Source organism: Echeneis naucrates, chromosome 12 (assembly GCF_900963305.1).
Source record: "Echeneis naucrates chromosome 12, fEcheNa1.1, whole genome shotgun sequence".
Classification (NCBI taxonomy): Eukaryota; Metazoa; Chordata; class Actinopteri; order Carangiformes; family Echeneidae; genus Echeneis; species Echeneis naucrates.
In genome coordinates this window covers 13,626,985-13,771,163 of record NC_042522.1, presented here as the reverse complement: position 1 = coordinate 13,771,163, position 144,179 = coordinate 13,626,985, and the positions used below count along the sequence as shown (strand labels likewise).

Genomic DNA, 144,179 nt, shown 5'->3' with positions numbered 1-144,179 from the left:
AATGTTCCAAGTTTCTTGTCTGCAGGATATAAAAACTCAACCCACAGGAGTTCATGGATTTTTGAGCTTCAGTGCTTAACTGATGGGTAGAGGATTGTCAAAAGTTCTGACTTAATCTGAATAATGTATAATAATATGCAGCTGCTCCTGTTGGCAAAAAATGTAGAAATACAAAGGCATGATTTTTGGGAGGTATTGTCTTTCATTTTCTGTATCTTTCTCAAAACTCTCTGCTTTTAAAAGGCAATCAGTCTAGTTTGCCCGGGAGGCATGTTAGTGCACTGGTTAATGATGCAGCCTCACTTTCAAAAGGGCTGTGGTTCTTCCTTTAGTATAGACAACATTTGTGTTGGTTGAAAAAGATGCCCGTGAAATCATTCCTCGCCAAAGCGCTGTCCTCGTAATTGAAGTTGCCTGACTGGACGCAGCATTCTGCTTTCAGAAGACTATCCTCAGAAAACCTAAAGCTTGTGCAAAACAGCTTCACTGACAGCTGCCGTAGCTCAGTTGTTAGATCAGCTGCCACCCAACCAACAGACCCTGGGCTCAAACCGATCTTTCTCCAGCATTTATGTTAGTGTCTGCCTGCCCACTGGAGCTGCTGAATACTTTTTTTTTTTTTTTTAATGCGCTCTGGTGTGTGTTAAAGAACTGACTTTCAGCAAGAGTTGAAAGAAGCTAAGGTTATTTTTTCTAAAAGTTTTCATCTTGTATACTATTACATTTATTTATTTCGTTTGTATAGTTATTCTATATTTCAAATCATTTTGAAATGGTTTACATTCATTAGAAAGATTAGCAAAGTGGTTCAATATTTCAAAGGAAGTACATTGGACTTCCCTGTTGCTTAAAGGAAGAGATGAAAGAGAGTTCTCAGGTGTGGTTAAGGCTAAAACAATTTGGGTGAGGTAAAAGAAAGCTCAAGGTCACGGTTTTAGAATAATAATGACAAAAAAAAACAAAACAATTTTAGCATAAGAAGGGATCCAAACTTTTGTGGCCAGTCTACAACACAATGGAGCATCCACAAATTAAACCCTCATACTGTTTCTCTTTGCTCTGCGCTGTATCAACACCCTGCCTCCTGAATTAGGTCAAACATTTCTGACCTAATTAGCATCGGCTTGGAGAGCCGAATTGTGTTGTGAATGAAATAAATCAACGTAAGACTCTTCATTTAAAGCTGTAAGATACAACATTTGCTTTAAGTCAACAACTTTCACAAAATGAGCCCCTAATCTATTTTAGTGTTATTGTTTTACATTGTCAGCTATGCCCATGATTTTGTCTAACCACCCCCCACCCACCCACCCATTGCATTAAGAAAATGATCTTCTGACTTTAGACCTATCTGTCTGGCTGTATGCCCGCTGCCTCTAGTAAACATGAGGCAGGAAAGGATTTGCTTAAGAGCTGCAGTTGAATGTGCTAACTGCTGTGAAAATAAAAGCAAACAATCCCCCAGTCGTAATGCATCTCAGTGTCTGCTCCCTAAAAGACCTCCTAAATGATGGCGCCTTTTAGTGAAATCAGATTTAGTCCTAATTGGATGACAAGACGCGGTGTGGACTCCCACAGGACGATGATGCACATACATGGGGCGGATAAAATAACAAGAGCATATTATAGTAGAATGTAATGAGGCGCAGTAACAATACAACAAATACGAGATGGTTGTGAAAGTTGAAATGTTCAATGTGATGAAGACTTTTGAAAGAAATGTTGATTCATAGTTGGGCTCTGAAAATCGGTGGGAGCAGTTTACACCCTGGACATGTCGCAAGGCAATCGCCCACCAACAGAGACAAACATCAATTCATGTCCACTCACTGTCTTTAAGTCATCAGTTAACCTCATATGCATCTTTGTACTACAGAAGAAAGCTGAAGTACATGGAGGGAACCAATGAAGGTGCTGGGAGAACATGCTGCTCAAATGTAATGAAGCTGACTGATTTGTAAAACATTAAAGGTAAGAACATCAGAGGAACTTCTCAAAGCAGCCATTTTGACTCTGATAGCACAAAAAGCACAGGTGCCTTCAGTGTGCCTGCCAAAAAGTAAATACATTTCTGTGAAAAAGCAGCTCTTGACATTGGGGAGAGACTAGGAGGGCCTTTATTTTTTATTTTTTTGCTGCATTTCTTTGGGATCAAAAAAACATTTAAGTGAATTATAGGGCAATGCACCAATCAGTCAAAGGCAATAGCAGGGCCAGTCCTTAAATGAATGTTCATTTAGTGAGTGACTGGATGATGACTCAAGTGACAAAAATGATTAACTTACAGAAAAATGTGAATGAATTTATGTAGAAAATAGTCATCCTGTGAACAGAAGGCCAAGCCACACTGAGCTCTCTGACCTCATCGCAGGTGAGGTGACATCACCTTTTTCTCTCAGCAATCACTTAACAAGAAAATAATGCTGATATAACAGTCCTTGTCTTTGCACGTGTTTAGTGATTTATTTATTTTTTTTTTTTTCTCCCCTCAGACAGCATTATTAAAGTCAGTTTCTGCAACACAAAGCAGCAGTTTGGAAGTGACTGGTGTTACACGTGGAGCTTAAATGAGCTGTGCTTCAGCAGCTATATATGCTTGTTCTGATGTGTGACAAAGGAGACAGAGGAATGTGTAAATGAGAACAGCTGTATTTAGAATTTGTATCCATTAAAATGCTGTATTTGTGAGCCGAGTGCAGAAGAGAAGAAAACAGGAAGGGCTGACACCAGCTGACTGCCTGTTATGTGGTCCAGCCATATACTCAGTTTTGACCTCGCGTTGTTTCAGTCAGAAATGGGAAAGCCTCTTAATTAGCCTCAGCCAAGATGGACTCTGAGTGGAATGGAAACACTAATGTGAACCTCTGCTCTCTCTCTGAGCTCCAACCATTTCAAGAGTCTGTATCTGAGGAATGTCCTGCTGGTTTCCCAGAGGGGAGATTTGGGCTATATAACCTGTCAGGAGCTTCAAACAGGAGCAAAGACGGAAGCGGTTTAGGTCTAGTGACATCCCATGATATCTCTTGTGAGCACACAGCACAAGAAAGGAAAAAAGATACTCTCAGGGTAATGTGAGGCTCTTCAGTGGGGAGCTGCGGTGTTAGATAACGCCTCATTTTTCATACAGGTACAAAGCAGATGATGCATTGTTAAGACCTGCCACTGATTTGTTTTTGTCAGTGTGAAATAAAGTTAATGTAGGGACAGCTAACCTATTTGACTGTCTTAAATATGAAGGGCGAATTTATTCTGCTTCCCCTTAAGTACTGCTCGGGGATTCCAGGCAATATGTGATAATGGCATGGCGCTGGAGTGCTTGTCAAGATGTGCAATCTCTGCTGAGTTTTAATCACATGTTGACCCATATTTATGACACAAAACATTTAGAAAAAAAATTACCTCTGCGTGGAAAGAGAGAAAAAAAAAAACAAAAAAAAAAACATAGACTAACAACGTACTCAAATAGGCATGAGACCCAAATTTTAATTCCCATAGTAAGATTAAGAAGACTGAAAATGACACTTGTTTACTCCCTTCTTTTGCTTGAGCCACTTGGCTTCTACTATGGTTGACAGGGCGTAAGGAGGAGGAGGAAGGGCATCTGACTGAGCGCTGCTGCAGTCCATTGACTGTTTTCTTCATAGGGAAAGGTCAGAGGATAAACTATGACGGGACACCTGCTGAAGGTAATCATTAATAAACCTGCTGTCCTGTCAGCAGCCCCTGGTTTTACCAGATGTGTTCTACCGAAAGGAGCAGAATGTGGCAGAAGTGTCCACACATCATTATAATACAGCTGCATCGAGGCTTAAGTGTGAATTAGGATTTTGTTATAAGCGTGACCTGTGTGACTGAGAAACTGAATGTGGAAGAAGTTCTTTTTTTCCCCACACAGGAAGTCTAATTCATAAAAGGTAACCAAGACAACCCTCTGTTATACAGTAGATGACAATCAAGGACAGCCGTAAATGTTTGAATCCAGGGTCTGTTGCAGTACTTATCATGTGACATGAATGCAGGTGCAAGGTCTGAACCACGAACTGCTGTTAAGCCACAGTTTAGTGTGTGTTCACAACTTGTACCTCAGCAGAATTATGTAAATATGAAAGACAAATTATGTTTCCCTATTTACAGAGATTACATAAATATACAAATTGGTAACAATGTATTCATGATTCAGTTTTTATTTCTGTGGCTTGTATAAGCCCCACAGCTGCCCCCCCACCCGCCAACCACCACCACCACCACCACCCACTCCTCTCCTGTCTTTGTCAACTACACTTCAGTTGCAACTTCATGCAAATAAGCCTGCTGTCCTGCAGGGGAGAAAAGGTGGGAAACCAAATTGGATCGAATGTAATTCAGTTCACCAAGCAGGGAATGAATCGATAATGCTGAGAAATGGCTTTGAAAGGACTGAGTGCCCACCTTTGGTAAGAGGTTTCTTCTGTTTACAGCACAACCTGGGCCTGCATGCTTATGTATTTCACGACAGGTTAATCAAGAATCACAATACTGACTGCTTTATTCCTGACATCCCTTCTCGTGATGTTGACCATGCAGCACTTCAGAAAATGTCTTGCCTGTTTGCATTTTCAAGTACGATAGGTCGGCATGAATGGTTTTTCCATTGACTCTAGATTTGCATTCTCATCTTTGTGTAATATATTCACTGAATATAGCTGAGCAAACAAATTGTTATAGTTTAGTGTTTACTCTCAGGCAAATCAATCCACTTACAAGTAACTGTGTGTGTGTGTGTGTGTACTTGTACATGCAGATGCCTTATACAGTACTGTGCATATGTACCCGAAATAAAACGAAGGCTGCCATTTTCGCCGTCACTTTATTTTTGCCGCTCCAACACACACACCGAAATTACAAATGGCACAGAGGCTGCATTGCATACAAATCATTAACATACTGAGTGAATGCACAGCTCTTCCATTTTCTACATGCTATTTGCAATTGAATTCTGACAAGTAACTAGGTAGCTCTTCATTTTACGCAATTAGCAAAAAATAACTATGCGTTTCTTATTGTGTCAGTATTTTGGTGTAATCACGCTGTATTACTGTAAAAAAAAAATTACAGATGTTGCAACAACAAAAGGCTTTTGCAGCAGTGGCTGAGAACATCAGTAATTTGGAAAGACTGTCAAGTGTCCTTTTGTTCAACAATAAGAAAGGCTGGAAGATTGTTTGTTGGGGTATCTCCTTTGCACTTATTTTTTCTTGCAAGATTTCCAGGAAAAAATTGGGAAGGAGGACATGCCAGTGAGGGCAAAGCACCTGCTGCAAAGACCCCATAAGGGCACTTAGGGATCCCACAGTCGAGGCTACAGCACAGAAAAAGATGACTGGGATCAGGTGCATGTTCTCTGATAAACTCGTGCTTGCTTGTAAAATGATACTGGGCCTGAAAATGGATGGACAAATGGAAGTAACTTCACTTCATTGGGACTTCCTGACTGAGGGGTATGGGGGGCATCTTCCCAGGGGAAATCTCGATCCTAAAGACACATTTGCCCAGAGATTTCTCAAACTTTGATGGATTAAGCAGTTATTTTATGTCATTTCATTCATTTCCTTACTGTCCCAAATAAAGACTTTGATTTATATTTGAAAGAGTCAGCAGAACTAAAACTTGTGACGGGTAAAATCTGCTGCTTGTGCAGTTTCTGTAACATGTTGAGAAACAGATTGGTGTCAAACAGATGGACTCAGCTGAGAGTTACTTTTTCTTTTTTTTTTTCTTTCCTACGATAAGGAAAAACACAATGGATGCAGATACTTCTGCTCAGATGTGAATCGTAGGTTAGTATTTATTTTGGAGAAGGAAGACCTAAAAGATGCAAAGTTATGTTTGCAAAAATAAGGAATATTGTTGGAAGGATCAAGAAAGACTGGGGGCAAAAAACGCATCAAGGTATTAGATGATGATGAGAGGATAAATGTTGGAGGAGGCCTGTAGTTAAATTAGTTATATTAAGATTTATAAAATTGAATAGAGGTCTGTGTTATGAAGGTTTCTGTGTAATCCAGAACAGTTGTTGGGTGTTGTTGGGCATGAGACATCTGGAAGCTTTTGGCTTTTGATTATTTAACAATTATTTTAAAATATTAAAATCAGACAATATCAAACTCATGTTGGCAGGGGTTGTGTCCTGATTTCGAATTTTAGTCGCCGGGCATCACAACCAAAATTCAATGGTTCACAGCGTCGGTGGCCAGATTCATGTCTGCACCGTGTAATAATGAGTTTAATGCTGTTGAAGAGGTAGGCCTGATTAATCTGCCAGCGATGGCCATGGGCATCTCTAATGACATTTGAAAGCACTTATGGCAGACATAAAGACAGCTGCACCCGGCGACTCAAGTGACTATGCCCAAGGAGGGCTGTGTTGCCCAGAGCAACACTGTCTGCTGCCTTCTTGTTGCCCCTTGAGACGCATCCATGACAAACAAGCATGTCCTACAGCGGGGCTGGGACTGGCTTACTGCCCTGCTTTCATGTATCCAAGCACAAAGCCAAGGAACAAAAGGGGATGGACCAAAAAGTTGGAGTGGGGAGACTAACAAAGTTCGTGAGTGAGAGTAAAGGAGAGAAAGACACAAAGTAGAGGTGAAGGGTTGAAAACAAACATCATTAACGTTCGCTGGGGCTACAGTGCTCACTAAACAGTGGATTGGAATATAATGGGTTGGTCATACACATTTAATCTGATGCAGCATCGGCAGTGGCCACCAGAGAGTCTGAGCACAATTAGAACTGGTTTTAGGGCACTGATTTTCTGATAGATGGCTACTTAGAGACCTTATACCTCCTGCATAAAAACCCCAGGAAAATGTCTGGGGATGTTACATCAATGCTGCTCACGTAACATGCGGAAAATAGAGGTGGGTTGGCTGGCAGTGGGGGGGCTATTCGGAGTAAACCCACTGAAGTACCATGGTCTGAGTACATATACGCAGCACTGACAAAAAGGAAGATATACAAAGAATGCAAACACAAATATATGCCGATAAACAGTAAAATAAAACATCTCATCATTTAAAAGTGTGGCCTCTTTGGACTAATAGGATGATTTGTTGATTTTGTAGTTGTTTTTTTTTTTTCAAAGAGATAATTGAACATCGGCAGGGAATAATTACAAAGAACAGCAGACATAGAATCACCCACTATGCCAGAAACTACAGCTTCGTTGCCAGCTATCCCTTTTTGCTTCAGGGTCTTTTTTTCTCCTCCCCCTTTCCCACAGAAATATTCATAGGTCTTTTTTATGCACTGCACATTTGATATATAACCAAAGATATTCAGCAATATTAAAGTCTGGGGACTGTGAAGGCCAAAGCTAGACTTAATTTCTTGTTTCTGTAAGAAGTCCATGGTTTATTTGATGTGGATCATCATTTGTCATATTCAGCAGTTTCTTGAGATTTATTTTCCTTATTGACTCTGAAACACTCTGCTTTCAGTCGTGACATCCATACATGGAGGTGTGTGTGCTATTGTATTCACAGACAGGCAGTGTTGTTAAGAGGAGCTGGAGTGGCGTAGATGTTTGACAGACTACCAACCTGAGTTAGTTAGTTAGAACGGGGTGATGTTGAGGACCTCAGGAACAAAAGACAGAGAACACATGCTCTGTCTGGTTGAACTTGTCTGATCCGATCTGAGCTGACCAGGTTGATTGACTTTCAGAGGACATATTTCACTCCTGCAGGGAATCTCTCATCCTCAACAAAGAAATGAACTGTCCTGTCCAAGTCATGCTTAGTGCACTCTAATTAGCTGCAATTTTTTTTTTTTTTTTTTCCTATTCTGGTGAGATTTAGAGTATCTACTCGGGCATTATCAAGTGTTTGGGAACACAGAGTTTCTAACTAAAGTCAAGTGAGATTAAATGAGAGAACAGAAAATCAACTAACCAACAAACTATCGTAATTGTTAAGGTAAAAAACACATCAGCCCAGCCTATACAGACCTCATCTCTACATGACAATGTCACATAACTCGCTTCTTTGTTGTCTGTGTTGTGCGACATGTGTGGACTTAAATGTACACATTGTTCTGGGGCATTGCTACTGTAGATGTTCCTTAACAATAAACTTTAACTGTGAGGGTTGTAATAAGATGCTTGTGCGGCGCAACTGTTGGGTTATTTCTTTTTATGAGAGAATAGTCAAACTTTACTGTTGTGGTGCTTTGGATAACAGACCGACGGTTTTTGTTGGGCACTCAGCACAGTGTTTGCTGACAGATTTTTGTGTGTCACTTGGTGAAAGCTTGTAATTTAAGACCATAATCACAAGATACTATTCAAGTTAGAGAGACAGATTTATGTGAAATGCCAGTGCAGGCACCAAACATTGTCTGCACTAGATTTGGCTTATGTCTGGCGAATGTTGCTGACAATGGGCAGATATTTCATATTTCTACCGTTACAAAAGGAGGGCCGGCTCCTATGCCAGTGTTCCACAAAAATATTTCTTGGCTCTTATTAAATTTTTCTCCAGCTCCTTCTGCCATGACTTAATGCAGAAAATGTCCAGAGATAAACTTTCACATCACTTTGAAATACTGAGGTCACTGAAATTCTACTCTCTTCAGCGATACACCATTTATCAGCTGCATCAGGACAAGCTCGTGGCACCTCGGCCACCTTTTATGATATGTTTGACCTTGAAATCTGGGCAGCTTCTGCTTTTCATAATGTTTATACATTGCATATGGAATGAAGGTTTTTTTTCGCTGGCTCAGACTGAAGGACCAGCTGGTTTTCTGCATGAGGGGGCCGACTGACTGACGGTTTGATGGGCCGTGTGATTGGCAGACAGGTAAAGAAGGCTCCATACTGTTGGTCTGCTGATCAGATGTATGTTGTGTCAGTGTTTAAGCATTCATATAAAACATCAGATGTTTTGATATTAATTATGTGAAAAAGCTAATTTTGCAAACTTAAAGGCTGTCCAATTATTTTAATCCTATAGAGCGAAAAAATGTACGCACAATATAAATAGCCCCTTCACAGGATCTGAGCAGCTCCGTTTATAGCTTGTTGCTGGCATCCATCTGCCACCAGTTGACTTTCTGAAATTCTCTCTGCCTAACCAAAATAAGTACTTAAGTCATATAAAAGGATTACTGCTTGGGTTGCCACTTTATGCAGTTTTGAAAACATTATTTGGAAAGGTGACATGACTTTGATGTGTCTTTGTAGCCAAATACTATCAGAATACATATAAAAGTACGGATAAACAATTTTACTTTTCCAGAGTCCACAAAAGTGTAGAGAAAAAAGGAATGTCAGAAGACAGACATATCATTAGTCACATAACCACATTTTTACAGAATGAATTAGTCAGTAATGAATAAATACAATTTCAAGAATTTATTAGACATGCATTGCGCTGGTATTAGCTGCCATCTATCCATCCATCCATCCAGCCATACAAACAAGTTTCACACGACATTTCTTGATGTCTTTCAAGAATCTTTGGAAGAGCCCTATTTTACTCCAAACATTTTGCACTGTACGCTCCTAATCTGTGTGGATTCGCTTCCCAGTTTCATGTGTAGACAAGTGAACAACGGATTTAGGAATACCAAGGCCAGAAAACAAAATGCTGCTTGTGCCCTTCAGCCTTTGGCAAGAAAATTTTGGTTGCCTTTCTCAGATGCATGAGGATGAGCCGTTGGAACAAACATGTTGACTTGCCATGACACATTCAGTCTTAGACACGCAGATTGAGATGTAAGGTCTTCCTCCGAAATGGTGTTCAGTCTGTTTTGTTAAGTTAGTAGTAGTTTTGAGTGTACAGGACTTTTCCGCTCCAGGGCTACCTCAATTAACTGCACTGTGTCATTGATTTAGCACTTTTTTGTCGCGGACATCTGGCGTTCAGTGTGGTCCAAAGCAAACTGGCAAACTCAGTGGCTCAACATTCTTAGCATATTGGCTCTTGAATATTGCCATTGGTTGGGAAAATGGATGGTGAAAGTGAAGGTGTAATAATGTCTAAGCCTTGCTGAAGTGCCGTCTCTTACACGTTGTTAATAATGATATCAAAAGGCAAATTGTTACATTAGAATGATTAGTAATGGCTTTTTATTTTATATTTAGACACTGTAGTTAGCTTTCAAGATCTTGGGCAAGGCAGGACTCCCATGCACATTTGTGCATGTCTCTTTAATTGGGGAGTTAAAATTAATGCTCAGACATTCACTAACTAACATTCACACAGTAAGTGCTGTAGTTTTGCATGAAAAACACATTTCCCGTGGACCCTTAAGTCACAGAAGAACTTCCACAGCAAATTAGTAATTCAAACAACCTTGTCGAAAACGGCCACTCTTTCAAAGAAATGCCAGATGGTGAATATCCAAGCTGATGGCCGGGGAGTGTTTTCTTCTGTGCCAGAAACAGGGACGCAGCATGAGCAACAAGAAACAAAACAAATTTAAGTGTGGTTCCAATTGAAATAACATAAATTTCTGCCCCCTTAAAATAAATCTGAGAACAGTGATGCTTTGAAAGCACTTGAATTAAATAATTAGAATGACAACAGCATGGGACAGTATGGGGAAGGCCACGGCTTTGACCACTGTGGTTCACCACTAAGAGAGGTTTGCAATCACAAAAAGGTCATTCCAGTGTGTCCTGGCAAGGCAGGGGCTCTTTGAAGGGAGCAATTACAGCATTTACTGCTGCCAGGGCCCTGAATGATTTGTCTTCAGAGAGTGCACCGTACACATAGTCCATTTTGCTTTTGTCCTATTTACCATCATTCTGTCTTCACATGCTGTTCTGAGCTCTTGTTACGACTGCTGTGACTTCCAGTACAAAGACCTAATTACAGTAATGGCAAGGGATAAACAGATAAACAAGCGAGCAGATGAAATGCAGGCCACAAAAGCAGTTTGATAACATGTAAACCTCCCGCACTGTTTGCATAAAATCTATCCCAACCAGCCGGTTAGCTGGTCAGAAAGATAAGCAACCAACTGAAACCAAAGCAGATTACAAATGAGTAATAATATTACACAGCTCATTGTAATTATTCAGGAAATGTCCAGTAGTTTCATAAAAAATGCCATTAAAATTCAATAAAAAATGATTCAAATATATTTCTGGATTAGAATTTGAACACGTTTGAGCTTCTTCATGGGTGTGTATGTGAGGTGTGAATATATTCGAAGCATGTGTTGCGAGAGTAGCTCGAGGCAAGATAGCGGAATAGGGAATGGGTGACTAATGAGGACTTGTTTTACCACCGTTGCCTCGACTCTCTGGGTGTAGTGCTTAATCGTGACTCTGCATCGCGTCCGTCGTTTAACCACAGGAGCCTTGTCGTCGCACTGAAAGGCTTCATGCAGGTCTTGGATAAGGATGGTGGAAATCTAGGAATCTGTTGTTGTCCTTGATACCGCATAGTGCACAATTATTGATCCAAGGAAAACCACTCAATCATGACAGTGTGCCTTCTGCAGAGCCAGCAAAAAAAAAAAAAAAAAAAAAAAATCCCGTACCTGATATCGCAGAGTCCCCAGGAGGACCCCCCCTTGAGGTTTTCAAACAAACAGGCAGAGAAATTACACATGGACAAGAAAATGTGTGCATTTGTGTGTGTAAAATTTCCATCCAAAGTCTCCAAGTAATGTTTATATGAGGTTGAATAGCTTCAGCTACAGAAACATATACGCTTGCAAAATGGTGTGAATGCTTTTATCACCCTAAAGGTGTTGGGTGTATTTTAGACTGGTGACTTGTCCAGGCCTGTCATATACATCATTAGTTAAGTTCAGGCCCTCTGGAATTCCCACTTGGTATAAAAGATGAATGTTTGGATGGTGTGATTTATCCTTTGACTGCCTAGTTAAGAAAATGTCTGTAGCACGAGAACATGTCAAAAGATTATGAATTATTAATATTAATTAAGGTTTTAATTAAAACTTTTGTCCAGAATTGCGATCACGTAGAAGGAAATACACTGTTTGCTTCAATTACGTTTACTGATGAGCAATTGTGTGTGGGCAGCCAAGTTAAAAATAACTAAGTCAAAGTGCTCTGTTTCAGTTCTCAAGTGAAAGAAAGTGGTTGAAGCAAAAGGGCAAAGTTAAGAGGAGGCAGGCAATGAAGTGAAACATAGAAATGCACTAAAGGTCCAGAAAGGCATTCTGATAGTGGATCTTTAAAGCTTGAGTGATCAAGTCCAAGTTAATGTGTGTACAGAAAAGCACAGACCTGACACGCTCATCAACCGAATCTGAAGGTCAGCGCAGAGTTCCACCTGATGGAGATTGTGAGATAAGACGTGAGGTGGGACTACAGAGGACTTGACCGATTTTGGTTGATAGGAGACGGCAAGAACAGGATATTTGTCCCACCCTGGACAACGATGACTGATTTTATCTGTGGCTGGCAAAATATCATTATAGTGCATTTTTTTTTTACCAAGTGTAGGGTCTCTATTTTTATTTTTAGTTCAATAGAAAAGATCTTTTTTTTTTTTTTTTACGGTGTGAACTGGAGGAACATGTTACAGGCCGGTATGTTATGGTTTTCAAAAGCAAAATCAAAAAAGTGCAGGAGGCAGTTTTGTAAGAAGTGATACTGTGCCCAATGTCACAGTTTGATTTGCTACAATCAGTGGCAGCAGTGCAACCTGAGCAGTATTTGGTTACAATGTGCTTCTACAAGTGAACATATGGAGAGTGCCCTTTCATCGCCCCTGTATTAATTCACCTGCTGCACTGACACGAGCAGAATTTTGATGACACGACTGACAAACACTCAGAGCTTTGTCATTTACAGAGCCAAAGCAGATAAGCCAGTGAAGACAAATGATGACAAAATATGTGTTGTATAAGTGTTGCATTTTAATTGACACACTCAGGTGTGCAGCCAAGAAGTTGTTTGTCAACTGCAATAGAAAAATATGATCTCCTGTTGATCGGTTTTACTGCAGAGCCAGGCCATAAGATAGTTAAATTCGTCATGTGTGGCAACAACATGCTCCCACGGCAGCAAGTTGGGTTGAAGCCACCTTTTCCTGGCAGAAACAGTTGGCCTGAGCTTTGACACTACTGAACACAAACCACCCGAAGGAGTGAGTGAAAGGACATTTAAATTCATGTCAAGAATGCTCAGATGGCTCTCCACTTGACAAAGCAGGAGTCGTAAAAAGAAAATTTCACTTTTATTTTCCCAAACAACAGAGCAGCAAAACAAAACAAGAGCAACAATATGAAAGAGGTAAAAGTGGCCAAGCCCCACACCTGAGGATATCTGAAACCTGAGGACTTGTTTGACATTTTTGCTTGAGCAAATGAGTTAAGTGAATATTAATTCATTTAAAGCATTTCTTCGTTCATTTTCTGTCTAGTGGCTATCTGATTAATTGACTAATCCCTTCGAATGCTCACTGAATCCAATAACCGCTAATCGTTTAAGCGTTTGGTTGAATCCTGTCTCTTCGTGCTTTTTCTTCTCCTCACTGTAGTCTTTTTTTTTTTCATTTCCTTTGCAAAACCAAATTCTATAGGACACAATCAGGGACAACTGCCATTGTCACTCTCATCACTAGCACGTAAGCCCTTGTCCGACCCCAAGGACGAGTGCACTCAATAACTGTCCCTGTCCAGACACGGTAAGCCTGCGCCACAATCCCTTAAAACCCTGAACTCTGACATGCTTCAATGAGGTACATGAAGCCTCCTCCTTTGGGAGATTAAATTGAAACTCTTTCCCACTAAACTCCTGATTAATTGGAAACAATTTTTTCTAACTCTGCTAATCTGCACTGTTGTGTATTGTCCTCAAGCAGTGGTTAGTGATAACACCACATACTGCTGAGACGTGACAATGCAGATCGGGACTTCTATGCAGAAAGATGATGTATTGACAAAGGCCTTGGATGCTTCTAGAGAAATCCCCCTTACTTCATTTGTCATAATAAAGACTATCAGAACAAGGGAATTGGAAAAAGTAATTTTCTTGACTGCCATATACAAAGGTCTATGGCCTTGCTGCTTATTTCATTTCAGCCAGCGCTTTTATTTATTTACAAACTCAAGATAAATGTGTCTGCTCAGTCTCTTTTGCAGAGCGATTATCTGTTATTTCTTCCTATCTACTGGCTGTGTCCTACATACAGTTCCTCTGTTTACCCATCAGCATTTCTTTACTTTGTGTTAAATTTCTGATCGAAAATTGCAAGCACGACAGCTGTTTTCACACAGATTTCCACGGGACTTTTATCATTTGTTTTAGGTGCTTGCTTTGTCACGCATAAACTCCAGCATTAATCAATGTTATGACAGCATAACTGGCTGCAGAGATATTTACTGGGTTCTCATGTGTAATATATCTTTCCATGTGTCTGCCTGTCTGTCGCTACCTACCTACCTTTCTCTCTTCCTTCCTATCTATCTATCTATCTATCTGTCTGGGATCTAAGATGCTACAGTGCACTTGTTTACTTTGACTGCACACTATTGTAATCCCCGAGGTGAGCCAAGATGCTAGACACAAAATTCTCTCTGAAGTGGGAACTGGAAGGAAACTAAGGTTTTTTTTTTTTGTTTAAATTTGGAGCTCTTACTTCCCTCAGGTTAGATCATGTTGTTCTACAGCGAGCGCTGCAGCCACATACTGTACATTGGTTCCACCTTATAGGTTTTCCTGCAGAGTAATTGAATCTCTGCCACAGTTGACCTTTACCATCACTGCTGACTACATACGGTGCCTTCACAGAGAGTTCTGACCCCTTCGGTTCAGTTTTTTTTTTCTCCACATTTTCTTAACTTGCAGCCTCATGCTAAAATATTTGTTCTCACAGCAATCCACATTCAATAATCCATAAGAAAAGAGGCAAAAAACTAAATATTCACAAATTTGCACTGCAAGTTTATCCAAGAGCACTGAGGCGTCCATAATTCTTAAATGGGAGAAGTTTCACTCCTCCTGCAGCTGGGCTCCAGGCCAAACTGAGCCAGGGGGAGAAAGGCCTTGGTAAGAGAGGTGACCAAGAACCGAATGGCCGCACTGGCTCAGCTCCAGAGATCTAGTATGAGATTTGTGAGCAGCTTTCAGGACAAGCAGTTTTAAGCCAAATTGAGGTCAACTAGCTCAGTCTTGATTTCTCCAAACCAGAGAATCTGGTTTTTCATCGTCTGAGAATCTTTTGAAAACTGACGGAGTAGAAGCTGGGTTCAAACCAACGGGCTATTACCAAGGCCTCTCCCTTGGTTACTCAGTCTGGTCAGCTGAGAAACCTCATATAGACAGATATGCATGCCTTCTCAAATCATGTCTTATTATCTGAATTAGCCATAACTGGACTCCAATACAGGTGTAGAAACATCTCAAAGTCAACCAAAAATAAACAAAACTTGTGCCAAAACAAAGTGTCTGAATAATCAATGTCATAGTATAGGATTTGCTTTTTTTTTCCACCCATAAATTGTATTTTCATTTTGTCATTATAAAGCACTTCATAGAGTTTGATAAAAAACATTTTGGTTGTGTTTCGGTCCTGTTTTTATTTTATCATCAGGCAGGAACCAAATAACTGTAAAAAGATTAAAAAGATGTGAAAAGATTTTTTCCTGCACGTTGTGTTTATTTCTTTATTCTAAACTTTCTTGCCTTCTGATGTTTATGGACCATGTCTGTTACCAGAATGTTTATCATATGTCTGCAATCATGTTGTCATTGTCATTATCGATGTATGCCATGCATTGCAAACAGACTCTGCAGATGTCTGCCTCAGAAAATACATGTTGCCAGGATGTAGTAGGAGTTTTCATGGTTAATGTTACATTGAGCACCTTTCTTCATGGTTCATCACCTCAGTATTGGTTCTCAAGTGTCGTTTAGCATCAGCTGGGAGTCGGGCTAGATTGACTGACTGACTCCCTAGAGAGCTTTGCCGGATATGATATTTGGCCTCAGTAGCTGACCTCTTATCATTTAATACTCTATGTGTATGTCGCTGAAAAGATATCTTTTATCTGCTTTGCATTAAAATTCCATTAATTTCTGTTGTCTGCCATCACAGGGTAATTTGGGAAGAATCTTAATCCAAGAAAGCTCCAATTCATAATAAGCAAATTTATATTATACGTATATCCACAGGCCAAATTGTAAAGGAAAGTAAGTTTAAAACTGAAACAATCTTACATTATAAAGTAGATGTCAGTTGTCGGACAGAGTTGTTTTTTTTTTTACTCAGTACATTAGCTATGCTATATGCTATTATCTTACATCAAGGTGCTTTAATAATGCGTCAGTGAAGTGTTAATGTAGTTCAACTCTAAGAAACACTTAGACACTGCAGTTTGTGAATTTGTTGTACTGCTGAATATTTATTTGTGTTGAAAGGGGTATTATCCTGACCCCACTCATTTGAATTAGAAATGAACGCCACTTATATGATGCTTCTTAATGCATTTTAGCCCATGAGTCACCGTCACACATACAATGCTCCGTACACACCCAGCACATCGCTCCCTCCCTCTCTCACACACACACACACACACACATACACTGAGGGCACATCCAGGGGGATTTTGTGTCAGCATTTTGCCCAAGGACACTTTGACGTGAAGACTGAAGGAGCAGGGGAATTGAACCACCAACCTTCAGATTAGTTCTACCTCCTGAAGCACACTCTGGCCCGACTTCCTGGACCAATGAAGGCTACTCAAAATATCTTGAAAAGGTTAATAGATATTTGATACTGGAAGTAATTCTTATATTTGGATCCTTATAGTCTTTATCGTGACAGCTTCTCTCGACTAAACTGAGAAAAGAGATAATATTACTAACATTGAAGCAGTCACTTTGGAGATACTGGAAGTCATTTATTTTCCAGTGGTGTCATTATAAACGTAGTATCAATGTTGAGAGGTCCCCAAGGCTCTTCTGTATGGGGAAGAAGTCATTATCATGAGTTCTCACTTCACCTTTGAAATTAAAGCGCAGTTCTAGAGAATGAGATGTGTGCTACACAGAAATCCAGCTTTGAGATTGTGTCTGTGTTTCATGCATATGAAATTCAAAAATACCCCCCCCCAAAAAAAAAAAATCAATAAAACACATGTGGCTGCTGTGCCTTCTGGTTAATGCTTTGTCACCTATCTTTAATTTTACCTGACTGACCTAAGTCAGTTATAACTACACAGATGATTGGTGATGATTTTCTTTGCTCAGGAGGTTGTAGAGTATTCATAGTTATTCAGATTACTGTTTTCAAGACATACAAGCTTTGAATGGTGAGGCAAACGTCAGTGGTCTAAGGACATGCACACAATAGGCCTGCAGCTGTCATTTTTTTGTTGCATAGTTTTTCCCACAAATTTTTTGATCGTGTAAAATACAATGCATAAATCCAATTTCATAATTTAGCTATGATTGTAGCCTTTACTTCTTTTATTGTGTGCAGGATGGAGACAGGAAGCAGACTGTCGGTTACACCTCAGCCCTGCTTTTTGTTTTCTGTTTGGCTGTGTCGCATTAAGTGTTAGTAGTTTCTAATGGAACTTTAACAATGGCTGTACACGGTCCAGTGGCTTGCACGTGACTTTTACAGATGGGCTAGTCGAGCCAAGCCCACACTCCCCAAGTCGGCGTGTGATTCATCTGTTTACTATGCCAGCATCAAAGTTATGGAAGAGACTGAAACATACCTTTGCATGACAGTAGAAGTTGCAAATAAATTCAGGGCCTGTCGTGTCTCATGTGTCTTTTTTCTGCATCCTCTGCTCATAGTCTGGACATCTCCTCTCTTCTCCTTCCTGGCTGAATAAATATTAGGATTTTTCTTCAGGTCTGAGAGTAAGCATATCAAATGTGCAGTGTGGCATAATATATGATAATATAATATGATCCAATATCATAGTTTTAAAAATCACAGAGAACAATGTCATACAATCACAGATTGAAGTGAAGGAAATTTCACAAGAACTCCATTTAATTCACAGCTAATACTACTTTCTTTATGGATTGACATGCTAAAATAAGACAACATGAAAGGAATACACAAAGTGGGAGAGCTTAGCCATGAAAAATAACAAATAAAAATGAGCAACTGAGCATGAAGCCAGAGTTATAGTACACTCAGTTTCCTGACAAAGGCGCTGCTGACATTTTTATAAGTCTGCTAAGTAGAGAAAATTAATCGTGAAAGCTGAAAACAATGGGTGGGGATTTAGTGACACATTTATGTACATAGTAATTTGTCGTGATGATACTGTTAACTTGAAAATCCGGGCAGATTTGAAAGAGAAGAAATGTGAATGTTGGGTGTTAGACAATCAGACACACACAGCAGGTGTCCTGAAATGACCTCTTTAATACTTCCGGGTTACGTTTGATCGGCCGTCTGCCCGCCGGCTGCTGCACCAGCGTCAATCATCCGTGCGACTTTTGGAAAAATTAAATGTCGAGGCCTTGAAATTTTACAGAGTTAGTATTTTTTTTTTTTTTAATAATTAATTCATTTATTTTACTCACTTGTTGATTTGACGGATTCGGGAAAGTTTCTTCTCTACTGCCATCGGATTAATTGATACGACAGGAAAAGGTAAGAGTCGCCGCTGGTCCAGCAGGATGTTGATGAAGTGTTTTATGCAAAGTGCTGGCTTTGACTGACAAGTTGTGAATTGAATATACATAAGTGCAAAATGCCTTTAAAACGATGACATGCCATACCCTCTTATCTATCTATCGTTTCATATTTAACTGTATTTATATAAAACTGCTGGTTGTCATCCTGCGATATTATATATCTACTTCCTATGCTGCACTTTCGCCACGTTTGGGCATCGTGGGCACAATATCACAGACAAAACTTTGAAAATAATACTGGCCCTGTCTGGTGCCCTTATGGCACTTTGAGCAGTTTTGTGGAAATTGTGAGAGGTTGAGTCTAATTCTCTTCAGGGGTTGAAGTGTTCGGACTGAATTGCTTTGCGGTTGTAGAGATTGCATGCTTTTTATTTTCATGTGGCCGAACAGTTGCTTGAAATATCAGAGTTGAAATCACATTTGCTACTTGGCACATTGTTGGGATGTATTGAATATGTACAAGAGCAATTTTTGATGGTTGGTTGAAATGCTTGGTTTGTGAAATTTACTGTTCAAGTTCAGAAATCCCTTTTGGGAATTTGGCTTTTCTCTTAACTTAATTTCTCCCTCAGACGTGTCTGTGACTGACACCATAGCTTTAGATTGTCAAACTGTTACAATAACAAGTTATGCAGCTTGGCTTGAATGGCTTTCTGAGGCAGACTGAGGCTCATTTAATGGTCCAGCTGTTTATTTATTTTTATCTGGAGCCTCTGCGATCAGACAGAATGTCGACAACACTGAGATCATGTTTTACAGATATGCCAAATGCAGTTTTTGTTCTGTTGATTAAAAATTGAGCTGGCTGCGGCTCAGCAGGTAGAGATGCTTCAGAAGCTAACCCTGGAGGCTTCCTCTTCCTATCCATGTGTCAGTGTCTTTGACAAACACGCTCAACTAAAGTAATATACCAGCATCTTGCATGGAAACTTGTTTGTGTGTCAACGAGTGAATGAGAGGCACACTGTGAATTGCTTCGGATAAAAGCTCCGTTTAAATGCAGCCCACTTAGTAAAACGTATAAGCTGTGAAATGTTACTCAGCTAGTTGTTTGTGAACATAATGTAAGATGACAGGGTACCTTGATTACAGTATAATTGCTAATAATGGAGGAGAACCCAGTATTGGACCATGATCCTGCAATTACAGCAAGATTTGATCAGTTATACATGGGATAAAAGGAAAGTGAAAAGATTGGCTTACTGATTGAATGATTCAAACCAAGAGGTAAATGACTAATTAGATAATCAAAGAAAGCAGGAACAAATAAAGAGACTAATTTAGAGCAGAATATAAGCATAAAAGGGAGTTGCAGAAATGAGTGGAAGCTGGGAGAGTGCAGGGAGAATGCACACAGCCGACACTGAAGGAAAAGAGAACAAATGATTCAAAACATGGCACGCAGATGAGGGGAAAAATGAAATCAATAAAAGGGGCCAGTACCTAACCAAGCTATATTTACTCCGCAAGGCTTCCTCAGAGTATCATGGTGCAGCGCCTCAAACCCCTGAATATGCCCACTCTCCACATGTCAACAAGCGCTACATGGTAATCACCAACGCAAGCACACAAGGCCTTGCTTCAGAAGTCAATATCTGTCAGCAGAAAGCATCAACAGCCTGGAGTTCAGGCCTGGCCCCTCCAGCAGACCTGTCAGTATGCCTCAGGCATTGCATCATTAGTATAACCCCATGTCAGCACTCACTCATGTTGCAGCCCATTGCCCACTGTTTGTATCTACAGAAAGCATTAAATGAAGTCTGCGAGCAAACTCGAATCTTCATATTCAACTGCAAGTGAAAGAGGAATTTAATAAATCACAGATAGTGTCTGATATCCAAAAGAAAAAGACTGCCGAGCTTTTGGCATTGGTTGACTTGAACATTTTAACAGTAATGGCTAGAGAAAAAAATATTATTGTTCAATGTAGCTTTATAATCTCATAAATATTAAGCAATGTGAATATGGTCTTAATGGTTAAAAACTATTTTGAGTTCTTCCTGCAACTAAATTAAATATGCAGACACTCCCCAACGAGTTACATTCTGAAAGGCCGTTCATATCCTGAATTGTTCATAAGTTGGTTGTTGTAACAGAGCACGTCTTAGCGCTGACACGAAAGTACAACGAACTGTGATGCTGGGGTGGTGTAGGCTACGGTGCTGCGGCGTGAGGAGCAGCGAAATTCGTACCAGGCAGAAGAAGCTCTCAGAACAAAATTTGAGCTCATGGTAGCAAGGGGAGCTAGTCGAGCACTATTTGAACTTTTGGCTCTGTCTGTTCGTATCTCTGAATGTATAAAATGAATCCAAGTGGGTTTCCAATATACTTTACATGCCCAAAAAAACCCCAAAAAAACACAGATTTTATTTTTTGGGGGAAAAAAACAAAAAACATGCCTTATTTTTAAGCCCTGCAGACTAATCTTTCTATCCGCAGTCACATGTCATTCATAGTTTTACTTAAATTACTCATGTGGAACATCCTGAAATCTTTCAGAGTGTGTGTTGATCAAAATGATGAGGACTCAGTTAGAATATCAATTTATTTTGGTAGCTGTAGTGATGGTTTTTGACAGAGATTAAGTTCCAAGACTCATCGCTTGAAAACAAAAATATAAATCCCAAATGAATTAAGCTCCGGCAGCTGGGTCAGAGACAACTATTGAGAGAGCCGAAGGGCTGGAAAGGAGAGAGGAACATGTGGTGTGAGCCTAGTGAACCCATCCTGTTTGATGGCTGGATGTTTCATTTCATTTTTCTTATTATTTTTAGTGTGTTGTACCTAAGATTGGACATGACGTGGGCCAATCTCATGGTGTTATCCCTTTTAGAATCACCATCAGTCACAAGCCTCTCCTGTCCCTGCAGCCTTCAACAGGTGGCAGTGCGTCAGCGAGCATCCCAGCGAGGCTTTGCAGACTGAAAAAAAAAAAAAAAAGTCTCATTGTCAAAAAGGAGCGAGATGAGGAAAGTACCAACGGAACTTAGATGAGATGGAAAGGTGGACCAAATTCAAACACGAAGGGAAGGGAAGCAGCCTTCTTTCTTTTAAACGTGGCTTTGTTAATTGGACCAGGATAAAGGATTGTCTGTGTGTTTGATTGCCCAATTTTAAGTGAACTGGCTACCAGCTATGATCAACAGGCGATGAGAAGGGGGCGGCTGCTTACTGCAGACATCCACACGCCAGGATATCTGAAGCTGCACAAGCATTTGCTGATGTAACACCCAGGTTAAACTCACCACCACACACGAACACTCTGATTGATCAGTGGGCAGTTCAGTGGGAGTTGGCAATGCTGAAAAATCTTGGCCTGTGTCTTACTCTGGAGCGTCCTGCCACAGTGGTGGGAATCTTATGCCGATGAACAAATGCTCTTTCAGGAGCCTTGAGCAAACTTCGACTGTACAGACGGGCGCAAAATTTATGATGCTTGGGATGAGATGAATGAACTATATGACACTTTTTCCACACACATTACATCCCGTGTCATCTCAGTCATCCCAGCCATCCCTCGAAGGATGTCAGCTATCCAAATAAGAATCTTTGGGTAACAACATTGATTAATATAATAGGAAACTGATAGAAAACAGAGACCTACAATAAGCATTATTATCATGAAGGATTTTCTGGAAAATATGTTCACTCCAAGCAAGTGCAACGTGAAACAAGGAAGGTTAAAGTAAAGCAGTAGGGAAAAATATAAATGCACAACAGCAGTTGTACACTGAGAGCAGCCTGGCAAGGGATTAAAACAATGGCCTCAATTAATCAATATTCAAAGGAGACAAAACAATCCATCAGTGTAAATGGGGTGGATGATTCTGATTTGCTGAACATTTTTTTTTTTGCTTTTGTTATCATCTCAGTATTGTCTCACTATTTAAGAGGGTGAACTGTGAGGTCTCTAATCTGGAAAGCATCTGCGATCAGGCCCATTCTCTAATCCGAAAAGGCCAAGAAACTGAGCAAGCGTACCTTCCTTTTTATGAAACATTTAGAGAAGCTCTTAAAATTATATATTAGATTTTTTTCTCCTCATGGATACAAAATTCTTCATCTTTCATAGAAGTTTAATGCTTTGAGAAAATCAAATGTCATTGCGCACGGTGATAATATAGAAATAGAAATAATACAAAACAAAAATTTGTTTAAGGTGGAATCTTACCACTTTAACTTTCTTTTATTCCACCTATGCAATTTTACACAGTTTTAATGAGCTATTTAATTGAGCTATAAGAAAATGTTGTATTCTTTTGCTGCTCTTTGTTCCATGTATGCCGACTGGTTCTGTCTTACATATATTTGTCTTGCTTGTGAGTTGTGATGTTGTGTGTACAGACTGGGTTACCTGCCAACGAGTTGCTCTCCTCTGGATCAATAATGCTGTCTGAATCTGTATCTGAATATGAAGACCTCCTGCTTTATGGGGTCTGCCCCCCCCCCCCTCCCCAGTACATGGCAAATGCGCGAGTGTCAAGATGAGAGACTGAAGAATTTATCTATTTATTTTCTTTTCCTGATATACATGCTCACTGTACGGCTGAGGCAATCCATGCATCCTCCGAGGAGTCTTTGTTCACAGAGAGTAAAGATGTATTGCCATTGTCACTGATGCCAGATTCAGTGCTTGTTAGAGGCCATTTACGATATAACACCAACAGTTCATTGCATACATCTTAGTATCTTGCGTCAAGCGTTGCCCAAGTAAAGGGACGCTAAGAAATCGTTGACTGGAGAGCAGTGCTCAACATGGCCAATTTTTCCACTGGCCTTCAGCACTACAAGTGGAAGGGTTAGAATTATGAAATGCGTTTAGTAGCATGAATGTGAATAAGAGGTAGCTTCTTGCAGCTTTTATTCTACAGTAGACTGAAATCACGTGATCCACTGTCAGTGCAGTGGGTCTGTTTAACATCTATGGAGGTTGAGCAGATTTTTTTGGTGTTCGAATCAAAAAGGACTTAATTATCAAGGTGGTCATATTATTTGTACGGTTTAAACTGACTTATAGTGCATACCCTGCCATAAATATTGAATTAATGTGGTTTAAACATAAATAACACACTATGACATATTTTCACTTTGGACCTAATTTTTTATTTAATTTTTTTAATGCTTTTACTAATATTTTCTACTTTGGACCACAAAAGCGACCTGTCTCACAATAGACAATATCTGGCAATGATGGCAGCAGAGCCTGGGCTGATGAGTAAACAGATCGTTCAGCAGTCATTTTCACTTTGAGTGATGACTAGTAGGGTTTGGAGAACAAAAAGATTTTCCGCCTACGGTGACAAGTGTTTGGCAGCACAACAGGTGTGCTTGCAAATGAGCCTTAGTATAATGCCATTAACAACAAACATGCTATACCAAAAAAATAAAACAAGACACATCAAACATCAGAATATTGAATTCGTATTAATGCATATTTCTAAGCACAGGATGTACACGAAACATCAAGCAACACGGCCACACACTCCACACACGGCCACTAGAAACTTTACCGTGTGCATCAGCTTAATGGCCGTCCGGTCATTGTGTCTAAATGTCCATTCAGTAATTCGTTCTTCAGCACCTATTTGAAGGTAAACTGGCCATGTGCTTTCAGCCACATTGGATGCAAACAACAAAATGCTTTTTGCATGTTTACCTCGATCACAAAGATGAGAGCAGAAACTGAGTGTTTTTGTTGTGGCCTGGAGTGCACAGTAGAATACAATGAGAGAGCTAGTGACCGTCAGGTTTTTTTTTTTAAACCAGGATATTACTGTAAAAACAACATCATATGCAAATTCCAAGGGTTCATTGCCAGGTTATCTTGATAAAGGTTTTGACTTTGATGAATCCACATTCCCTCTGCTGCCTCCGGGTTTGATGCAGCCGGCCTGCTAATGACCTCCACACATTATTTTCCACCGCACACGCTTGTTCTTGGACATTATCGATAATAAGTTCAGATTTTTCATATGTGACACTCTTTTTAATGAACTACCAGTCCAGACAAAGATTTACTGCTTCTCTTGTTTTTCCACCTTCAACCTACCTTGGCATCCATGAAACCAGAGGGGAACTAGTAGTTGACAAAGTCACTGCTCATGGTTTGTCCGTGTATTGCAGTGTATTACTCATTGTTAAGAAATTCAGCTGTATTATAACTTGCCTGTGGATCTGTATTAGACAGCTGCACAATCCCTATAACATTACTTATGTGTGTTTCAGCTGTTGGCCTCTTAGTCTCTTGCTTGTTTTGTCATCTATTGTGCCTATAAAATTTTACACTCCTCGACCTCTTTCCATAAGTTTTAGTATTTTTCTTTTTCTTTTTAACAAATGCCTACGGGCTCTTATACTGTCCCTGGGTTACAAGCAGAGACATAAACTTTCAGAGAACTGTGGATAGATTCTTCTAGTAAAGAGCCTCAGTGGCAACCGTTGGGACTGTATCAACCACCAGCCTAACAATTAAGACTGCTCCCACTTCTTGATTCATTGGTTGTAGACTCCACAACATTTTTTATTTATTTTTTCGTTTGCTATGACATACTTGCATAAATATCTGTGCAATTACGCAATTTAATTATGACGGCTAGGGGCTAGCCCAGGATCTCTACTGTCCATCTTTTAGATATTCTTGAATCCATCCATCTTTTTTTGGCCCTTTTGTTTGGTTTCAAACCCAAGGATGATGGTGACAAGAGGCTGAAGTCAGTTACAGGCTGTCTGTTGCCTCTTTATGCTGATTTTACAGAGACACTTGATTGTCTTGTTTTTCAGTTTACAGGACAAATGATGTGTCATGTTGAGCAAGAGATGCTTTCAGATGTTTTGTTCTTTTACTAAGGCCATGTGAAAACTACTGCTTTCAAATCCAGTCTCAGTGATGCCAGGCGCCTGTGTTTGAGGGGGAAAAATAGAGAGTTCTTCCACCAATGCTGCTGACATTTGACTAGCCGTGTCTGGAATAAATGCAGCGCTGCCTGGGATTTCTGTAATAGAGTGGCCATATCTGTGCCATGTTAAATATCTTTATATATGAAGACCGCTGATACTTCCTGAATCAAGATACTTTTTTAATTCAGGAAGTCATATTTAGTTTGTTTATTTATATTAGGTAGTTTCATATCTGGTATCACAATAATAGTAGTTGTACTGATAATAAAAAGGATGGCCTACTTGGGAAGTGTTTTGAGATAACTTCTGTAGTGACACGGCTCTGTAAAAAGACCAGCTGACTAAATTTAACTGAGCTGGATTGCCATGATACTATTACACTATGTATTAAATGAGCCTATGATTTACTTTGTCTCCACCTATTGTCAGTTTTATTGTTTACTTTTAACACCCCCCTGCTACTCCATTGCTATGAAAACTATTCATATTTTTCACTTAAAATTCAACTGACATGCACATTTCTAGAGTTTCATCGGCCCATTACCCTCGCATGAATATGAGTAAAGAAAAATCCTCGTTTTCACCCTGCATCGTTAACAAGTGTTCAAACAAATGCTTGACTATTTCCATGTTAGTGGTATGCACAGTTAAACAAAATATACATGGCATTTGGTGCAGTGAATTGATTCAGTTTAATTGATTAATTTAGATTTACAATGAATAGAGGTCTCCTTAGCTGCACTGCAGTCCTATACACAGACATCAAAAAGATGCATACACAGTGACATTATTCATGAAGCTGAGAAATGAAACCATGATGAATGACTGGACTGCTCATTTATGCAAACGCACACACGCACTCATACATAAAAGACAAGCACCCAAGCACACCAACATACACACACAAAAAGCCCTGCACACATAGGCTGCTTTGAAACCAAGTCCGAACTTCTCTGTCAGTCTAATCAGCAGTCAACACAAGCTCAAGACCCATCAAGAAAGAGACGAGAGATCAGTCATTTTTACTTACTTTTAATGGGCTGCCTTTTTCTCTCACTCTCCTCTGGGTATTTCTGCTTAATCCTGTGCAACAGACAACATATAAATGTCATGAAATGTGGCTTAAGTAATAAAACGAGAGAAAGCACTAAGAGGTTTATTATCACTTGAACACCGTTCTAGTTCATGACCCTTTTACTTCAGAGTGGCTCACAGCACTTTAGACAGAGAGGAGATAGAAAGAGGGTAAAATAAATTAAAAGGAGGATAAACAGGACGATTGGGGCCAAAGGATAGTAAGTTAATTTTGCTTATAGTAATCAGACCTGGTCCTGGGTGGTGAAAATGGTTTTGTCCACTTGTTTTCAGGCATGCAAAGGGCCACCACACAAACATGAGCAAGGCAAGTAGTGTGTGTGTGTGTGTGTGTGTGTGTGTGTGTGTGTGCGTGTGCGTGCGTGTGCGTGTGCGTGCCCGCCAGTTAATATGCATGGCTGTGGGTGTGGCTGTGGCTGTGTGTTTTTTATATGTTGAAAAGGTAGTTTGTGTACCTGTGAGTGTGTGTGGGTACATGAGCACTTGTGTGTTGCTGCCATGTGTTTACCCAGTGTTATGAGCTCCAACCTTGGCACTGTTTTCATACTCCAGACATGCTCCTCCACCCACTCAGTTCTGCTGGTGAAGAGATCTGGAATGAACCATGCTTACCGCCCACCACCAGCCTTCCAACAAGTAATTGTGAAGCGTGTGTGTGTGTGTGTGTATTAAAACAGAGCAATCAAAAATCTATTCGTTTACCCTGGAAGTTAAAGCGTGCTTTATCTTCTGCATGGAGCTGCTTACTGCTTGATACAATGTGCTTTCAAATTCGGCAATGTCAATTTTCAGATTTGCCAGAGTAGATAAAATGGTTTATTTATAATATGACTAAATAAACACTACCAGTCAAAAGTTTGGACACATTTTCTAATTCAAATGAATAGGAAAGTGTGTCCAAACTTTTGACTGGTAATGTGTATATATAAAAATGGTATGTTTCCTAATCTAACCAGCAAACTAAACAAAGGTTGAGTAATAAAGCTCAAAAAAAAAAACAGCTTAGTAATAGCCATTATATATAGTCTCCATTTTCATCCAGAAGTGTCTTGTCCTTGTTCCCGTAGCCCTCTTCTCATTAAGTTTCACTAGATCCCCAATACCTGATGCAGACCATGTTGTTAATTCAAACTAATTTTCTTTCTCCCTCACTGTTGCTTCACATTAAGTTCCAAAATACAAAACAAAATGTAATTCCCACTCCTGCATGTTAACATATGTCTGAGGCTGCTGCTCCCTGAAATATTGTCAAAAAATTGTTGTCTTCCTGGGACCACCGGGACTGGAGGGGACATGTGACCTGCAGTCCTCAGAGCCGTTGCTGACTCTGTGGTTTCTGTAGCTGCAACTACAAATGAACAGCAAGAGCAACTGAATCCTGAATGCAGCATGTGGGTCATGACCTTGCTGCACTTTGAAATATTATATCAGTTTTTCTTCCTCTTTAGTTCATTTGAAATAACACAGTTTTTTAAATGTAAAGAAAAGCCAAAAATTTTGAGATAGTCAATCCTGAAATTTCAATATTGCACGATTGTTCATAAGAGCCGGACTTGGAATTGCTTCATGTGTTGTCCTAGAAGAAGTCAAGATGTCAAGTGTATGAATTTTTTAAAGCCACTCCATAATTCAGGTCACTCACTCCTTTCCCTTTGGGCATTTGCGTCTATATTGAATATTCACCATAGAATTCAAAGGGTTTGTTGCAATATTTGCAGATAAACAACACAGTTTCTGTCTGTCCCCTCAGAGGGACTGAAATAGTAAGCTGCACATGGATGGATGAATGTTGTACCTTCGCAAACAAATCAATAAAACTCATTTCCTTTTGGTCAATTGGTAATTAAATGCCACTTTTTCCTCAATTAAAAACTGACTGAAGTGCAGAATATGGCATATAGTCATATTTTTTTTCCTCTGCCCCCCCAACCCCCTCCAGGCTTTTGCAAATACCCATGAATGATTGCAAATGCAAAATAATTTTCTGATTTGTATCTGCAAATTGCTGCTGCCCTAGTGGTATCATCAAAGCTAGGTAAGCTTTATCAGCCCTCCACCTGGTAACAGATTTTAATGTTGATGGGTTAGATTACCCAGAGTAAGGCTTGCCAGTATGCAAAAGGTCATTCAGTATTCTCTAAAGGGTATACCTGACAATTATACAGGATAGGACAGGTCTTAAAGCATAAGGCGTATATATTTAAAATGTGAAATATAAAAAATACACCAGCCATGCTTCTTTATCAAGACAAAGAGCTTTCATTACTGTGATGTTTCTCAAAGGGATAATGAAATGTCACAGTGGATCCATGGCCTGCATTACCTTTTAGTTTTAAAAATCTGCTATCTTCCATGAACAACTGCAAGGTCTTCTAATTTTCAAGATGCTGTCGTATTGTCAAACGCCCCGTATTACTTCTGGCCAATATGAGCCCAGCCGAAACGCCCTCGGCTCTGACCCTAAGAGAAATGCATTTCACAGTGGCCTTGGGTGAAGTCACCATCAACCAGGATCATCTATGATCGGAGGGGCAGGTGTAGAGAAAACAGCTGGGGGATGGGGACATACTGTATGACCATGGATCAAGCTGTGGTGCAGAGATGCTGCTCAATGGGCCGCAGTTCCAGAGAGATATAAAGCTTATGACAGATGCCTCTCTTAGAAATGCATTCCTACACTGGGCTTGAAAGCATCCAAGTTCTCCTGAGTGTTGAAGGGAATACCTAACCAGGATAGCCAAACCTTTCACAATTGTCGACTTAAACTCTTTCCTGTTATCTGCACCCAGATGTTTACTCCTATAAATGCCTGTCACATTCAGTGACAGACGCGACCTCTGACACACATCTCCACTGTCATCCACCAGAATACATTCACATATGCAATGAAAACAAGAATTACACTTCCTCCCTCCGAAGCATTTCCCATTCTCATGAAACTTCCACAGTTGTATACACAAATGTGTCTTTTCCACTGTTGCAAAGCTCCCCTAAAGCAGAGTCTGCAGGATGGATTTGCTCTGTACTGTCTAACACCCAAACTATTTGCATTCTCTCTCCCCTTTTTATTTATTCACTTTCTTCCCAGACGGTGGTGTATATTGGTGTAGGTTCCAAACAACACTGGTAACAGAACACACATTTTAATTGAGCATTTAAGAAAATTAATATTGCAGTACTGGATTTATTGTGGGCAGTGAAATTCAGATACTGATGCGTAGTTTAATTCCTTAGTTATTGGATTTTTAGAAAAGAAAAAAACAAGAAAACATCCAAACAAACAAATCATTTGACTACCTAATGGGCTTATGCAACACATTGAAAATAGTCTCTCAGTGCGTGGTGATACTGTGTCAGTAAGTGTCTCAAATGCTCTAATATGCTGAGGTGAAAGGCTTCTTTGTCTTTTAACAGAACAGACAATCGATCCTTCACTCGCCCCAGGAAATTAATCACAGTGTGAGCGTAAGAATTAATCAGAGGCTGTAATTAAAGAATGGTTGAGGTTAGCTTGGCTGTGGCTTTAGAGCTGGTTCAGTCAAACAACTGCACTGTCATACTAAATTTAGGTGACTGGACAGTAGAAAGAATACACTGATTTGCGAGATGGTTAAATTGTTTTAAAAGTGTAACTTTGAAAGTTCCACCAGAAAGCGGTCAGCATGGTCTGATTCTTCTTTTGCTATGCTTATGTTTCCCTGTGAGAATCCCATTAGGGTTATAATGGCGTTGATGACAATGAAGCAAAAGTGGAGGTGGCATGGCTTTGCTGTAGTGCCACGAAGCTTTTTGTGGAAAATGCAGATTTGACCGTTTTTAACACACTGATCTTTAACAATACTGATCAACTAATTCAGGTGACTATAGAACAGACTCAGACAAAGGAAGTCTCCCATGTGATATAACCTCAACTGTTGTAACTTTGGCAGAAATCCGGGTGTCCATCGGGGACTCATTATTCAAAATAAAAAGATTTAGGTGATTGACAATTAAAGTGCCTCTGCTGTAAGAGAGATGTGTTGCATGAGTTATGGAGGAGACAATGAAATATGATCCCAGAAGTCCAGTTTGGGTAATAAATAATAAATGAGTTTGAAGGTTTATCAGACACTAAAACATTGCATGCCAGTTTGTAATATTATAAGGAAAGACATTTATTAGAAGTATTGTAGGGCTTGCTTTAAAAATTACATTTGCTATAAACATCCTTGTCTATTCTTTTGTCGTTTGGAAGGTAAACTGTAGAAGTAATAGAAGGTAAGAAGCTGCTCAAATTCATATTCCTTTATTTTCCCCAGGGGGGGAAATGCAAATATATTTGGTTATCCTTTCAGTTTAAATAATTGATTACATCCTTAAAACTAATAATAACATTAAACATTATAATAATTATTATTATATAACTTATCAGTTGATCTGATTTAACTGTTAGCTGACAACAAATCAAAGAAGAGATGAAACTGACGGTGGACTGTTATTGCCACCGTAGGATTTGTTGGGTCTTTTAAAATAATTTTATGAAGCATTTTTGTCCCTAACCCTACACCTGTTCTATATGTAAAGTGCCTTGATGTAATTCTGATTTTGATGTTAGGATTTGGTATTAAATTAATAAATTTAACTTGATTTATCTGTCTTATAGTTCAGCTTTAAAAAAAGAAAAGACAGTCAAACTATAGCTCCTTTAGTAAAGGTGACTGGGTAAAAAACAAAACAAAAAAAAAAAAAAAAACAGGCTTTTTCTCTCTTTATAAACCTCAGTCCCACTGGCGTGTCCTCCCTGAATAGGACAGCCTTGATCCTGTCAATCCCCAGCACCGCGGCCGGAGTTCTGCAGATCATAGCTGGATGCCAGGGATTCATGCTGATCATCCATAATGTTCGGCAGCTTGTCCTCTGCTGTGGAGATGGCTTGCGTGTAGAGCACATGGTCCACTGTTTTCATGCCAGATGCAACGGTGCAACTGCTGTCCTGCACTTGGAGTAGTTAGTGGATGCTTTGTTGCTCAGGTAAACACACAAATTATTACCTTCACTCTGTGCCACTGATTGGACAGAAAAGAGAATTCACAAAAGGCCCCTTGCAATGCTCACAAAGGATATTACTACCAAAATTGAATCTCCATTAAGAGTGGGTATATTTTGTATGATGTATGTAGCACTCTGCTTTATATATTATATTCAAGCTTGTTACAGCGGTGAAAATTGCAGAGTATTTGCACAACGTCAATGACATTGAATAAACAGCTAAAGTTTTTCTAGAAGAGGACGAATGACAGGGATACTGAGAAGCACATGTATGGCCCAGGCATAGAACACATTAGCAGTCAGGGAACCACCATTTTGTTTTCTACCAAGGTTGCTTCTGCTGTTGCATCTAAGATGCTCCTCAGTGACGCAACATGTAGTTTCATTAACGCAACAACAGTTGTGTTGTCATATGAATTATCTCTTATTATTTTTGCCCTGGTTCAAATAGATAGCTATGGTGCAATGCTGCAGCAATTTCTGTACACGTCGTCGTGTTTCAACTGGATGATAAAGACTGGTTTTGCAGTGAGGCATATGAGCAAAATGGATCATATAAATCGATGGCTACTGCCACTGAAGTCAAAAAAGGGGAAGGTGGGGGGGTTGCAGATGAGTTCAGGGGTACCAAGTTCAGTGTCTGACGAAAATGTTGGCATTAGAAACTGTGGATGGAGTCTTTATGGATCTTTATTACCAATTTATTGGTTAAAGAATGCACCACATGTACGTTGGCACCATTGAAGGCATTCAGTTGCAGAGAGTGTGAAATGTGAAAAAAATATCATTGTCAATGATGGGGGTACCATCCTGCTGCTCTGACATTTCTTTTAAATGCAGAAAATGAGCACCAGAGCCAGAATTATTTCAAAGCTGTCAGTGAAGAAGGATTCTGCCACCTGGCCAGACATCACGCTGCGTGGGTGGGTGACGATGATGACAGAGTTCTCGGAAATGAACCTAATTTGTTTTTGGGACAGCGTCAATTTTTTTGGGGCTGGAAGTATTGCAAAACCAGAATTCATACATTTTATGATAATTTGAAAGATGGGTCCAGAAAGTAACAGCGACAAAATTGTCTTGTTATTTATAGATGGCTTTTACAAGGATAATGACATACAATATAGCCTGAGATGTAAAGGGGGAGCAAAGCTGCGGGCTTAGCTGAGAGGAAATAATGGCACAGACTTTACTGACTGAGATGATGAAAAATTAGTTCAAAGGTTTGAATTTTATTATTTCCGAGTGTTTGATACACCCATGACACCATAAAACCAACGTCTAACTGAAAATACTGATCAATGAAAGACATCTTTATTCTATGTTTTGTCTTCATGCCATAAAATATGTACAAAGATTTCAGCATTCAAAGATTTTAAAACTAATGACAATGCAAAATGAAAATAAAGGACACACTTAATGCTCTTTGAAATTTCTGACTGCACTGTTTGCTCAGTTTCCGTCAGCTGATCATGGCTTGTCACAGTGAATGCTTGTCAGAGAAACTCCATCGCCTGCTTGTTGCCCCCACAAAAAAATTAAATAACTAAATACTCAAGAGCCACCCAGATCGATGAAAAGAAATCAAGAAAATTCTCTTGGTATCTACAACTCGCTCATTATTTTTGACTGAGAGAGACTATCATAGCTCAACAAAACACCTCATGGTACTCTGCCTCTATGCCATGTGGCACACACAGCTAGCTGATAAGATGAAGTCGATATTACGATCCATGTTTTTGCTCACTTGAGCATTTTATCAGGTGTTGATATTGCACCATGACAGAACACCCAAAATGAACTTCTATTCTGCAGATGTATATTGCATCATGCATAGAATCTGTCTTTCAGCACATTAACCTGTAATTAATGGGTAATGCATGCCTAATGATGTACAGAGTCAAAAGCATCAAGACGATTGCAAAAAGGATACCAAACTGACAGTTGTACTGGGATGCCATGGGCAATGGGAAAAAAACCTGCATCAGATGTTTGCCAAGGCTGGATCTGAGTATTTCATGTCCCCTGCCTTATCACAGTGTTTCAATTCTGCACACGTAAGATGATAAACATGGTACTTGCCAAGTTTGTGAAACAGTATCGAAAGGACGGGATGTTTGCCTTCCTTCCAGGCAGGTAGCACAAAAGCTTTGAAGGGTTTAGATCCCGTAGGGAAGATGAGCAATAGAGATTGGAACATTGGTTTGAAGGCAATTGGCATATAAAACAGACAACTTCTTTTGATTTTTTTTTTTTTTTTTTTTAACATATATTGTATGATGTATGATGTCACAAACCTGTTGAGCCATAATCACTGACAAAATCTCAAATCATTGTAGTATATTTTTCAGACAACAGTGATTTTTATTAAGATTTCCTTGTGTGGTTTAAATTAAAGTTATTCATTTTGAATCCTGCAGTACTTCCCATGTGCTGAGAAAGTGCAACTTTCCTACTGTTGTTACTATTTCGTCATGCTGCCTCGTCTGTCTTCATCTTCTCGCCTCTGCATTGTATAAATGCTAGCTCTGGCTAAGCATGTGCCGATGAAAGACTTCCACAAGGTGGAGAGTTATCCATCACCCTTGTTATGTGCATTATATTGTGCAAAATTGAAAGGATGTGCCTCATCTAAGACCATTCAACATTTCTAGTCTTAGTCTTTTGATGCAGATGGTGTTGGGATCCTTGAGTGTTACCTTTCAAAATGCATAATGGTGAAGGAAATCCTTCTGCAATTCTCTCTTTTCAACACAGCAAAAGCAAGAATTCATGGAGAGCCAAATGGTTTCTTGTCCCCAGTGTAATTTATGCTTGTTAGTGGTATAAATTGTACGGTGCCCAAGAGGAACATTACAGAAAAAAAGGTGTTAACTTCAAGTAAGGATCCAAATTGGCTTTGAAGAAAAAATGTACAGTCTAAAGAACCTACAACTAAGAGAGGGTCTCCCACTTTGATTTCTTTGCAGTATAAATTAATGTCCCAGTGTTTTAGCAGACAAGCTGTCTTCATTAGTAACCAGACAAAGCACTGCATTCAGATCTGAAATCCCAGATCCCAGTCAAACAGACGCAACAGTAGTTGTGTTAGGCTCTTTGCAAGCAGCCTGAAGAGCTTTTCAACATACCAGCTGAGAGTTGAAAAATGTTTTCTATTCTTGTCAGATTTGTCGAAATTGAATGTGATCATATTGTTCATAAGCCCAGCTGGCTGTGTTTCATTTCTGCTATATCGCCAAACCCATCTCGAATATAGATAATTAATTATCTGGAATGTATAGAAAATAAAGAAAATCTCTGCTATTAATACAGAGATCACGGAAATGCTCATCAGCGTTGCATGAGTTAGACTGAAGGATAAGCCCCTTTACCAGTTAATCCTGCATAGCATTAATACTGATTGGGTATAATAGTACTATCTTATTTGGGGATCATTTTTACTTCATCCCTCGCTCAGTGTTTACCCTCAAACATCACTGCTGGCTATCTGTGCAACTGCACAGTCAGGTTTATCCACCCAGTCAAATTAATCCTCAGGAACAGCTTTGAACGTACTGTATCGCTGCTGGATTTGGCACATGCACATAAGAAAAATGTCATTCAGGGGAGAAATAACAGACCTCTGCTGGCAGTCATTTGCAGATAAATGTATCTTTTCTCTGCATATAGTTTTCCAAAATACCTATCCCATCCATATAGTTTCCGCCGTCCTTTGCTCATACTGGAAAGAAGTTCTGAGAGCTAAATTTCAGCACTGCTCAGGAGGTGGCACTGAATCAATTTCCAGGTCCTTGCAGTATGCAAACTACATAGCAGTAATGACCAGTTTGGTTAACTCTGCACAACGTTCTTGTGCCTGTTTAAGGTCCCTTTTGACTCTGATGATCAAAGTGTGCAATCTCCATTCTCCATATGGGTGCTGCCAGTATTTGATTCCAGCTTGTGTGTGTTTCTATCTGTATGTTTCCACTGGCTTTACAGTATATCCAGTAAAGGTGTAATAGTTGACTTAAAATGTTTGTTTGATTTGAGAGAATGCAAGGGAAAGAGACATGCACCTAAAACCAAAGATAAGAGGACAAAACAACAAAAACAACAACACACAAATGTAATTTGATCTTTCAGACTCACTTTTCCATTCTTTTGTGTTTGATGCATTGATGGAAATAGCTCAGCCAGCCGAACAGCAATTGTTGGGCTGGCTCTAGTGTTCCTTTAAATGAAGGATGTCTCTCCCATCACCTCCTGCTCAGATTCAGGTGATCTCCAATGATTATATGACTGCAGAATTATTTACTTGTGATGAGAACTTTCGCTTTTTCATCACAATTTTCTGAATTCTGAAAACAAACAAAACAAACAATTTAAGTTGTCAAGAATGCCCTTGAAATTCCCAGTCTGTCCAAAATGAAAAAGGCATGTCGATAAGACAGCACACTGTTGCGTTCGAGAGGCAGTGTGGAGCAGGATTTCAGCTTTTTCACTGGAAATGGAAAAAATGAAAATTTCTACAATGAATGATGATGGTGTTTACTGTTGTATGTGAAATGCGATGTGTTACTCTGCAGCAGTAACAAATTTGAGGACTTGAGTGATAGCAAGTGAAGACGCAAAGGCACAGAAAACTGAGAGTTGAGCAATGTGACCTGAAAGAAGCTCCTCCTTACTTTTTGCTGCAGTTGTTCTGAAGAAAAGGCCAAAACAGCAGGGACAGATAACATGCATGGACATCTGTCCCGGTTGAGTGACACCACAGAAGGAAATATATAGATTATAGTCTGATGCTGTGTCTGCAGAATAGAACCAGCCACCTTGTTCTCACAACGGTCAACTTCAATCATTCCTTAAGTTTCAGGGTTGTCGAGTTCTCATAGTTGGAAAGCAGCATGTAGAGAGATTCATATTTTAGGTAAATGATGGTGTCACATACATCAATAGTTCTAATATCATTTTGCTAACTCTTGGAGTCGATCCCACGTCTTTATATGACAGTGCTGATAGACTTCAAAAATGGAATTAATCTGCTGGATAGTCGTTCCCTTCATTATTTTCCTTTTCATTCACTCATGGAGGTAAATTTCCCTGTACAGCTTGACATCACGCCATGTTACACCATCTTTCTTGCACAGCCTGAAAACGGCTCCTTGTGAGTCTGTACCATTGTAATTCTGGAAACCTCCTGTTCTTCGAACAACCCTCCACAGTTAAATGGTTAAATCAAATACCAGCTGTACTTTTTCTCACCATATGGAACCATTTTAGTGCGATGATCCCCCTCAACAACATTTGAATGATTTATTGGTTGTGCCCATGTGTTGCCACCTATGTGGTCATAGTATATTCTAAAATTTTTTTTTTATTCACAGTACTTTCCTAATGCTGCCTCTTTTTTTTCCGCTCTATTGGACAGAACATTCACAAAATAAAAAAATTCACCTAGGTTTGAAATGGGCACTGTCCTGTGAACTGACCCACGCTTGGTTTTAGCACAAGTCCCCCCTAGAGGGTTACAATGGCCATTAGCTAATTGCACTGTTTATTCCTGTCAAGGTAGATGCCCACGCGTTCAATCGACCTTGCAATGTTGCAACAAATCTCCCATTTTACCTCCCCGTCTCTGATCCAAATGCCAAGCCCGGGACATCATTAGGGAAGTCTAAGAAATACGTAATCCTTCTCAAAAGCGCAAGCATTTGGAAAACAAAACGGGAATATATGAGAAACAAAGAATACATGAGCATGCAAAAAAATTAGAACAAAAATGAACTGCAGCCTCCGAGGAGAAGTCAGTTGATCACATTTTCAGCCACTTAGTTAACGTCAATTACTTTCTTGTCACATTTGTCGGACTAGCAAGACCTTAGTTTTATTTAATTACATTTATTAAACAACAAAAGGCCAAGGAGGGCAGAGGAGATCCACACTAATTAAAATGCAGCTAGAAAAGGATTGGCACATGCAATGAAGTGATTCGACCAGTCAACGCCCTACCAACCACGCAGAATAACTTCAAGCCTATCCCCGTTGTTTATGAGATTGAGCCGTCAACCAGACATCATTCAGTTTGAAGATGTCGCCATAGTCGCCTCTGTCATCACAAGAGCTGTAATAGAGGAGTAGGAGATGAGCTGTATGCTAGTGAGTTGATCAATCCAGACCAGTTAGATCAGATCAGTTAGAAAATGTCAAGCAATAAGAGTAGAATGGAAATGTGTTGTTGTACACATCGTCACAGTGAAAATCTGACTTTTCTCCCATGCCATTTAGACATCTTCACGAAATTGTCATCATATTGATGCAAATACTATTTATTTATATATCCTGCACTATATTTCGCTCCGGATGTGTGGCACAGTGAGCTCCAGGAGCAGACTACTCAATCAGGTCCCAGAAAAACCAATCCAGCATATCTTTGTTGCAGTCACTACTTTCTTTTTTTTTTTTTTTTTTTTTCTCCTCTCCCCCACTTGAAGACAGTGTCGTTCTTACTACTGTATGAGCTTTCAACACAACTCAGAATCTTCTGTTGACACAAAAGGGTGTTTGTGTGTGCCTGAGTGTGTGTGGATGTGTGTTTGTCTGTGTCTGTGTTTGCTGAGGGGGTACAGACAGGAACTTCGGAGTTTGTAGCTGTCACGGCGAGACGTCAATATTTATGACATGTTGTTTGCCATCGTCTATGTGTGAACTCTTTCTCCTTCAGACATCTGCGGTAGATATTTCCACATTCACACAGCATTATTGAGCACCGCTAATAGGGACTAGAAGCTTGTAAAGTCAAATTAACTGTGGATAATTATTTTATTTTCCTTTCAGCATTTTCCAGACAGCTCTCACAAATTGACTCACATATTTCCACATTGAAGCTGCCCAGTTCAGCCACAATATCATGCGTGAACCACTGGAGCACTGGTGGATTATGGGCCTTCCTCAGGGTAATGAGGGGGGAGTAAGAGGGGGTCAAGTATGCTCTCAACCACCATTTTTCTTGCCCGTCTGGGGATGAAACCAGTGACCTTCCGGTTGCACACACCTCTTGGTATCAACCAGAGGTCAAAACATTATAGACTGAGTTTTTTTTCTTTTTTAATACTGTGAGTCCTGTATGGTCACTTGCAGCTACTACAAAAGAATTTACAGCTGCTTTAACTATGAGTTTATTAATGTCTGGGGTCATTTTCATCTTACTTACACTGCACTCACAGTGCCAGGCTTTTGGTCCACACAGTAAGCGCACTACAATGCAAAGCATATGGCTTTTTTTGTAGCTGAACAGATCATGAGGGAAATGCCTTTGCCTTGCTGCCTCACCAGAGCTTGTTGTTTTTTTTTCTTTTCTCCCCTCTGCGTTCTCCACTGCACCTGTTAGAATCTGCCCTGTGCACCAGGACATTTGCTGGCAGTCTGTGAGCCAGATTTCTTGTATTGCTATACACACACAGAGACACACACACACTTGTTTCCAGCGCCTTCCTTAATGAAAGCTGTGTCACCATCCACCGCCAACACGTCATAAATGAAAAATTTAAAGTGTTACAAGGCTATGTGTATTTTGCACTGTAAAGCAATACTATGCAATATTATTGTACCATTTATCTGACTCTGCTCTAATCAATTTGGCATGGAATCAGTTAGCCAACTGGCCAACCTCCAGCTTGGCCCGTTTGATACCCTTGTTGCAGGCATTTTGCCACTGACAATGCTTTTGTCAATTGGAATGAGTTTCCCCCACCACACTGAAGCATTTTCACTTTCCTTTCCATCTTCTTCTTTTTTTTTTTTGCTTATTTGACAGCGTTGCCTTTTACATTGTTAAAATTGCACCACTTTGAAATGGCAGAATCCACAGTCTCACTGACCTTCTGTCTTTCTGCAATGTGTTTTTATCCCCGATCCAAAAACTCAATCCTCCAAACAATATAGTCTCTCTCCTTTCAATTTCATTTACTAAGGCTGCAGCCTGGAATTCAATAATATTGCAGTTCTTGACTTGTGTTACTTTCAAATTTTCTCTCCAACATACAGTTCTGCTGATTGGCTTCATGTTGCGATTTGTAATGAGACACAGGTGTATGTTGTGTTTTCTGATAGAAACAGGCACTTTGAAACAAAGAATTATATACGTATATTTTACTTTCAAATCTCCTAAAACTGTTATATATCTGGGGCCAAACCTTCGGTGATGTACTAAACTCCTGCCAGGCTCAGGCATCTACAAGCTCCCCGTTAGCATTAGGTGATTAAAATATCATCAGAGCACCAATTTGCAGCTCATTAGCAAAACGAGCCAATGTACAATGGAGCAGCAAAGACTCTGCAAACAGAGAAATACATAGGCTTACACCAAATAAAAGACTGAGGCAGGGGCATGAAATGAAACTTCACAATGATTAAATGAATGTGAAAACAAAGTATCTTAAGTGTTATATGCTTCATAAATGTGCCCAAAGCTGGGGAAGACAAGCCTTCACAGTGCTGATGTACAATACATAAATGATGAGTGGGTGCACACATGAAAAAGACAGAGAAGCAAAGAATAATCTGAAAAGGAGTGACGGAAGATGTGTAGACAAAGAGTTAGAGGGAAAAAGAGATTGCTAAGGACAGTAAGAGTTGCTGTCAAGTGTAAAATGGGAAAGTAGAAGGCATGAGATTTCTTCTCTGCTGGCTCTAGTTATGTGCATTTTTGGAACAGCGAGCTTCATCGTGGTCCACATTGTACCACTGAGCCCGTCAGATGGCCTTTAGCCACGCCCTAATCACTGCTCGATTATTCAGACTGAACAACTTTGGGCTTCTTAGTTAGTGTCTTTTCCCCCCGTTGTAGTCCCATTATAGTATGTTTATTCTCATCTTCAGTCTGTAGTGAGAAACAAATAAGGCCTACGTTTTTTGTTTTCTTTCTCTCTTTGAAATTACAGGTTTTGCGTCGAGCTCTCCACTGTCACTTGGCTACCAGTCTTTTATACATACTGTAAATATCTGTTAAGTGTAACGATATACTGACATTCGAAATTCACCAGCTAATAGAGGACACATTACGCATCTTTATAATTCAATATGTGGCTAACTATTGTAGGTTTTCAACAACAGGTAATTAGTGTTGATACGTAATTATGTGTTACTACTAAAATACCTTCTCCGGCTTCACTGATTAGGGCAGGGGTCTCAACATACTTGAAAGTTTCAACCTACACAAAGCAGTGCAGCAGCAGCCTTCTCTGTGATTCATAGCTGAATTACCCTTGAACACACTGCACCAGGGTGCTCATAATAATGCATTTGTGAAACTGCTTGGCTGTTACTCAGTATTCTGCACATTTTCTTCTTGCAGCACAACTTACAATGCACCAAAGTTACAATGACTTTTTGTTTCCCTTTGTAATAAGCTGTACGTGGCCCCATTATTGTAGATATATATGTCAGTGTTTTCAAATGTAGGATTACTTTCTTTCAGAGATTAAGTAAATGTTAACCTTAAATAGCACAGCATGCACTGGATATATTATTAATTCATGTTTTAATGTTATGTAGATATATGGGTCCTAAACACCACTCTTTAGTTTGCTTGGTTGGCAAAACAGATTGAATGGATTTTTTTTTTTTTTTGTTTGCTTAATGTTGGCATGAAAATATTGGCCCAAACAATGACAAGAGACCCCAGGCTGATAGAATTTTAATTGCAATTTATTATTTGGGGAGTTTAACTGAAAGCTATAGTAGAAGATACTAACACATCCATTTAAAGGCACAGATTCAATTTTCACAGCCCATAGAGTTCTGTGTGACTTACATCACAAATGAATTCGCAAGCAGAAGTTACCCAAAGATGGAGGGATATGGTTAAACAAATCAATGACGGTGAGTCGAAAGTGAGTTCTAAGAGGCTACACTCAGCCAGACAAGTGCTCTCCACTGCAAGGTCATTGAGAAGCACCGGTATATGTTTGAATCTCACCCAGTCCAGAATTTCTTCAAAGGAGCCCGGAAACTTGTTTTTTGTTTCAATGCTCTGCTAAAGTTTGTGATTAGACGTGCAACCTCGCCGTGTTTAGTCCTTTTCCTTCGTGCCAGATGGGCTATTAGAAATAAGCTAACTGCATGCTGAGCAGCCACCCACATACTAAATGCAACATTGCCACATGTGGTGAGATTACCTGTAGCACTACTCATATTATGCATTAAGCCTCATTCAAGGTTCTTGTCACTAAGCCTAAAACTTTCCGTGGACTCTATGGAGAAAACGCCATCCGTGATCTTGTCACAGCAGGTTTTAAAAGGTTTATTCAAAACAGTAACATGTCCTCAAAATCCCTCTCAAATGACTTTCTGTGTCTACTTAGATTTGTAGTTTTTAAGCTGAAGCCATATTCATATTTTACAGACAAGTAGATATTATGCAGACTGTAAGTGCATGAGTTGTTTGTCTGAAATCCATAGTTTAACATTGTGTCATTGTTTGCCTTCTTCAAAGCGCTGTAGGGCTTCCTTCAATTCATGAATCAGTTATCAACATACAGGAGCCCACTAAGTTTGAAAGACAGAAAAAGACTTCATGAAGAATAAACACACAGGCATTAAAGCAAAAGGTTTACATAGTCTGTGAATATGACCCAAACCTTGATCTGTCTCTGAAGGATGTGAACTGAGGCACACTATGGTATAACTATATATAGCTATGACTCAACCAGAGCTTTGTACAAAGGGGACTGCAGCAATACATGTTTCACTGAGTTATAGTTTCATAATCACGGTATGTTTGGCATGAACTGTACCAAGGTCATCCGTTTTAAATGAGTTTCTTCTTCTCTATCTCTTCTTCCATATGAGAAATAATAATAATAATAATAATAATAAAAAAGCTGCAATGTTTTGCAGATATTGTGGTCTCTGGTAGGATCTGTCTGGTTAACCGTCCTTTTTGTTCCAAAAACTTCCAGAAAGTGGTTTGTTTTTCATTAAAGTAGCAAGGAGGCTGGAATGGTGTCATCTTCATTCATCTGTGTTTCTCCCTCTTGACCCTCCCCCTCATTGCTGTGCAAGAGGAAAAAAAAAAAAGCAACATGACTGATGGACCTGCTGGCTATTTGGACATCTGTCTTCGCCTTCATAACTCTGGCAGGGAGAGGTCCGGGTACACTGTGACAAGCTTCTACATGTACGAACACCGGGCAGAAACATCTCCTTGGTTGAAGCCTCAGAGATCAGCCATTAGTAGGTTGTCAATCTAGCAAGTGCTAACGGTCTTCTGGGCAGCTTGGAGGAGGATTCGATGGCCTCCAACAAGGAAGTAGAATTGAGATCATTATCTCACAGATATATTTAGCTCCTGTAAGAGTAAATGTCTGGGCTGATATATATGATATATTTGGGAAAGTTATTGCAGTTATGTAGATAATGGAGGCAATCTACACACTTTATATATAGTCCTGTTTGACAGCGGTGTAATCGCAGAAGGCTGTGGGTTAGTAACTTTAGTCGTATTTTGCATTCAGGGCTACACGCTAATTAAATGCTGAATGCCGTAAGTGGTAGCATATTGCTCCCTAATTCACCTTACAAGAAGGCATTAAGTAAGTTGATACCCATAAATTAGGTTCCACACAGCCAGCGTGCGCAGTGTGCGCACAGCCAGCTTTACAGTTAATAAGGTGCTAAGATCGGAAATGATCTCATACCTTTTGTAAAGGATTTCATTGCAGTCACTACAAGTATTTGTGCCTGAATAGCTTCCAATTAACTACAATTTGTTTACAATTTCAAAAGTTGTGTGACATCAAGTTAGAAAAATTTAGTTATTTCATACCGAGTATGGAATGTGGTTGCTCAGTAAAATCATTCTAAAAGTAGTCCGCAGATATGTATTTGTTTCAGTCTCTTCAAAGTCACAATATCAGTTTGAAATTCATTGCTTGTTACTGAATCGAAGAAGAAAACCTCCTTTATTCTCCAAACCTCTTACGGCACAGGCGATGGCATTGAGACGCAATGTAAACAAACCTGTGATGTAGGTGACAACCTCAGGACGAAAAGTGTTTGTTAGCAGTAGCGCTAAAAAATAAGGAGCGAACAATTTAGCATCTAAGCAGACTGTTGTTGACATCTTCAGGTATGTTTTGAGACTGTTCAGTTTGCAACTGACAGCTGCTCATTTGATGATGTTAACTGAATAAGTTTGGAAGAAGGATGGCAGGCTGGGGAGGAAAAACAATTGAAAGCCAGCTTTTGAAATTCATGTTATTCCAAAATGGTTCGAACTTTTTTTTTTTTAGAGATTTTAATCCAGATGATTTGTATGCTGAAGCAGAAAGCGTCATCATCAACAAGAGCAGTGGCGACAAAACGACAGGAAAAAAAAAAAAAAACTTAGTCTAATTCCACTCGGGCTCAAGCAGTTTGAGTCCACATTAACTATAAGACCTTCATTTGTCCATAAAACAGCTGTCCCTGTTGGCTTTGCTCAAGGCACACTGTCCCTGAATTAACCTGTCTGTGAGGTATAGAACCAGAACAACCTAATAGCTTATTTCTTCAGCACTTCTTTATCACCGCTCGCGATCAACAAACACAAGCAATCAAATGGAAGATCTTGAGCTCTTAATCTGTATTCAGCTGTTCAGAAGCTGTTTGATGGTCTTTAAATGCAGGATATTCTCATTTGATTGTGAGCATGCCCTAAGCAATGAGCGTCACATAACTTTCAAAAAATTCAATAATTCATATAAATTCAAATAATTTATTGACCCGGCTTTCTTTCCAATTTTTCTGTCGTCTCACTCTGTCTTCTCCTTTAAGTCCCTTCTTTCTTTCTAGCTCTTCACCAGCACTTCCCCTTATGGAGATGGGAAAATATAAAATATGCATCTTTCCAACATTGCTTGTCATCACCCAACCCCACACACACACACACACACAGAACCCACTGCAGTATTATTGATAGTTCACAATCGCATTGACGGTTAGTCAATGTGCTTTTTCTAGTCTCTTCATTGAGTAGCTTTTGTATTGTAGACTGACTGATGTAGCATTTATTCTTTATGTTGAGTAACAGCAAAAGTTGACTTTTTTTTAACAACAAACATGTCAATGAAATGAACCCATACTACAGTAGAATTATCAAAAAAGGTCTGAGGTTTTTTTTTGTGTGAAGAGTCCAAAATGCATTATAAACTAAATGCATTATTAATATGATTATTATTATTCAAAATGTTTTTTGTGATTTGAGAGTAAATCTCAGAATATCTTTATGTACAAAGTTAGAAGGAGAGTTTTAGATTTAATTCAACGATAAATAGAATTCTGAAATATAATGACTTCAATGATCCCTGGAGAATGTCTACTATTGCAAAGGGAAGTTGTCACGTGTCACCAGCACTTCCAGGCTAATGACTGTAATGGCGCCATTTATCCATTTAGCCTCATTGAGTTCTATGCAGTGTTGGGCCCGCCAGATTCTTTGCCTGTTGGTGGGTATTGAGTGAACCTTTCGAGAGCCACAGAGAGCTGTCTGTGACTAGAATGGAAGTAAAGGTCTCAAAATCAGTTCAAAAGTTTGATTTGATTTGAGATTTTTTTTTTTTTTTTTTTTTTGGTGCTGTTACGTACTCGTACTACATACAGATGTTGAATCATTAGCTGGTTTACTTTGGTAACTGTGATATTTGTTTCTAATAATGAATGATATAAAAAAAATATCCGACAATAAGATATATATTTAGTTTAGCTCTATAAAACTAATAACAGCAATGGCTTTTGATCATTTTGTATCATCAGAGAAAAGAGAAGCAATAATCCTGAGCTATGGGTAAGGGGCAAACCTGAACGAGACATTGGCGGGGCTCAACTAGATTAAACTGATATAATAACCCCACCCAATGTTCTTCATGTGACCCTTCATATTGTGCTGTGCCACATTATCAGTACATCTTTTAAACTTCACAAGATTTAAGGCAATTTTACTTAATCTGACCACAAATTGTTTCATTTTCGAGAGTTCATCCTCATATTGTGAAGTTCAGCAGTGCAGGCTTTGACTTATAGTTTAAGTATCATGAATAAAATGAAGGTGCAGGCTGTAGAGCTAAGATTAGATATAAACACCAACTTCAAGGACTACTCAACCTGATGAGGATTTGTCACACAACTTGTCATTTTTGTCATGTTAACTCTGAAGTAAATATTTGATAGCAAGAGACAGCCTGTGCTTTTATTCCATTTTCCGTCTTTGGTCGATGCAACAGATTTGTTCAGGCTATACATTGGCCTTCTACAATAGACACTCTCGGTGGGAATTCAGCGGAAAAGGTCTAACTCAGCATTGCAATATCAATATTATTATTGTTATCAATAGCTTTTGGAAAAACAGTTTATTGTAAGGGAATATTCTACAGTAGCATAAAAAACAAACCGAAATACAAAAAACTTCATGTTGGGGCTCTACAAAAACTTTGAGTCAAAAGTTTTGATTTGTATGGATTAACATCATTTACAACTGTATTGTAGAAGGAAAAACCCTCCTGTTATATTCCAACCTTCTTGTTTAGTAAAAGTAAATCAAATAGTTTATAATGCTATTCTAACACACACACACACACACACACACACACACACACACACATATATATATATATATATATATATATATATATATATATATATATATATATATATATATATATATATATCTATCTTAGTGATAATTTGCATAGACATAGAGCACAACACAACAGGTTGAACATAAGGTATAAGGCAATGTTCCACAAAATTGCACTCATGCTCATATCTTTTCCTGTCATTGGTATTATCCAGTCAGTGTTGTGAGAGAAACTGCAATCAGGCCTGATGTCAGGAATGTCATTGCCATTGACAGCAACAACCAGATTATCATGCTTACGGTGTTGCATTTTAGAACCGTGGGCAGCGACCACAAACAGTTGACCCCCGACATTGTGTTTCAGCACCACTGACAGCGACAACCAGGTAATCGTTCCTATATCCACTTTCAGCACCGTGGACAGCGACCGCATACCTGTCACATACCCGTTTATCCCCAGGTTCAGCACCGCGGACAGCGACCATGCCAAACTTTCTCCGGTTTCTCGCCATCGTGATTTTCCAGTTTTACACCGAATCTTAGTATTTCATTTTCCAGGTTGGAGGACATCCTGAACAGTCCACAGACCCGTGGCTGTGGGGGATGTTTTAGAAGCGGAGGCTTTGGAGCGAGTTCACATGAACACAGTCATACATTACTGTATTTTATGCAAAGCACACAGCCCACACACGGCACATAGTGTAGCACCTTCTTAGCAGCTCGGCGCCTTCTCACTTTGTTGGTGTTTCAGTTTTTCTCCACATCTCTCATCCCTGTCAACTCACAATCCAGCCTACTCCAAAAATAGGTGCAACCCAGTTTTGCCCCGTAATTAGTAAAGGCCATGCCCTCCATGGCGTTCACCCCTCAGCGTTGGTGTAAATATTTACCTATCAGCAAAGAAAAGTCACGACACGGCTTCCTATCCTCACCCACCCTCAATCCCCATCGCCTTCCGCCTCATACAGTCCAGACCCACCCCTTACTGTCTGCCATGACCGTCCTCTACAATACGAGACTGTATTCTTTGTACCTCCCCTTTCTCGCCCTCAGTCTGTGCATCCCAGCCTCCCTTCCTAGATATCCATCCCACACCTCTCCACCCGCAAACGGCTCTTACGGTGAGATAAAAAAAAAGAGATAGCAGAACAGTTTCAAACACGTCGGCATAAATCTGACATTCAGAGCTCCCTTTTCTCCTTTCCCTCCTGACGGACTTCATTACTTTATTCCTCTGCGCGCCAATGCCCGAGACCACGCCGAATCGGAGGATTTTTTTCCCTTGAGCATGAAAAGGATTGCCAAATCATCCGCAATCCAACATCACCGACTGAGCCACCAGCATGAGCACTGGATACATATGCTCCAGCAGAAGTTGTTGGCTAGAGAACTAACAAATCTTGGACCACAAATACCGCTAAGAGGGGAGAGTCAGTTTTAGGTAAGTGCGGCTTGGACCTTTAACACGATTTCAAGATATTTTTACGTTTCTACAAATAGCATACACGTATGCATATATATATATATATATATATATATATATATATATATATATAATTTTTTTCCCCTGTCTATCACTGACCACGAGGTAGTGGTCGGGTAGGCAGGGCTATATTATGGTACAATTATGGCGATGTTGCGTGGTCAGCATGTTACTGAGGTGACGTCCTTTGCAGGATGGAGGCATTTTTTTCCCCTTTCTCACTGTGAAGCTACCTCATATAACAACATAACTGCTCTTGCGAGTCCCCTCTTGTTCCGCTCGGGCTGAACATCGACGGAGCGCTCCGAGTCCTGTTAAAGGAAAAAAAAAAAAATTAGATCATGCGACTTAAGAGTCTTTCATAAACGCACCATCCTTCAAACATCCCGCAAACGAGTTATTTCTCCCGTTTGCGCGCACTCGACCGCACATCATTCTTCCTCCCTGCGCGGTGCGAGGCAGCATCTCGCCGAGGTTATGCTGCAGAAGTGCGGACGTGAAGGAGCATCAGACACTGAGAGGAGGAATGACCAGAATTTGGGGGGCTCGAACATGAACGCAGACCTGCCGAGGCACCGCTCGCTGCTGGCAGCATCCAGAGTGGAGGTGCATTAGACAGGCCTGCAAATCTGTGCAGTGGGTATGAATATTTGTATTCAAGCTAATCGCAGTTCAGTCGCTGCCACCCCCGCCCCCTTTTTATTATTATTATTATTTATAGTAATAATTCTATGGTGATCAATTCAGTCCTGAAACTGCACAAACTGTACGAGTTTGGATATTGGAAATGGAATGAGTTGCAGTAATGCTTCCTGTTTTTCTTATTGGTGTTTTTTTTATTTATTTATTTTTTTTTTTTTTCATCCCATGTTGTGGATGAATTGCTGCCTGTAATGAATTTCTATGAAAGCAGATAGATCGTACGTGCTGGTTTGTTTTGAACGCGGGTTTTGAGCGAATGAGAGTGCCCGAGCATGAAAGCGAGCGCGTACGTGCTTATTTTGTTGTATATAAATGTGTGTGCGTGTTTGTGTTTGTGTGTGTCACCACTGAGGCAAAGTTGCCTCTCCGTGTTCCCTGAAGTTGCTTTGAGTGCTGTTCCACTGACTGACTGCGAGGGGAGCTCATGCTCTTTTTAGATGAGGTGTCATTATGTGGCTCAAGGCAAGATAACTGTGTCTGATACTGACACCAACTCTATGAAATTACAGAAGTGTCTTCAGTTTGAAAATGGTCCGGAAGTATTTATCTGCACTTCCATGACTGCCACTGCAGTTTTTGTTTGGTTTGTCAATGTTTCTTTTTTGGGGGCCAATTAGCTACATTTGTGCAGATGTAAGAACCATCCAGAGATACACACACTTTGTGCATTCATTATTGCCAGGTTTAGAGTACAAGACATTTGCCTCCTTTCAGAGCAGTTGAATAGACCACAATGAACAACAATCTCAGTGCAACTGAAACACTGTTTGTCTTAGGGCCTTAAATGAGCAAGGAACTGTCTGCGCGGCACCCAGCTGTGAATAATCCTCCGATGCTGAATTTGAACTTCAAATTAGGCTTCGCTGCGTTAAAATTAACATTACACTGACAGCATATCAATCCCCAGCGTGATATCGTTCTGCCGCCTTCTCCACACGTGCAGTGCTGAAAATTGCCCTGGTGGCAGGAATTGCAGGAGAGGAGCTGCCTCATTCAGTATGCCCCATTCAATCTGGTGGCCTTTTCAATGGCGAAACACTGGCAACATGTAATCATTTTCTGAGGGAAAGCATTCCACATGACATCACCAGAGTGAGAATGCAAGCAGTAGCTTAAAACTGTATTTGTGTCACGGCTTTAGATGACCTAATGTTGATTATGCTTTCAGGGACCGAGAGGAGAACTTTGAGCAGCAGAGAGGACTTTGGCAGACCTTGGCAGTGCAACTCAATAAGGAATTGTGTGCAAATTCTGTGGTTATTATACTTAAGATGCACAAAAATAAACACCCACCACCTTAATTAGAAGGAACGGATGATATGCATTCATCCTGTGCTCCATCCCCATTGTGCCTTGACATGGATATTATTTACAAAGAGTCTTTGTGGTGGAAAGAGAACAGTCCTAGTCTTACATAGGCAGAACCAAGTGTCTCTTTCTCTGTCTCTCCTTGGTTTGTTGTACTGGCACAGCATTGTTTCTGTGTGGGCGCTGGCTGCAGCTGTAGTGGCCAGAAGGGTGCCTCACAAGTTTTGGAGGAAAAAAAAGGAAAATCAGTTTTTATCAGAGACAAGCAACCAGGTCATATGTGATGTGTGACAAAAGCTCACAGAAAATGCTGTTAAGTTTGCAAGTTTGCAATATTTTGAAAAGACAGCAGGAACATTTGACCTCCACTTGAGCCCGTCTGGCCTGTGCGCCGCTGCTATCAGTACCGTTAGACCACAGGGACCCAACCCTGCCCGTGTCATTTTGTGTTGAGGAGAAAAAGAAAATACAAACTCTCAGCCTGAGGTTCTTAATTAAAGAGTTGGTGGCTGATCACAAGTAGTTAACTGAATTCGTGCACATCATAAAATTTAAAGCCACGTTAAGCCTTGATTAACAATTACAGAAGGAAATGTTTGTTTTAGTTCTCTACACTAGCCTTAAAAGAAGCCCCTTGTTCTGTGTACAGCGAATACATCCAGCTGTAGGACGATGTGACGTCTGATTAGGTGAAGGGACGTTTTGAAATTCAAATTCAATTTGCCCACAGTGTGAAAACCGTTTTGGGCGAGTCGACAGTGGGCTCAGAGAATCATCCAAACAGGGTTAATTTTATTGTTAGAGACTACTTAGGCATTCATTCCACACAGTTCTTCATCTGAATGCAGCGGCCTCTCTCGACCGTCTCGCTGCATCTCTCTCTCTCCTCCCACAGCAGGAGACCGCAGTCTATATATTTGTCAACATCATCACTGTTTTATGATACAACCAAGAAATGCGTTGCATAATAAAGTTGGCAAACAAGCAGAAATCATTAATTTATTAGAAAAATATATATGCACCTTTGGTTCCTTAAAGAACCTGGGTGTAGCGTTATGTAAAAATCATCAAATATTAACCTTATTTGCAGGAGCTGCAGATGTGCTGCTGGGTTATAATTGGCAATTCTTCTTGCACTTTTAATTTCTCATTGTTTTGGGGTTTTTTTCGGCATGAAACCAAGTTTAGAAAACAAAACAAAAAACATTCAGGTTCTTTTTCTGAGGACTGCCAGATGTTCAGACCTGCACATTTGGTTAGCTAACACTGCAATCTATGAATCATGGCTTTAGATTTAGACATTTAGTTGCTGCCAGATAGAAGTTACACTGGATAAAGAAAGTGATGCTAAATTGAGCATTCCTGAACCTAACCCCTGTGTCGTTAAACACTGCCAGGGAGTCCACTTATTACTTCTTAAAAAATATGGTAACTCTGACAACACACTAATAACTGCAGCAATTCATCTTCCCTGACACCACCACCATCTTTCCTGGCTTAGTGACAGCACTGCTTGCACATCTATTTCAGTTTTCTGACCTATGTAACTGTGAGTAGGTGAAGGAAAGAGATGTTTTGATTTACTGTTCATGTCACGCTGAACTATGCAGGTCTGCACCGGTCTGCAATTATACATAGAACTATTAACTTCATTTGTTGCCTCCCATGTGCTATACTTTGATTTTGATTTCAGTGATATATTCTACAATATCCACTTACAACAGTTGCAGTAAAAGACAATTCTCCGAGTCTTGGAGCCACTTTAATCAGTATTTCTATATTAGCAATGGATCAAATGACAGTGTGGAGATTACAAGTAGAGATGAAACCGCAGATGATCACCATCCATCTCTGCAGTTCTCGTCAGCGCCTTGCTTTGTTTTTCAGGTCTGCAACTTACATTTTCTTATCCTGAGGTCTGTTACCTGCCCAGCTCTCAACAGCACAGGAACAAAGTTTGCAAGAAACCAATTCAACGTAGTGTCACATTTAGTAGCTAAGAACTTAAATGACAGCGCTGCTCTATTTCTGCTTAGTGTGTAAATAAGTTATAGTCGGCTTGTTGCACTGACCTCAAAGTGGCCGCAGTTTTCTCTTAACTCTTGTTATGTCTTCACATTCTGCATACTCCCCTTGTCCTCTGGGCCAAAAACGATAACACGGGCCCCTATCAACTTGAGGCAGCTTGTGTAAAAGGTTTGCTTCTTGCTTTGCACTGCAAGCTGGTGTTAAAACTTCTTTACACTTCTGTGGCACACAGCCAACTAGTTCATCATAGGGGCTCAGAGATTCTGAGCTGGCATTACTTATAGTCGTTAGCAGTGAGTGGCTTATTGCATGCAAATATAGCCATTACCTTCTGAGGGCAAACTCTCTTTGGAATTGATTCCAAAACTTGTGATGGTATTGTTAGTCAAATTCTGGGCTGCTCTATAAACAAACCTAAAATATTGCTCATTTCTGCGAGTCGCCTATGAATCAGCCTGTGTAAAAAGCCACATTTTAAGATATGAACATTCTCGGAAAGATAAACTTTTTGAAAAATTTTAATTAGGCCTCTCACAGAGAAGGTTTTAATCTTTTCCAATCTTCCTAGTGCTGACTAGCAAGAGAGATGCACTTCCTACTTCAGCTACACTCAATTATTCTTTAAGAATAGAGAAACATTTGCTAAAACATTTCAAATAGTTCTGGGACTTATCATATGAAGCCAGGAGGAGATCAGAGGCTGCTATTTTCAGTCCACGCAGTATGTCCCAATTTTGAAAAATTAAACGGCAAAGCAGTCATTCGGGAGAGAGAGGAGATTCATAGACTGACCCGTGACCGATGTGATGTCGGTGAGTCAATGCACTGTTGGCTCATGCTAGTGGCTCTCAGCAACACTGACCTATATTGCAGCTGAGGGCAGCAGCAAACGACTGATCTGATTTGAAAATCCAAATTCTCATCCAACCAAAGTTATATAGATACATCCATTAAATCCACAGTTTTAGATTTTTATTTATTTATTTATTTTTCGGAGAGATCAGCACGTGTCCTTATTTAGTTTCCATCTGGGAAGTGAGTATATACCCTCATACCCTCATTGCAAACTGCTGCCACAAATGTGATTGTACCTTGTCTTAGTCTTTTTCTTGTTCTTCTTTTTGTCTTGCCTGGTATTTGCTGGCAGCTATTGGCACAGCATACAGCTCTTTTGTTATATTTGGGAGTGTGCAGATCAGAAAAAGAACAAAGATTTTAGAATTCAACAGCAAACTAAATTTAAAAGTCAATCGTGTAATTCAACATTTTTATGGACAATTTAAAGAGCTGAAACGCATTTCATGGCCGCAGTGTTTGTTCCTAAGTTTCAATACAGTCTGTTCTTTCCAAGTTTTAAAATGCCATTCATTCCATTGATATTTACGATTCGTGTATTTCTTTGTATTATTATTTAATTGACTCATGAATGAACGTGAATTATGAGGAGGAAAAAAACATTATTTGAGTTCTAGATTCACCTTTCCCTTCGAATGTTGTGCTTTGAACTGCTGCAGTCAAATTCATCAATACTTTTGTTTTAAAGGGAAAATCTGCACCTGAAGGCTGTAGCTAATATTGTTCTGGACAGTGCTGAATACAAACTAGATTTGCCTCAGGATGATGAATATGTTTTTGCCTGCACTATAAATACTGTATAAGATTCTGTTATTTTTATTGTGCTTTTACTTTAAATCTTAATTTAAAGTAATTTGTTTTATTTTGTTTTAAACAACAAAATAATAAAATCTATAGAAAAAGAGAAATACTATATTGAATACCAGTAAAAGATGATCACTTGTCAATCTTGATACACTTCTAGAAAAAAAGTCTAAATATATGGAGCTTAATACCAATATATTATTTCTACCTCTATAAAAATAACAGCTGTGTTATTAAGCGTTTATGGGAAAAAAAAAATAAAAATCCAGGATTAAATAGGTCAATCTACAAAAGCCCTCATGGCTTGCTGGAGAGAGGGTTAAGTCAACTGCCAGCATGGTTTCTACAAAAAGAGGATCACACATTGCATATTTAACAGAGAGGGAACAGTGGCCAGATAATTCATAAAAATAGAAAAAGTGAAATAATATAAAAAAAAAAAAAAAAAAACATTGTGGAAAAACTGTAAGGGGCATGTTGGATTTAACACCAGACTCTGGACTCCTTTTCATAATTGCTTTAAGTAATTTCTTAATTCTTCTCACCTCCCCTTTAAATTTTATCATTAGCCTTGACCATGTAAGTCCTTAACACTCAGGTCAACTCTTGTATAACTGGAAAAATGCTTCAAGATGGCCGCTGCTCTTTATGTCATATATTCCCCAGACCCATTGCACAGCTCTTCACATGGCATAAAATCGATCGCAATGAAGAGGGTCAGAATGAGAATGGGAGACAACTTCATATTGAATTCTAAGTTAAATTGCCAGTGTAAGTACTTTTTATAGAAGTTGCATGAACTAGTTTTTGATTTCAAGAAGAAGAATTGATTTGCTGTTAAGATTCGGTATTAGACAACCACAGGAGTTTTGTGAAACATAAGCAACCGTATGTAAGGTAAAACCTGGCAAGGTTGAAATTTCAAAAGCCATAAAGTGCCAGCCTTGTTCCAGACCTTTGGCTTCATCAAAGTCATGATGTTTCGCTCCACGACGCCTGTTTTCTGTGGATTGACCAATCAGAGTTTTTGTAGGCAGGATTAAAAACTGAAGTATAATTTTTCTATTAGCTTTCACCATCCATCCAATGACAGGAAAAAAAAAAAATGGTGAGAAAATACCAGCACGAGACAGATGCAGCTGTAGTTGTTGTGAGTAAGTTGATTTTTGAAATGCTTACGTTGCCATATTTCTTGAATTATGTTGACAAACAGGTTGCAGAGCTCCTGCCATAATGGAAAAATTGCACTGCTGGCATGCGTAGTGAAACTCTCAACTGATTGGATGGAGGAAAAACAAAATAATCCCCCTTTTCCAATCAGAAATTGGCCCGCATGAACACAATGATAAGCTGAATGAATAAAGAGGAATGAGCCGGCAATTCAGTTTGATTGTCAGGTTAATACAATACGTACACATGGCCCATTTTTATGCCTGGGTTAGCTCCACCGCGAACATCGCCCCAATCAAGACGACGCTTTATTGCACCAATGCAACTCACAATATTAACCCTGCTATATCACAGGTGCACTGTGTGTCAGTTCCTCATCGCCGCCTGGTTCCGACTCAACCAAACATCCAAATTCTCCTTCAGGACGATATGGACCAAAACAGTCTCATGGCAGCAAAGGCTTTCATGCACTGTTGGACTCCATTCACCTCCACTTTGGTTTCAATTGAGGCTGTTGGGATTACTAATAAACAATGGCACTGGGTTGCCACCTGGCCACCTTTCGTGATTGCCTGATGGAGGGAGGAGAAGGAGCCAGCTGGCCATTCTTTACCACTTGTGCCAGCCATTGTGCCTTACACTGCACATGTGTAGTGTTCAGTCGAGAGAAGTGCTTCCTCTGTTGTGCATCCATCATCTTCTGTTGAGTATAACCCTGTCACACCCCGAAGGCAAGATCTGTTACATGTTTATAATGGCAGTTTACCTTTTGTTGGGTGAAGAATGCTGGGAGGGTTAGATCCGGGGCGGTATGAGTTTGCTCCATTGTGCACCGGCTCCATCTGCCTTATGCGAGTCAAGAACTCTGAGCTGCACTTCAAAGAGGAGACGACTGGAGGATGAGTAAAAGCTGCAAGTCAGTCATTTGGCCCTGAATTGCCTGAACTTAACTGCAATATCAGCAGTGCAGGGAAAAGAAAAAAGAAAAAAGTGGCTGGCGTGGTCAACTATTTTGCCGGCTTAACTTCCTCAGCCCCTCACATTGACACAAGGGCCAGGTGGACAGGGAGGAAGTGGAAGGAGAGGAGGCAGTGTGCTCGATTTATCAGTAATTATGGAGTGCTATTTTCTCTGTCTCCCATCTATGGCTGCCCTGGGAAGCAGTAGCCATTCTTTAATCTTGACACCCAGTGATCATGTAACACAAGGAAGAGCCTATTAGAGGTTCAGAGAAATTGGAGGGGGCCTCTCTCCTGATTCTCTTTAAAGGGAGTTCTGGTGGCAGAGATGGTGAGAATCGGGGGTAAGAGAGCGTGGGGAGATGGAAGTTGAGGTCGTCATGGGGACAATTTTGGAACTGGTCTTCAAAACTAAAGAGGCTGAGTACTGAAGTTGAAGGAATTATCTTGGGAATCTCCAGTTAGCTTTTCTTCCACTTTTTTTTTTTTTTTTTTTTTTTAAAAGGAAGAAGAAATACTTGCCAGAGGACACATGAGCTAATTTGACTCTTTTTTTTTTATTTGAGATGAACTGAAACAACTCTTAACGATATGAAATCAGCTGTAAAACAGATCAGCTCTTTATGCTGCTCCCCCCTGGGCTTGCTTTAAACACAATCAAGAAATTGTTGGGCGTAATTATATTATCCTTTGGAATGATTATGTATCAAATAACAGAAATCAGATGATGGAGATGCAAGAGCTCAAGGATATATCTGGCAGCAAGAAAAGACAGAAAAGCAGTGTTTAAACTCTTTCTTCCATGGGCAGACACCTTCCACAACCCCAAAACCACATAGATGAAGTAAAAGTTTCTGTTTTTAATTGGGTTTTTGGAAAGCCCCGATAAGTCAATCCACGGGCAAGAAATAATACATCAAAATATTCCCAAATTCATTAATTCTGTAACACTTCACTTGGTGACACACTTGTTGCCTTCTATCAGAAAAGCAGAGGAATTGGAAGCACGCATTCATTGACTCTCTTAACATGAATAATTTGTTTACTGAACAGCATGCAGTGCCAACCTGGCACCTCACTCCATTAACACAGTAACATGACATCACCTACTGCCAAGATAATTTCCATCGGGCCTATATGCTATTCTTTACGCGCGGAAGACAGACGTGGGCACAGCGAATAACAAATCACATATCAGCCTATAGTGGGCCTTTTTGTTACATTAAAAACGCCATTTTGACACAAAAGACAAGCGCAACTGAGCCTGGGGTTGGGGGGAGGTGATGGGGTGGTGGGGTAGGTTCATTTGTGTTTCAGTCAGTCATGTGTGTGAATCAAACTGCTGACTGTGTGCTGACTGGGAGAAGGTGTTTAGTCTGTCGCGTAAATAGAGAAGCATCTTATATGTGATTTAATCAGCCGCTGTACATCGTGACGTACTGCAAACATGTTCTGCTGTGTTTAATTCCCCACAAATTAATTATGGATGTATTGATGTGGGTATTCCACTGCGACGTTAAAGTTGCATTGTGGTTTAATACGCTGCTTGTTTGAAATTTGCTGTGTGGTGAAAATACATTTCGCTGGGTGATTACCTGGTCTTGAGCACTGCTGTGGCGTCACAGTAAGGAGGTGCTGCTCTTCAATCCTGGGCCTGCCTCTCTTTGAATGGGGTTTCAATGTTTTCTTTCTTTGCATGCGTCTCTGTTCAAATAGTCTTTCGGAGCATTTTGAAAACATTTCACAGCCTTAACTGAGCAACCGGCAGCAAAACAGGAGTGGGAAGCGGATTCGTCTCATATAATCAGTGTTGCAGCAATTAAAAATATGTAAAAATGCGAAAAATATCCAAATTTAGTTTTAAACCCTAACCCTTTCCAGAGGTGACCGGTGCGATTATCAGCAACTGCGTAGTCGTGTAAAATATGGCATATTACCAATATGTTGCATTGATCCTGTGTCTGTGTTCACTCATCCATATAAATGCATGCACTCTCTGTCATCTTTTGTGAAGTGAAAAGCATTGATTGAATCTAATGGGGCCAGGACTAGTATGTATTTACGTATGCACCCACATGTTCACAAAGCACACACAGACACGCATACATAAAACATCCCCAGAGACCTCGGTGCAGCGTTGCCGTTGGGGCTGCTGTCCTTAGTCTTAATGATGGAGAGGCCAGTCCAGGTGAAGCTATAGCAGCATCCTCTCCGGTGTGTTTGCACACTCAGCACACCATCATGACAACCATGTAGGACAGAGAAGAGGCAACGTGGCACTTTGAAGTCACAGTGGTGAGCAGGGGAAAAAAAAAAAAGTGCAGCGGTAGTAGCCTTTGGCTGGATAACAGACTGGCTGGATTCGAATAACAGCGCTTCTGACAACAGATCGCATTTAAAAGAAGAAGAGATAGTGGCACCTGGTTATACACCTGATATTCTGATGATGTTTTATTGAGCTCAGGAGCGATTCGACAAAATTCGCTCGGCCTTGTGATTCTCTGTTCCAGTGTTCTTTTGTGCAAATGGTTCACGAGACAAGTCTTTGTCATCTTTGTCATTTATCACTGTAATTGAGCTTAGCAAAAGTTTAATAAGGAAGACTACTTCATTTTTAATTCTTTCACCCCTAGGCTACTCTTTCATCCATTACTTCCTCTAAGACCTGCCACTTGTCTGCCATCTTTTCATTCCCACCTCCCTCCATTATCCTATCACTTTAAAATTCAAGAGGCAACCTCCTCTTACTTCATCATCCAATCAAGTAAGCTGAAAATTTGCTCCTTCTCTCCTGCCCACATGAGCTCTAATCACTAATCAGTGCACTCTGTATTAACCCATTGAACTTCAAAGCCAGACTGCTTCTCAGTAGCTGCAATTGGTTTTTTGCACACAAACAGGAAAGAAAAACCCCCAAAACAAACCCTTTCCAAAGTTGAAACACTCACACATGCACAGACACACAGAAACATCATGTTGAGGCACTGATTCCACCAGATCCTTGCCAAACAAAGATGGGACTCCTACTGGGAACCATCAGTCAGACATCAATTTAGAGCAACCAAATTGTTTTAAGCTGGTTTTAAACATTTGTCTAAAAAAAAAAAAAAAAAAACAGGACTCAGTTTTTAATCTACCATGGGAACATGGAGATTACAACAACGAGAATACACACTCACACAAATGAATATAGTTTGCAGAATATGCATAGAAATGGATAAATAAGAGTGATATAAACTCATCTATTGAAGCCATCACCCCAGATACGCATACCTAGAGTCCAGGCTCTATAGCTTGACAACTTATTGACGTCATAGTGCTCACATTAAGCAGATTCCCAACCAGCCGTGTGTATAGATAAATGTAAATGTTAAGTCAGCTGGATTTGGTGGAAAAAATCCAACAACAATTAAGTTGATAGAAAACCAAATCTTTTCTTTCAGTAGCAGGCTTATAATTTGAATAGTCACACAATGGGGCAGCATGAGAATGTTTTTTTTTTTTTTTTTTTAAAGTTGATATGTATATTTTGAAGATTGAACTCTCACTGCCCCCCCCCCCCCCCCCCCCACCCCTGCAGGTTTGTAAAGTAGCTCTGAAACAGCAGCTTCACACATTACGTATTCACAGCATTTCCAAGCATTGCATCAAATCCCTCTCTTCACTCATTCCACGTGACCACACACATCAATCTGTTTTCCTTTCATGTTTTGTTTCCAATATTTTTCGACTGTTTTGAGAGACTATTACAGTACTGTACAGAAATTAAGTTTAGAAAGACTTCAGTGAACTGTAATATGGACAGATACTCTAAATATTGCCTCTGTGCAGCAGTCAAAAATAGGCAAAAGAGGTAAGTTGCAAAACTTTGATTAAGATAACATTTGAAGTATAATCTGTGCTTTATATGACTGGGAAAGAGTGCATTACCTATAAAAATCACACCACTAAACTGTAATTGACAAAGAGGCATTTTTTGTCTTTATTAGAACATAAAAATTTGAGGAAAATGTCAGAATGTCACTCCTGGCCTTTTGAAGCTCATAGCACACCCAAGTTTTGAATAATTGGTCTGTAAATGATTACGCAGCTAAAGGCATGTTGTTTTTTTAATATTCCTGTTATACCAACACATGATTTGAGCTCGGTTTGCGTCAGAGGACAGACACAGACAGAGGCCAAAGAAACCCCGGAGCACGGGAAATGAAAATGCTAGCTTTGTGGCAAAAGCCTTTGAGCAATGACATAAAAGGAGGACAGCTTTGAGGAGGAATACAGTGAGAGAGGAAGAATTTTAAAAGGCATGAGACCAAGAGCACTCTATTTTCAATCTTAACGTGGGGAATGGGTACACGTTGGCTGCTGTAACCCATATCGAGGGCACGGTTTTGCAAACGATAACCTCCCAAGAAGAGAAGACGAAATATGATGCAGAATAAAAAAGCTTTTCTCAGCAAAAATTCACAATCCATTTAGTCATATCAGGCCTGGAAATGTCTGCTCAGGATGCCTTTGCGCACGTGGATCTGTGCACTCTCTGAATATATGTGTGCACGTGAGCCTCCTTCTGCATATGACAAAGCTGCGTCCGCTTCATCTCTCTTCTATCATACAGAAAACTATCCTACTTGATTCAATAGTCGCCATTTCCCACAAAATAAAACAAATAGAAAAACCATATTTGCTTTCACCATAATTTCATTGAACACATATATATGGTTCGAATCTATGTGCTAATCCTATGTGCATCTTTAATCAGGCAATGGCAAACTTTGTTCAAAAGAAATATCTTCAGCCCTTTGGGACTTTGGGACATTGTCTCTGTCCTTGGCACTGTAAGGTAATTACTAAAGATGCTTGCAGAACTGAGTGGCAGATGCATCCAATGCCACTGGAGACAAGCAAATAAAAAATAAACAGTTTACCCTTTAAAGAATATTTCTCAAAGTGTATTTATGTACAGATATTATGAAAAAAGGAGATGATATATTCTCTATGAATTTTTGGGAGGCAGAAGCATTACTATATTATAGGGTAATAGATGGCATGAAGTTGAGTGTGTGCACCGCGAGGGACTTTGAGTCTGGTATTGACCCAAACATAGAATACTGGTATTCATAGATGGGACTGACATGAAGCATGAAGCGCACGTCACATGTAGAGCAGTTCAGCATTGCAATCCTTAATCTGCAAGGAATTGAGAAGGGAGCACTTTTTTCCCCCACCATCTGCTCTGCGTCTCTGCAGATTTTGCTGATTTATGGAGCCCAATGAGTCTCTGCTCGCTTCTCTGCTTTGGCTCTATTTCATGAATTTATGGCTTTGAGTTAGGGACAATAGGAGCAGTGACCATTGCCTTAACATCCCATTCCTTCTGCTGCTGACGAGCAAGGCGGTTGGTCCGATTGGGGCCCTCTTGCCAGAGTCTTGTGATTAGCAATTCGTCAAGGAGAGAATAGGAAAGTAAACATCAAATTGGGAAAATAAATGAGGTCAGTAAATTTAGGAATGGCATTGTATCAGAGTGCAGAGAAGGAAAAAAAACCCACTGCAGCTCACCATAAGGCCAGTGGTCTAGTCCCTTGAGAGGGCAGCATCTGTTCTGTATTTCTGTCAGAGACCCCCCTCCTCCCTTAAAACTCTGTAAAACTGTAAGGTTGTCATGGAAAGGTTAGGGGAAGCAGCATTAACTCAGAAATGTGCTATCAAAATATTTCCTTAATCCTTCCTTTTTCATTTTTCACCCGGCCTATTTTTTATTTTTACTTTTTTTTTTTTTCTTCTTGTGATTATATATCAACATCTGGCAGTAGAAATTGATTGCTGTTCGGAGTGCAAGTGGAGAGGGACGAGTTCGAGAGAAACACATTGCTCTGTTCGAGCTTCTGTTCATCATGTGCACATGCTGATAAAATCCAGGATGGGAAACAAAGCAACAATTTGTTTCCTTACCATAGTCCTGTAACTCAGATAATGAAATGGGATGAGCAAATCAAGTCCTCACCCTGATAAGGTGATACTTTCCTCACATATGTCTTTCTAAAATAAAACACAGCTCTGCAATCCAATTGCAGTCTCACAGTTGCCTCGCAACAACACCTCACACCCCGGCCCATGGCGCTGATAGTGAGATTTGAATAAAATGTTACAGACACAAGCAATTATGACAGATCAGTCACAGAAGGGAGAAAAGAGGAAGGAGGATCTGCTGTTTAATTCTGCTGGTAATTACAGTCGGGGAAGAAAAAAATGGGAAATGGATGCTGACGTGAGTCTCACTGTAGGCTCATTAAATGCATAATGTGGTTATTTTTTTACTGAATGCACAGATTGCTTAGCTGAAAATGAAACGAAACCAAAAAAAAAAAAAAAAGCGGGCATGCACGCAGACACCTCAGATCCATATGATGTTTACCTACAGACAATTCTACCATATGCACTTTCTACAAAATAAATGCATTTAGACTCCCTCGGAGTCCTTTCGCTGTTTATCCTTTCCTTTGGTGTAGACCTTTGGAGTCTCGTCAGTGGAAACCACACGGTGGATAACATCCCTTGACATTTACATGCATGAGCAAGGAAGGACTGCTGTGCGCACAGTGTCATTTACATCCTCCCAGCAACTTGTATCCAGCCTCTGCTTCATGTCAGGGGCTCCTCTGGGTGCATTTTGAGTGTGACCAGCTATGGGAATGGAATTGGCTCTGCCATTTTTACCTTTAAGCCTGCTTTGTTTCGGTGAAACCTTTAGAACAAGAGGTAGCATGCAGAATCAGTTAAGGTTGGAGTATTTTAAGGCCCGTTTTCTTTGACCCTTTATTGCCGTTGGAAAGAAAGGTGAGAGACGACATATTCACAACAAAGACTGTGCCTGGTGAGGTAAATCGAAGGAAAGCAGTCAGTGGTTTTTCATCAATAAGACCACAGAGTAATTAGAGAAAGCACTTGAAAGCCAATTTGCAAGTTGACAAATGATCAATCTTCATCTGTAACACAGCCACAGTCGCATAAAGGAGCAGTGGTGGATGTGGTGACAAATGGTGTGCCTTTTCTAGCTAGCATCTCATTTTATTTTCTGAAAGGCTCAGACGTTGGCTAAAGCGGTAGAGCGTTTCTGTTTCCCCTATCAGCTTGAAACACCTTCCCTGGCAATAAGATGAACACTGGGCTACATCAGTGGCGCCGTGGTCTTATTCACTTCATGTGTTTAAGAGACATATGTTAATGATAATCAGCCTAACTCTCCCAACCACAGCATTAGTGGGAAAAGGTGAGCTATGTGGATTAAAATAACGGGCAGAAGGGGAAAATCTGCATGAAAAAACGCAGTTAATGTGTCACAATATTTCCCTCAGTGCAAAATGAAGAGAAAAAAAAAAAAAAAAAAAAAGCCATGCTCTGTTCATTTGCCCTTCAGCCATCCAATATGTTTCATTTATCGGAATCACGTGGCTGAACATCTTCCTCCTTTAACACCTACAGTGTTTGCTCTCCTGCTTAGCTTGAACCCTTATTAATTAGTTTGCTTTATGACAGAAGACAGCGCTTGTTTAAACCCATCTCATAAACCGCCCACACGCTCTTGCTCTTCAACCAGGCAACTATCAAATAAACCTCGCAGCTAGTCCGCACACCGTTTCACATGACAGATGCAACCATTCCCTGCTGCTCTCCTCTCTCCGGGTTCCATTGATCCTTCGCCTCCCAAAATAGATTTGGACACAATAATTCAGCAGCCAGGTAAATTGGAATAACTCTAACCATTAGTGAATTAGTTTGCTCTTTAAAATCAGCCATTGATCCCTCGAGCTGAGCTGATTGGTTGCTGACCAACCAGAGAATTTAATTATCAAACAAGAGTGCTGCTTGCTCAGCCATGTTTTCTGAAGGTCAGAGTGCCACTGCAGCCCTTTTAAAGACACAACAGGACCAAGGCGGAAGACTTGGGGGTGTTGGGGAGTGGGGGTGGAATCCAGTACAAATTAAGTTAGCCACAGCTTGGCCTTCCCATTCCTCTGTTGCTACCCAGCAATTGCAAGTGGCAGACCATTACCGCCTTCAGACACGGCTGTGAGCTGTGCAATAATAATTCTCAGAACTCAGACAACACCAGTTTGGCATATTTAGATGCAACTCTGCTCTCATTCTCTCTCCTCGTACTGTCATTCCCTTACATCAGTCCCACATAACCCATGGGCCCCAATGAAGCTGCAGTATTATGAACCAAGTTAAAATAACCCAGAGGAGGGAAAATTCATTTAAGGCTACCAGCCAGCCAGAACCTTAAGTCAAAGGTTTTCCTTCCTGATGCTCATTTCCCTGTATCTCTGGGAAGGAATTTTCTTTAAGGCAGTCCTGCTGCTAACATTTCAGAGCGAACTCAAAAATAATGCAGGAAGTAAATATTAAATACCGGTGGCCATGTCTCATGCAAAAGTGATAGATGGATAATTTACAAATACAGTATATCTGCTTTAATTCCCTCAAGTCTACCTGTCCCCTTGCAAAAGACTTCATTCTTCCCTGATCTCTTTCCTCTCCGGGATTTAGAATACAAATAAGGAGAACAAGCCTCCCCATTCTTATGAACTTTATAGAATAAAGAGGGACACTAAGGGCCCCACACAGGGGAGAGAGGCATTGATTGGCAAAGCTAGTGACGGGACCAGAATGGAGATTGAATCCCCTTGAATGAACCAGAATGGAGGAGGAGTTGCAGCATGAATAAGGCTGTTTAAAAAGAGGATGGAGAAAACAAGCCTCCCTTGTCCTATCTTGTGATTTCCTGAAGCAGACATCCTCCCCTTTTTACCCTGCTTATTCAAGGGTAAACGTGATGTACTTTCTGTCTCTTCCTCTGTCTGTTTCACTAATCCACTCCGCAAATAACAGAACATAAAAGATGCTTCTGCCAAATTTTTGAGATGCATGTAAACATTTTCTGGATCAGTGTATGTAATGGTCTGGCGATGGAATGGCGCAAAATACCTCAGGTTCGGAAGGAGAGATTGAAAAGTTACATGTAACCATGAGGTTGACAGAGAACATTAGAGGGGAGTGTATATTTTTGATGAGTTATCTAGCAAACACTCTTGAAATTTTGAAAAAAAAAAAAAAAGTGTAATTTGTTAGCACAAACACATATAAGAGGATTGATTGCACCAGCCCTGGAAAATCTGGCTCTCAATACGAGGACGGAGTCATGAATACATTTACGTTACAGTCGGGATGATTGTATTTTATGATGAAAGGTGCAATTTTTATAACAAAATTAATTTGGCATGGGATGATTGGGTAGCTCCCTTTGGGCATCTAGCATGTTTCCTCTTTAGTATGAACCATTTTACATTTTCCCTTATGGTGAGCAGGACCTGTGAGTGTATCTCTCTCCATCATCGTGAGGTTGGCCTTAAGCATCCCTCTCAAGGAAGCCATTTCCTTTCTGAACATATCAAATCCACTTCAGTGGTGATCGGGGACGAGCAGGGTGCCGGCATCACTTCAATCATTGCTCCTCTGTCTACAGTCTACCTTGCCTTTGATGTAGCTTTGACACTGGCTATTGTAACTCTCCATGTGTGAAATTTAAATCTTTGTCTCTTATCCTTCTGCTAGTTTTAATGTTGCACAGAATACCATCATCGCTACTGCTCAAATCTAAAGGTTTTTGTCATTATCACTGAGCACTGATGATGTTTGGCCGTATGTAGTTTTGTCGTGTTGCGTTTTAGAGATTGCTGATTTTGAAAAACATGCCCCCAAAACATCCACCATGAGACAATTCAGAGGTTCATGGGAGATTTAGCTGCAAGTGCATCTTAAAATGCCAATGTCCATTCCAAAAAATCCAATCTTTTCCATTTTGAGCTGGCCTTGCAGATGCAGTCACATCCTCAGTACCAGTGAGGGACTGGCAATAGATGATGGCCTCCATCCAGTTGTTAAACTGTCCCTGTGGTTCTCCGCCAAATTATTTGGCTGTCCTTGTGGCGGCATTGAACTGTTTCCTGCATCGAGCAGAAGTTCTCTTAGGACTTGGACACCAATTATTAACCAAATGTGTTATCTCATCCTAGGGGAATTTGAAATCATCCGCCCTGAGTGGCTTTTATATACGGGGCTGGATACTTGGTTTTGGCGAGTCAGCACTTTCCTGCACATGAACATCAGTTTATACTTGGCAGAAGGTTGTTTTTTTTTTGTTGTTGTTGTTGTTGTTTGGGTGTGGTAAATACTCCCAACAACTCTCTGTAGCTTCCATATTTAATTAAAAAGAGCAGGATCTTTTAGGGGAAGAAAAAAGAGAGTACCTAGTTCCAAATCACAGTCCATTTCCAACTGTGCTGCTGGTGTGCTGCACCACATGACTCTAGCCCCCGAAATACCAAAAGTGCATCACCCCATCCCATGTGGACAGGCTTTTACTCTACTTGATCACGCACATTGGTGCCTTCAAAATGTGATGAAGCCTCGCAGCACATCCGACGCTCATCAAGCCAATCTTCTACTAATGTTTTTTAACAACAGAAAGCAATTATATTTTCTCATAGTAAGACTTTTATCTGTAGTACAATAAGTTTTCTCATTTTCAAGAAAAATTCAAACTATTACTACCAAGCTAGTATTTAAACCATGAAAACGTGCCTCTCATCATTTGAGCGATGAATTCAATCAGAGTTTCTTCTTTCTAGCAGTGAATATTTATTTCATGTGTGATAATGTTGCATTACAAGGCGCACAAAGCAGACATGCAGAAAATCTGGCATGAGATTAATATTTTTGTCACGGCAGTACAAAATGGAGAGATCTTGAGAAACTGAGGATTTACTCTCATCATGTGGTCATATGAAGGTAAATGGACTCACTACAGGAGGGTTGAAGGATTCAGATAGCAATGAAACCTCAGGTGGTGGAAATGACTGAGCCTCTGTGCTTGAAGGACCGGTCTGCATTTGAGGGAATGGTGGCAAGGCTGCCGTCCACCAATCAGCTTTTCCTACCAAATCGACAGGTTTAACTATTTTTTTTGGAATTTCTTTTTGCTTTTTAAATCTTGTGCAACAGATTTCTTTTCCAGCAACTGGCAGCATCAGGTGTGTTGGTGTAACTAAACTTGGCAGAAAATCTGCATTTATTGTGATTGATTCTGTGCTGCAAAGTTTGGTTGTTGACCCCTAATGGCCAACATAAAGTCTCAATGCAGTAACTATGAATAGATATTAAATGCAGTTCAATTTAAATCGTCCATTGTTAGCATCAACTTCCTGAATTTGGTGTACTTTAAGTTTCGAAAATGCAACCGTGATGTAAGCTCTTCTTGTACCAACAACAAAACTATATTAGAAAGTGTTATGGTGCACCCTGACAGATGAATGGTTGAAAACTAAATGACAAGTTTATAGTCAACAATGAAATCATTGAGTCAAGTAATTCATTGAAATCAGTTAGTCATTAGTTAAGTCAAGCACAGCCACTGTGATTTCAAAATGGCCAATTATATAAGCTTACAGATCTAAATAGCATTACAAGAAGTATTTATGCACTAACATGTCAATTTCAGCGCTTACAAATGGTAAATCTTGAGTGGGAACGAGAAGAATAAGATGAGTGATCTGCTGCTGAGTGTCACCATATGTTTGTATAGTGTGCACAATTCTGTCTGATTGCAGCTTGTGGCTATTTTTTGTCTGCAAAAACATTTACTGCTGCATAAACATTTGTTTGATAAACAGTATAATGAAGCACGATTAAATCTTTTAGATCTCTTTGACACATTTTTTTTATATATATATATTGTTTTTTGGATGACAGAAAGACTTTCACGCCATCTTTTCACAAAGGCACATGGCTATAAATCCCTCCTCCCACCCCCCCTCGGCCCAGCGTCGCCTTTCTCCATCAGATTATGTATTGCTTTATTTTGACAAGCAAACCCAAATTAGTTTAACGTAATTAGCCTGAAACAGCCCAGTTAAATTTAAATACACTGTCATAGTTTGTCATTGCCAATGCATATATTGATGGTTGGAAAACAAGACTTGTTTTCTGCCTGTCAGATCTGCAATTATAACTGAAATGCAGTATTTTTTAGTTAAATACTATGATTCCATTAAGTTGATGATGATTCCAATAAGTTTTTAGAACCAACTGAATCAACAAAATTTTAATGTTGACACATTCAAGTCATCCCCCAGATTTTTCCTGATAGTCTGTTGGGCATGCGTCAGTGTTTTACATGATGAAATGCAAAATGAAGTTAAGACATTGATAAGAAACCAACACTTTAATTTCAACCTTGTTGTGACAAAGAAAGATAAATCTTCCTTTAAGAATGCCACAGTGATTGCTTTAAGTTTTACAATCGAGTGGTTCATCATGTATTTAACAGGAAAAGATTAGACCCATTAAATTTTCTCTGCTCTTTTATGATGTGTTATTGTCTAATAAACCATGAAAAGGGGGGAAGAATTTTTGCAGACACCAGCACTTGATAGCACACTGTTGGGTGCTCCACGGCCAGGGGCCAAAGTTCTTAAATGCAATTACTGATGAAAATCGTGTCCTTATCTGTAACTAAGACACATATTTTCATTGCCAAGCTGATAATAGAATTCACAGTTATTTTAATAATTTGTTTGAAAGGGCAATTTATTTTCCATTAACCAAGATTTGGTGTTAAATGTTGTGTTTTCCTTTTGGTTTAATGGAATTGTCGCTTTTTGGCTGTTTCAGCAAGGTTGTTATAACTGGAAATAAGCAAAAAATTATTTAGTGTTAGAATATTAGTCATACTATTGTTTTCTGAGCCTGAGCTAGATTTAAGTCACCCAGTGGAGGTAGGATAAGGTGTGTTTTATCAGCTCTTTCTGTCTTGAAAGAAAAAACAAACAAACAACAAAAAAAAAACAAAAACAAACACACCATACATCTGGCTTTGTTCAGATCTGTTTTTAGACAACAAGTTCCAACAGACTTTGCTGATCTGTTTTTCTTAATCACTATTATTTTGTGGATTTGACAGACAGCAGTGGCGAGTCAGCCAGGCAACATGGTGGCGAGAGAAAGGGGCAAACAAAGATCCCCAGCTGGAGTTGTGGAGTGTGCTGTAAAGCATTGGACTCATTCTGGGCGATGGTTACCATTATTGTGCCATGGTCTCACGCTAAGGTTATTATTACAATAGCATAACCTGTCTCTATCAGCTTTAATGGAACCAAAGTGAGGTCTTGCTTTATGTTCGATGAAAATAGCCAATATTTTGTATCACATTATTTTTTTAAGAATTCACGAAGTCAATAGTTGAGAGTTTCCTCCTACAGTAATTGACACCACTGGGTAAAGGGAGGTGGCTTTCTTCCACATTAGTGGCTGGATGTCATAACATATCAGAAGGCAGCTTTCTAACCTTGTCAGAATACATCATGACACCAATTAGATAAAAAAAAAAAAAGACGACAAAAACACAGCCACACAGCTCAGATTTACTTCATGCTCATCTGCAAAAGGGTAAGAGTCTTGTATGGAGAGCCACAATCTGTGTGTCTTTACACACACACACACACACACACACACACACACACACACACACACACACACACACACCAGAAAGAAAGAACTCCGGAGAGGCATGAAGGGTGAATAGTCTGAGAAGGAGCGGCAAATAAATACACATCATGTCAAAGTAAAGTGACAATGACAAGGGCACTCTCTTATTTGTTCAGTACAACACAATTAACCTAACTCTATGACATTTTCTTGTACTACTAAAATAGACTTTGTCACGTAACACCTCTCTTTTTTTCTGTGTCTCTCTCTTCTTTTTCTCTCCCATCAGGTCTCCACATAATGGAGCGAGAATGAACAGAGAGCGGCTTAAAAAAAAGCATGAACTGGAGGTTTATTGAGGTCATCTGCTTCCTGTTTATATGGGACCATATAACAGTTCAGTCTTCCCGCCAGGACCCATTGGCCACTGAGCAACATGTCACCAAGCAATATGACTGGCTCATCTCTGACCGTGGACCTTTCCACCACTCACGGAGTTATCTGTCCTTTGTGGAAAAATTCCGCCAAGGATTTACGACCAGATATAAAATTTATAGGTGAGTTCACTCTCAGTCCGTGTACTGATACCACACGGGCTTTTTAACAGACTGTCAGCTGAAATGGCTCTTCTATTTTGAGATTTTAGTTGCAAAAAGCCACATTGTCTACATCGTTAACCTTTTAAGTGTGCATTTTTTAGATAATATACTTTACAGCCACTTCTTTTTCTTACTTCTTGAGGTTCTGCACTCTTTCGCTTTTTGTTGGGTGGGGTGGGGGATTAGATTCCCATCAAACCAATTGACAGGACATAGAAAAATTATAATCAGTGTATAACTTTATTGTTTTATTGACTGAAACATGCACACTTTTAATTAATACAAGTCCAGTATATATTTATTGATTTAGTTGCTTGTAGTTCGTGCTATTATTGAAATATCGTATCGACAGGTACGTTACAATCAAGTGAAGAAGTGCTGCCTATTTTCCCAACCCCTGCAAAAACAAACAAACAAACAAACAAACAAAAAGCTGGGTCATGCACATCCAATAATGAAATTCCAGTCAGTTTTTGATCGGATCTTCCCTGAAACTGAAATTTACCTATCCACTTTTTAACGCAGCCTTTTTGTTTTAAATGAGATAACTCTGACATGACCAGGGTTTTTTGGGATTTTTTTTTTTTTTTTGTACTGTAATACTATATGTGGATGTGGATGTTGATAATATATACAGTATAGTACAATTTTGTAGCCGTGTAAAACACATTCATGTGGACATTTATTGGTTAAACAAAATACTTAAGCCTGTCTAATTGCAAAATGATATGGACCCCCCTAAGTTGTACAATTTTAGCACATTAAAACTGTAAAGGACTCACTGCCAAAAGGATTATGGACTAGACTGTTTAAAGTCATATTAATTCCTTCCCTCTTCTTTTAAATTTCACGCATATCAAAACTCATAATGACAACTTCATCACTGATTTATTCAACTTTCATCTTCTATACTCAGAATCATTCAATACAATTTGATGTTCATTAATTGCAGCATTGATTTTATTTTTTGCCTTCTAATTTTTGTGTCTGGGATCTGTGGAAGATTTTGGTATGTTGCAAATACGCTTTACTTTGAGCCGCAGAGCTCCCCATCGTTCACATACTGAGCTGTAGGTAGAGAAATGAAATGGCTAGAAGCCCTCTTTCTCAGAATCAGATGCTTTGATTCCTCACCATCTTTCTGCGGTCTCCAAACTCAGAACTATAGCAAAACTGGAAAAAGAGTAAGAGAGTCATTTGCAGCGTTCCTTTTGGCAGATTTTTCGTAGGGTTTGTTCTCTCCCTCTCCTCTGTCTCTCTTGGTAACTTTCCTCAGCCCCCCGGTCCCCACCGGCTTTCATGCCTTGATATTGTCACATGAACAGTAAACAATGCATTTGCATAATGCGTAACTTGACAGAGTGGGATGTTGCGTGGAGACATGAATCTCAGAGGCAAAACTTCTGAAGCCGCTTTCCACAGAATCTGTACAGCCGTCGAGTGCTGGCTGTGATGATGCGGTGATTTATTAAAATAGAGTATGTGTGTCTGGATGCTGGGTGCTGCCGGGAGTGTCGCTGGGGCCCAGGTGGCTCCTGTTATTTCTCCCTCTTAACAAACCATTAGTGGCGTCAAGTTCGCCCATCATGGATATCCCCCTTCTTCATGACAAGACAATTAAATCTCGTATTGAAATTGTGGGGAGGGAGGGGACAAAAAAAAAAAAAACCTGATGCGTTTCTCATTAAGAAATGAATCACAACAATCAACAAACCACAATCACAGCTGTCAGACATCTGCACACCTGTCAGAAAATGTGAACGTGGAGTGATTTCCTTTGAGCAAATATTGTATCCAGCACATATAGGATGTGTGCATAGCCGACTGGATGGGAGCTTCTTCTTAGCATGAGGAATATGATTTAGTGTATAATCATATACATTATTTGAGGTGAGGGAGTGATATATTTCCCCAAAGGTCCAAAGGAGTTTTCCAAGGGTTTTCCTCTCAACATGAAGCAGTTAATTTCTGCGATTAGTACCTTTTCAACCAGAGAGGGTGAGGAAATAAGTGACATCAGCTGGTGTAGGGTTCGGTTGGAATGAAATCATACATACCCTCAGTCCTCCTCGGCACATGATTGCCCAGCTCGTGCTCCCCTCTAACCACCAATGAGGACTGAATCGCCTTGTAAATTTCCCTGGGGACTTTCTCTGCCTCGACGATTTAGTGGTGGAAAGTGGTTGAATCAGATTTGCAGGGAGACAAAGCATCCATTCCATTCGGGTTCTCTTATCAAGGGAGATTACCCCAGGGGGATGCTGCATGGACAGTGCCAACCTGATCAGCAACAAACAAATCTGCCCCATCTTTAATAACATGGGCGCTCCGCCTAATTTGAGGGATAAACACTGATTTTTAGGAGCTGCCAGCCTCTTGTCTCCTCTTCTGAAAAGGTCAGTGTTGCTTGAAGGGTAAAGACACACCCCAAGGCACCAATTACCCTCTCCCCCTGCACTTATGTCTCTTAAAGAAATGATTGGAGGACATTTTCTATTGAAGTGAGCAATCTTCACTTCTGTGCCACAGCTGATTGCAATCTTCAAACCAAAGTCCTCTTTCTTTTTTCTCATGTTATTGGATGCACGAGTGTACGTTTCCTGTATGGTATTCATCAGCGAGGAGAAGGCCGCTTTTCACCGTTGGCTGCGTGCATGCTGCTCGCCCTATGTCAGGGCTACAGCTCAATAATACATATCAATGTGTGCTTCAGTTAGTGGCGAAATTCGATGGCCTGTTTTGGTCACACTGCCATCCGTTGTTCTTTGGCTTGTACTCTATTATGGGGGGTTGAATGTGTTTCAGATGATGCGTGTTCTCTGTTTGGCCTTTGTTCGCGGAGCTCTATCTCAGGTTCTTGTGAGCCTGAGTGAAAATCCAATATAAATGCAAATCTGGTAGCCATTAATGCATTTTAAAGGCCTCAAATCAGCATTGCCCTGTAATCAAAGAAGCAAGATATACTGGGCTGTTATTATTGAATAAAAATATTTATGAAAATGCATAGCTCTGATTGATCACATTTTGAAAAGCTGTTCTAAAGTGAATGAATATAGAGGACTACTCTTGTCTTGGGAACAGGCCTCATCAAAACCCCAAAAACCAAACAAAGCTTTGTAATGAGCTGTTAAAAAATAGTGCTGAATTAAATACAAATTGTGCATATAGTAATAACTGAACAGATGCAGTAGATGCTTTCTAAAGGATTTTCAAAAATAATAAAAAAAAAAAATGCCTCAAGTGTGATAATCAACTTTTTGACAAGGAGGTATTGTATTTTTTACTAAACAATCTCGGATAATGGCGAAGCCAGAGCATAACATCTGCTGTCATTGTACTAATATAATGAGTCTGCACATACTTTATTTGATACCAAAATGGTTGTATTTCTGCTTAAAGACCAAGAAAGAAACATCACATTAATTACATGCTTCTTCTCATCTGCCAAAGAGCCTCTATAAGTGGGAATGTTGTATTACCTTCACTAATATCTATTTCATTTTTAACCTTTATTCACATAGCTGAACTGAGAGTGAGACAGGTCAGAGAGAGAAGGGGGAGGATGAGGGCCAGAGCTAGAGTCAAATCTGGGCCGCTCTCCCAGGAAAGCCCTTCGACACCTATCCATTTCTATATGTCACCCTAACCCTGTGCTGCAGTTTTTATGAATAACGTTACATCTGTTGACTTCTCAACTCAAAAGTGAACACAGTTTCTGAAGCTAACGGCCAGCAAGGTAAGTGATGTATACAAAATGGTACGGTGAAAAAATGAGTACAATAAATGCTTACATGCGGCAAGATAATTATAAAAGTAATTGATTGCTTATTTGCTTCTCTGCATATGTTCAAAATAATTACTAGATCTTCACTATTTAATTATAAGACCAGTAAATGCATTTCCCCTGACCTTGCATAACTGTCAAAATATGATATTTATCCAAAGTCTTTGACAGGCGTTCTTTCATATAAGCAGTCTCTGTGTGTCTAACTGAAGTTTTCCTTTATGAATTAATTATTCCTAACTTTAATCAGTCCACAGACAACCACTTGATCAGCATTAAACCTTGAATGAATAATCTGCACTTCTAATTTGCATCTGCAAACACTTCTTTTATTCAGTCTAATTTAAAACGTTCATCAGCTTAAAGCCACTTCTTTCATTTGTCACACGCACAGCGTTATGTTGACGCGATATGTTGACGTGTATTTACAACGTACGCAAACAATGACATAATTTTAAAGAACATGCAACTTCACAAAAAGGCACTGGCTTTCCTCGTGTGCTCGGTGTGGATGTGTGTGTCAGCGCAGATCTGGGCCCCATTTGTTTTAAACAGTAACAAGGTGTAGCATTTGTCCGACTCAGGTCTTGAATTAGTTTGGATGATCCATCTGTAATTGGATAGAGCGAGGGAAGGCGGATTTGATGTAGTCGGCAGATTTGCTGAGAGAGGCTGCAGCAATGTTTAATTCAGCAGGCTGTAGCCAAAGGAAGAGAGGAAGGGCGGCAGTTAGGAAGTCAGGAGGGATGAAACAGACTGAAGAAAGAGGACAGAGACATTGAGAGGTCTGAGGTGCATTAGGGAGTGAGACAGGAAGGTGCTAAAAGTGTGTGATGAAAAAAACATATAGGAGTGCTGTAGACAGTCTGATGAGTTCAGCATCAAAACAAAGGATGGGGAAGCAGACAGGTACACTGGCATTAAGGTCATATTCAAGGTGAGGAGGCGATTCCTCTCTGATGCACTGGAGCGGCTCAGATGAGTCACAAACACCACGTACGCAAATGCACCCCTCTAACAGAGGAAAACCAACTAAAGCTATCTATTATTAAACCCTTCTTATCACAGCTGCACACATAATCACATGTTCATCATCTGTTAAAACAGATGTTAAAAAAGAGGATTAAAAGAATTGCATACTATTTCACTTTTTTTGTTATTCCTCTTTCTACTTCCATACAGTGCTCAGTGGGTGACACGACATCATATCACTTATTTATTACACATTTCTTTATTTATTTTTCAGCAGTGAAGGGATGACAGAGACGGTCTCCACAGGACGAGCTTTGTGGTGGAGTCAGGGTAAATGTGGAATAGCAACGGAGAGGTTGCTGCAGTACAACTAGATTAGTAACAAAAACTTCATATTATTTCATCTTCCACCAATTTGCAATATAAACTCACTTTGTCGGTTTAACTTAAGACGTTTATCTTACAGCCAAACTTCAGTCTGCCATATGACATCTCCTCTATTGTATTTTCACTGAACAGAACTCAATGAAAGGGCGCCCTGATGGCTTGGGAGTTTAGGAGTTCTAAATTTAGTTTGTATACAACCTGAAAATATTAAATAGTTTAGTTTATTATTAAATATTGCCGTAGAGGCGAATTTACTGTGATTCTACATATTTGCACATTTTCCTGTTGATGCTCTGACGAGGTGATGGAGAAAACCAGTTGGCTCATGAACATAGTGTCGCTGAAACACGATCTTGGCTGTCATCACCCCACAGCAGCAGATCTGATGTCTCATTTGCTGACTGAAGCAATAAGCACCTCTAACATTTAGATGTCAGTCATCCACAGCCAATCAGGAAATCTTGAACCTCCTCACAGCTGAAAATCACAGTTTACATCATCACTGAGCATTGATTTACTTTTTATTTTTTTCGGACTCTGACAGCAAAATTATTGTTATTATGACTATTCATATTTTTCTGAGGCAAATATATATACGTACAGATGTGTATGTAATGGAGAAAAACCACAACAGCATTTATACAAGATGGCAGAATCACACAGAAGTGCAATTTACCCTAATCTCTCTTTACTCAATTTTTGCGTCATTTACACATACAGAAACAGCCACACACACACACACACACAAGCGCGCTCGCAATAAACGCAATGTTATCCTGGGGGCTGCGCTGCAATTACAATCACTGAAGCACTGCTGATGCTGGGTGTTGATCTGCATTTCTCAGCTGTATAAGTTTGGGAGAATCAACGGGGGCCGATCTGGGGAGGGACTTTATGCCACTTCCCTTCTCCGACCTAGTGGTAAAAAGCCCCTGCTGTGGGATGACTTAATTACTGGCAAGAAAGGGATGATAATTAGAGGAGAAACAGGAGGCTAGAAGAAACTGTCAGGGTTAAGTACTGACTAATTCACTGCGTGGGATGCCTGTGCCACTCTCCCTTGAGACTGGCAGTGCAACGTCACCACAAGAGAAGATGCTGAAGCAGCCATGTTTTCTATCACCTTTTCTAAGTATTCTAAAAAAAGCCGGTCCTTGCGTAAAAGGTGCATACTGCTTTTGAATCCACCGAAGAGCAAAGCTTAAAAAATAAATAAATAAATAAAAAACATCCATTGTTTTCTGGTTTCTGCAAATTCTCCATTCCACATTTGATGCCTCAAAGATGTTTTCACCTGACCCAGGTCAATACGTTTTAGCTGATTAAAGAAGGTTTCAGGTCAAAGCATGCTGCACTTGAGGTCCATCCATTTAGTGCAATTAAAGCTCTTTATTGTGTCTGTTTGAACCACGACACAACTAAGATATGATAGCCAGCGAGATGCCAGTCAAGCTACACTTGAGGGACCTGGGAAATAGTCCAATCAGGCAACTTACCAGAAAAGATTGGCATGGCTTTAAATGATTAAAACAGGTAAGCAGGAACAGAAATCCCATCAAAGTAATAATAATAGTCATTTTAAAAAATTTTGTTTTTGCAAATGAATAAAAAACAAACAAACAAACAAACAAACAAACACATAAATAATTAAAGGTCATAAAAACTGGGATTAGCTCCAGCACCCCCGGAACCCAGAAAAGGGATTAATGGTTGAAGATGATGATGAGTTACTCATATAAACAATCCAAAAGTTCCAGCACATTCCTCATGGGTCTAAAAATACACAAGTTTAGAATATGTTCCAGCCCCAGAGTCAGTTGTGTCTCTTCTAAACACCTCACCTCAGGTGTCGTTCCTCTCCTCCTACCCTGCCCTGCAGTTTGTGTATGCCTTTGGTTTTTCTATGTGACCTACAAAAACATAACACTGTTTTTGTTTGGTCTTTTGTTGTTTTTTGACAGGACTGAAAAAGATCTGAGTCAGTTCACTTCCAGCAAAAGTCTGGAAATGTCGGACATGTTCACTTTAACTGAGTTAGAAAAGCACTGTATGATAATTTTAGCTGCTTATTTCAATGAGGCTTTTATGTGAACTCACTGTTCTAGCTTTTTAGCTGTTTGTGTTACATCCAGTGGACACACAACAATTTGATAAATACAGTATTTGCCACTAAGAAATAATTTTACCATTCAAAAGGTCATATTATTTCATTTGCATAGTTGGCTATTTATGGTGGTTTCACATTTAATTACACAATTGGCATTTGTTGTGTTGTGTGTCTATATAATATTCGGTAATTAGAAGGCATTAATGTTTTTTTGTTTAGGAAAAAGTAATCCAAGTGAACTTGTAGATCAAGACCGAAGGGGTGTTAAAGTTGAGCTGTTTTCCCCGCATACTGAGAGTATCAACATGAATGGTTGATGTTTGGCTAAGCCTTCCATGACGGCTGACCCGTATTCCTTTCAGCTAACCGTCTCATGAAACCATTTGGTTATCGTTAGATAAGATAAGAGCTCCAGTCTGTCACAGACTTGCAATGAGGCACCAGATTTTTAAAGGGCAAAATATGTCTCTGTGGGTGGTTAACTTCACAAGTGGCTTCCTCTCAAAAATGGTTAGCATACCTAAATATCCTATTAATTATGTAAAAAGAATGCTTTGGATTTAGGATATACTTAACTCAGCAGCAGCCCTTCAGTATATTCCATGTTAGAGAGCCTTATAATGTCCAGCATACTAGCTAATGTTGACTCAACTCTCTGAACTGCAGTCAGGATGGACAATGAGAATGAGAAATAACTTCCCTCTGTCCTTCACTGGCTGTCTGAAAAATAGATGAAGGAACATTAAAATGACAAAAAAACAAATAATGTCTGTCATTTAAGGATCTCCAGGTCAAACTGACCCAATGGAAATCATATTTGTAGGGACGAAGTATGAGTACTGAGTAAAAACAACTTGTCTTGTGGGTTCTTGCCAGATCACAAGTGCACACCACGGTAATTAGTCTGGGAAAAAATTGATGATGTCCTTCTTTTCTTTCGGGAAAAAGTGCATTGTATCTACAAAGGGAGCTTGAGGAAGAGGGCAGAGAGTTAGCCAGCCTGAGATCCTCTGGAGGGTTGTTCTGATCTCTCAGGGCTCACACAGCAGTGGCCTGATAAGTGGGTTTAACAAGTAATGACATGTTTCTAATTTTCAGACTTGGAGCAGTGAAGCAGAAATGGCATGATAGATTATTACTGACTTGTTCATGCTTTTGTCCTTGAACACGCCTGGCATGGTATGTAACAGCTAAAGATCTCAAAACACAAGAAGATACTCCGGTCCTACCAACATGGGTCCAGAAGTGTCTGGGAGAGACTGCTGACTAACGACCAATAATTCTGCATCAAATTTTCTTTTTCTTGAATAATTCTTTCGTTCAATTGAAGAAAAGTGACAGCAAACATTTGGCTTGTTCGTAAAAGAGCAGCTGATACAAATCTGTCCCGTGCTTGAAGACCAGTGCCATGTAATTATTTTTGATGACAACAGAAAATAGAATATGGCAAACAATCCGAAACGTCCTGTTGCCTTTCATGTGCATTACATGGAGCTCTAATTTTGAATCTCAAGTCCCAATATGACTAAAAAAAAATTATTTTGAATATTCTTTTTGCAATTTAGTCATGCATGGAATAATCCTTTGTTTTTGCTCACCTTTTTCTTTGCAAGCTTTCCGCCACAGTTTGTAAATGTCGTTCCCCTGTTTCTTTATGTCCAAGGTGGAGGAACCGAGCTTAGTATTTGCTTTAGCACTCTTCACAGTTTGTACTGCAATTCGCAGCAAGTTGACAAAACACATTATTTCATTTCTCAGACTGCCAAGGAGCCATTTAATAAAAGTAGTTCTCCTGATTTGCTCTCATAACCACTTTCAGTATTAGTATCATGACCGTGGTGAAGTCATTTTGATATCCTTGAATTAAAGACAGTAAAGGAAATTGCAAGAGCCTTTGTTTCCAGGAGATAAAAAGATAAAAGGGGGATTATTAAATTGAAAGGGATGGTTTTGATTTAACTTATTACACTCGCAACAAATACACTACATAGAAATTGTCAGCATAATGTGGCTTTATTTGGGGTGTGACTGACAGCTATTATGGGGAAAATTGAGTTCAGCGGCAAATGGGTGATATACAATAAGCTGCATCTCAGGCACCGACAATAACGGTTCTTTCTTTGCACTGCAAGAGCGCTTTGACCTTGGTACTTTTTCCTCATATGCAGAAAAGGGAGTGTATTGTTGTTTTGTGATTTCATTACAGTACACACAAGGTGACAAAGTGTTTCATCAGTTGTACACAATATACAGAATACAGGAAGAATTTACATTGAGATAGAGGCCCCTTAGAATAGATGGAATAATCTTTTGAATTGCTCTGGCTTTTGTGGATGTAATGGAAACAATATTTTTTGAGGTGATGGTTCATCTACATATGCTCTTTCCTTTAATAGCAAAGACTTTAAAGACATTTTGAAAATCCAATATTATTTTGCTTTTCCTATAAATGCAAGTCAGAGTCTCTCACTCCCATTATTTGTTGTATCGGCTCATAATGTTTCCATTCCGTCCTTGCCCACACAGTCAGAGCAGTTCATCAGCAGAACTTCTCACATTACACAGTTAATTAGATTCAAACACATGCTCATGTCACTCACCCATTGCTTTTGCTTCCGGCACCATGTCCCATCAAATTCTTGAGATTAAAGTAAATTAAGAGATTGTTTTTGATTAGAACCATTTTTGTTTCATCGCCTCATCACAGAGTGCACTCACAAAGCTATTATGCCAGCAATCATTTTCTATTTAGGCAATCACGGCCCATTTGCCGATATACTTCAATTAATGGTTAATAAGTAATATGCTAACTAGTGAAGCTAAAGTTAGTAGAACCTTTTGAGGTATCATGCTGCATAAAGTTGAATACTTGAGGGTGGAGTATTGCTGTTTGTGCTGTTTTACCACTGAGCCACAGCTGAGCATGCTTTATTGCATTAACGGTGTCATCATGGCTGTAAGTAAATTAAATTCATGCTGTTTATGCCCCCTTTGCCTTCACTTGAGCCTATTGAGGATTTCTTATGGGGTCAGTCCATTTGCTCCAGACAGAAAATTAAATAAAATAATGACCCAGCCAAGAGACTCTCAGAAAAAGCTTTCTCCCGACAACAGTAGAGTTGATGGAAGGAAAATTCATTTTCCCACCCTTTTCTACATCTGTACGTATGCTACATCTAGTTTTTCTTCGTAAAACCATCATCAAAAGAAAAACCGAGGCATTGAGCTTCACCGGCTCACACAAAAGCTGGCAGGAGAATTCATAAATCTGCCATTATAGGCTAAAAGGTGGTGTTTGTTTTTTGTGCGTTACTTTGACGTAATCCTTTCTACATAAGTGACTTGTTTTCTTCTCTGATAAAAATTCGGCTGTTCCTGTGCTAATGCTACCACAGATGGGCTCTGCAGGCATCGGGTATGACGTCACACCCAGGGTAGATGTTAAGGGCAGACGGGAGCCGTTGTTATTACACATAAGGACACTTTGGATCTTTTCCACTTTGTATTTTTTACACAGTATTTTGCCAGCTGAATGAACTTCTGTCCTGAATTGAGACAATATTCTAGTCTGTAGTCCCCTTCCTCATTATGAGACTATAAGATTATTACCTGTAACATAGACTTGGTATGCATGAGATCCCATTTTCATAACGTTTTTATATTCTTGAAAAATATGGATCTCTCTCTGTTGGAATGTGTACAGTGCCGTCATTACCATTACAGACGTGGGGGTGGTATTGACAGTGAATATAGTGCAATTTCCTGTTAACACATATCTAATTTTATCTAAACCCATTAGCTGGGAAATGTTTACATGGCCTCTGTGCTGGTCCTTACAGCTTTTTTTTTAATTTATTTTAGAAGCACTATAACAGAATTTCATGAATGCCCCCCTGATTTCCCGCACTATTTACACGGCTGTGTTTAGAAATCTGGCCCATGCCAGGATTGAAGTGAAAATAAATAAAATGGGCACAAGCAAACAACGCAGGCCACCCAAAATAACATCCCACCTCTTTCTGCCTCATCCTCCTTTGCACACTGGAGCATAGGATTAAGATTCATTCTGCAATATTTTGAAAGGTTCTTGGTGGCTGAAATTCTTACAGGATTTCAATTGTATCTCTGTCTGTTTGATTTATTACTGTGCTTTGCCTCCTTATTACCATAAAGGCCTGGATTTCCCACCCTCCCTTTCAGTCTGTCAAGATGCCGCATAATACTGTTGCAGCACAGGAACAGGGGTTCCTAGGACTCACATAATGGGGGGCCTTCCCCAAAGAAATAATGTTATCATTGCTGTACGAAATCCCATATAAATGCTGCAAGTGATCCAGCCCCTTGGTTGCTCCCCTTGTTCATTTGAATCACAGGTAAAACTTTTTTTAAAATTAGTTTTTATCTGGCTCAGAATAGAAGCGGGCGTCAGAGACCTCTGACTCAACACCCACATCTCAAATTCATCAAGCAATGTACTGTATACTGTACTCTAAAGTACTGTACACTTCAAAATCATAGCTATCATATCATATCATAAATGTCATAGCTGGCTAGCTGCATGAGTCCCTGAGTAACCACTGAAATCACCAACCTCAATGCAAATATTCTTGTGTCGTGTCCACAGGCTGTGTAGCACATGGTAAGCATTATGCTAAATATATCTACTGTATGATGACATTCACACATTAACTGACAGCAGGATAGGACATACACTAATTGATAAACTAAATGAAGCAAGATTGGATTCAATCATGTGTGACTCAGCCAGAAGGTTATGTCAGTTTATCACTTAGTCAATGGATTACATACTTCAAGTCCTTTTTTTCCAAACTTTTCAAAAATTTTGTTTTTAATAACCAATCTGCAACACTTAAAGCCCCCGAAGATTCATATTGAGTACAAAAAAAAAAACCAAACCTTTGAAACTCAGTCTGTATTTACAGCCTACCCTTTGTAGTCCTTAGTATGTCAGGATCAATAGTGTGCCATTTGGTAATGGTGCAGTCTGTCCTCGTAAAGTGTAGGACAGCCAGAATGAAATTTTATTTACCAGGTGTTTGCCCTCCAGTGCCCATCGGTCACTGGTAAATCACAAAGTGGACGAATGAAAAAGCTTGCACGACATGTAAATCACATTAACCTCTTGTTGGTACCTTGACGAGTTACTCTTCTCAGGACCAAGACCCTGAAATGCGACACATATGGGCATTCATAAACCCTGCTGTGCTGAGATGTCATAATATTTTTCTTACGACCTGGGAAAAGACATCACATTCAAGTAGGTGAGACGGCGTGTGTGGGAACGCCATGCACACAATGAAAGGGAATAAGTCAATACTGTGTGGGAAGACAAAACGGCTCCACAAAGTCATTCAGGGGGGAATTATCATCATTGGATCAAAGTCTCCCCCAGTCCTAGCTGCTATCCAGTGTTTATCTGTTGAGACCCTCATGGCTATCAGTCAGCTGAGTGTGGCTCCATAAAAAGCAGTGTGGCAAAGATTCTCAGGGATGTTTAATTGGCTTTTGTAAATAATGTAGGCTGTTACAACGCAAATCCCCATGTGTAGCATCATTTTCTCATTCATTTTAATAAGATAGTATGATGGCCAAAGACCAGTGAATTAGCAAAGAGAATGCCTTTCAACTCAAACATTTTGACTCAACCAGTTTTACCAAACCATTATATTTTCTAAAACTTAACTTGTACAAATCGCCATTTATACTTTTACACATTTTCCAATCTGCACAAAACACAAAAATCATTTCCCCCATAGTAGCGCTTCAAAAAGTCGATTAGTATGAGAAAGGGTATAATGAGGACATAAACACAACACAGGAACTGATAACACTGCAAACCACTCTCTTGCTGTGTCCCCCCCCCCCAAAAAAAAGCCCAAAAGTGATAACAGGCCCACCCATGTCATGTCAGCTCAATGCTATAGCCATGTTTTTTGTTTTTTTATTTTGATGGATCATTATGTCTATGCTAATCAGAGTAGTAGTCCATTAGCATAAGCGGTGCTTGTGGGCCATTACATTATGTTAAAATTGTTCTATAAATACAGAAACCAAGGAGTTGGTAAATGACCTTGCAGTAGCCATGCATGCGTCACCTTCCACAGTCCTCCCTCACAGAGAGCATTTTGTGTTTTATGTTCAAAATCCGACTACCACGCACAAACCCTAACTCAGTCCGAGGGGAATTGAGGTCACAGAGCCAGGGTTTGGTGGAAAATAGCTGCTTTCTCTGCTCCCCTGATTGGCTGAAGGGAATGGGATATTTTTTTACGTGACAATGAATTTGACTAACTGTATAGTTCAAAGTGATTTTGTTGTATTGTATCCTTTTCAGCCCGCAATTGAAGTATTAGTTAAGTTGTCCCGAACAAACAACTGGTGGAACAAATGGCTAAAAATGACAGGTTCATCCCTCATCAAAGTATCAAAACAGATGCTGTCTTTTACTTCTTACACAAGGAGGAGCAGACAGTTCTCCAAAAACACATCAGCACTGACACCAAACAAGTGCAAATCAAACCTGGATTTTTTTGTTTTTTTTTTAAGCATAAACATAACTTAAGTTAAATGTAAAAGATGATGCGTTTATTCAGTTTTGTAAAAGCTCCTTTGAAAAGGAAAACAATATTTCCATGTATGATTAACCGAACGTATCATAGAGACCATAGAGACTTTTAAACTTGTTGTCATCCTGATTCACATCGATTGGAGGGTAATTCCAGTCCTGGACTTTAATCCAGTGTTTGATCCACATTATTAGCTTTATACCTCCCTAGCTACTCACAGACTCGAATTAATAGTGAACATCACTTTGAAATGAGGGTGTTAAGATCAGGATGATTGTGATTACGCTTGCATCAGTCTGTGAGCTGCTCAGTTTTGTAAAGTAAGAGTAAACATTCTTTACAGTAAACAGTAAATATCCTTGAGTCTTTAGTATATATGATTTAGATAGCATATATACTAAAACTCGTGTTCTCTCTGTTAAGCACATAAATCTATCCACTGTCTCATCCAGACTTGTTTACTCTTCTGCCTTTGAGTTTGTTTGTTTTTTTGTTCTAAAAGTGTAACTATACAAAAGTTTGTTGTACCCCAGTCGGCATTTACTTTACATTTGCTTCCCCATGAGATCACACTATACGAGATCCAAGAGGTCGGGCAGGATTCCCCGATTTGCCCCTCTGGCACAGTAATCTTAATATTATCATGCTGTGTGTGGTGCGCCAGCATTTTCAAATCTTGTAGTGTTTCTGCATTTGAGATTATTGGCAAATAACATCTGGGAAGTTTCCCCTTTGGAGTGTAATGTAAATTGATTTCAGAACTGAGATCAGGATATTAAAACTGACGTAGTCTGAGCCTGGCTTTAGTGATTGCACTGCTGATTCTTCTGACTCTTCTCTTAGGCTGCGGTATTAAGGTTTCAGATCCATGCAAAGCCACATCCATACACTCCATTGACTGGCAGCTTTCTGGTGCGCGAGCACAATTTCTTCTCTCATTTAGTTATTTTTTAAGAAATATATATTTACATTCAAATATGTATAATCTGAAAATGGGCTATGGGAAACGTGTGCTGTGTGGAAAGTGGGAGGCAGAACGGGGTGACGCTGAGTGAAATAAATGGAAGGAAGTTAAGGGAACCACCAAACGTGGTTAGCGTCCATAGATGTGGAGCCTTTTCACTGGCAATGGAACCGCAGGATTTACTAAACACTGTAACTCTAAATTAAACATTAGCTGTGAGAGCAGCATGATTAATATTGTATCCTTCAGAACATTGAGACTTTGAGGATGAAAACTGCATCTTCTCTTTTTTTTTTTTTGCTTTACAGATGCTAACTCTTCTACCAAGTCATATCTTTAACGTTTAATATGAACCTAATCTAAATGTAATCATAAACCATCTGACTTAATTATCCAACTTTGTAAATTGAATTTTCAGTAAAAATTATCCTTCAAAGTTTCACAAATGAACATGCTATATATTCATTTTTATGTATATTATGTGTTTATTTTTTCTTATTAATATCACGAATCACTTTAATAACCCAAAGCATTACTGTGATGACTGTTTTAGAAGTTTAGGCTCGAGGGATGGAAATGTTCTCTGCTTATATTAAACGTTCCATCATGCAACTAACAGAACAAAAGACTGGTGGATTTAAAAGTGTTTGAATTGTTAGTGCTGTCAAACTAAAAGCAGCATCCCTTGCATTTGAAAAAAGAGCAAATTTAAGTTAAGTATATTTAGTAGTTGCCATTGCTGTTCTGATTTATGCGTAAATACTGGAGTATCAAGAAGCTGAGGTCACTGAAGGAGATGGGAGCAAAGTCATCAAACCCAAATAGAAAAAAATTCAGATAACGTGATTTTTCTTTCACCTGTTTTTTTGTTGTTGTTTGTTTGTTTTCTCTGCTATTCTTTTCTACAGCCGGTTCATCTTTTAAATCTTCCTTGTAAAATACTGAGTGTCACACTGTTGCCCTTTTTGACAGCATCTCGTCTGCTTCAAACAAAGTCAGGGTGTTTTGATAACACTAACATGTTTACACCTAAATGTGACATTTTTTCTTTTTGACTCGTTTGATCATAAATGGCTGTTGTTCCCTTCATGTGAGAGAAAGTGGCAAAGGGTTTTTCAGAATCAGAAATATTTTTTTATTAATCCCTGGAGGGAAATTCTGCACTTTTATTTTTTTCCTTTGCACCACAGATGAGTCAAAGGTCAAGCTGTAATAGAACAACATATCCTTCTGAATATGTGAAGACTTTGATTCGGTTTGAGAGGAGGACAAGGAGGTAAACAAGGAGCCAAAAATTACAAGTTTGCCCAAGAACATGTTGTCTCCACATCCTGCCTAGGCCAGTTTCTCACACACTTAATTAGAGATATTTCTTTCAACAAAACTGCGCCTCACTTCACTCCGTGCCACCACACTTCCACTTTGAATGTCTGTCATGCTCTCTCAAGGTTTTTTTTTTTTTTCCCCCCCCTAATCTGGGCCTCAGCGTCAGGATCAACAAAATGCCTGTGGTGACACACTTTATGATGGTCGTTTCCTGCCTCTGTCAGAGCTTTAGGGAATATTCGCCGGCTGTCGATACAGCCCAGCTCTAATTGAAGCAGACAACGTGCCGCCTGGAAGGTGCTATGGCATGCAATAGTCACACTTTCTGTCCATTATGGTTACAGAAGCCATGCTATTCATAACACCTAATAACCCGTACAACATGTGCAAACAGCTATTCAAAATAAAAGTTGACATGTAAAAGTATTACGGTTGTATGTATGACATTTTGAGCTTATTACAAGACATCAATGAACAACTTATCCAGCATTTCATCCTGACCAACGATTTGGGGCATTTGTACTTTTACAGAAAGTTAATATCCTTAAGACTTCAGTCCTGCAGAGACACAGTGGTGCAGTGGTTAGCACATACACCAGCAGGTTCTGGGTTTGAACCCCATTGTTTGCATTCCCTCACAAATTTCCAAAGACATGCTACGTTTAGTTTACAATTGTTTAACTGGTGACTGTGGTGTTAAGGCTGACATAACTAGCTTGACATCTGCTCATGCCCAACATCAGCTCACCTTAACCCCCCCATCCCACGGCCCTGCGGAGGTTAGCAGTACATAAAATGGATGCATGGATTCTAGTCCTGCTTGATCTGGCAGCACCAGCGATTATAAGTATGAGCAGCAAATGCAGTTTCTATTAAACATTTCGCAGCTGATACTATGCAAGAGCCAAAAACACGAGAGAGCAAATGAGGAATCACAGTATTTACCATGCAGCCCAACAAACTGATTTCATGCTGTGCGTGGCAGGTATAGTTTTCCCACACAGCGACAGGGCAAAGGAATGGTGAGCAGCTGGAGGTGTGTAGCTTGTCACCCTCAAGTCATCATCTAAAGGATTGCTGTGACTCTTTTGTCTTGTCCCATTACTCTCTGCTATGTTTAAAGCCGATCTGACCAAAAAAAAAAAAAAAGAACCAGAAAATGACAGTTTTCTTGTTTCAGCAGACGCATTTTTGATAAATGTTTGCTGTCGATACTAACCTGAATGACAAATACATTGGATTTTCCTCAGAAAGTTTCGAAATGTGAGCCTACCTAGCATTTCCCGTTGAACGCTTTTGATGCAAACCAGCGTAAATTAGAAATATAGAGTTTCAATTAGCAATAACATCTGTTACTCCTGTTACATCTGCAAATTACAAAGAGTGACAGTTCATCAAATTCATGCATTGTGTGTATAAGCAACCTAAATCTACTAAAGTAGCACACTAGAATTAGTGAACAGATGTGTATATATATATATATATATATATATATATATATATATATATATATATATATATATATATATATATATATATATATATATATATAAAAAAAAAAAGGAAACGTATCAGAAATTTTAATGTAGCAGCAAGATTTTAATCTCCTTGTCCAGAGCATGATCATCCATCTGAAACTGTAAATATTTTGGTTCAAAGCGTTTTAAGCATGATCATCACTGAAGTCAGAGTCACACATCAATGTTTATTTCTTCCAGCAGAATGATGCGGTTGAATTGGCATAATTTACAGTTGATGCATTGATGCAATGAGTGAAGCGTAAAAACCCCTTGTAAGCATCAGTTAATCCAAAATAATAAAAGTGGGTCACTGGCAGAAATGTGTTAATGCATTCGATTAAATTTTCAACTCGTTTTACATTCGGCCGTTTCAGTTGTATGTTTGTGTCTAGCTGATCCTCAGAAGATGACTTTCATCAGCATCCTCTAATGGAACCACAGACACGAAACATCCTATATACCGCTTATTTCCAGGTCACGGGGCGGGGGGAGTGCTGGAGCCAATCCCAGCTCAGGCCAGGCCACCAGTCCATCGCTGACATCATATACAATTCATGTCAATATTTCAAAGCCAAATCTAAAGTAAATCAAAGCTTCTTTCATTGGCTTCATTGCTCAGGTGTTGACTTTGACAGACTTGCCTTGAGTTTCCTCTTCTGGTCTTGATGTTCTCCCTCTTCGCAGAGTTTAATATTTGTCTTACTTTTGCTCTGTAATATGTGAGTCTGGTGTAGACTGATACCTGAAGGTAGGAGGTACATTTCATTAAAATCAATGGGCTCCAAACATTACTTTCCTTGATTAAGGTCTCAAATAGAAGAAGATATGATAAGGCCACCGGTGCATTTATTAGAGCAAATGCTAGCTGGTGAAAACATCCTTATTCTGATCCACATGCGAGGAAGGAGCTGGCTGTACGGTTACAATAACCTATTTCTTAGCAACCGCTGACTGTGTTTACTCAACTTGACTGTGCTGAGCCAAACATTGGAAGGCAATCAGATAAAATGGGGGTCTCAATGAGGCCACTGAGGGATTAACCAACTTTAGCTGATTCTTCAAAGAAGAGAGAGGGAAAAAAAAAAAAAAAAATCCTCCATGACCAAGCAAACTCTTTGGAAAATGCCAAGATTTTGCTTGTTAGGACAAGAATGTGTGGGATAAAGGAGCACACATTATCCCTGCATAAGGGCCCACCAAAAAGCTGTATAAGGCTTTATGGATATGTGCTTCAGCAAAAAAACCAAAATAATAAGGTTGTCCGAGTCACTTACAATATGTATAGAAAAAAAGGAAAGACTTTTTGTATGGCTCTCCACAGCCATATAAGGCCTTGTGTATTTTCTGTGTGTCAGACACTTCCAGACAGGCAAACGTAACATACTCACCCTCCCAGGCAAGTTACTTGAACACCATAAAGCAATAATCACCTATGTCCCAATTTTCCTCCTATGCAGCTGCAATGCCATCTATCTCATCTTAACTCCCTTTGATAGGTCATTAAACCAGTCTTGGAACTGTGAAGTAAGGCACTGAATCATGTCGCAGGTTCCATCTGCTGGCATGCCTAATCCGAGGCAGAGGGGTCCAAGTACATATGGCTGCCACATAAAGTTTTATATAATAATTGGCAGTGACGGAGCCATGAGGAGGATTCAATGAAAATGAATTGATATCCAAGAGAGCGGGATAGCAGCAGAGGAGGATGATGCAGTGAGAGAGGAAGGAGAACAGAGAAATTCTGCCACATTAATCCAGATGTCGCTTGCAGTTCGCTCCGCTTGCGTGTTTGCTCCAGATTTGGGAAACAGCAACGTGTACCTCTTACAAAGCTCAGCCATGGGACGGGAGTGGAAGCTGAATTAGCATGAACTAGTATGATATGTGAGGCTTGTCCTGCCAGATGAGAACTTGTGTCTCATCGAGTTTGTCTGCCTCAAGTGTTTATTGAATATCTGATTAAAAAAAAAAAAAAAAAAAAAAACGCTGCTTAGACAGTGAAGAAAAGAGTAACGCAGACAATCTGACATTCCTGTCAGTTCTGAAAATCGGCATTGTTTAATTGCGAGAAGGAATTCACTCATTCTTAATGCTTCATATTCCATCTGCTTTCTGCCAGATATAAATATGCAGACCTCCCTGTCCTTTTTCAGAGCTGTGAAGACTTTACCTTTGAAATGCTGGCTACATCATAAAGTTGTGCGATTACATAACAGTCCACTGGCAGAGGGGAATGAAACTTTGAATGCTACTTTAGAGTGCTGAATAGAGCATTAAAAAGTGCTGCCATCAAGCTGCGCTCAGCCAGAATGACACATTGCCAATTGCATGTCGGAGAATTCAAACTTAGTAACCAATCAATTAGAGGGGACCCTCCTATTCATGACTGAGTCATTATGAGGAGCCCTTCAGGGGAGGGAAGAAAAATACTGAGGAAAAAAGCTTTGAATTAAGCTGTTATAAGCAATTTGCTGTGACTTTTATCCAAATTGCTTACTTTTAAAATAGAAAAGTTACGCACATTCTGTCTCCTTTGAGTATTTCCTGCTTTGTTTGGATGCTTTTATTTTGTGTCTGCCCATTTTGAACAACAGTCTGAATGGCAAATTAGCCTGAATTGAATTGGGTTTTTAGCATTATGAAGTCACAATGAGGTTGACCCCTGACCGTTTGGATATAAATATTCCTTTTACACCATTAGATATTTATGTGTAAGGACCTATTTGTGTCTTCTCTCTCTCTCTTTGTATCTTCTTGTATTGATAAACATTTAAAGTTCAGCGTCAACATTCATTTTCATTACTTGCCAAGAGCTCTCTCCACTGAAGGATGTCAACACCAGTGCGAATGTACTTGCCCTGAAGACGTAGTGCTGCTCTGAGAGAATATTATAACCTTTTGTATTTTGAAAACAATAGTGCAAGAGAAAGAGTTCAGAAAGCCAAGAAAACTTGCACTTTCAATTGTGTCAGAAGCAGCCCGTGAATTCTTGTGGCATGGCTGAAATTGTATTACATGGTGCGCTTGACTTCTGACCTTTGAACACAAAACACAAATGGATTCATCTGTGAATGTTTGTGCCCGATGTAATTACACTTTCACTGATCGCAACTTGGTGCAAACAAACAAGATGGAGGGCCCGAACACACAAGGCAGACACCAGATGGCATGAAATATTTTAGAGTTGAGCAACTTTGCCAACTGATTCAGGGAGTTAATCTTTTTATTAGAAGCTGTACAATTGCTTCTGATATCTGGATGTGTATCCAGAAATTTTTGCCCTGAGCGGTCTTTTTGTCTTGCGAGCAATTATAATGTGAACTTTGGAGTGGGGGTTTTGCAGGATCTCTTGTCAAACCAACCTTGAAACTAACTTCTGTTTTTAGTTGATAATAAGAACAGGACATGTCCCTTTTATCAAGGCTTTTCATGATGTGGATAGCAAGCATCCATTTGATATCTTGAAGAATGATTTAAGTATACTTTTTAGGAGGACTTAAATGAAGTATCCACATAGATCAAAGAGCACATCAAATTTGGATGGTTTGGGGGGTATATGTCAGTATTTGCGTTAGTGTACTGGTTGATCTTTAGTTTCCGTCTATCTGCTTTTATTGAAGAGAGCTGAAATTTCAATTAGAGTTATTGAGAAGACGAAACGTTTGTGCTTGATCTGATGGAGGGCCTGTTCCACTTTAAATCATACACTTACTCTAATTGAAATCATCATTTTTATACTAAAGTCTATATTAAATGTATTATTTAAATTCAAAACAACCTAATTCTGTGGAAATGCTCTTAAAAGGAAATTACATTTCCCCCATCAATGGGCTAAGGTAAGTAGTTTCTGCAGTGTACATTTGTTTATACCTTTCTGAATGTCACATTCAAATATACTCACACCTCTTAGTTCAAAGTGTCAGCGTATGTATGTCACAGCTCTGCAAATGCATCTAGGTTTGATGGAGGTGTTGAGAATCTCCCCAATCCATATGGAAATAGAAATATGTCTACATTTGACAAGAAGAACAGATGATGATGATGATGAAAAGCGCAGTTTCTGATTAAATTAACATTGAAATGATGCCTCCCTCAGTGAGCCAACACAGCAGAAATTCTTTCTAGGCTGCTTTTGTGCCAGAACAAACAGATATATGGAATGTGCGTGCGTACACATATGAACAAATAAGTAAGGAAATAAATAATCCAAATTTGTATGGAGGTCTCAATGCTTGCATCAGTTTCACCACACAGAATAACCCACTACTTCATGAATGTCTAATCTGCAGCTATCACGTTAGGCATTAATGTGTAAATCAAAAACAGTGTTTTCTTTTGCATTTGGCACGGCTCAAGAAAACCTAGTGGTTTCAGGGACAGGGGCGTTTTTTTTTTTTTTTTGTTTTGTTTTTTTTTTCCTCTTCCCTTAAACCTCAGAGAGAAAGAGATGCCTGTAATGTCTGTTTGTGAAAATGGTCTCTTGATGTGAGCCTCAGTGGGTACAGACACAAACATCATGAACATCCACACAAATATTTTACTGGGGTCTTTTTCAACAACCATGCTGTGAAGTACATCTTCGACTGCGGTCAGAAACAACAAGGGGAGAATAAGACACTGTTGAGGAAGTTGTATTGTTTGTTAATAACGTTCCCCGTTGGCTTTCCTACTTGATATTCAAGTTGGAGCCATGTGCAGGGACAATTTTCTCACAGATATAATGAGACACTGGTCAAATTGCGGTCCAAACAATCATGATTTTATGTGAATGCTGCTTAAACAAACACAACAGACGTTAAAACTTCTTCAAGACTACACAGCATTAAAGACATGCACTGTTGTTCTTTACAACCATAAAAGTAATTATAATGTTAATTTCAGCGCTGTTTTTTTCTCTTTTTCTTTTTTTAATCATTGGCATCATCTGACATCTTAACAACTTAGGCCATAATGTACACAGCTGCATTATGTTTTCCAACAAATGCTTTTGGAGGGATAGAGTCGAGGTAATTAATGTGTCACCACAGTGGAATTAATGCTGTTTTTTTTATGGATTTTTATAATGCAGTTCCACACACTGTAACTGCAGCAAATGTAGTGTGAGCAGCATTTAATCTTTTATTATTATTTATTATTTTTTTTTTCAATTTGGGTTTTAGGGAATTTGCACGTTGGAAGGTGAGGAACACAGCGATTGAGAGAAGGGACCTGATCCGGAACCCCGTGCCACTCATGCCCGAGTTCCAGCGCAGCGTTCGCTTGCTGGGCCGTAGACCCACAACTCAGCAGTTCATCGACACCATCATTAAAAAATATGGAACCCACATCCTCATCTCAGCTACACTGGGAGGTAAGACAGACTCACTGGATTCATTTGCGCATACTCATGCTTGATTAACACGCTTTACACGCTGTTTTAAATGCTTTTTTATACATTACATGATTTGCTTCCATATATTATGTCAATTAAATTACTTTATGGGCAACGTTTGAAAGAAAATATATTTCTTCTTGATATAGTCAAAAATTGCTCCAGGTGCCAAACAGTTAGTTCTTAATGTGTATTTAATGTGAAATGTTTTATGATTGATACGATTAATTTTGAAGTTAGTTCCTTTGTCATTATCGTCCCCAAATAAACAAACTGTAACAAATGACAAATCTCTTTCAGGAAGTTAATGAATAAAAACTTTTCTGTTCAGTTGCACAGATAAATATCCCAATTTAATGATCCCATATGATTATACTGTGAAAGCGCAACAGCATGTTGTCCCAGATCATTCATCTGCTTGTTTGCAACAATGTAGAAAAAAAACCTTAGTGAAACAGTTTGGTGCCGAGTTGTTTTCCAAGTTGATGGAAAAACTCTCACAGCAAAACTGGAGCTACATCACGAGTGCAGGACAAACCAGTCTGGAGAGAATCTCAAACAAACTACTTTCTGCCAAAGTAAGATTTGGGTGATCTTAAAGTAACCAAAAAGAAAGACCAGCAGACGTACTGAACCATTTTATAGACATCCTCGAGACCGAGCTGCATCTGCATCCATAAAGCCAAGCCAAACGGAAAAAAGGAAAAGCCAGCATCAGTAACAGTTTCCAAACGATTTTTTTGAACAAGCCCAAACATTTTAGCATTTGGTCAAATAACAAAAGTTGAGCATAAAACAACTTAAGAGCTTTTATGTTTAGATATGTTCTTGTGTGTGGATGTGTCAGCCTGTGTCTGTTGTGGGTGGCTGGCACAGGATCAGCTCCACACTAACTACCACTCTATTCTGCAGAGGTTTTCAATTTCGACAGGCTTAAGTGGCGATTTCCAGCAGGACAGTGACCCGGAGCTTGCATCAAAGCTACGACAGGGCGATCTGATATCTATAGTCGTCACACATCATCCCCATCATGTTTGGGGACATTTAAAAAGTGAAAATGCACAAAATGCTGTAAGATCACAGACATAATGGGAATCCTCACATTCTGCAAAAAAGTATTATTGAGGTTTAGCTGCCAGCTGGGAGCTGTTAGACAAATTTAGCGAAGTCAGGCTTTTAATGAATGGTTTTCTTCTATAAAAGAAAACAACAAAAAACCAAAAACAAGCACAACAACACGTATGCTGGAGCCAATGCAGGTGGGGTGTGGGGTGATAATTGGTATGGTGTAAAACAAACATTATCTTTGAAGGAAAGCAAATAAAAGAGGCTTTTTGTTGAAGAACAAGTTTAAGAAAATATTGGCCAAACATACCGCAAATGTGTCAAATCAGATTCAGACAGAATATGTTCTCCTTAGGACTTATCTCCATTACAATAAGAAGTGAATAATATTCATATTCATTCAATATTCAGCTGTGATCTCAGATCTTCACCACACTTGGCTGACATTCAGAAATCTAAATTGAAATGTAGAAAAATTAAGGGGGAAAAAAAAGGTTCCCAGCTGTGTTTAAATAAACTTTTATACCTTCACAATATGCTTTTTCACATTCGATTTTTTGAAACAAAAGCAAGATCGGTCCAGTCATTCATAAGTTAATTAAACCAGAAGTGAAGTTTTTGTCATTTTAGTCACACAGGGGGACGATTATCTTACGTGCCGCTATGGAAGAACGATATCAGAAACAATTGGAGCCTTTTAGATAGTCTACATAAAGCTGCAGTACTCTCAGAAACTAGCATGGACGGGAAACTGTACTGATGAAATATTGTTGGTATTTTATAAAGCTTTTTGTCAAAGCTGTTATTTTGTTGCAATAATGACATAATTATAATAAAAACTACCCCCGCAAAACCCACATTCATAAGCAAATACATTTTTAAAGTCACATTAAATTTGCAGTTAAAAACTCAACATTGAAGGAACAAAACGTTTATGTAATGGCAGATTGCAGTATTTTGGGTGTGCGTCCCAAAAATAAAAGTTAAGCATCCCTGCTGTCCAAGTCTAAATATAAATGGCTTCTCCCTCAAATCTCTTATCTTATCTCAAGCTCAGAGGGATGCATGGAGGCAGCTAACTGTGATTACTTTGCCAATTGCATTTTAAAGATATAATTAGTAAGATAATCCAATCTATTCCTCAAATCCAGTATTATATAATTGTATGCATGAAATGTTGCCAAGCAGTCGCTCCACTTGTTCTAAAATAAGGTTTTTAGCTCTGTAATCTCACAATCAAATGCCTTTGAGAAATATCCACGATACTTTTCATGTCATGTTTTTCCTCTCGTTCATATGACACCATATGGGATCTTAACACATTAAGCTGCTTTAATTGGGGTATATGTTTACATTTTTAAAACATCTATTAAGCCTATAATTCTGCAGAAAAGTGGTGAAACAGAGCCAGCCTGTATTGTCCAGTTCTTTTGTCTGCTACTCGTAGAACAAATGAAAACTATTTCTGTATCCTGGTTCCAATATTATAATTAGAACAACTGATGCTTCAGCAGTCACCAGAGAAGAGAAAGGAACCTCCTTTCATTTGAATATCTTGCAGTCCACTTGATGTCAAACACGAGAGTGTAATAATGATGCTAAAAAGAAGAAGAGAATAGCAGATACGAGGGCTGCAATATAACACGCTTCACTTTATAAGGTGATTTATGCTGGGGCAATTTTTGAAAATTGGAAACACAATATTTGGTGGAAACAATATATGATGATAAAATGTAATTTGGGGCGTCTGTGCTGGAAGAAAAGCCACCGCTGAAGATGGACCAGGTGGCTAAAACTCAGGGGGAGGGGGGAAAAAAAAAAAGCCCCGGAAAGAATCATATCGTTTTCAACCACAGCATCCTCTGCAGTCTCATTATATTGCATCAGCATACATAGTTTTCTCTTCTTTTTCTGCATTTCTCCCCTTTCATTCAGATTTTTAACCCCTGGCTCACTTTCTCTACCTGTGAGTTATCACCATATTATCTTTAACCTTGAGGCCATTTTGTTTCATGTTACAGGTCAGTACACTCTTATCTCAATCTTGGGATTGCCCATTAAAGGCCACAGTTATATGAACCAATAAATGTGCACAGTGATGAGGTAAGAAGAAGGAGAAGCCTATTCTCTCTTTAGCCACGCTAGTCTTTGTGATCTCAAGAGCCATTATACTCTTGACGGGGAGAAAGCGAACTCTTTTTCTCCCAGGCAATGGAAAGTTGATTGGTCATGTGTAAAGATCCCCATTAGAGGTTCCCTCCTCTGAACTCCGTGCTGATACATGCAATCTTTAACTAATGTCATATAACTACCACATCTACTTCTTCTGCTTACCTCTTACAATAGGCCTGCCTATTGTGGTAGGCAAATGAATACACATTAGTGGGCTGATGTAATTAGTGGTTCATAATTACCGGAGCTTAACACAAATGACTGTGCTGATAAACACTGGAAACCATAGAGAAAGTCACTTTTATGGGCATATTTTGGAAACATCATATTTTATATGAAAACTGTCTTTTGATCTTTTGTTACTATTATTAATAGGTTGTTGACATGGAACCTTCCCCCACTGAGGCGTAACATGCCACTGTGCTTTCAACATGTGCTTTCTGCTGCGGTGCCCACATAGTTAAAGGTACCCTGTCGGCTTTTTGACCACTAGTTGCGCTCTCGAGCGTGTTTGCACGTCTCTCCCTGTTTTGTTCACCTTTGTCCTCGTACATGACGGTGTACAAATTAACTGTGCAAGGTCTCTAATTTCCCAAAACTGAGATTTGCTGGCAGTAACATGCAAAGAAGCAAGCCAGTGCCTCATGACAGGAACTGACAAGCAGTGCACAAAATAGCATATTAAGATAACAGCCTTATAAATGTTGGCTTGGAAGAAGAAAATACACACAATGTGTTTTAGACCTTGAGCATACTGAGAATGTGTTTTTGTTAGTGACGCACAATGTAAAAAAAAAAAAAAAAAAAAATGAAGAAAACTTCTTCGGCCCCCTTTCAGGTAAGGTTAACTTCAGGCACTTAAAACCATTTGGTTAGGGTTATAGAAAGAACATGATGGATATCAGATTAATATTGCAGGCTCTTGTGTTAATGGCACACTTAACATTCAGTCATTCACCCTGACCTCTTCTTGTGCACTATCTGGGACAGAAACTTCACACCAACTCTGCCCTTGCTACTACAAGCGCCTGCCAGTGCTAGACGCCATTCAGAGCTTAGAGAACAAAGACATTATGTGACAATACCCTTTGGTTATGTCTGGATTTATACAGACAGTATTGTATGCGGTTTATTTATATATGTATATCAAACAATAATTGTAACAGTAGTAATAATGTTGCCAGTTTAAACTTTAGTTGTCTTTGGAAATTGGGTCATGTGTCTGTAAATGCGTTCTAAAAAGTAATCACAGGTTATGCTCCATTTTAACAGGCGTTTAAAAGATAAATTGTCAGTTCCTTATTCTCATCTTCACTGACTGACATTGAAAATTAATTATCAATCACCTGCCACCTTTCTCCTGTCAGATCGTTTTAACTACTTCATACCACCTGGAGCTGAGTGTCTGGGATATGTGGCTGCTTTACAAAGGAAGCTTTGTGGGATATGGATTTAAAAGTGGAACATATGACCTAACTGAATCCTGGGTGCACACAGCGTGTGGGAGACTCTAACAGAAGCTTTAACAGAACAAATACATCTCAGATATCCCAACAAGAAACACCAACACTGTTAGTTGATGCACCAGAGTTTAACTCAACTGTGAAGCAGAGATAAAAAAAAAAACACACACACACACACATCATAACAGTTTGACATAGATGCTTAACATCTCTGATTTGCCTGCAGCCACTGAGAACAATACAGAGATTTAAGTTTATTGACAAATCCAAACATTTCCAAGTGCCCAAGGAAGGGAGCAGAGACACTGCATAACCAAAGCTGTATATAAATGCTGGAGGAGAGTATTGCTCCCGGTGTTGAAGAAGTGTGAAGGACAGATTTGCATTTTGCTAAAGCTATGAGAGACATATTTCAGCACATCTCCCATTTCCACTGCCTTGTACATTTTAAAAATATTTTTTCTACTTTGAGTGAGAGCACCTCCATTTCACCGTGAAATCTAATGCTGTCTGTATAGCAAGGTCTCGAGCGTTTGAGTTGAGCGAAACAATTGCAGAAATTCATGGGAGGGCATGAACACAAACACACCTCCAAGTGAGACTATTGCTACAAGGTGATATATATATATAAAACGTTGAATGCTATATACAATGGAATAACATGGGGTTATTGCCATTCACTGTCTTCAAGGGAAAAAAGCTTGTATTGTTTCTGCAAAATTTTTAAGCGATATAATTTATTTTTTCCTCCTCTGCTACACCGTGCCCTTTAAGTCTCACTGTTGAATAGAAGCAAAAAGACAAAACAAACAAACAAAAATCATCTCGCGTTTCTTCTGGTAAATTAAGGTGTTAACATGTAGGAGAGATTTAGTTTCATCTCAGAAGACCCTTTTACGGCTGTAATCTCAAGTGAATCCACAAACAATGACTGGATCGGAAACCTTCTCGCTGCTGTAGTCCGATGGGTCCAGACGTGTGGCCACTGAAGCCTGAGGCTGCGGCTCATATGCAGAACTGTCTGCACAGTCCGTGCTGTCAGTGCTGTCAGTCTGTTCACACCTTACTTGAAACATTTTTTAGCTGTTGATTTGCTGCCACCACTTAAAAATGCAGCACAGTTTGAGAACTGAGATATTTCCCGCAGACTGACTGTAGTTTAGTTTGCTTCATGTATGCGGTTATCGTGCATTTTACATCAGAAAGTGTATCCACTGCTTTAAAGAAAATAAATAAATAAATACTATGCAAATGATAAAACTGTGTTTGTTTATCTCATTTATGCAATTAATATAAAGAAAAGTCTACTTTCTGGGCGTCTTTGTTGACTTTGTCATATCTATAACGCACACACATTTATTGTGCATGCTGAACTTTCATCTGATCATACAGTATGCTCAGTGCAGGATCATTTACCCAATTTTTCAGTTTTCAACAAAAAAAAAAAAAAAACAAGCTTTAAAGGAGCTGTTAGTACGTTTTGCTGATGCAGCCGATATAAGCATTTACAGCTATTTATAAAAATAGAAGCAAAACAAGTGATTTTTTTTTTTCCTCTCTTGGTGAATAAGGACCTTATTTTGGTGCTGACCTCACAACACTTTTTCTAGACTGGCAAGTAAACAGCTGAGGCCTGAAAACCGAACTATTGCCACATAGTCAGCAACTGTTGACTATGTGACTGCAAACGTCTCCTTTGACACATAAGGCATGAACCCTTGTATGAATGTGTGTTTGTAACTGTCCAGTCATTGACAGTTCAGTCTTCTGTAAGCATGCAGTTGTGACAAACTACCTGTCTCTGGCTGTGATCATTGCGCACAGGTAGATTGCTCTTCCCACACCTACCGCTGACAGTTGGCCCTGTGGGCTTCTTTCCTGTGTCTGGGTTGCGGCTTTTGTCACCCAACACCTTCCCATTGCTTCGATGATCAGGATTTTCAGTTGTGGGCAAGCTTCTAGTCCACGGCTCATGCATGGTGTGACAAACTCCTTTGAGAGCTCTGTTGAATTCAGGGTGCTAAAAAAAAGGCATATGCATTCAGGGTTGCGAGGTCGAGGATGTTATAGGATGTACCACAGCACCACAGGCTACCTCTGCGTCGGTGCAAACATCTAGTCCATGGTGCCAACACTTCCGCCTTTGTCGGATGGCTGCTGTGCAGTTAGGAAAGTTGGATTTCCAGCTTTAGACAAGCTACAGTAGACAGAATTCTCGGTCCTCATCATCTGAGGACCATCATTTTCAGAGATTTCAGATTCTTGCTGTGTAAAATAATCTCCCTAATGGGTGACACTTCTGACATAGTGTGTGTGGTCCACAGAAAATATATTCCTGGCAGCTACAATTAATCAGAATCACAGGTCCCCATGGGAGTCTATAGGAATGCAAGTGTATCATTTTTGACCCACTTATGGATGATTGGGGAAGTAATATGAAAATTACAATTTCTTAAAAAGTATAAACGGTAACTTAAAACCCTAACCCTAACTTAAAAAATTCAATAGAATGAATAAAATCTTGCTTTTTGAAGAATAGCTTGAATATGAAATGACGATAACTTCCTATTACAAAGATATTGCAAGCAAATGATCTCATCGGATCATTTTGACCCACTTGTGCATCAAAGGTGAAAGAAAAACTAGGTCTGAATAACATGTTCTATCTACGTTTGTATTCTGTGAACTTTATCCTGACCTGAAATTTCAATCTAACCTTAAGCGATCCCAACTGCTGTTCAAATGTGGGTTCGAAAGTGAAGACAGGCCAAAATGTTCTCATACTGTACGCAAGGCATTAAACTAAAAATGTTCCTGGCAAAGTCAACACACACACACATATTTACTAGATGTCCTTGTGTTCACACCTTTGCTCGTTTTGAAGGGAAACAGCACAGAGTTTTTAAGTACTTGAACACCTGAGCTCTGCATGAGCTGATTAATTGTGTCAGTGAGGTGCCCTGTAATAATGCACCACATTGTTTTATTTACAGAAAGGTGCACACAAATTAATTTTTCAGAGCCAGGGAGGTAATGATTTTTGCCTGACCAGTAGAAAGAGCCACAAAATATTTATCAACAAAAGAGCTCCATTATGCCATGCTAAGCTGCAAAAAAAAAAAAGAAAAGGGCAGATCAAGGGCTTAATGTGGCACCATTATTCTCTTGCAGCAGTGTAAGTCAAGTGTGTGTAAGTAACTTTGCGAACCCCCGCAAGGGAGTGAGAGCATGGTAGCGTCAAAGAACGGGGCCTTGTCCCCTCAGTGCTTGTACGCTAACCAGGCATGAGACATTGGCCCTGACCGCTACCCTCCCCTAGTCACGGTCACCACAAGTTAAGTGACCAATTCCAATGCATTGCTCGGGGCCACCTACCCATTCGCAGCAGTGGAAACGTGAACATATGTGACGTGCTCCTGGACAAGTTCCAGACATATGGTTTGCCATTTCATTTAATCTTCGAAGGAAAGGTTGCGTGAGCGAGTGGAAAGGAATCAGTATTTGCTTCTTTTTTTTTTTTTTTTTTTGGTTATGCGTTTGTAGATGCAAAATCCAGAAATATAATGCATGGAGAGCGAGCAGCTCAAGCCTGTTATTCTCTGTCAACAAACAAACATATGCCACGAAAATCAGAGCAATTGTCTGGCGTTGTGTAAACATTTGGTCCCATTTCTGCCCTAAGCATTCGCATTCTTCTCTCTTGCCAGTTATTTACCGAAAGGTCAAGATTTAGATATAAAAACAACCACCCTCGTCTTTCCCCACGGACACTCAAATTTAACATACAGCACATGTATACATAAGATGAGAGCTCTTTTGGGCTTCTCATCGCTCCGGTCATAAGTCTAGACTCTATTTATGAAGAGAGATTAGCTACATGCTGATTTTGTGTGTGTGCCTGTGTGTGTGCATAATCAGTTTCATATTCACAGTAGTTGTGACCTTATTACTGTGGTGGATTTTAAATCCACATAACATTAAAGGTGACTAATCTAGCTCTACCTTGGCGAATGGGGATTTCGGAAACACCACCATCAGTTACAACTGTGGCTCACCTGGAGCGTTTAGGATAACTCTGATGGATCACTATGTCAGGAAGACACCAGCCAAATCAATCTTTAGATCAGATAAGAATCTGTCAACATCTCCTTTTTTCTTGAAGCTGAAAGCTTACGTGTGCAGACCAGTTGATTTATGACACCACAACCCGACACATAAGGTATTTCTCTGTAATTTAAAGTATGAAATGAGAAAGAAATAAGATAGAAAGGTACAATTTAACACCTCTCCAGGCAGTCTCTCTGCCACCAGAATGGGTCAGAAATTTCATTTAGCAATGCTCGTCAGTTATTTTTAGTCAGTCATTCAGATAAAAAAGAAAAATTAAAATTTTAAAATTGGAACATGCCAAGCAATGTTGCCAAAAAAATAAAAAGGTTAAATTTTCAAGTGGCTCCACATGACACTAACACCAGCTGGAGCAGCCCCTTCAACCATCCCTGTTTACTAATTTCCTTGGCAATAATTAAATTTCTGCTATTGGTAATACTATTTTCTACTGGCGTGTTTTTATTCTGTTTGTTTTCTCCTTGCCTGGGGTAGCTGAGAAAAAAAGGTAGCCATGCAGTCGGGCAGTGATCTCAGACTTTTCGACCCCATGGTATTTGTTCTCTGCGGGGTAAAATTCCTTTGATATATAATTCTATATCACTAGACTGCTCATGGAAATAATGCCATCCCAATAGGGGTAAATCCGGGGACATTTCTGGGGATGGTGCCAGCTGGGGATAAAGCAGCAAATATGGAGACAGTTCCTGGAAAACTGGGGCATCTAGTTTCTCAAACTAAAACTGCTTGCCTCGGTTTTCAGGCCTCTGACTTATCTCGTGTGTTAAGGCGTTTGAGATAAGCTTGATTTGGACAATTCTCATAAACGAAAACATCGACAGTACATTCACATTAGTGATTTGGTGCACCTCAAATAAAGAAGATTTCCCTCGCTGAGACCTCAAAAGCTTTACCCCCCCTTTTGCATTCATGGAGAAGCTATTATTTTCTTCCTCAAAATCTAAGTGACTTAACAAATGGTGTGCAATCCTAATCATATTTCCATTATCTTGTGCAACCTGCAGGAGAGGAGGCGCTGACCATGTACCTGGCCAAAAACAAGCTGGACAGGAAGCTTGCCAACGCCACTCAGAACGTGGAAGCTCTCCATCAGCTGGCCTCGTCATACTTCATTGACCGCGACGGCACGATGAGAAAACTGCACGAGATCCAGATCTCGACCAACGCCATCAAGGTCGGTGGTTGAACTTTTGCATCAAAACTCTGACACCTTTGTGAAAGGGTTACACTCCAGGCAATGAAAATTACAAGAGAAGGGAAAGGGTATCCTTTTAGTTCAGGTTAGGGAAAGATCACTTTCACATCACTTCTTGTAAAGAGCAGTCTTTGAATTTGGTGATAATGAGAGGGAGCAGTGATTTGGAAAAAGGTTGCCTGTCAGGAAAAATATAAACATAGTGCACCCAGACAATCTGTTTTGACAGTTGAATAAAGACGTTATTTTCCTCTTTCCCCAGAAACAGATTGTCTGTAATAAAAAATAAACGAATGGCTGGCCTCTGCATTCAAGCTCTTTTTCATGTGTTTCAAATATGGACTTGTTTTTTTTATTTTTAGTTTTAAAAAAATCTAAAATTTCAAGTCCACTAACTAAACTCAAAATGACATTCAAATGGTAATAATTTTACAGATAACAATAAGTAAAATTTCACCAGCACCGACTGATTTAGCGGGTGTTAATTTCAAGCCCCGGGGATCATAATTATTTCTCTGGTTTTCCAATCACACCGTTGTTGGCAGAAAGAAGATTGCAAATGTGAAAATAGGTGGCCATAGAAATTGGATGCCTTATGATCATATGGACATTCATCCTGTAACAATCAATCACCTCTTACAAAACAATTTAAACTGCAGTACCGAAGTCTGTCCTGTCTTATGTCAGGAATTCCAGCCTCTTTTTAATGAGGGTGTAAATGTAGTAATTTAACTGATGCACAGTTACATTGACTAAGATATTTTACATTTGTTTATGTGAGCTAAACAACATTTTAACATGTAGTTAAAGTTTCATGTCATGGAGATGGCGCAGGATGAATTTTTAACACTCAAAACTAATGGGAATTGGCAATAATGCTTGACTAGCGCCAAAGTTCTGTGTGAGATAAAACATTAATGGGTTGTAGAACTGCATGCTCTTAAAAGCTTTGATTTTTTTTTTTGTTTTTTTTTTTACAACAAAATAACTGTTACAGCCCCCTGCATGCAAAAAATATGCATCTGTGTTCAATTCAAATCAAATCAAATTCAACCAAGAACAGTTACAGAACTCTGTGACCGCACACAGTCGGTTTGTCGGTTATTGTAGGTGTTCAGTATGTTCAGTATGACTGTAGGGGTCGTGGTGGCTTATTGGACAGGCACAGACAAAAGACATCTGTGAAGACTTATTCAAATGTACCTTACCACATTATGTCACAACATCCTCAGGGCAAACACTCCTGCCAGGCTCCTTTCCGTGTCTTCATCACTGCTTACTGGGGTGCAAGCCTAATTCCCGTTTTGCCTAAAGCACTGTTGATAGAGTGCATTTTTAATTGCGATAAACAGACTAGTAGTTTTAGTTTTTTGGGGTTTTTTGGAAGTGATTAAACTTCCACTTTTAAGGCAATGTATGGCAACTCTCTGGAAGATTTTAATTTCTAATTCCTGGCCTCTTGGTAATTGGTGGAAAGACCGTTGAAATCTTCTATACAGTAATTCCAACACTGCTGCCAAGCACCTGTGCCTGTGCACTTGCACAAAGGCCTCCAATCCTACTCTGCCATACACCCACTAGTGCTCCACCTCTCTGTCTTCATTCAAAGCGCACCTTCCCAGCTTTTGTTGTCATGAGTGACAAGTGGATTAAGGTGCGCTGGCAGATGAGACACCAGGTAGCAGGAAGTCAACCATGACAAAATTAAGCAGACCTGACATTGGCTGCTGAGTCAGTTTCTCAGGAAAGGAAGGCAAGAGGTGCAGCAGGGAGTAGAGAGTATCCATACAGTATTTACTCACACATACCAGCACATGCACACGCACACATACACACACTGCAAAGCTTTGTGGACTACATATCTGCTGATCAAGACTGATGGATCTGTAATATATGTCAAGAGGTGACGCTTTGTCTGAGTTTGGAGAAAGGCAGCGAATAGATTGTTGATTGAGGGATTTAGTGAGTGAGAAATGGCAGCATGTAAGATAGCCTTCCTTACACCTATCAGATATTGCTTCCTCTGAGACTTCGCGGTGGGCTTTCGGAAATTCTGAAATGTGTCTTGCCCCTCAAACTCGTAGGAGTTTAATGGGTTTGATCCAGCAAGTCCAGCAAATGGAGCATAACATAGTATTGTACAGTAAGAGCGGCTGAAGAATTATGATGTTATTTGTTTGGTATTGCAGTGTGCCAGTAATGTACTTTGGGCAGGGTAGCTTAAGAGCACATTCAAGCGAGTGTAGTGTAAGTGTTGATGAGCCTTATGGTGCTTCGAAATACGCTGAAGCCACATTTTGGGACATATTGTGTTTTCTGTTTGTAACGGTGCACAGTTTCAGGTTTAATTAGCAACTGGGCAAAACAATCCACCGCCCTGGGGGCCCTCGTAGCTCCAGGTTCTCTGTGTGTAATTGCTCTGTGGTAATTTGATTAACAAAGTCTATGATAAGCCCCTTAAAATGAAATTATTATTTAATCTCAAGGTCTTGTCTTGTAGAGGAGCCCAGTGTCCAAATTTAGTTCATTACAGTAAATGTTTCCCAGCTTACATTGTGCTAACATGATAAATATAGATGCATAATTATACTTTTTTTTGTTCAAATTATCGCGTACAAAACATAAACCACTTAAATCTGTCTGACGACGCTGCGTTTATGGTGGTGCACAGAGGAATACAGAATTAGCAATTTAGGCAAATATCAGCCACTGACGCACATACAAATCATTTCATTGTCAGACAGGACTGAAATGGGAATCTGAACAGCAAAAAATATTAAAGAAATGAATGTTAAAAGAGTTAAGACTAATTATTAATTTTTCTTTTCACTATGTGTATAATAGTCAGATATTCTGTGATCAAAAGTCATTTAAGACTCAGCTGCTTTCTGTGGATCTGCTATAGGGGAGGCATAAATTGCATTTCTCCAGTCACGTCGGCAGCAGACAGACAGTGATCAGAATGTGCAGAGGAAGCAAAGACCAGCAGAAGGCGTGGATCTATAAACACAGAGAACAAGGGCTTTGCTCCTCCAATATTGATTCAGTATGGCTGTGAGACCTGCTTTGGAGTGCAAACTTACAATCAGGATGAAAACCACGTGTCAATACAGCAGAAATGCTTTAGACATTTTCCGTCTGCAAGTAAGCAGGTTAAAAAGGCAGGTCCACTTTGTTGAACTGCTGAAATATTCTGAGAGGCAGCTTTAAACTTTGGCCTCAGGGATTCAGTGTTTCACTCAATTACTTACGATTTGCTCATTCACCAACTGCCAGTTTTTGCTCATTGGCTTCATTTCTAGCATTTAATGCACACATAAACACCTTCAGTCCATTTAAGACTTTCTGATGTTCTCCATGAGACAGTTTTTGAATACACTAAAGGTGGCGTTGTATCCTATTCATGGCAGTCTGCGCTTCGTTTCCCTGATCCTGCAAGGATCGAAAGGGGAAGAGTCTTTTTTTGTTCAACATTTCTATAAGGTCAGAGTTTAATAAGCAAATGTTGCCAGATGGCCTTCATCAAATCCACTAGTACAATTCCAAAAAATTCATCTTTGGAATAGTTTTTTGTTGATACTAATTACATTGAATGTATCTGAGCTCTCTTCCAGTGAAGACAACATGGGTTTACAGCTATGATGATATAAAAGCTTTCCTGCTCCTAATATGACAAAATTACAAATAAGATCCTTGCTTTTAGTGAAATTGTCTAAACAGATTCTATTGAAAACCCTTAAACATATTGGATTTAAACAAAATACTAATAAAAACTGGGCTAAAATACATTTAAATTGGAAATCCATCAGTAAACCAGTGACTTTTCATCGCTTCTTACTGTCTGGTGTAAGATTCATCTTATATTGTTGAAAACAAGATTAACCAGAGGAGACTTCAATATCAAGAACACAAATGCGGTCAGAAAACATTGTTGATTGAGCCCTTGTTCCCAGTGGTATATCCATTAGCAAATAAAGCCAAGTAGTTTTACAATGCTCCGCTGTGAAATCTGAAGAGAAAAGAGGTTGTAATTTGGAGAGGGCTGTATATCGTGCAGATGTCGGGGACAAGCTGCTGAATGCCCCCTCCATTCAGCAAAGTGTCCCAAATGGTGTGCCGCCAACTTTCATTTGGCTCTTTGCCTGATATCACGGAAGAGTTTCGTGTTCATAGCAACTATTCTAGGATCAACACAAAGAAGTAACAAAAAGTGTTTACTTCCCTTGTAACTATTAAATATTTGTTGGTCAATTCCCAACTATTATGGCAAATCTGATCACTAATCTGTCACCAGTGTAGTAAAACAATATATTTTACATCTAAATAGATGGATTCTTGAGGCATTATGATTTAATATGTACTCACATTTTGATATTTTATTTCATGGATTTATTTTACGCTTTATTTCTTTGTACTAGGAAATGAATTGGTAAAATCTGCAGTATCTCAAAGAACTATTTTAGCTGTGTGTATTTTTTTGCAAGTATTATTTGATTAACTGTGTCATTATCAAATCACTAATGAGGCAGCAGAACACTACATGAACATCAGGGCAGCCAGCAGGACATATAACAATCAGTCTTTGATGGCATAAGACATCTGTGCAGGCGCTAATGCAAACTCCTCATTATAAACAGAGTCGTCTTTTCATCAGTGAGAAATACAAACAATTGTTTGATTGTTATTGGACTCCAACAGGTTGTGCATGCTGTGCAAGCAGCATTGGTTGGAATACTGAAAACACATTACTGTTACGGCTATGTTTGAAATTGATCCCTAAGGAGAGCAGCTTTTATTGTTAAATAATATTCAAAGATAATTAAAATCGGTAATAACCAACGTATTATGTGGTACGTTTCCAATGGTAATGGTTTTCTTTATGCGTAGGTGTGTGTATGTGTGAGGGCGCTCTGTAAAGACTATATCCAATTGCTTGCCAATAAATGTGAGGACTGATAGCCTACGTGCATAGGGGCTGGCTGAATCTATTTAACCTTTCTTCCTTGATATCCCTCTCTGTCTCTTTGAGCCTCTGCACTGCTTTAGAGATCTTAGCTCCATGGGAGCGTTAATCAAAACCAAGCCATATCCCCCACTGTGCTACCGGTACCCTCAGCAAAACCTCAGCTTTGTTATTTTCCCGCAAGCCCTACCTATACAGGGAAAAAAAAAAAAAAAAGAAAATAAATGATGTTTGTTTCCACCTACTCATGAACAGAAAATGTGCCTAAACCACATCAAATTGCAACCGAAGGAAAGCATAAATGGCATGCAAAATGGAAAATAACGCAGTTGTCATTGATACAAAACTGTAAAGTAACTTCTTTGCCCTTCACTGCCTTGTCATCCTCTCGTTTAAAACATCTTGTAACACTTGTATGCAGTTACGGAAGCTTGTCATAGTCATACATGTATGCACTGAGACAAACAAGCTCACAGTACAGTAGATCGACAGTACTGAAAAATCTGCCCTGGGGTTGCAATATAATGAGACTGTGTGCTATAGGAAGGGGAATTTCAGCTCTAACATTTATCTCCATGAATGTATTGCCGCTCTTTTATTAAACTGGAAAAAATATCACAGATGCCATTTAGCACAGTGATATTATCCATTTTTTACTGGTTCATAAATCGTAACTCAGTCAGCCAGTCAGTCAGTCATTTTTGTGCCAAAACCTTTATTCATTATCACACACACACACACACTATAGGCTGTACAGATCAGATACCAATAACACCTCATTCTATCTTCATGTGGTAATGTCTATAAATCATTTAATAACAGGAACATTATTATCTCCGTCCACTTATATTATTCATCAGCCGGGTTCTATTGCAAAAAAATTTACAATCAGTCCAAGGAGAGGTGACTTCCTGCTGTGCACGATATCATACCTCGCTGATAGAAGTAAATGGCATGTGGTTGTTTGTCTTTGTGTGGATGAACCTGATTGCTGGAAGCCAGGACTCCAGCAGGGGAGGGACGGTCATTTAGGAGTGAAAATAAGATACCCACTGGAGTGTTCTAATGAAATGAAAATGTCAATTTTACAAGTGGGTGTCTTCGTGCAGAAAAGTGTGACTATGCAGTAAGAATTGTGATTAGGAACTGGGCATTGTGTACATGTGACCGCACACTACCGTGTGCATGTATACGGGTGTGCAGGCAGCTGACTCTGACTGTGGCGTGTCGACAGTATATTCATTCACGCATGAAGTATGCAAAAAGGCCCTCCTGCTGGGGACCATGCTTACCGCATCCCCTCACAAGGTCACCTATCCATACAGTGAGCCCGGGCTGATTTACACCAGCATTCAATATGCATATTTGCCGATGATGCCGCGGTGCTGTGGGTGGTGGCAAGTGTAGCAGCCGCAGCCACGCTCTCCTCTCTCTCATTTCACAGTCCAATCGCGTGAGCCTCATGAGGTAAAGGAAATTTAACATGTAAACAAAATGACCCAAATTTTTTGTCATCTGCCGGAGCCAAGTTTAGAGCAGAGCACATCTCATTTGCATTTGCCACAAGCAAGCATGACCGATTTCATATGCAGTGTTGCTTGAGTTGTATACTTGAGGGTGCCACGGTTATAATTAGAAAAGCCCTTAAGTTGATCATTCTCAGTATCGCTTAACAAATGAACTACAGATAACTTTTATATTCAACCTATTATTTTTTTTTTAATAATACAAATTTGAATATTAATGCAAAAAAAAAAAAAAAAAAAGTTACACATAACACAAACGCGCTACTATAGAAGCTTGGCACATATGTTATCTCTTCGGCGCGGCTTACAGTAGCTCTGTAGCAACATGTAATGTGATATGAGAAGGACAGAAAAAAATGTCCTCAGAGATCTTCCACCACCAGGCCTGGAGAATTACAGAGGAGCACGTCTCTTCATTTCTGTGTAGCCAGAAATAGCAAGTCATTAAGAGAATGGCAGGTGATGGGCAGATTAAGAAGGCTCAGCAGAGGCAATATGTAATGAAGACAGTTCAACCTTACAGTATTCTCCCCTGTCCCACTCACCCATCTTACTGCCTTCATCCCTTGTTTTCCTTATCTCAAATAGCTTCAAACCATCTTTTTATCCTCCCTGGTGTTTCAAGTTGAAACACAACTTGGGGATGCGACATAATGTGAAGTTTGGAGGATACTCCTCTCAGTGTAGTTTGAAAAACAGAAATGAGAACACACTGTTCCCATGACAAGTTACAGGAATTATAGAAATAATGAGAGCTCCATATGCTGTGATAATTTTAATGAACTCGGTGACAAGTGGTTTCATTTGGACTAGTGAAACAGTCAGGACACATCCAAGGTCTGTCTGACGCACATGATTTCTCTATCGCCACTCTTGCAGGGCTGCCATGCTAATGTAAAGTTAATACCAATTAAGTCTACTGAGATAGACAGTCTTTATTTTTGTTTATTGCAAGTAAAAGGAAAGTCTCTGTTAAGCTTTTATTATCATTGATCCATGGGACTCGGATAAAGCCATGTATGCAAATCCCACATGCAGTGTCTTAAAATCGTAAAATATCAGTGATTAAATATTTCTTAATTTTTATACAGTTAAGAAGAAGTTGATAACAACCTTTCTATTTGATTGAAAATGGCCTCATTCTCTATCACTCTAATTAGGCACCAGATAGTCACATGACATTTACTTTACAATTGATAGTCTAAGAAGCCTAAATTATCCCTCATACTCCAGCGCCCCATGGTAATCTAACTCTGTTTTGCAATTACTGTCTGTAAGAATATTGCTTGGTGTAAGAATAATTTTGCCACTGTCACAACCCAGCCCTCGTCCTGCACGTTGATTTCGTCTTGTGTTGAAGAAATTGCACAATTCCAACCTCCAAGGATAATGCAGTGTTCACTGGTTATTGTTGTTGCTTTGTCCCTAATTAGAGTAAGTCAACAAGGCTGCTGCCTATCAGATAGAGTGACAAATTATTTATATCTTTACTTTGGGATATTTATAATGGCTTAAACATTTGCTCAAGGTCACAATATTTGGTTGGGAAAACTCAGCAACTGATTATGCATGTAACTGAGAGAGTTTTAATATGAAAAGAAAGAAACAATCTAAGCTAATTGCATGTCCCCGCACACACCGAGTTTCCACACACCTGATGTTCTGCGGCTGCATCATATTCATGTCGCCAGAATGAACTCTACATTGTGAAATACAATAGAAGCATACACAGACGGGAGAAACATTTTGAGCTTGGGGAATAACGCATGCGTATTATGTCGGGGGGAAAAAAAAAAACAGAAATGGAGAAAAGTTGGGATCTCATGTGCATCATCTCTTATTTACTTGGTTAGATGAATTTCTTGATGCAGATGGCAGTTAGAGAGGAGGTTCCAGAACCGTGGTTTCTGACTGAGGGCTGTGACACAGTTTGGGTCCAGTGGGATTCCACTGTTGTGTTCTGCTTAATAATCCAAATCCTCCAAATCCCCTTTGGCCCACTTCAGTCCTTTGATTGCTCCTTGTATTTTTATTACGTTATTCTCCATTTTCATAATCTGGTGCACAGCACTCTTATAGTGTTTGCTGGAGAGAACGAATAGAGACAACCTAACAAGTGCTGCATACGGTTCTGCTAAGGTCATTCAGATTACAGGGGCCTCTCTCTAATCCGTAAAGCTGGGTATGTCGGTGCCCAATGTGGAGAAAAGTTACTGCATTGTAAACTGGCTATGGAAAGCCATATTTGTTTGTACCCTCACGCATATAGAATGTGTGTCTTAGGTTATAATATAAATGCCCTTGTTTTGCCACCAGAGAAAATGTGGAGGGGCATCAGGATAGATATTCACTTTGCTCAGTCACCATGGATCATGCAACACAACCTTTTGAAGGAAGTAATTCATTCAGCGATAAGCACAACAGAAACGGAGGGGGGATAAAAAGCACTGTCAGCAGACATCAAGATGGCAGAGTGAGATAGGGAAGTCTGGCTCTGTAATCAATCTGCACATGCACCTTACAGTATGCAAGGCCATGAGGTGAATTTTCTAAGTCCAGTGCTTGGCTTGGAGAAAATAAAGTCGGTGAACGTGCTTTAGATCGTTGTCTAGTTAAATTAAGAAAACTCAGATCTTATCGTCCTTAATATCTGGTAAATAACTGAACCAGGTAAATCTAACCAAGGAAAATAGTTCTCCAGTTTTCAGGTTTTACTAATTTAACTTGAAATTAATTTACTAACTGTGAGCAACTTGGCGGCTTCATTTCCTATACTGTGCTATTTACATTGCCATCATCATTCATCATTAACAACAGCTTTTCTAGCTAGTGATAGTCGTGTCATTCCTTATGGAATCCATTTTTGGTCATTGAAGTGCTTTTAACGCACTCACATTAAGAACTCTAATGCTACAGTAAAGTAAAACAAAGATGCCCATTTACCACCCGATGATAGACATGAGTTAGATAGACTGATTTGAAAGCGCTGTTATGTGTTCGAACATGACACAAATTGCTGTTGCAAGATTTATTCAGGAGTGATGTCGCCGAGTATGAGGAGTGCTTAGTTCTCCTACTGAGTCTGCTCCATTCTGTCTGGCCTTATTTTGCTTTTTTCCCCTCAACAGCTTGATGCCAAGGGTAAGATATACATCTATCTAATTTCTTGCTTGTCAGCTCACCATCTGGTGCAGTATCAACATTAAAGAGAGGAAAACTCCTATCATACTATCAATCACAAACACAAATGCACACACTCACACCATTGTATAAAGAACAAATGATCACGGCCATGGGTGGTGGAAAAGTTTAGAGTTTTTGTTTTTGTTTTGTTTTTTATCCATCAATATGGACACTGGAAGTACATGGGTGAAGACCTTCCTCAAAGCATCCATTCAGTCAAGTTCAAGTTTACAGTTGATGAGTGATGCAACCGGGCCACAATGCTGCACTTCCAACTAATATGTTGTCCCGAATCGGCCAAACTCACAATAATGAAAATTAATTGAAGACAACCTTCAACTGTTCTTCTAATCATTCATTTCTTTCACAGTGTCAAGGCCCACTTGCAGCTTTCAAAAAATATTGGCAGATCACATCCGGCTCCGAAGCCCACAGCGCTCAAATAAACAAACACTTTATCTATTTAATGTTAACTACCAAAGACTTAGGACTTAACTGAAAGCAGCGGAAAGCAAACAAGTCAGCTGGCTGACTTTCATTGCTTTATCACAATACTATCGCTACTATTTCTAGTTTGCATATCCTATGAAAACTGGATGGGTTGTCAGTGTGTGAAAGTTGTTGCTTGAAGTTACACTCAGAGAATTAGAAGAAGTTGCCGAACCCGAACCACCGTACAAGTTGTGTATTGTTACCGTCTGTTATGAGTGCTTTCTGAATTGGTGCCTGAAGGTCAGAAAGACAAAAACACAACACCAAATAAATGCTCTCGGATGAGTAACTCTTTGCTAAGAAATTCACCATATTAACTATGAAGGTCAGTAAGGTATTTATTTCTACTGACCCCCAAGAAAAACTAATGAGTTAGCGTGTGTTTATCCGCCCAGACTACATCACCTGTGACGCAGTTGTGTTGGTCGTGTCCTGCATCTCAGTCAGATGTAGCGTGGGTGAAAAAACTCTTAAATAAATAGAACATTTGTTCAGTGCTCTGCCTGACCCGTTCCATTTTTTAAAGCGTATAGTTATGTTGTAGCTTGAAGGCTAAATAATTTTTTAGATAACTTTTCTTTGTTAGTATACACTCAGTACACAACAGGGGCAAAGGATAACAGAATTTTAGAAACATTTACAAGTTCATTGACACAAACAACAGAAATATCACATCAGCATAAGCATTCAAACTCTTTGCTGCGATATTTGATTGGTGTTCACTTGTGGGGAAATTCAGCTGATCGCTGCTGATTTGCGAGGGCACCCGCTTGTCTGTAAGTAAAGTCTAATAGTTGACAATCCATATCAGAGCAAAGACCGAGCCATTATCCCTGCAGAGCTCAGAGAAGGGATTGTGTCAAAGTACAAATTTCAGGAAAACAAACAAACGGGAAAAAAAACAAACCACTACTTACTCTTCCTTCCACCTCCCATTCAATTATTGTCTCACTTTCTCATTATTGTCTGTCATACAGTAAATCTTCTTCTTGGCATCTTTTATGCGCTGAACGCAAAGACACACCGCAAGAGGTTTTTGACCTCTATTCTTTTTGTGTTCTTTGTCGTGCTTTATCTCATTTGTTTTCTTGGAATCTTGTGAAAGTAGTCATTTGAACAACTGGAAGAAGTAATGAGCAAATGCACAAAAGCAACAGAAGAGAGGGGCAATTTTATTCCTTTTCTTTTTAAGTGTAACCTCTTCAAGGTCTCTGCTGTGGAGGCTATATATTTTAAAAGCAGCATCTTCACATGTGAATAGCGTCATTATTTCTTTTGACAGAGGTTTGGGACGGGCAGCCACTATAGTCCCAGCGCTTTTACTTGGAATGGAACAAGAGCATGGTTAGAGAAAAACAGCTTTTAATGGTTACTCTTACAAAAACCTCTCCTTTTCTTTAAATCCTATGGATAAAAGGGATATAGTGTTTTTACAAATTGGATATGTCACCATCTATTTCTTTAAAATCATATTACATAAACATGTTGCTTAAAATTCAAGTAGGCCTTCTCATTAGCATCGAATCAATTAGTCTTCACTTTATGGCTGCAACGCTAAAATGTGATTCTTGTGTGAGAAACCTGTCTCAATACATCCTGTCACTGCCGAATGTCTGTGGGCCACAGGCTGTTAAATATACAAGTGTGAACTCATGCAGTTAGAACATGCGAACATCCAAGTCAATCAGAATCAGAGCATTGTCCAAAAAGTGTGAGATTATATAACAAACAGCTGTTAGCAGTGACATTGATAAGAGCTGGTTGGTGGTGTGAACCTTTCCTGTTGTTTGTTGTTGTATCACGGTGCACAGAGTGCCGTGCTCTATAAAAATGGATGCACAAATATGTGATTGTTCACTATTATCTTCACATTATGTGCATTTTACACACCCACGTATGACGAGTGCATTGACTCAAATGTATGTAATTCTGCTGCAGGTGACGGAGACGCGGACGGGGCCACTGGGCTGCAGCAGCTATGACAATCTGGACTCAGTTAGCTCCATCCTTCTGCAGAGCCCTGAGAGCAAGCTACATCTACAAGGTAAACAAACCCAGCCTAATGGTTTTTCCCTCATGCAGCCGCACAATGTTCATGAGAGCCAAGTTCCATTTTAGCCTTTACAATTAGATACAGTTCCTTAGCTGTACATGAAATGTTCATATGTGGACGACAGGAATAGTTTGCGCCTTCTCAGAAATTGGATGTATTTTTTTAACTGGGACGAGGACCGGGATTGATCCGCTTCCCTCTCCCCTCTGGGGGCTTGTGATGCGATTCTCCGTGGATACAGATGTCTGCTCATGTTCTAACGTGATCATGTTCTAAAGTCTCTTTAAGGCTTTGATCAAAGTCGGGGCCTAAATTCAAACCAGCTGCGTGAATCATGCAAATTATTTAGCCATTAATGCAGAGACGAGCACTCTCCATGCAATGTACTGTCCATCATGAGACAACATCAAATCAGACACATTTTTTTTCAAATGAAATGGTTCGCATTTCACTGATGGATCATACAACAGTGGATTCCAGTCACAGCATTTTCCCATTAGTGGTTATTTCCTTTTAAGTGAAAATTGTTTTGTTTTAAACAGTGACACAAGTAATAATGAGCCTTAGAGAAGGAACTGCATGCAGTGACAGTCACCCAAGGGAAAAGAAGTGATGGAAAGGTGTGTCACTGTGGTCAAGTGTTTGAATAAAGTGATAGGTTCTTTGATTTTTTTTTTTTTTTTTCAAGTTTACAGTTATTAAAACTGGTTTGAGAATCAGAGGAATATTTCCAATCCTTTTCCCGCACCCACTTCCTTTCCTCGCTAAAGAAATTATTACTCTGCTTCTAAAATCTGAGAAAGTAAGTGGTTTGTCAAAGAAACACTTTTAAGTCTGCCACTGCCACTTACTCAAAAGGGCTCTATAGGTTTTGAGAAAAGCTTTCTTGTCATGCTCCAAATGTATTTGCCTTGTGCTTTGAAGACTATTTTGTCACCCAATTGATAAATGACAGGCCTGAGAGAGAGTTGCTCTTTTGGCTTGAAAATAGTCCCAAAAGGTTTTAGAATTGGTTTTTCCAGGTTAGAGTTTGGCATTATAGGCCAAATTATATAGGTGTGTGTGTGTTTTTGTGTTTCATGTCTGCTCGGAAAGGTGCTGTGACTGAGAGCGTGCTTGTATTTCAGAGCGGTTGTCGTTCCTGCCTTTGATTACAGAGACAACTGATGGTGTAACTTCTTCAACAGTCACGGGGCTTTTCAGAGCGATTGCACTCCACAGGCTTTTAAAGCGTGTGCTGTTCACATATATTTATAAAGTAATCCACTGATTTCATTGTCCCTCTACATTTCATTCTGCCATGAACGCAGAAACAAAAGTAACAGAATTCTTCTCTCTTACTGAGCATATATCTCCAAAAATGAAGTCACATTATATTTTCTGCTCACGGGTCACAGGCTCTGGACCCCATGCTGTTAGGATTAGTGCTTTGGATTGTCTCTCTCTATTGGTCCCACAACTTCAGTTTTCTGACACTATATTGGGGAGAGTCTTATCGGAGTCATAGCTTTCTATTCTTGATCTTTAGGGATCCCTCCTTTTGAAAAATATGCACTTTCATCAAGAAACATGAGACTATGTCCATGGGCCAGTTTAGTCCTTTGTGTGAAAAACAAGCAGATGACAATGAAACAGACATGGTCCTTTCTTTGATATGTTTATTAGTCCTGCAAACAACTTCCAACTTTAAAATTTCTAAATCAAACTAGTTCAAAGTGTTCAGCCGTAGAAAATTGTATGGTGTGAATAAGTTAAGTATTTAATTCTTTTTGAAATGAAGGAATGTTATTTTTGTATGACTTATGAATATGAATGGATAAAGTTCACAAAGTCGTTTCGGGTCTGGTTGCTTCATAAGTAAAATTACTCGTTGGTTGCTTAGTGATTGCTACAGTAGCTACACTTTATTGTTCAAGCTGGTATCAAAAGTTGTCTGTAAGTGGTTGCTAATGAGATCCAGTTGGTTATATGGAGGCATGAAGTGGCCACTGGTAATAACCAAGTTGCAGCTATATTATTAAAACATCAACTTTGAATGTTTCAGTGGTACACAGTGACACAAAGGGGGACTTAAGAGTCCTACTCCACCGTGATGCGTCCTTACTCTCCTGTCACTAAGCGTCAGCCCATTTGAAGCCACATTCAAAGTTGTTGACAGGACTTTCCATTAACAGCGGCAGCTAAATTGTGGAAATCACTCAACAGTGAGCTGTACTCAGTGCATTTCCTATTCCACTATACCGCATGCATTATGTTCAGTAAAGTCTCTCTTTTGGACACAAATGTAGACAGACATGCAGACAGATTGAACAGGAATGATTTAATATCCAAGTGAAGCCGAGGAGTGGTGCAGGCAGCAGACTATATCAGCGTGGTCCAGGTGCATAGGTACAGGAATCGGGGCTCGTAGATTGTGCGAGGTTAGGGTGGATGCACACGATGGCAGCACGGATGAACCTGAGGCACAGCCAAATATGAGTGAGTCAGGATCCAAAAAAGAAAAAAAAAAAGAAAAGTTGTGCAGCTGTAACCTGGTTGCAACTTCGTTAGCACGAAGGTGAACAGACAGTCACAGTCTGGCTGAGCGAAGAGTCGAGGTAAATATACTGCAGCAGCGTGTGAACAGGTGCACAGAGGAGTCTCATAGAGACTTACAAACTGGAAGAACTGAAACCACAAGTAGTATGTGCTCTTTCCTTGTAAATTAAAAAAATCTTCAAATAATTAGCAACGCCCTCCCTCCCCTTCTTTTTTTTTTTTCTTTTTATAAAAGATTTTGTTACATTTCGTTTTGGAAATCCATAAAATCAGTGTAAGAAAACAGCACACAGACACACATGACTGGCCAAAGGAATTTGAGGGGAAGTAGCCAGACAACTTTTTTTTTTTTTTTTTTTTTTTTTTTCCACCTGACTTCCCAGCATGTGTGCTTTCATGTAGGTGTAGTGGAAATGAATAAATCACCCAAAACCACACTGTCAGGCTCCCATGGTGTGGAGAACACTTCTTTAAAGGGATGAGGGGAGAGCAGCTGATGTGATTGGGCATGACTGATGCCAGGCCCCAACCACCAACTGACAAACCCAATGAAAATGTATATATAATAATGGATCCTCCTGATCCCACCCCACTCTCTAAGTATGCCATACGGATTCTGCAAAATCCTCATAAGTGTGCTGCAGCACACTGCACTTTAAATTCTTCGAACCAAAAAGGTCCCCAGCTATAAAAGATCCCTCTATTCTGCTGCACTGCCAATTAAACCGATGAAGTGTTTGGAATATAAATGGATTTTGATAAGTGAGAGTGACAATAGTTTGATTAGAAAAGCATATTGACTCCAGAGAATAAAGGAGAAAAAACACTTCAGCTGTTTGTGTTTAAAGGTGGTTCTTGTTTTGTTTATTTGTTTTTTTTGGTCATTTATCTGAATGCACTTAGAAAAAATTTATAAGGAGAAAATGGCACATTAATGGTTGAGACGTAGCAACTTGTGAAGCTCGTAGTGGTTCCAAAAGCGGCTCGGTCACAAATCACAGTTCAGCTCAGTGACTAATTTACTGTGTTGTACAGAGTCAGAGCCCTAAAAAAATAACGGCCGTGACGTCGTCATCTTCTATGACGGTGCTCCGTGAACGGACTTGACACGCCACCGCTGGAGGAAGACGATGCTCTCTGAGCCCAGGACAGCTCTAATAAGCAGGAGCAGTTCTCAGCACATCTAATGAACACCCACCATGTGACTCATTTTCAAACGCCTGTTGACCTTTTACTAGACAATTAGCTAAAATGCAAGGTTTTGGTATTTAAACTGTGGGGAGGAGTTCCGTCTGGTTACTGTGAAAGATCACGATGAGCGGCAGTATTATAATATAGTATGAAATATGAACCCCATGCAGTATTTTCCCTTCAGCCAACAGTTGGATTTTATTCTAATTATTGGATTTGATATTTTTTGAGGCAAATTTCGTTAAGCCCAAAAAATCACCCACTTCGTTGTGTACTTCTAGACTGCAGGAAGAAGATTAAATATCCTTGACATTTTTCTGCAAAGCTGCAACAGATTTTTCTCTCAGGTGATTTATTCCTGTTGACTATGTCCAAGTTCAGTTGTGTTGCAGGACTCCACAGTGCTCAAACACCTCATTACGCTGAATTTTGGAGTGTTCAATCACGCATATCCTCGGAGGTAACAGCTCGCAGGTAGATATAAAAATATTTTGCTGTCGAACCTGGTTGCTGGTGAACTATTAATGAGTATAATGCATTTCCTAGCCCACCCACCGAATGCCACCTTCATCTGTCACTGTACAAATATATTTATGGTTGTTATTCTGTTCAGGAAAGGCGCTCCAGACGAATGAGACTCGGGAAAGAGATTCAACGCAGATTTGAAGGTTTCCAAAGAGCTAATGCAACTCAGCTAACTTCAGATAAAAATAGAGCTTCAACATTGATGTAGGAATAAATGTATTCCATTGAGAAATTTCTCTTTCTTAAAGAATCACAGCTGATCTTGAACGCATCTCGAGGTCTGTCGTGAATGACTGACCTCTCCATGAACTCGCTGATTTAAATGTGCTGCACACCACATGGTTCCATTGTCCATTGAAAAACCATGTATTTCCCCAATTGGCATTTAACGTCGTGTGTTCAGATGAACTCATCGTATCTTCGATGATTTGATGAAACTGGTCTTTGTTCTACGAAAATAAATTCACTTTGACTGTTAGCTGACAGATTTATTGTACTAAAATGAAAGTGACATTCCAGAGAAAGGCGCTTTGCCCAGGACTGACACCATGTCCCCCAGTTGATTTGTGGTTTTAATTCAGAGGAGGAAAAGTGTTGGTCTGCAGAATTTGAAATAATAAAATTTTGTCTAAGCCGTAAAAGTTCTGGCTTTTTTAAACAAACAATTTGTGACAAAATGTACAAACAAAAAGTCTGTACTCATTGAATTTGCCTGAAGTCTCCAAATAAAATCTCTCAGCTTAGGAAATAAAACATAAAAAAAAAAAAAGATTTCAGCTTCCAGCCCAAAGTGTGTAACTGTGCTCTCAAACTGAAGGCGCTGTCTTTGGCCGCTTTTGCCCAGATCATCCTTATTACAATATTTGGCGGCTGACAGAATACAGACAGCCAGCCTTTTGCTGGCTGATTGACAATAACCAGGTACAATATACAGCGATGCGTCTCTCTGAAAATAACACCCAGAAAATGTATTTTTCTCACTTATATGATTCAGGTTTTTATGGCAGTTCCATGTATCTTCCATGTGTTTCCCTCTGCTGTCTGCAGTGAGATTGGCTTGGAAAGTGTTTTTCAGGCAGGCTCTCTAAATCACCAAGCAAATTCAGAATTCTACTGATTCTACCGATCCGCATACAGCTTAATGCACATCACTCACTTTTCTATTTGGGAGAAGCAGATGGCATGTCAGACATGTGTGGGTCTATATATGATCTTCAAACTTGCTGGAGCTGTTTCTGGTGAGCTAAAATAAACTATGAAGAAAAGTTTTTGTCATGATTTTCTCAGTCTTGTTTTGAGCTCTTTTGGAAACTTTTTCATTATTTCTTTTTTCTTCTTTTCTCTTTTAATTTTGTTTTTACCCCCCCCCCCAAAAAAAAAAAAAACAAAAAAAAAAACCTAACAAAAAAACAAAAAAAACGTAACTTCTGTTCACCTTTGGCCCAAATCCTGAACAAAACCTCTTCAACTGGATGTACATTTCTACTGCAGCCCCTTTGTCTTTTGCAAATGAATCAACTTGTAGAAACCTTGATCTAGACCAGCTATTTTAATTGCTTATGAATTAAATAAGGGTATCGTATTAGTATGCAGCACCATGTGAGTTAGAACAACGATGCAGTAATAGAAAATCCACTCAATTTCATTCTCCTAATTAAACTTTTAATCATGCCTTTTTCTTTCTCATTTCTATTTTTTTTTCACTCCAGACCTCAGCACTTTATCTACCTTGAGGCAAACATGTAACTGCAAAACTTTTGGTGGAAAATATACACAAGAAATTGACTATAAGCCTATAACCAAAAGTTTCCCCCCCACCCCCCCAGCAGTAATCTGGACAGCATCCAGGCTGTATATTGAAACCATATTGAATTTGGTTGTCGTCGACCTTTTCCCATCTTTCCCAAAGTAACAAAGTAATCTTTTTAAGGAATAATTCCCCCCCCCCCCCCCCCCCCCCCCCCCTTACTCTCTCAATTTCACCCCTGTGGTTGAGTTTTTGTGAGCTGGTGGGGCTGCAAGCTACAGACAGCTCAATGCGGGTATGACATTCCCTGGATAGTCCCTCTGCTTTCACTTAGATTTAGATTAAAATGCTGTTGTGGAATCTGACATCAAGGGAGGGACCTATCAAAGCGCAAACTCAGCCCGCCTCTCTCCCACAGTTTTGCTTTGTAAAAATGTTTGGCAAATTAACTAACACCTTTTGCTTTTCCCTTCTTTTCGCTGGCCCTCTCCGCCCTCCTGCCCAACAATGATCAGAATTAAAGATGGCACTGGAACGACTTTTTCTTTCACTTAGGATTTCATGCATGACTTAACAAAGCTTTGATCTATTAAACATGAAACTTCCCATTGCTCCAAGTTAAAATGACTATGAAGGTTGCACTTCTTTAGATCTCAGCATGTGTAGCATCTGACCGCTTTTTCTTTTTTTTTTTTTTATTGGCAGCCAACTATCAGGAACCTGCCACGTCCAGACTATTTGTGGACATGTGCATTGATCCTGACCTTGTTATCAATCATTAATTAAAGTTGAAGCTTGCGCACACACTGATTACTCTGAGTATGATATAACTATAAATCATCTATCGGACTAAAAACAAAATGTAGCGAAACAAGCTGTAATTGTAACATGGATGCTGCGAATCATTGAAATCCAGGCAGGAAAAAAAAAACAAAAACAAACTGTGGTTGTTTACTCTCTCAACTTTAATCTGAATAAAATATCCACTCTATTACGCTTTACAATTGGGACTTGCATCCACTTTTGTTCCTCTATATTCATTTGTTCTTTATTTTATTTCCTCTCTCCAGGCTAAAGCTTAGAAACCCAACAATATTGGATTCAGCTGGATTTTGCCTCCATCGGGACCTAGAAGTAAAAATTGTTTATTAAGGGGTGTGAATAGAATGAAAGAAGGAATTAGCATTTGGTAGTTAAATTGGTGGGTTTTCATTGTTTTTTTTAAACTGTTATTATACAGCACTTTTCAGGTTAGTAGTGAGAAAGCCTTTTTATTATTATTTTCATATCCTATTTTCCCTGAATTGAATTTGTGCTGATTTTCGTTGATAGCAGACTGGAGAGGCTTTTGGGTGTATTATGAAGAAGATTATTGTGGTGTCGTTTGTAAATTGAACAAAGCTAATTGTTTGCATTTTAAAATTGAGGCAAAGAAAGAGGAAAGGCCTTCTTCACAAGCCATTACCTTGCAAGACCCAATCACTTCCAATATGGCCGTCATAAATTAGCATCCAAACAAAAGCAAACTAATTTGCTTCTTTCAGTCCTTGCCACTCTCTCTCTCTCGCTCTCTCTCTTTCTCTCTGTCGCTCCCTTTCTTCTCTTTCTCCAGTTTCCTGAAGAGCCTATCCTGGAAGAGCCATGAGCCTATCTTGGAAGATTTATGAATATGTTAGAATAGCCTGAGCCAACAGTTTTCAAAGTGGTGAAGTGAAAATAAATTAAACTGGCCCTGTAGGCAAGTCGTGCGGAGAGTGATGAATTAGATACTCATTGCTCTGTCGCTCGATGCCTGTCCCTCTTTTCAAGTGAAAAAGCTGCAAACATTATGGAGAAGACAAACAAACATACGGATCAATTAAGTTTTTTTTTTTTTTTTTTGAGGACGGACTTGTTGACGAATCGATTTGAGGACTTGTGTATATCAGTAAACACAGCGTTACCAGAGAATCCTTTATGGAAGAAAAGTCTTTGATGGAAAAACATGGTGAGCAAATGTTGGTAGAGCAACAATAAACAGAAGAGGCATTTTTCTTTTTTTTTTTAAATCAACTTTCTCACTGACCCGTCTCTCTCTTTCTTCACGTCTTTCTATAAATACAACAAAGCGAAATAGTCTGGCCTTTTGACAGATTTCCTTTTCTTTTATAGAAACACTGACACACTATAAACCTAAGATCCATATTTATGTGATCATATTTTGAGATAATGGAGTAGTTTGTGCTCTACACCATGGACTGTCATTGAGGTGGAGTATTGAACCAACCATTGGACAGGCTTTGGAAGTCTTTATTAAAAAGTGCCCCCCCTCCCTTTTTTTTTTTTTTTTTTTTTTTTTTTTTTTTGCTGCTCAGAGAACTGATAACACTGGATCATTTTCATGATGGATAGCAGCACACATTTTTCTCTCCTCTCCAACATGCTGAAACCCCAGTACCTGATGAAATCTTTCCATGTTGACCTGGAGGTCAGCTTTCAATTGGAGGCGGTCAATCAAGACTGAGTTTCCATTTCAGCCAGCGTGACCATAAATCTCCTTTTTCCCCCACTCACTCTTGCCAGCTGCAGGCTGCCATTTCTGCAAGTGCCATGGTTTTCTTCTCGGTCTTTTTTCTCTGTCTGACAGATTCTCTTTCATCAATTGATTGGGGTTTTCTTTACTTTTTGTGCTTTTTGGTTAGAAAGGGCCTTGCAGTTCTGAACAGTTGTAACATCGACTGTTTTCACGAAAGACTTTTTGGCTCAAATGTACTGTACTCAAATCATCATGGCACATCATAATTCAAAAGTATTTATAACCGATAAACATTTACTGTAGCATAAACCCAATATTAAGTATGTGCAGTTCAATGATAACTAAATATATAATTTAAGGCTCAACCTGCAATATATATTTGTATGCGTGTGTGTCTGAAAATTTGAGTGACACGTCACCACAGAAACCCAAAAGCTGGACACACAACTTCAGAGAATATTTTAATCTTTTTGACCCACATGTAGCAAATACAAGCAACGCAACCAAATGCACGGGGAACAACAGATGCGTTTTTATGGGACACAAAAAAGTGAATTCCAGCTCTGGATACAGCTGCTGTTTAACGCTGTGTAACTTCTGATATCTGAGTCGTGCGTGTATTGCTTTATTTTGTAGTGACCTGTCTGTTTACATGTGTCTTATACAGCTGCATCACTGAGTCTTGAGTTTTCAGTCTCACAATACTTGTCTAAATAGTCAATGCACAAGCTCGTGCTTGTGCAATATGTGACTCTCAATTTGAGGCTGCTGCACAACAGCGTGTTTATGAATCAGCATATTGTTCGTTTTCAACGGCGTACCAGACAGATGCTTTCCAGTACAGACAGATTAAAATTATTTATGCATTTAGGGATGATTGATGTAATTTCCGTGATGAATCTGGCCTTTTGCTCTGAGACATGTACGCAGCACATCTTGACACTTTGAGGGCAGTTGTGTCTTTTTTCGCTGAAATGGAAATGTCAGAGCTTGTCATATGTCTCTCCTCCCTTCTCCAGGGCTCTTGTAAAACATGTGATTTCTGCAAGAGCCAAGGGTGTGTATGTGTGCGTGTACATGAGCAGATGCACTTATTTGTGTGAGTGTGTGTGTGTGTGTGCGCGCATGAGTGCACACAAATGTCTAACAGTGGTACAATATCTCACCAATCGAGGCCCTACTGCTACTGCTGTGCAGGGACACATGGCAATATGACGTAACAGCTCGAGCACTGCAACTGAGGAACACAAGCATCCACATCTCTAATTACTCGCCGAAGCCACATTCTGTAACACAGCTAGTATGCGGTGCTTTTGGAGAATACCTTGAACATATTAAAACAAAATTACTACATACAGCTTTCGCAGAATAACACCTAGGAGGAATCATTCCTGAAATGAGATCAAACATTGCTATTGTCCGACTGTGTTTCTCTGCACAGGGGAGGGAGAAGAAAAAGTAATCACTAACTCTGTTTTCACTCCGACTCGACTTGTGTGTCTGTCCGGCGTGCAGCACAACTGGCAATAACTCAGCACCGTGGAGAGCTCATCTACCTCTCCAGACTGCCTGCCTCCTCAAACCGCTTCAACGTGCAATTTCAGCAATTCCCTTTTTTTTTTTCAGGAAGGCAGGAGCAGCCAGCCCTGAATGCCAATACTATTTTTATATGTAATTTATGCTTTTACCATGATTACTGCACCTGCATCCTTGCTGCTTTTTTGTGTCAACGAGTTGCTTTTGTTCACCGCTATATGGGGATATTGTGTGGAGCACAATGTGTTCTGCAAAGTCTCTCTGTTGCGCAGAGATACAGTATGGTGGATCACATATGCATAGGCAAGCACATGTTTTATTTGCTGTACAAAATAGGATTTTCCATTTCCCTGTTGTTTTTCTGTTGAGGATTTATGCATGTCTAAATATTCATGTTCCATAAAAATTCCCTAAAAACTAAACAGAGAACACAAAGGACAAAACAAACAAACAAACAAACAAACAAACAAAACAAAACCCCATTAAAAAGCACTGCACTAAAGCCATGAAAAGGTGTTTCTGATTTAAAAAAAAATAAAATAAATAAATACTGGTCCAAAAGTTCCAATAACAATTGCCTTATACACAAAAACTTAAATAAGGCTGTAAAATTCCAGTTTAAGTCGACAGTTCTGTTTGACAACACAAGCTCCTGCCGTCTAGAGTGTTTAAAACACTTATGATAATCTACGATAATCTACTCAGCCCAGACACAGCAACGCATTATCCACTCGTGTGCTAAGAACACCTCATTCAGAACTTTAAAAAATGCTAACATATTCTGAGAGCTGAGAATAGCTCCAGTGGAACATGTTATTCTCTGTCAGGCCCGACACACACACTGTCAGAAACCTAAAGAGATTTATGCAAAGAAATGAAAAGTGGATAAATAGCTACTTTAGCTCCACCTTTACCTCAGCTGGGTTAGAGGAACCTTCGTGTGAAATGGGCCAACACAACAAATCTTAAAACTATATGCAGCTGCTGTATTAAGTATCCAGGGATCAGCAGGGCAGAATAGGAAGGCTTAGACTGTGGAGAAACATTCAGTCTTCCAGTTCAGAGGTCTTAGGTTCTGTATCATGGCTGCAAAAATAACCTCCGATGGTAATTTAATGCCCCCATTGAAGTAATGCACTTTATTGCACCAGTGGATTAAGTAATGATTATTTTGCGAAATTGCAGCCACACAATGGTCAATTAATCTTTAATGAAACTGTAACTTATGAGGCAGAGCGTGGCATTGCAATAAGCAGGCAACTGCTTGCCAAGGCAGTTACAAGCCTCAGTTGTGGCCTACACCCTCCATCTATCACCATGTAAAAATAGAGCACTCTAGAAAGACACCTAATGAAAAGGCAAAGTCACAGTGCCACAGACTCCGTTTTCTGCATTCACAAAATCTTTGAGGGCCTATAGCCTCCAGTAGACGTGAAGAAAATATATCGGGACCAATGTATGCAATGAGATTAACTGCCATTTTGAGGCGCTATTTATTTAGAGCAAGCCAGGCATAGGGGTTGCAAGGCATTATGTGCACTGACAGAGCATGAAGTTGGAGGTTGTCAAATGGCTGCACGGGAATTCCAATATGCAACTTTCATTTCATCAGCAGCTCTTTAATGATGGGGAGTGTGACTCCCTCATCCAATATCTAGTATTTCCCCCAACAAATACCTGCTGTGGAGCCGTGTCGGCTGCAACTTTATAGTCCAATCGTTTTCATTGTTTTCACAGGTTACCGCATGAACATGGCAAAGCTGGGAAAGATAAATGATCAGGTTTCACTCTGATTAGGTTTTCATTTAATTTTTGTCCCAAGGACTCCAATTCTCTTACCCAGTCTCCACTGCGCTAACAAATGTTGATGGATTTAGTTTTATTGCATGACATCATTTCTATACTGGAGTGGGTGGACAAGACATCAAATTTCCAACAGTTGTGTACGTGCTCAGTGGGAGAATGTATAGGAGAGCAGGAAAGGTGAAGAAACAGGAATGAGGAGAGTGATTGATGGAGTGAATGAGAGCCAAAGGATGATTGGGTGGAGGGGTTACAAGTCAAGGGGCGTTCGTATGAGTGTGTCGGGAGTGGGAGTGAGTGTAATAAAGTAGGACAGACGAGATGTGTGCAGAAAACAGAGACCGTGAGAAGCAGACAGGGAGGCGTGGAAAGAGAAAAGACAGAAACATTGTCAGAGTGGAAACAAGAGATTGCAGGACTGATAGTACTGACCAGGGTGTCAGCATATCAAATTGTTCCTTCTGCAATAACCCGAGACAAACACATTGATGTGGGGGGGGAAAAAAGGAGAAAAAGGGAAATGTGTCTGTGTTGTTTGTAGGGTTGCGAGGGTATGAGGTATGGTTAGACAGAAGAGGGGAGGAGGGAGGGCTGAGCAATTTGGTGTTATTGTGCACCCAGCCGCTGGCACCAGCGCTGTCAGTGAGCAGCGGTGATCCGTGAACTTGCCATCTGGATTCTCCCACAAATCACATGAAAGTTTCAAGCCCAGGAATACATCAAGCTAAATGAATATTGGATCCAGAGGCCGCAGACAGGCCTGATGGAGAATAAGGCCTATGCAACCCAACTCTTTTGTGGTCAGACGTGATCCATGCATCCCCTTCACTCGCTCTATCCCTTCCTCCTTCTGTTCCCTTCATCACTGACGGGCAGCGGTTTTGATGGGGTGAGGGGGGCGAACAGAACTGACTGATATTCAAATAAAAGTAGATATTAAAAGCAAAGGTTGTTGAGTATAAAGAGCAGGGAAGGGTTTGCAAAGTTGAAAGCTTCAGATCAAAAGATTTAAAGACCCTCAGCATGACAATGGGTTTTGTCACCGTTCTCCAGTCAAGTATTTGCACATGCAGTTTTAAAATCCTCCACCTGAATTGAATTTATCCATTTAGCCAATGCTGTGTGCATTAATTGCCACATATATAATCAGTGATACAATTTGATTCCATGACTACGCCCTGAAAATGATTCATTTGTATGAAATTATATGCTTGCTTTCCCTTTCACTTCTGCAACATTATGTGGATTTTGCATAAATGAATTCCCATTTTCACCTTTGGGTGAAAACAATATGTGAGTGAAGAAAATAATGCAATCATTCGTCCTTCAATAACATGTTATGTTTTGGTTCTTGGTTGCATATTTTCTGCTGAAGTACTGTAAGTGCTCCAGAAAACCCATTAAGAAAATATTGCCTCACCAAGAAGCTGTTTCATACAACAAGGAAAAAATCTATTTAGTTTGTTTCCAATCCAGTGGCTTGTAGACCTAGGGATTTATTTTCCCAGGACGTGAGCTGAAGAGAAAGCCTTTACTGTGAAATCTCCAAGCTTCAATTCTATGAGATCCCCAGGGTTAGATATGGATTGGCTCCGAGTTTGAAAATTATTAATACCTTGTCAGTTGAGAGTGAAGGGGTACTTTGTGATTTCATCTCAAATTGGCCCCTAGATTACAATCTCAACTCTTGCAATTAGTATATAATTACCACATTGCCATAAGTATGAAGCAGATGCAAATGGAAACAGCAAAACACGTGTACGCACAAGAGAAAAAATAATCTCCACTAAATAACCCGGCACAACAACGCAGCACAGTGGGCATCAATCACTGTTATAGTATGTCGCATCAGGAGTGACCTGAGAGTTGAACATGGATGAGCTTTGAAGCACATCTTTTAGAAAAATAAATGAGTGCTCGTAACACGATGCAATCTTGGGAAGGCAGCCAACCATTTCATTTTTGTCATTTGGCTAACTTCTTTCTGCTCACAGTGAACCCCTCTTTTGGGTGCCATCCCCCTGCATTTATTATATATGTAAGGACTCACTATTTATGCTGTCTGAACACAATAAATATAAAAATATGCAAATATATACACTACCAGTCAAAAGTTTGGACACCCTTTAATATTCATTTGAATGAGAAAGTGTGTCCAAACTTTTGACTGGTGTCAAAGTGCATACACGTATGTAAAAATAAATATTTACATTTAGTTAGAAAATGAATGAAAAGATCATCCTCACTCTGTCCTTTCTGATATTCTCTTCTTTCAGGTAATTTATTTATTTATTTATTTTTTTTTTTTTTATCAGATCTTATTTTGTGCTTTTGTAAAAAAAAAACACAAAAGATAGTGTAAAAGGCAGGATGGCCGCACTTTTCAGAACTCTTTTGTGTCCAATTGCTTCATTGATTTCCACAATAAAGAAAATTGAACTGGAGCACTGGAATGCGTTCTTTTTTATTATTATTAAAATTCATATTATATTCTAGGAGAAATGGTTTAAACACATTATGCCTGACTAAACTCTCCCATTTGTCTTTGTTTCAGGTCTTCAGGTTATTTTCCCTGAATACCTTCAGGAGAAATTTGTGCAGTCAGCTCTCAGCTATATTATGTGCAATGGAGAAGGGGAATATGTGTGCCGTAACAACCAGTGCATCTGTCAGTGCGCCGAGGAGTATCCCCAGTGCAACTGTCCCATCACCGACATCCAGATCATGGAGAACACCCTGCTGGGGATGTCTGAGTCATGGGCTGCTTCTTATAAAGACTTTGAAAACTCTGGTAAGATGAAAACCCTTCACATTTTTATTTCCCATGTTCATTATCTAAATAATATTAAAATATGTCTTTTTTCTTTTATTCTTAAAAGTGGTTTTCCTTGTTCACCAAGACATAGCTTGATTAATAGTAACTAAAGATTTTGAAGTGAAAGTGGGAAGGTGGACTTCTCCTTTTTTTTTTTTCCAATGGGAAACAATGATTTCTACATCGTTGTAGGTGTTTTGGAGGTGAAAACATCTTTTATATTATGAATCCATTGACAAATACTTTTTTTTTTTTTTTTTACAAATGAGAATTTGTCGTGCATTGGGGATAGACAACTTTCGTATGTGAAAGGCTTGAATGTCACTCTAAGTTGAATGTTTTTGAATTGAATGTGTCCCTTTTTGTCCAGTAGAACAACAGAAGACAGTGGAATTTTTAGCAGAGTGAAGACAAGCGCACAACTGTGCCCAGCTGGTACATGGCAAGGCACCTTGCTCTATGTATTATTGATGTGATACACAAGTGTCCCAATAAAACCTGCCAGTAACAGATAAATATATTTATGACCCATAGAGGGAAGTTAATGTGAATCATGGAGGTCACTGAGTGCAGAACATCTTTGAAAGTGTGCTTGACAATGAAATGCAGAAATGTACCTGAAGAAGCAAAAAAGGATTAATTCAAATATATAACTTGCCTGGTGGTCAAAATAAGCAATTTAGCGAAAGAGTGAAATGGGGGAATCGAAAATTTGATCAGTTTCAGAATATCTCTGTGGAGGTTTACAGTAAACCTTTAACTTTCTCATGTTTGTAATCTTAACAGTGGATCAAAAACAAAAACTAAACGTTAAATATGTTCGTTTGTTACCACGTGTACTTAATAACATAGGGAACAATGGATTTACTCACTTGCTGCTGATTGTAAGTATGCCGTTCCAAATCGACAGCTTTTTATGTCGTCTGCCATATTTATCTGCATTGTGATATTTCTTATCAGCAATCCTTTCTTCTTCTTCTTTTTATTTATTTAACTAATCAGCTTAGTATTCTACTGGCTCACTATGACCAGTGAAGGTGGAGTGGGCCATAAATGTTTAAAAGTAGCACATAATAAAATGGTGGAGGAGCACTCATATGAAGTTACCCTAGAGAGAAAAAAAAAAAAAAACCCTCTAATACCACTGATTGGGCAAGTAACCATTATTATTACAAAAGAAAAACACTAAGAAAAGGCGATACATCCTGTCAAGACAAATTTCTCCTGCTCGTGGTAATTATGTTCAGAACCTCCCCTACAAAGACTTTCTGTTTTCTCTTGGGAGATAATTTTGGCCCAGTTTGTTGCCTTTTAAAGGGAGGGAAGAGTGACTGATGACTGATGTTACCATCCTCCACTCCCAAAGAAAATATGCAACAGTTCCACCGTAGTGAAATTACTACATGTCAGATGAATGTTCGGCTACTGTTATCATTTTTCATCAGGAAAATGTAATCACTACGACACGAGTACATGAGTACTTGCTGCTTTAGTTTTGTCATACATTATTTTCACTCCCTTGTTAGTTTTTGTTGTTGTTGTTGTTTTGTTTTTTTGCACTGCACAGTGACAACTTAAATCTTTGGTCAATAAATATTTTACAGGTATGGAAAGCCAAAAATTGTGATGTAATGGCACATGGGGTGGGTGCAGTGGAGTTAAACTGAGGGATGTAATCTTTAGGTAAGGTGTGCTGGGTGACTTGTGATAAGAGTCATTCAAAGACACAATGTGGACTTGCCTGGGAAAGGAACCTTGAAGGCTTTGGTGTTTACGTGAAAGCACTTGGCAACTATTGAGCTGGCATTGGGGGAGCGACCTGATAATGGCTCTTTCTTTTGGTTTTCCGAATCAGATCATTTTGATCGTCAGGCACCGAAGACACCCAGGTTTTGTAGGAAAAGGAAGAGAACCAGTACGTGACATCCCTGAAAACTGGGTGGAGGAATATGGCAAGTTCAAAACAGGGGAGGAGAAGGAATCTGGTTTCTTTGAAGAAAAAGAGGCAGGGGTACGCTTGACATGCCTGTAAGGAAAGTGAAGAAAATTCTGACATTTCACAGCTGCAGCAGAGAAAGATCTCTGAGCTCTGTGCTTAATGCTGTTAAACTGTCTTGGATAGGTCTGTAGGAGGCTACTGGCAGACTGTACAGATCTTTACATGTCTTCAGTGTGGGGATCTGAGTGTGAAGAAGCTTTGCATTCTCCTGGGAAATATTTGTGTTGTCCTTCTCCCCACAATAAATAGTTTAACCCTGGGGCTTGTATACAGCAGGTGTATTATTTTTGAGTTCATAACTGTGCACAGAATTTGGGCCAAGGGTGGCGTGGGGTTGTTTGTAGGAGGTCACTTCTGAGCTCGACTGGCGTTACTGCTCTATAAACATAAACTTTTTCATCGAGTTGCTTACGCAATTATTTCTATCAATGTGCTCAAACCTATTTTCACAAATAATGAGCCTCTCTGAGTCATGGATCATTGAATTAGCATGCCGAACAAAACATTTATCATCCTAGGATGTTAACCGTTGGCGTTTTAGACACATCTTCATGTGCGTTGTTGCTAAAAACTGGAGCAAGTGTTGAATACAAGGGTCAAGGAGCTGTGCTCAAGCTTTTCACTGCGAGGAGACAAGCAGAAATTTTCAGAGGTAGCCAGAAGAACACAAGGACAGTCTTCAGCACTGCTGAGAAAAAATATACTGCTCTTCAACAAGTGTGTGGGAACACAGACTAAGAGGGTGTTCACTGAACCCAAGGCCTTATATCTTTTCAAAACTCCTCCCAGCAGAAGTAACTCAAAAAAGGAAAACTCAGCTTCTTCTTCTCCAGTTTCAATGAGAATTTGAGTGATATAAAGTTCATTGTAAATTGTTATAGAAACTTCAGTGTAAATAGCTTAAATATTACTTTGAATTTATTGTCAATGGCGTAAAATACAGAAATTTTAATAGGAATTGAGGCACAGTAGTTTCATTGAAATAAATCAGTTTTATTTACTCTTCATAGCCTTCACTTTTTTCTGTCACACAGCCAGAATCCCCTTCCCATGCCTCCTTTCTCTCTTTTTGCAACCCCATCTCACTCCATCTCTCTTTGCTCTGCAGATGAGTTTAAGTCCTTCCTGAAGAGATTGCCCTCCACTCATTTCCTGCCCATCGGCAGTGTGCATCTCCTGTGGGGCAGTGACTGGGACCTGCAAGCCCGTTACAGGCTCCTCCAGAGTTCCCTGGAGATCCAGAGGCTCAAGATCCAGCGCACCGCCCGCAAGCTCTTTGGCCTCAGCATCCGTTGTCACCACAACCCCAACCACCAGATGCCTAGGGAGAGGTGGGTAGAAACGTGACCTAGATGTCTTGATGGAAATTAGATGTGGATTTGCTCGGCACACCAAACCAAAGGGGTTTATTCCTTGAAAAGCAAATGTAAAAATGTATCCCACAGAGTGTTTTTTCTCAGGGAATTCTGTTTTTTTTCCTCTCTCTCTCAGATGATGGAGGGATTTATATTGATTGTTATTTCTTGAAGCATACAAATTAAGTATTTCATCCTTTATATATTTCAACTTATGATTCTGTTGTTTCTGTCCATCAAATCAACTTAGTGCTGAGCCTTGCACATGCCGAAAGCACTCTTGCTCACTCTTGTATTTCTTATTGCAGTCTGAAAAGAAATTGTAGCTGTGGGAGTTTTCTTGATAGGTCATTGCACACATCTGTCACCACCTACTGCAGTCACAGCTTAAGAGCCTTGCTGTGGTGTCAGCAGCATTGACGACCCCCCCACCGCCCATATCAAAAAACACTGTGCAAAATATGGTATATAACTTACTAGCTGCCACATGCAACACCCCCTAAAACCGTTTAATGTAGGAAGCGTCACCATGTAAATGGAAGTCAGAATCTGTAAAATATTCATTTAAGTGGTCTGCAGATGAGCAGTTGTGAACTCTCACTGACAGAAAAAGGAGCACACCCACATTTGTGTGCGTGTTGGCAAAGGTTTGTTCTGAAGTGTTATCAAAGAGCTGCAGTATGTGCTTCCCCTTCCATGGAGCACACATCAAGAGGGCCTGATGGCACTGGAAATAAGAGCAGTGTGTTTTTTTTTGATTGCTTGTGTGAGACAGCTTTGCATCAGATGCAGGACTTATTTGTTTTAATCACCTCACTGTGTGTAAGATTTGCATGCACGTATGAGTCAGGCATGGTCCTTATCTCACAGAGGGTTCCCAAACTCATTTTGCATTCCTTTAAATGTTGTTTTGGTTTCATGACAGAATAATAATATAATAGAATTGTTTTCCAGAATTTCGAGCAATAGGAAATGCTTTACATTCTTTTGTAAAAAAAAAAATAAAAAAAGACTGGTAATTTTTTCAAAGTGTCACCAAATAAGAGATAAAATATTGTGCAAAGCTCGTCATCTGTCATTTATGGTTTCCTGTCTACCCGCCTCCTGTTTGTCCCTGATTCAAGACTCAGGCAAGCCTTCCAACGCCAACTGGGACTGTCATCACCTCTCCTTTGGGTAGCCTGTAACAGCTGATCAAAGGATGAGGGAATTGAACCAAAGATGAAGGCCCATAAAGCATCAGCCCAAGTGTCCTCAAGGTGTGTGCCAACCACCTTAGGGATGGCTTCCAGCACATCTTCAACCTGTCAGTGAGATTTCAGAAGCAGAGTGTGTGCTGATGATGATGTGAAAAACATCTTGCCCGGCCCCGGTGGCCAAGAATGGGCCCACTAGGGTACTAAATGACAGCAGGCCAGTTCCCATATGAGGGACAATTTGGATTCTCTCCAGTTCATACATCAGGTCCACAATGGGAAGGATGACATTGTCATCCAGCTGGTAGACTGTGCATACTCCCACTTGGAGAGTCACTGTTCATTGACTTCACTGGTGGTTTTCACACCATCCAGAGTCCTCTACTGGTAGAAAGCCACCACTTGGATCACAGTCTGTGGCTGGCATATAACAGTTTTTAACAGTATGAAACTCTCTGTTAGATCAACAAGTTGTAAATGCAGTGGCCCTGCAGGGACTGTACTCTCTTGCTCGAGGTTTGCCTTTAAATTTCAGACTGTAGGGACCACTCAGAGTTATGGGGACCTCTGAAATGAGCTCCACAGGTTCCCTGAAAACTCGGCAATAGTGCAGTGCTTCTGTTCAGGGGGAATATTAGAGATAAAAAAAGCCAAAATATTTGAGGAAATAGGAAATCGGCGCCCTCGTCCACAGGGCACTAGCGGTCCCTGGATGGTTTTATGAGTATGAAAATGATGTGAATCGTATTTCACCTGTAAAGTCGTATGATCTCTATGAGCGATAGGAAAACACATTTGACTGCCCCCTTCACCTCCATCATCCAAACACAGAGTGAACGGAAATTTTTTGGAAGCCTGGTGTCCCATCTCTCCTGGAGAGACTGTTCTTGCTGTGATGGCCAACAATAAAAGACAACACAATGATGAACCCAATGTTCATGACATTAGCCTAGAGATTTACTTAAAACATAAAAACTGTAGAATTAGTCTTTGGAATTTGATATGAAATATGAACAAGGTGCGTCCTGATGTCTTCTAAGTTGGCTGCTGTATTGCCATTGTGCACCTTAGTGGTTTAGAAAGTCTTCTGCAATGTTTTGGAAAGATTACACCCTGAAAGCTGGCGAGCACCAAGAACACTGTTAGGCAATTTTTCTTTCTTCTTTGGTTTGACGGCAGACAGTGATATCTTCTCATACCAATTTCAATTTCACATTGAATAGTGAAAATGACTGCCAAGGATATTTTGATGGTTCTCATTTCTGGTCTTACATAACTAAAATTTGTTTCCTTCCAAATATCTCATGGCAACACCATTTTGACATAAGAAATACTGGTATTGTAATAATGACGCAAAAACCAAGATGGCAACCCAATATTCATTTACAACCCCAATTTAACATCTGTGCAACATTACAGTCTGCTTTTCTGTCATTACCTTGATATCTGCTGCTGCCGTGGTAGAGAAATACAGAAGCTTTTCCTATGCTTTGTTGTCTAGGCAACCCAAATTACAAAGAAAATTCACTCATAACAAGGCAATCTTTTTATTTCATTTCAGTGGCCGACGAGCCAAACCACATCTATCATACAAACAATATTTGTGCATAATTGCTAATGTGTCTAAATGCAGACTATATTCATCTCATTTAAAAACAGAGCTTGTGTCCAGAGGTAGTGTAGCATGCATTCAGAGATAATGCATCCTCAATAAAGTAGGTCCTCTTTAGTTTCATTTCATTTCTTACCTACAACATTAACAAGGCGTCCATATTAAAGCAATGCTCATCTGTTTTAGTTTAATTAAATTATGGATGCAAAATGGAATGAGGGGAAATTTGCTGATGACTGAGTGCAATTATTATGATGCAAACTTGGGTTACAAAGTCAAACTTATCCAAAAAAGATTTCAAGTTTTAAATCATGTTGTCCCTCTACCAATTTGCATATTAAATAAAGTAGACATATTTACATCCGCTGAATGAAAGCTGGGCATGGGATACATTGTTTGGGTGTCTGCAATTACAACTGCATACCACTTCATCACTTTTCAGGGCTATACCTCACCATAAGGCACCCACTCATGGTGAGCGTCGTAAATTCCTGCTGTGGAAACTTTATACGTGAACTGTATCGGATTTGCTATTGCATTTCCTGTAACGAGAATAGCGGTCTGCTTCAAGTAGAATGAATGCAGCAGTTTGTCTTTGGTATAAATGATTAATAGTGACAGATATGAAGGAGCATCACACTCAGTCAAATCATTTGCATACTGGCTTTGCATTGAATTTAATTATTCATGTTCAAAGTCAAGCATATTTGCAAATATGACTGCGCCCTCCATATGATGTATTACTTTCTTCTAATTTATCTGGACTTTGACATGACTATAGTTGGTGCTTGCACATATCCTGACTAAATATGATATTGAAATTATTCTTGTGATCTCATGAAGTCATCTCATGTTGTTTTTTTCTTAATTTGTCTGTTATTGTTTTCCATGAGCAGCAGTCTCATCTTCCCTGCTCTGACTTTCTCTTTCCCTCTCTCCTTTTTCATGCTCTGAAAAAAAAAAAAAAATGGCGGCGCTCTGATGCATGGTGAATCTGAATGCTAAGGCTATTTGATGCCCAGTAAAAAAACACAGTGAGAACACAGAAAACAAACACTGTCCAGTCCAGCGTGTTTTCATTTAATTTCCCGACCGTATGTCAAATCTAAGCTAAGCCATTGCATGAGATGGTAACAAACAAAGCATAAATAAAACTGGCTGCATGGGGCACTCAAATAGTTTATTGAGGGAGGCAGCTCTTTGATAGAATGTATTTTGGGTCAGTATTTCAGATGGGATATTTCAAGAGCAAATATATTCAAAGGAAGATCATTATGACTGGGCCTGTGTCCAACGGAATAACGAATGGCCATTAAAAACAAATAATAGGAATGGTTTTATATTTGAGACACCTGTGAAACCAATTTCCTTTCTAATTAGGCAAAGATTGTATGTTCAAAACAAAAGATATTTAAAGTGGTTTGTGTATTGTCCACTGTCCTGAATTATTAGATGTCCACTGACTTCCATGCTTATTGTTGGAAAAAGAGAATCAAAAAGTCAAATGTGAGTAATGTGTCCACGCTTATTGTCATGGGACACTCTCCTGTGAGAGCGAACATTGAGTGCATAGCAATATTTTTAATTGTCACATATGTTTGTTCTCTTGCTGAATATATTAAATCACCCGAGGACTAGCTGTGCACTATTTAAGCAGGCTTCCTTGCTAAACATGGCCAATAATGGCAAGACTAGCTAGAGTTTTGACGGTCACAGAGGAAGGCTGTTGTCTTCCCTATGGCTAATCAAAAAAACCGAAAATGAACATGTTCACATACAGTAGTAATGCAGAAAATAATTATGATGGGAACAGATATTGCAGACAGCGTTACCATTCGAATGCTTCACCACTGTATACAGCAAACCGAGAGTGCTGGCACATCTCTACAGTACTTGGTAGCTCTTTTTATATTTATGCTGAAGTGGACAGCAAACACAAGCTGGAGGAAGATAACATGATACATCCATCTCTCAGAAGACACTCTGGGCCAAACCGCACCACTGCAGTGGAAAGTGATATAAAATCACAAATACACTGCCTGCACCAGGAGATTAAGACATTTCATCTCTCAGGAAGAGCCAAAAGTAGATTGCGGCGCACTACTGTGCATAAGCAAACAAGCTCAAGAAACAGCAGCTCCACGCAAGTACAGAAAAATACATGAAAAATGCACATCTGAGAGCAGTTTATATTTAAGAGTTGCCAGCTCTCATACTTTTGGCATGACTCAGAGGCTTTCAGGCTTTTTCACAGTCTGTAATGTCATGTTGCAAACAAATATCATGTCAAACAAAAACCAAAGCGTGCAACCAAGATGTGGCACTTTCTATTTGTAAGATAAAAAAGCCCTATTCACTATGTAAATCTCAAAGCAACAATTACACCCAAACCAATTACGCTCAAAGCATGCGTCCACAAACATTATATCGTACACAACACAATCAAGACGCTGCATACAAGTTAAGAGAAATAAAACCCAAAGTCACCGGCAAAATAGAAAGAGAAACTAAATTAACGGTAACAATTCTGTTTCCCTCTCATGAGTTAAGAAAAAACAAAAAACATGTCCTCTCAAATCTACCTTTTATAGGGACCATTGATGTAGTGACTAGTGAAAAAAAATAAAAAAAATGCCAATGAGAGAGCTGGAAAGATTCAATCATACCAAATGAAGGAAATGGGTACAAGCAGATTAAGCCGAGAAATGACACTTTATCTATGGAGATAAATTACACCTTTAAATACTATTGTATGAAGTTGTGTTGATGGAATATTATCAAGGCTTTATTTCTTTCTCTTTCTGATGAGCCAAATAAAAAAAAACAAACAAAAAAAAAAAAACACACACACAACACAAAACTATCAAATGCATCACTGTACATGAAATTATTCAGGCTGCAGAGCAGACAGTGTGTAATATATTCTGTAACTGTATTTTTTCCCCTTACTTAAGTGACTAAATCTTTATTCTACTTAATATATTTTGGGTTGCAAATGCACCGACTATTTGTTATGCAAATGTGTTTTCCCCCCCAGAGCTCCAATAACCTGTTCACTCAAACGCAAATGCACAGCTCACTTTAAGTGGCCGTTGCAGTCGACAAAGGAAGAAACCAGATGACCTACTATGAAGATTGACAAAGTTTGCGTTGGAAGGAGGTTGGGATGACTTGTGTCCTTGTTAAAATGTTGATTTTAAGAAGGGCACACAAAATGATTCCATGCTCAATTTCATTCTTCCAGCATTGTACCATAACAGCATTAGTTCTGGTCACTTTACCCTGCTGTAACTGTTCCCTTTCCCCTCTCCCATTAAACCATACCATAGAGCAACATGCAATTTGAGGTTACCCAATGTTCCCGAGGAAAGCATAAAGCATCACGCTATAGTGACACTTTATTTTCATTCATTTCAAATGAGCATAATTCAAATTTTCAGCTTCAGTACACTGTGTAAGTTGACTTCCTTTTAGAGCGTGCAACCATTTCGCATTGCTTGATTTGAAATGGACACCAATTTGCCGATTGCTCTGAATTTAATTTCTGCCATTCAGTGACCCCTGAATATTGTGACATCATTCTTCATAATCGGGTTTTGTTTTGGGGAAATAAAGGTCAGATCATTTTCAGTGTCTAATAACGATCTGTTCTGGGCTCATTTAGGGTATAGCTCAGGGGTTAGGGTGGCCTGCTGAGAATGCGATGTCATCCATCACAGTTAATACTCAGGTTCATTAACATGTCAAGCTAACCTTGACTAGCCCTCGTCTCTGAAAAACCTGGATTCAGAATTAACCTCCCACAGTCAGAAAATAAGTTCAAGTACTGTCAAGATGACAAGAAAAGATGCCTTCGGGGAAATGAAGAGACAAGATAAGAATAGCAAGTAATGTCTCCCACTTGAGTAAAATAACCCAGGTCCTCCTTGGTGAAGGGAAGAAATCCTCCTATTCACTGACTAGATATTCCAGATGTACATTATCAATGTACGGTATTATATCTATTCTTCACATGTTTAATGTGTTTTAAGAGTTTGAAGAAAATCATCAAGCTGGGTCAACCTGCTAACACTTAACTACTTTACAGGAATCCACCCCAGTTAACGTTTTTTTTTTTTCTTCTTTCCACTTACTGTATGATATTGCACCTTTGAATAGTAGCGCATTGACAAGGTAAAAAAAAAATAAATAAAATAAACAACTTACATTTAAATAGAATAAGATGCTGTTCAACAATACATTGTAAAAATCAGTTCTTCTGGGAAAAAATAGAGGTTACAGAAACACAATATGTTCTGGAAGATTTGCCAGCAGTAATTTATTCCATAGACCATTTGCAGCAAAATATATTTACTGACATTTAAGTTTAATTTTCCATCTAACCACTTTTAATGCCTATATCCCATTTTTTCATTTTTTTTTTCTTTCTTTTTTTTTTTTTTTGTAGATCTGTGATGCAGTGGCTCAACAGGGTTCAGTCCTTCCTCTACTGCAATGAGAATGGCTTCTGGGGGACCTTCCTGGAGAGCCAAAGGACATGCGTGTGCCACACAGGTGTAACTCTGTGCCAGCGACCCATCCCTTGTGTCATAGGTGGCAACAACAGCTGTGCCATGTGCAGCTTGGCTAACATCTCACAATGTGGCTCGTGCAACAAGGGCTACAAGTTGTACCGCGGCCGCTGTGAGCCTCAGAATGTGGACTCAGAACGGAGCGAGCAGTTCATCAGCTTTGAAACTGATCTGGACTTTCAGGACCTAGAACTCAAATACCTGCTGCAGAAAATGGACTCACGACTGTACATTCATACTACTTTCATCAGTAATGAGATTCGTCTAGAAACATTCTTTGACCCTCGATGGCGTAAGCGCATGTCCCTGACGCTCAAAAGTAACAAAAACCGAATGGACTACCTCCACATGATAATCGGCCTCTCAATGAAGATCTGCCAGATGAGAAATAGCAGTATTGACCCCATGTTCTTTGTTTATGTCAACCCCTTCAGTGGTAGTCACTCAGAAGGCTGGAGCATGCCATTTGGTGAACATGGTTACCCACGCTGGGAAAAGGTACGACTGCAGAACTCCCAGTGCTTCAACTGGACGCTCCTGCTGGGCAACCGGTGGAAGACCTTCTTTGAGACAGTGCACATCTACCTTCGCAGCCGTGCTAAGATCCCAACTGGCCTGCGCAATGACACGGGACAGGGCCCAGTGGACCTCGCAGACCCAAATAAGCGCCAGATCTACATAAAAATATCTGACATCCAAGTGTTCGGCTACAGTCTGCGTTTTAATGCCGACCTGCTCCGTAGTGCCGTGCAGCAGGTTAATCAGTCGTACACACAAGGAACTCAGTTCTACTCATCCTCATCTGTTATGCTCCTGCTACTGGACATTAGGGATCGGATTAACCGCCTAGCTCCTCCGTCTGCACCTGGTAAACCCCAGCTGGACCTCTTCTCTTGTATGCTAAAGCATAGGCTCAAGCTCAACAACAGCGAAATGATTCGAGTAAATCATGCCTTGGACATGTACAGCACAGAGATACTAAAACAATCAGATCACCTGACTGCTAAACTCTGCTGAACATAATAACATTAAATTAAGGACAGCAAACTGCACACAAACAACCCAACAAATGAACTATAAAGGGATATTAATATTAATTTTGTTTTCTCTTTTTCATTTTTGGACCTTTTCTGCCTTTTGATGTAATATTAACTTTGTAAGCAGAATTCTTAAAGAGAAAAAGGAAAAAGGCAGTGATGAAAAGCATTTCAGGCGGATAAAGAAGATTAATGGAACCACTATAAAGACTGTATCATATTTGTCCCAGCATGTCTGTCATTCCCTAAACGAACTTAAAAGAGAGAGAGAGAAAAAAAAAAAAAAAAAAAGAAATATTAAATCTACGTACTGGTGAAAAAGAGGCCTTGATTTTACTCTGAGGGATCAAAGGTTATATCTGAAACTGCCATTCTTTACCGAGAAAAAAACAAAACAACACATTTTTAAAGGAATACTGACATAACACAAGGGCAGAACAGATATCCTTTTATTTCCGCTAATGTGCAGAATATTTCAGACATAATGGACAATTTAATATTAAAGATGTTTATACATTGTAAGGATTAAATAGCCCTAGAGAATAAGTAGTCAACACATTACTTATAGACTCTTTATTACATTTCAAAACCCACAGTGAATCTGCATTGCTCTTTGGGAGTTATGGGGCACTCTGTCATTGTTCTGACACATAAGGCACACAGCAGGGCAGTAATGGATAGTCATGTCAAATAACAAAAGCCAGCTGTTTATATATACATATATATGTGGGTGAATGTGTGTGTATGTGAGTGTGCAAGTGTGCACATACATTTTTTTGGCTTGACGCTTATTGCTGTTTGTTAATTGAATGTGTCATTTGAGATTGACTCCAGTCTAAGCTGAATCTTGCAGTTGGAGCGCTTCTTCCCGTGTTTGAAATTCGAGCTGTGTTTTTCACAAGGCAGTACCTCCTGGTGCGTGAGTGCAATATTGTGGTCTGAAGATTTAACAATCAATGCTATTTTGTACAGCTTTGCGAAATGTACATGTTGTGACTGCTGATTTGTGGAGCTTTTCAGCACCAAGAGCAAAATGTAAACATTTATCATTCAGGCGCATTCGCAAGACAACTTAAAGCCATACACTCCCCTGAGGTAGACATCTGCAAGACATAAGGTCCGTCACTGTTTCACTTATACTTACTTCATGACATGGAGAGAGAAAAAAAAAAAAAAAAAAAAAGAACATTGTCCATTTGTATGTTTTCCTTTTGTTCCCTCAGTTAATTTCAGATAAGATAGACAGCAAAGTGGCAGATGATGAGAAAGGGGGGTGTTTTCTGTTGGATAAGAATTGTGTTGAAAGCCATTGAATTTCGATGTTGTGTAACAGGAAGAAAAAAAAAAAGAAGAAGAAGAAGAAATTGCTATATTAAAGCTGAAAATACCTTTTTGGCAGCGAGTAATCTGTAAGCTTTTATGCCTACATGTAAAAATGTCTATTTTTTTCTTTTTCCAAATATGAAATTCAAATTTCTTTGCATGTTGCTGGATACATCAACAGAGCTGCAACTTTTAACACCTGCAGTCATCAACCTTAAATATGAAACACTACCTACAGTATGTATTTTGGGTCACGCTTTATTTGGGTAACCTGATGCTGAAACATTGCCATTACTGATTACTTTTTGTAGGTCATTACTTGCATGTTTGTTAACAACAACAAAGGCAAGGTTCCCCATTTTGTACAACTTAGCTTTCTTCACTTCGTGTTCAAACTTAATGAAAAAAAAAAAGAAAGAAAAAAAGGGCAAACATTAATTTTTCCACCATGTCACCTTAACTCTGGAAGAACCTTCATTTTCAGTGTAAAAGCTGTCAACCCAGTTGCGAGCTTTTAGAATAGCATCTAAAAAAAACCCATACTTTTCCAGTTTTTCCTCTCGTTTCTTGTGTCTGTTAGTCTATTGATGTGTCTGTTGTTTGGTTGCTTTTGGTATTTTTTATTTAATTTTGTGTATTTTTAATAATTGTTGTTATGAATTCTTCAAAGAATTCAGCACCTCTTATACAATGGTCAAAGTTTGAAGCAACAAATTGCATCAGCCCTGGAAAAAGACTTTAGGGACATACAGTGGCTTAATAAAGTATACAGATCGGCTAACTTTTTGCACACTTTATTGTGTTATCGATAAAAAAATTTCCATCTACACTACAATGTACACTCAGTAACCCATCATTTTAAAGTTCCTAAATATTTTAGACATTTCTACACAAACGGAAATCTCTCATTTATAAAATTACATTTTGTTCTTGTGATTAGGTACATTGTTACCTTTCATTTTTTCCTGAGATGTATCTGCTACTTCGTTGGAGCCTATCTGTGTCAAGTTTAATTAATTGGCCAAGGTTTACAGATCCACTCAAATATATGTGTATAAAGAGAGGGAGGGAGAGAATCCTGTAATACAGACTGCAGTACAAAATCCCGGCAAAGGTATAAAATAATTTCAGAAATTCAAAGTGTTACCAGGAACATGGCATCATCTAGTGACTGAAATGGAAGAATGAACCACATTGAAGGACTCATCCTAAAGTTGGTCATCTAGCTAAACTGCCTAGATGGGTCTTGGTTAGAACTCTACCAGGTCTTCTGAAGTCCTCTGTAGAGATGGGAGAACCCGCCAGAGGAATTTATTGTCCAGTAGCGACATGGAAATCACTCTGAGTAAAAGACAATTGCAACTTTCTGAGCTAAAAAACTGAAACCTTTGGGCACAAATCCAGGCACTGCATCTGATGAATGCCACTCTGTTCATACTTAGAGTGAAGCATGGTGGT

The 144,179-nt window shown here is 39.5% G+C and overlaps 1 protein-coding gene across 1 annotated transcript; it reads left to right on the top strand.

The window, feature by feature from the left end:
* The first annotated feature begins 69,440 nt into the window (after nt 1–69,440).
* On the top strand, nt 69,441–141,378 carry brinp1 (bone morphogenetic protein/retinoic acid inducible neural-specific 1). The gene is made up of 7 exons (XM_029516225.1): nt 69,441–69,658; nt 92,507–92,697; nt 102,551–102,720; nt 114,844–114,949; nt 129,368–129,604; nt 132,736–132,958; nt 140,238–141,378. Exons 1-7 carry the CDS (start codon nt 69,441–69,443, stop codon nt 141,376–141,378), a joined length of 2,286 nt encoding a protein of 761 aa, XP_029372085.1.
* The last annotated feature ends 2,801 nt before the right edge of the window (nt 141,379–144,179 follow it).

Excerpts from the sequence above, each read along its gene's own strand:
- brinp1 (XM_029516225.1), top strand. The coding sequence starts at position 69,441 with ATGAACTGGAGGTTTATTGAGGTCATCTGCTTCCTGTTTATATGGGAC. Across the intron at positions 114,950-129,367 it reads GAGCAAGCTACATCTACAAG|GTCTTCAGGTTATTTTCCCT; the intron begins GTAAACAAACCC and ends TCTTTGTTTCAG. Across the intron at positions 129,605-132,735 it reads TAAAGACTTTGAAAACTCTG|ATGAGTTTAAGTCCTTCCTG; the intron begins GTAAGATGAAAA and ends TTTGCTCTGCAG.